This window comes from Falco biarmicus, chromosome 4, assembly GCF_023638135.1.
Source record: "Falco biarmicus isolate bFalBia1 chromosome 4, bFalBia1.pri, whole genome shotgun sequence".
NCBI classification, from domain to species: Eukaryota; Metazoa; Chordata; class Aves; order Falconiformes; family Falconidae; genus Falco; species Falco biarmicus.
The window spans coordinates 74,245,440-74,386,170 of NC_079291.1; the positions used below are offsets into that span (position 1 = coordinate 74,245,440).

General features: G+C 43.3%; 2 protein-coding genes across 6 annotated transcripts in view; both read right to left on the reverse strand.

The window, feature by feature from the left end:
- Positions 1-724: 724 nt before the first annotated feature.
- On the reverse strand, positions 725-98,199 carry CREBBP (CREB binding protein). Of its 5 annotated transcripts, XM_056338684.1 has the most exons (32): positions 97,301-98,199; positions 82,846-83,381; positions 82,669-82,719; positions 61,334-61,510; positions 51,049-51,298; positions 50,412-50,525; positions 42,859-43,101; positions 42,129-42,228; positions 41,512-41,658; positions 40,934-41,051; positions 38,116-38,308; positions 37,928-37,981; positions 36,565-36,689; positions 35,760-35,948; positions 33,875-34,294; positions 33,061-33,240; positions 32,645-32,831; positions 27,498-27,616; positions 27,125-27,364; positions 26,552-26,640; positions 21,328-21,408; positions 20,527-20,583; positions 19,235-19,312; positions 18,675-18,742; positions 14,544-14,694; positions 13,539-13,685; positions 12,980-13,093; positions 12,346-12,511; positions 10,776-10,943; positions 7,419-7,580; positions 6,865-7,146; positions 725-5,184 (listed from the first exon to the last, which is right to left on the reverse strand). In XM_056338684.1, exons 1-32 carry the CDS (start codon positions 97,383-97,385, stop codon positions 3,016-3,018), a joined length of 7,260 nt encoding a protein of 2,419 aa, XP_056194659.1. In that variant the 5' UTR covers positions 97,386-98,199; the 3' UTR covers positions 725-3,015. The 5 variants fall into 5 exon arrangements, with proteins under 5 accessions (XP_056194659.1, XP_056194658.1, XP_056194657.1 ...); XM_056338683.1 differs by having other exon boundaries at positions 36,565-36,659; positions 82,669-83,381; XM_056338682.1 differs by having other exon boundaries at positions 33,875-34,291; positions 82,669-83,381.
- Positions 98,200-121,581: 23,382 nt separating this feature from the next.
- The window catches only part of ADCY9 (adenylate cyclase 9), a 99,569-nt gene continuing 80,419 nt past the window's right edge, over positions 121,582-140,731 (reverse strand). The window contains exons 8-9 of the mRNA XM_056335086.1: positions 137,788-137,918; positions 121,582-131,751 (exon numbers count right to left, since the gene is read on the reverse strand). Coding sequence (XP_056191061.1) covers positions 130,560-131,751; positions 137,788-137,918 — 1,323 coding nt within the window. The 3' untranslated portion in view covers positions 121,582-130,559. The remainder of the gene's footprint in view (positions 131,752-137,787; positions 137,919-140,731) is intronic.

A 140,731-nucleotide genomic window follows, 5' to 3' on the forward strand; every position in this document is an offset into this window, starting at 1 on the left:
ACCAAGTTGCTGCAGCTCAACGTTCAGATTTAAGCACCTTCTTCCCCTCCAGAATTCCTTAAGGGGGAAGGTCTTGGCCACCCCCTCTGGTGACAGAGCTCCCACACTGATCTCCAGTGCGTTCCTGCCTTATGAACGCTGGTGCTCTGAAGATGCCTTTCATCGCCAGCTCCTCTCCCATCAAAACTCAGGCAAGGACCTAAAAAAATCAGATGCTCAGTCCCAGACACACTGAATTTCCCAGGGAGACTGGAGCGAAGTCCCCCCCTCGCCCCCCAGACTGCAGGGGCCAACGTCAAGCACGGCCCCTACTCGTGTCTGACTCCAACTTTGCGTTTCCCTTCTCTCCCTGGCAAAATACCTGCTTTTATCTAAAACAACCACTCCTGCAGGCTGGGATTACTGGATCTAAATCTGTCCCTGGTTCTGTGCTCTCAACATACTTCAGGTTGTACGTATAAGCATTCCAGTATTCGCTTCCCATCAGTTTGGCTTTTTTTCCTCCGTTCTTCCCTGGGAACGGGAACCCAAGGGAGCTGCAGCCCCAGAGCTGCGCCACCTCTGTGCTCCGAACAGGACCCGGCTTATCCAAATCCGGAAGCGGTGCCGATGTTTTTAAAGCAGATGCTACTTAAAGGTATTAGCGAGATTTGAGTGCAGTTATCTTAACCTCAGGTGTCAGGCTTCGCCGATCCCAGCGGGCACCAGCCAAGTGGAACCATCCTTCAATCCAAGCAGTTTTACCAGCTTTTATTAGAAACACCAGCACATTTCAAGTTTCCTCTTTTTGATCACAAATATAGTATTTTTCCTCTTTTTAAGTACACAGCATGAGACACAGCATCAGGGCTTTCCATCTTTTTTTTTTTTTTTTTTTTTTTTTTACAGCAATTTCTTTTGGACAAGCTTTGGGTTAGTGTTCACTGACCTCACCCCAGCCCCAAATTTTGACATCTTGAATTGCTGAAGACAATTGCATGGGCAGATGAATCCAATGGTGGTGAAAAACGTACAATAGTTAAAAGTTTGCAAGAAAAGTTTAAGCAGAGACCCTCTACAGTTAAAAAGAACGGCGTAGCGCCGCCGCGCACTACTATTTTCACAGTACGGGGATAAAAGTTGAGATCAATCGTTTGCTCTTCTCCCCCCCGTCCTCCCAACCGCATTCCACCACCGCCGTTAAGGCCGGAGGAAGCGCTAACTGAATGTGACAAGCCAAGCCGGGCCACCGCGCTGGGTTTTTGCTGCAAATCCCACGCCAGTCGCACGTCATCGAGAAGCCTGGAGGTCTGAGGGACGGCGCTTTAGGCCAGCTGTGGTTTTAGCTCGCACCTAACGCTGGGAAAGTTTCCCTGGACGACTTAACTCCAAGAAAGCAAGTCACTGGGGGGAGGAGGGGCAAGTATCCCAGGAACATGAGGGCATGGTGACAGGATATTAAAGGGAACATGTACATGATTTGTTATTTTTTATTCCACAGAAAACCCTCAAATCTAGACTCAGAGTTAACAGCAGAAAAATAGTGTTAAAGTCAATAGGTTCATATTTTACTGTAGACTAAATAAATTAGCCTAGAATTAACTCAATACTCTCTATTTTCCTTTCATTGGTGATCCTTCTCTAAATTAATGCAGTTTTTAAAAAGCAACGGCTATTAATAATTTATTCCAGTTAACCCTTATGGATGAACACCTGCAAAGAGTCAATGTATGGGAACCATTCCCCGCTCCTCTCCCTCCCCGAAAAGGAAACAATCACTAAAGGGTGTTGTAAAACAGACATGCTACCTACAGTACTCCATGTATCGTGCCACTCCTATCGATGCCTCTGGCTGCTCTGTGTAATGAGTGAATATCCATAGCTATGTCTTACAAAGAACATGATCAAAAAATATATAAATAAATAAAAACCTTAAACATTCTTACATGGATTTTAAAGAACAGAATACATGTTAAAAACTTCAGTAATTTATATCAATTTTAAGCAATACTTTATATACAATGGAAAAAAGACATGCATAGTCCAAATACAATGTTGAAAACAGCATTTTCATAACAAAAAACCCAAACACTAAGTGTTAATACCATGTACATGAATTCAAGAAGGACCACCCTTTTTGTCTGTTGCACACAGTTTATTTAACAATATGATATTATAAGTAAGAAATGAGTTTGTTTTTTTTTTTTACCATTCTATACAGTGATTGAATCTTCTTGGATTTCTTATTTATAGTTATTATAGCGCTTGCATGATTTACACTAGAATTGCTTTTCCTCATTTCAAGTTTCACACAGAAGAAAGAAAGAAAAGAATGCTTCTTCTCTATTCAAATCAGCACGGTCTAAGAGTGATCATCCCTATTTTCATCTAAAACCAGTTTTATCAGAGAAACAAAGCAACAATTTCTACATCTGCAAGACAAGGATTTTGGCATTGGCCAATGTGTGTTTTTGTGTGCAAGAGTCAATTCCTATCTTTCCAGGGGTAATACTTCAACGCCTGCAGAGTTCACTATAGAAAAAAAATCTTCCCGCAATGTGTCAAAGTTACCAGGATACATTATAATGTTGCATTATTTCAGGAAACAGTTTCTGAATATTATTTTTTCTTCTTTTAAACGCAAATGTTTGAAGTCTTGAAAATACAAATAAAAAATATGAATATAATGAACTTGTTTTCCCCATTAAAAAAAAGGTATGAGTCAACAGCAACAAAAAAATAAAAACCAAAAAAACCCACAAAAGAGACCAGATATTTTAACCGCCTGGCTTTAACAAAAAAATATATTCTTTGTATTGTTTTTGTTTTTTGTTTTTGTCTTTTTTGTGTTTTTTTTTTGTTTGTTTTGTGTTTTTTTTTAAACAGCAATTCATTCTTCCATGTGTAGGAAGCAGCAGTTCCATCTAGGATTCAAAACAACCCAGATGTCTGAATTTTCAGTATAAAATGTCCAAGAACACGAAAGGAAAAAAAAGAAAAAAAAAAAAAAAAAAGGAAAGTGATGCTCCCATAATGCTACAAACCCTCCACAAATTTTTCTAATGTGTCCCCGGTGGTGTCACCGACCAGAGACAATTCGTTAGACAACGCACTCCTGTTCGGGGTGTTTAGTTGTGGAAGCATTGCACTCTGTTCTGGGTTGCCCAAGTGTCCCTGATCCATGGAGCTAGCCATAGTAACTGCGAGTCCTGGGTGGGGGGAACCAGTCTGGGGAGAGACGTGGTGAGGTGACGGTTGGGGCTGTATCCTGGGTGACGGGCTGGAATGTGGTGGCTGGGACTGGGGACGGGGAGACTGAACGGGTGCTGGGGACCGCACCTGGTTGCTGAGGGAGGTGGCGATCTGCTGGCCAGGGAGATGAGACGCCTGCGGTTGTCCTGAGAGCATGTGCTGCTGTGGGCTCATGGGGTTGGGCTGGCCGGGGGACCCTATCTGCTGCTTCATCTGCTGCTGCTGCAGGATGCGCTGCTGCAGTGCTTGCTGGATGTTGGGAGTGCCGTCTGCCCCCATGCCGGGCTGGCCCATCTGGTTCAGCTGTCCCATCTGAGCCATCTGTCCCATGGACCCCCCCTGTATCGATATATGCTGCTGCATCCGCTGCTGCTGCATGGCTTGAGGGTAACCTCCTGGTCCTTGAGGCTGCTGGAACTGGTTATGTCCTGCCATCCCTCCTGCCATGCCAGCCCCTCCTTGCTGCTGCTGCTGTTGCTGCTGCTGCTGCAGTAATTGCCGCCTCAGGATTTCTCGGTACTGCGGACTCATGTTTGCCATGCTGGGGTTGTGGCCGGGGTTCATAATGTTTATCGCTTGTCCCTGGGGATTCATAGCTCCTATCCCTTGCTGCTGGGGAGGAACGCTCGGTCGCTGCACTCCTGCTTGCATCGCGTTCATGTTCTGCAATCCTGCTTGAGCGTGCATGCCTGGCTGTTGCATGCCGGTCTGCGGCTGCTGCATCCCAGGCTGGGGCTGTATGCCCGCTTGCGGCTGCATCCCAGGCTGGTTAGCCACGTATTTGGCTGTTCTTTGCTTTATAAAAGCTGCCATAAGCTGAGGGTTGGATTTAAGGATATTAAGAACCTGCTGCTGCTGCTGCGGAGAACTTGGTGATTTCAAGGTCCTCAGTAAGTCCTGAAGTGCATTTGGGGGGATGCTCCGCGGCGGCTGCTGCACGCCTGGCATCCTCGGCCCGGCCACCGCTTGCGGTGTCGCCATCGGCATCACCGGTCTCGCCATTCCCGGCTGCATCGGTTGCTGCTGTGGCATCGGAGGCGACTGCCACTGCCCAGGCTGCATGTTGGACATCACTGGACCGCTGACGGGGTTGGGCCGGGGTACATTCATGCTGACTTGCTGCATCTGGTTCACTGAACCCACCGTCGGGTTTACTAGTCCTGGGCGACCAGGAGGCAAACCATTGTTAATGTTGTTGACCCTGTAGAGCTGCTGCTGCTGCTGCGCAGCTTCTCGCTCGATCTGCCGAGCCGCTTCCACCGCGGCCGGCGGAGGCTGAGCCGGAGGTGGAGGCGCGGAAACCGGGTTCGCAGGTTTTCCTGTTGAAACAGTAGTAGGGGGCTGAGTTCTCGACACGCTGGGAAAGCCAGCCGGTGACATACTTACAGGGGAAGGCTGGGGCTGGGGAGGAGGCTGCGGTGTTTGCGGTGTACTTGGCTGCTGCGTAGGGGTACCAGGCGTTGCTGAGGTAGGAGAAGGCAAACTTTGCTGAGGCACGTTTCGGGTGTTCATGGTAGCCATCCTTCTGCGCATGAGCTGAGCCTGCTGCAGGCGATGCTGGATCTGCTGCTGTCGAAGCTTGTGTTTGATATTGAGACAGAATGGCACAGGGCATTTGTTCTCTTGGCAGTGTTTGGCATGGTAGCAGCAAAGAGCTATGAGCTGTTTGCACACCGGACAGCCGCCGTTGGTCTTGCGCTTGCAGCCCTTGGTGTGCTGGACAACCCGTTTCATCTTCTGGCAGGATGGCAATGAGCAGTTTGCATTGCGGCACTGACAGGCATGGACAAGGGACTGAATGCAGCGCTGGATGCTCAGTCGTCGCGACTCCTGGGGGCTCTTTGACTGTTGCTCCCCTTGGCTGTTGCTCTCATCATCCAGACCCAGGCCCCACTTAACCATCTTGTGGTCATGGCTCTTAGTGTTGTAGCAGTTAATGCAGAGGTCGTAGTCCTGAAAGCAGAGAAAACCCAAAGTTCAGCTGTTTACAGAGCACTAACCACACCAGCGAAAGAGCAGGGGAGTCAGAGCGACGCTGGGTGAGCAATGCCAGCCTGGTGTGGAAGGACAATTCTGGGTTTCAGTGGGAACGAGCACACGGAACAAGAGCAGGGCAAGAGCCGCGTGCTGTGAACAGTTTCAGTGTACACCTGGTACACCAAGGGAGAGAGCGGCTGCATACGGGGACAGTGGGACCGGACCTTCGGGGCAGGGAGCGCTGGGCAGCCGAGGGCAGGAGCCACGACAGCTGCCCCAGCAAAGCGAGGCAGCAACCGCAAGTCTCGACTAGGGTGCACAGCAATGCAAACAGGGGCTGTAATTGTGGCGTCATTTTATTACATGAAAGAGTCCGGCAGGAACTGGGTATTTTTCCTTTCTGATGACAGGAACTGTTTACTTGTCTGTGATGTCTGCTGGGGTGTCTACACAAGGGGGGCCAAAACCTCCAACCAGCAGGAGAAATGTACCATCACTGCCTAAAAAAATAAGGGTTGGCTCTCCATTTAGCTATCCTTAGTGTAATTACTGCCTAATAATAACTACCCCAAAACATGTATTTTTTAATCCCTACGCCAACCCTCAAATCAAGCACAACTTTCACGCTAAGGCAGACGTTTATCTGAAAACCTGCTCAACCCCCACCCCCCCTGCCTTTTTCACACCCCTGTTCTTTTTCTGCTGGCGGAAGGGTACTCCCTTACACGGGAGTACCCAGAAAAAACCTAAAGGCCATACCTCCTTCCACCACTTAGTTCCCCTAGTGTGCACCATCCATTTCCAGCAGCCTTGCCTCAAGAAGTCCTGTTCAATGCTTTCCTCAGAGGGATTAATTAAGACTCTTCCAACACAAACCTGGCAATAACCACTGTAAAAATCTAGGCTGCGCTTACTCATTTTGGCTTTTTGTTCAGCTGCAGCCAGAGGTTATCACAAGCCTCTGGAGGCTACCCTTTCTGCAAGTCCACTGGTAGAATTCCATGCACAGCTGCTCTCTAACATAGCACAGTGGAAGCCATCTACGCTGCGAAAGGACTAGTCATTAAAAGCATCGAGCCAGGCTACGAAGCCACTTGGTCTGATCCAAAGGGCAGGTAACCACTAACGCTGGGCCAAAGAGACAATGATGAAGTTGTGGCAACCTCCTCACCCAGCTCCACAGCAGCCCGGACACACGCCCGGCTGCACTCCCTCCAACATGAGGCACCATGTGTAAAGCAGAATGAAGGAAGAACCTTGCAGAAAGGCACGTGAACCTCTCTCGTGGACATCCATCAAATGTGGGTGAGCTCGTGCCCTGCAGATTCAGACTAGTCTTGACGCAGTCACACCCCACCACCCAGTCCTAAAGTTCTTTAAGTTTAAAACTGTCTGTGCAAAAGAGCCACAGTTGAATAAACGACGCAGCAGTAGCTGTTCCAGAGTACTGGCGTTTTCCTTGCTGAGAAATTAAAAGCACTTATTCTAGAAGAAGAGATATCCCACTGTGGTAGTCGTGCTCCCTTAAGGATCAGCAGCCCTTTTACAGCATAGGCTTAATTTCGAGGAAGCTTGGGCAATATTTTTTAAAAATAAAATTATCGAGCATGGTTGTAGGGGAAGAGAGAGCAGATGTCTCTGGTGATATACACCTACCTCACAGACAGTGCAATGCCACCTTGTTTCCACATGATGTTTGCACTCATTGCACGTGTAGACAAAGCGATCCTGCCCTTGAGTGTGCAGTTCTACCAGCATGCAGAGCGTGGACCACTTGGACCGGCGTAGCGAGGAGAACTCCCAGTGCTTATCTCTGGCTAAGGTGAGGAAGGCATCTCGCCCATCCATCAAATCACAACTAAGTAATGGATCAGGGTCCACAATGGGAGGCAGGGTGTTAATTACAGGCCCAGCATGTAAATGAATCACAAAAAAGACCTGCAGATAAATGGGGGGGAAAAATAAAAATAAATGAGGTTAGATAATCTTGCAGGAAAAAGCTCATGTTCCGTGGCAGTAATGGTATGCTACAAACATTATCTAATCAACTTCATTTAGGCTTATCTCTTCCAATATGTTGTTGCACAACAGAAAAAAGTTCTAGTGCAATCACAACCTTTACTCCTCCTGATTTTTCACTTCTCAGTATCACCAGGCCTGGATTTACAGGATTAAAATCTTCTCTGGACACTGCATTATTGTGACAGTACCTCTTTATGCTTCTCCATAGTGGCATACAGCTTCTGAGACAAATCATTGGACACATTTGGCATGCTGGGTTTCTTCTTGTTAGCTCTGCTGATGCTACTCTTATTCTTGTTGGTTTTTTTGTTGTTCTTTTTCTTGGCGTTCTTGCTGTCGCCCTGGCTTCCCTGCAATAAATGCACAGGAGAGGTGTTACACTTTACAGAGCTCTCCCCCATTCACTGTAGCTGAAAGAGCAACGCTTCTGCCGTCAATAGCAGAACTTTGTGCCAATGCCTGCGAATCAGCAATACCGTGTTAAATATATACTATCTTCCAGGAAAAATCAAAAGCCAAACTGGCAGGCAAACAAATTCAAACACTGTTTAAAAATAGATTTTTAACGTATGCATACACATTAAATAATTTGTATCTTAGACTTTTTTTTTCCCATCTCAAACACTGTACTTCAGCTTCCACTGCTTGCTTTACAAGACCTTATAGATACCTGACGATAAAATGAGTTATACATAAAATAAGATTTAAAAATGTTCCAGAAGTGCAGTGTTTTGCTTTGTCGTGATTTGTGGTTTCACATACTTGCTTGAGCTCTGACTTTACTGCTTGTTTTACAGGATTTAATTATGGGCTAGAAAAGAACATGCAGGATTTGAAACTAACAAAATGCTTTACTCTCCATTCTGAAGACTTATGGCTGCATATGCAACTCCAAAAATAAAAAAATATCCCCCAAAACCTTCACTTGTGTCTAAATTACAACACAGACCACAGTGACCATATACTGAACACCAGATATAAGCGGAGAGTAAAAAATAGCAGATGATGCTATTTAGATGACCTGCGAAAACAGAAATAACTTTTAGAGACTTCTTATGTCCTTGAAAAATAAAAACCCAAACCCTCAGCAGGGAGCTTGCCACTCAGCAAAAATCCCCTCCCTAACTGCTACAATGTGGGTTATCGTAATATTAAAAATAAGCTACTGAAAGGCTCTGAGAGATATATATACACACACACATACATATATACAGACACTCAGATGTGCACAAGAAAGTTTCATGAACACGATGTACAAGCAAACACAGGGTTTACCCACAAGCATATTTAGTCAAAGAAAACAAAAATATTCCAACTGAAGAACACAATACTATATACAGAACTGTTGCCGTCCTTCCATTCCATTAATTAGGCTTACATAGGAATTCCCTGTCCAATCTTGGGTTTTCTGTAACTAATTTTATTGCCTTTTTGATCAAACCTGTTTGGAAATTAAAATTATACTATTTCCTGGGAAACCAGACAGAGCTCTGAGTGATTTGAAGGCATTCAGAAATGAGCTACTGTATGTTCCCACCTTGACTTCTCTTCCCCAAAATTTTCTACCCCCGATGGACGCGGAGCCTGTTCTCCTTTGCCTATGTGTTCTGAAGCCTCAGTGTAAGATTAAAAAATGTAAACACAAAAAGGAACAACAGATTGAAACTTAGCCAACAGTATAAGTCTTAAGTTTTATTTCTATTCCACCTTTAGCAAGTTTGCATTTGGTCAACTGTACAAAGCTATTCCAAAATGTTGTGAGTGCCAAGATTGGTTTCGTACTACTTCGTTTTGATAGCATTTAACATATCCAGCCAGGTTTGCCAGAGACGCCGATGGCATGGTTACTCAGGGAGCCTTCACAATCCTTTTTCAAGAATTTCTAAATACTTACCACCTCTTTAGATTCTCCTTAACTGATACTTGCAGCACACGTTGACTTTCAAAAGCTTTCTCTCCACATATACAAAGCTTAGGACTAAGAATTTAAAAAGAGATTGACAGATTCTGTAGGGCGAATTGCAAAGATTCATCAAGTGCTTCTAGACATGGCGATCCCCATGGCTGGGCACAGTTTCCTCCATGAAATGACACAAGTTTAAGAGACCGCACTGGAGAAGTTCTCATGCTTTTAATTTCATTCCTTTTTTCTACGCGAAGTGGCAAAGACCACACTGTTATGTGTTTTGTTGCATTCTTGGATGACATCTTCAGCAACCTGAATGCAGATTTTGTTTCCCTGCTATCCCAAGCAACATCAATGGCAGTAAGTGGGGAAAAAAAGGATGCTAGCAGTCAAGGCTGCATCTCCTCACTTTAGGCAGACAATTTGTATGAATTTCACAGTTAGCTGTTCTGCGCTTTTTAAAACACTTCCCCCCCCCACCCACCCCCCTTAGATGCAGAGGTTTACACTGGTGTTTTCACTGGAAGGGCGTGCTACAATTTACTGGAAGTGATACTGTTAGCAAAAAAGGACTGCAACTTAAATTCGAAGTCCTGTCTTTCGGTTACTTTTATACCGCTATGTTTGTTGAAATATTTCAATATTTTAAAAAGTTACATTCAGCAGGAACAGAGTGAAAACTATTAACTTCATGGGTCCATAAAACCCATAAAACCAAACTGTATTAGCTGTGAAGGAGCTGCTAAGGTTTAATTGAAAGAACTTTCTGACATAATGAAATTGATGGATTAAGGTTTATCACTCCACATCAATCACACATAATATGTACCGTATGCAAATTGTCACAGCATCTAAGCTGAAGAGAGTTTTTCCCCAGTTAAAGCTTTTGGTTCCACCTCAATCAGCCAGACTTCAGATTTCCCCACTATATTCATTTTCTAAATGCCTTGCTGCAAATCACAAGTAAAAGGGGTAGTATAGAAGTGCTGAGACCTGGTTTGGTTTTGGTTACAGATACAATCAAGACACAAATTAAAATGAACGATGAAATTCTGGCCAGAACCCTGAAAAAGGAAGTTGTTGGGTCTTCTTGTTTGTTTTTTTTATACACAGAGAGAACCCTGGTGAAGGAAAACAACCACCAGGACTGGTATTTCACACCAATGCAAAGCTTGCAATAAATACTTCTAAATTTCAGCCCCTACTGTCGCAGATGACCACAAATACCTTTGCTTAGCAGCTTTTTCAGCTTTGAAAAAATACAGCACCTTTCAAAATGCAAATACTGAAGGTGATTTGCAAAGGTGTGAACCAGAAGCTCAGCCACATGGCTGCAAGCAAATGCAGCAGTCATGATGCAATCCAAAAGTAGCTTAACACATTTCTCTGAGAACAGAGATGCTGAACTGACATAACTGACTCCTGGTTCTGTTAAAAAACCAAAATAAAATAACAAGCCATCAGTATATTTATTACCCAAGAAAAAAAAAAATCCAGAAATGCAGCTGAAGGGAACCCTAGTTTAATGTCTAATGTGAATGACCTTCTCTTCTAGTTTACTGGACGTAAATGCTCTGATTTATTAAGGAATTGTCAGTTTGTGAGCCAGAAGCAAATGTAGCATATAAAGTTAACTCACCTCTGTTGTTTCACTAGCTGCAGTACTTTCTTCCTTTTTCCTTTCCTCCTCCTCCTGCTCCAACTCCTTAATGCTTTCTTCCAGCACATTGGGCCAGAAATCACCTTCAAAGTAAGGCAGCTCCTTGGCACTCGTCAGCCTGTCCTCAGTTGCTTGTTTGAAGATGTCCTGTTAGGCGCAGAACACAGTACCAACACGTAAGTGAAGACCTCTTAGGAGAGAGGGGAGAACTACAGCCACGATCCAGCGCTACACGGAAGAGCGGTGCCTCACCTACAGCCCATGCCCCACTCCTGGCAGGCCTCTTCCGGCAGCTCCAAAACTGGCCTGGAATACCGCCCACAGCCTGCTCCTGTTCCACCTCGGAAAGCGCCGAGGCTCTCCTGAACTGACTGCAGGATGCAGGATCCTGACATGACGGGAGAAACTAAGATACCCCTGGAAAATGCAACAACCCCCTCCCTGGTAACCACACCAATTAAGAATGAAGCTACCCCACGCAACTTTTCCTACACTGCTCCTGGACAAGTGCAGGACTGTTCTAGTGCCAGCAAGCACATCTCACCCAGCCCTTTCCCTTAAAAATCTGAAAGCACGTGAGCACTTCAGTGCGTGTGCCTGGGCTGTACGTCACAGGGGCGGTAAGCCTGGCAACTCCAGGAGGAATCACTGAATGCACCAGCAAACTACTACACACAGGAGTACTAAAGCCTGGTTGCAGAAGGGTGTGTGTGTGCAGCCTGCATCCTTCGCTGACTGCTGGCTGAAGCTCTCTGGGGCAACTGGCCAGGATTGGGGACCACCAAGAGGAACAGGTGCCTCATACAGTTGTTTTGGAGGTGTTTTTTTAAGTGCATTGCATTTAACAAGCACGTACAAGACTAGCCAATCTTCTCTGGATTAATTTCAGGACCACCTTATTAGGAGAGACACAGATTTTCTAGCTCTTTGCTATGCCAGATCAGATGCCAGGGCTTGCTATCTGCGCTTCTATTCCACACATCTAGTAACTGTCACTTGCAATCAAAACATCTCTTTTTTTCCTCCCCGCACTGTCACTACCACGAGGAAATTTTTGTAAAGTTTAGCACGTAAGGAGTGGCAAATGCTACCTCTGCCATCACCTTTGCCATCTTTAACTTATTTCCTTGGGTATGTGTGTGACATTCTCCAGTTATGAAAATCATCCTTTTTCTCTTCAAGTGAAGAAGCTGTTTTAGAAGCAGTTTTTTTGACTTCACACTAGAGGTCCAGTGTTCCACCCCATCAAGCAAGTAACTTCTATAAACCTTAACAACCTACACACACTTCCTTGCCTGGAAAACTGCAGTGAAAAAGAAGTATGTGAAGGCAGGCTCTTGCGCACTTCTTTTAATGCAGAAACCAAACCTAAAGAATTTTCAGCCTGAAAGACAGAACCCTCCAGAAAAATCTAAGAAAACGCAGCCACTAGCTGAGAATAAAACCCCTTGTACAGTACTATGATGGTTTCACGCATTATGAAACAGTATTAGCTACCTTCAAATGAAAAGCCCCCCAAAATTAGTTCATGAAATAAACAGTAGCAAACCTTGTAGTCGTGAATGATTCTCTCAGCAAATGCCTTGTCCAGCATCTTCTTATACCATTCTTGCAAACGTTTGGGTTTGGGTATTTTCTGATCAGGCGGATGGCAATGAAAAATATAGTCATCTCCTTCACTTGGGGGACAGGCCCAGATGTGTCCTGTCACATACCTGTGTTTCACACACAAGAAAAAAAATAGTCTTAACCATTTTGACTACCACCTTAAAAATAACTCAGACAAACAGATATAAATTCAGACCTCTGGCTTCCTTTTTTTTTCCTTCTTCTTTTTTCCCTCTTTTTTCTTTGCAACAAAGATACTGAGGCAATAACCTCTATTTGTACAAGGGATGAGAAAAGGTCTCAGATATAATAGTGAAGCTTAAACATCAAGTGAACCTCTGATAAAAAGAATGATATGCTGCCAGTTTAAGAACCCTAACAACAGAAAAAACACCTTAGTGATAATATCCAAATTTCTCTCTCCACTGCAGAAGAGGCATGGGTTCCACACATCTCAGAGAGGGCAGAAGAAAATAGACACTATCCCAAGTGAAAAGCTACTTGGCATCCTGGATTAAAAACAAAACAAAAAAAAAAAGCTACGAAAAAGATTTATGTACAAAGATCTCACTCACCCAAGTTTCTTCACATACTCCAAATATCCAATGAGGATTTCATGATAAACTGCAGTTCGGAGACAACGGGGGCGGAAGAAATGAATACTATCTAGATACGATATGTACACACGCCTATAGTAATGAGAGAAGAATGATAGAAAATCATGTACGGCTGAACGTCTGCTTTGTCTGCTGAGAGCTGACTTGTATACTAGATACATATACAGCCATACTGAACAAAGACAAATTAAAGATGACATTATTCTAATGCATATTTAAGCATCTTATCATAATATAAACAGTTCTCAAAAGCAAAAGATGGGCAGAATCTTTTTAGACATCAAGAATATACATAGAGAGACAAACTTTAATACAGAATATAAGAAACTGTAACATTTTACGTGACACTTGCTTTCCCCTTCAAAGCCACCTGCAGTCACAGGGTAGGACTTATTTGTGCCACATAATTGAAATGTATCTCCTGTTCTTCTGTGTTTGAGAGTAACTGCCCAGTGAATGTAGCAAGATGTTCTCTGTGCATGCACCTCCAGTACAGGAAGCACAGAAAGGAGAGTACCTTGTATTTGGAGGGGGGCAATCCGAGCCGTACTCCTGTACGTGCATGCCGAAGAAGCACACATCTACTCCGTCTATCTCCTCAAATGCAAATAGAGCTTTGGTACGGTAAGGGAAAGATTCTGACATCTCACCAGAATCCACAAATCTGAATGAAAGGGTGATGAAGAACAGGAGGGAAAAAAAAAAAAAAAAAAGGGATAAAAAAACAAACAACAAAAAGCCTATTATTAAATCTGTGTCCTAAAAGAACAAGGAAATGCTTTTCAACCTTATTTTTAAGGTTTATTTTATTATTATGCAGAAGTTAAACAGGGTCAGATCAGAGCTGCATTAAAACAGGGAGTCCTGTTACTGTGAAACTCACAGAAAGACAGTTTCCACATATAGCTAACGTATGACTGCACAGGCAAGCATTGAGTACAAGAGCATCCTCAGAAACCACAAGCCTTTAAATATATTGCAGAGTAGAAAACCTGATACATTATGGTGAAGTGATGTCACATAAACACTGTCTTTATGAATTAAAGCCAAAATACTTAATAGAATAAACCTTTTCAGCTTTTCATTTACGAGGAAGCAAATGAAAAATAACTTTTGAAAGCTAAAGTACTTCTAAAAACACAGCAAAATGAAGGAACAGTAAGGAACAGAATCTCAGCAACTGTTTCAAACTAAACTATGAATTTTGTAATGCTAAGCAAAATGTGGTCAGACTTTCTCAAGATTAATAATACAAAGTCACAGTATTATAATCAAAACCAGGCTGTCCCCACTACTCCCCCCCCCCCCCCCCCCCAGTCAAAATACAACTGTCACCTCCTTTGAGTTTATTTACTGCATACTGCTTTTTTTACCTTTCATAATCTCCCTTATGCCTAAGTTTCAAATATGTGCAGAGGGATTAAGGTGCAAATTGGCACAATTTCGCAATATTTATGCAGGGAAACTCCAAAATTAAAAGAAAAAAAAAAAGATTGCATTTATTGTAATTAATAGAACTAACCTGGATTTCATTCCTGGTTTAACTTCTACTGTCTTATCTGAACTGGCTACTACTCTGACAAAGACCTCTCCAGCTTCAGGATGATTCTGTCGCCGTAAAAATTTGTTTACTCTGTCTTCCAAATGGTTTCCTAAACGTGTAGTCTGTAGCCCTAGAAATGAAGGGGGAGAACATGACGGAAACGTTATTACTAGAGAAATCACTGTTAAGTTCAGGGTGTTACCGTGCTTGTAAAGTCTTTCAGCTTGCTTCTCTGTATAGTAGCAGTAGGCTTTTTTCCCCTTTGTATGAAAATTTGATGTTTTTATTTACGCAGGCAAAATTAAAAAAGCAAACCCATCCATGTTTTTACACAAGCCTTATGTGTTCATACCCTGCTGCAGAAGCTAAAAGCACTATAGTGGGGAAATTACTTAGTAAGTGAACTAACAAAGGCGGCTTTACATAGCATTTTTAAATTTGCAGGCTTATTTTATGAACACTGCAAATGTTTTCTCCTAACAAAAACACTATCTGGCTGTTTGACAGAGATTACATCATTTTATAGATCTGGCTCAATGCCACACCTTTTCAAGCAAAGCAAAGCAAATCAACAGAAATGAAAAGCCTTTTGACTTCAATGGAGATTTCATTGCTTTTCCTTTTCTTTTCTTTTCAAGAGAGCTTTTAGATTGAACAGTTACAGTAATCTGCACATAAAGCTTAAATAGTTCTTGCACAGCGATAGAGGTCTTTAAAAGTTCAAGTCCACATATTGTCCAGACCCACTCTCTTGGTCTCTATAATTAGCTTTTGTCAGGAGAGCTGTTTTTGTAGTATTACAGGATGCGATGGTTTTCAAATAAATCCACACAAAATTAGAGAAATTAAGATGAAGATTTTGGTTTAAATTAAGAAAACAGAAGTAGCACACTATTTTGACTTGAAGATTTATGACTATTTCTCTTCTCCTGCTGTACTTATTTTACCAGCTCGTATTTCTACTTCATTTTTATGGTCAATCTGCTATCTCTTCCAAAGCAATGGTGCAATCTACAGATGTTCGTTTTCCTAAAATGCATTTAATTTTCAGCTCTCCATTGCTTCATTTTTCGGTCGTTCTTTGGCTACTGACAGAGAGCTGTTGGTTCTTCTTCCTGACTACTGAGTTTGCATACAGAATGCTGCACTGAAACATCTATGCTAAAAATTATTTTAGGCTCCAATACTGGGGAAAAAGAGTCACGTATATTCAAAGGAAGATCTTGCTTTTTAAGGGATTTATACACTTACTATTTTTTTTTAATCAGTTTATAGAGATCACAAAACATGGCAATCTTGTTTTACATCTTTTAGTCTGTCCCCTTGTCCAGTGAGATTCTGTGGTCATAACCAGCACAACACAGTTTAAGTATCATTTACTTGCGGCCCAATAATTAAATTTAAAGGCAGGTTAAAGTAAAAATACACTATGCCCTTTACCAGTTCCAATACACTGGCCTTTCCCAGAGTTTCCCAGCCGAATACAATATACTGGGCTTTCCACAGATTACAGAAGGCAGTTGATTTTAAAGGAAATTCAAAGAACTGTAAAGAAAATTCACAAATAATTTCTGCAGGAATTATTTCGTTTTGTTGATTTCTCTGAAGACAGAAAAAAAACCCAGCTCCATTTCAGCTAATGAGTTGGTACATTTTTAGAAAGCCATTTTAGTTAACTCTACTGTCTTGTTGTGTTTTCATTTTATCATCTTTCCAATGCTAAGCAACCAGAGGGTATCTGCTTCCTTCCTTATGTTGCAATGCATTAAGACTTGAAAAACAAACAAAAAAAAGACCAGATAAGCAGATAAAAGAAACAGGCAACACTAAGATTACATGCACTGTAAATAGAGGATCTAAAACCTGCATATTTTATTAGAACATGCAAATCCTTTGGGAAATCAGCTTGATTTTGGTTCTTGGACACCTCTAACATAAGTACTTCCAGTAAAAGCTCAGGCCTCAACAAAAACTGCAGCACAGACTTGAAAAAAGACATAGGGCAGATAGGAAGAAAGTCAGACTTCTGGCTTACTGCGATTTTTTTTTCAGGAAAGTACTCTGGGTGACTTATTTGTCTGGATATCTTGTCTTTGAACATCTCTGCATTAGCTACTGGTTAAGTAATATTGGTAGATTTTCTTAGTAAGAAAAAGACTTCAAAAGTTTGGAATTTCACAGCATAATCCAGCTGTACACTGGTTTACAGGTTGTATTTGGCTTGCTGTCAGTCAGTTTTATGCAACTTGTGATGTGGTTAAGATAACCATTTTTACTTAATATACCTTAGAAATATGAACATTATCATAACAGCTAACCAACAGCTTGCAGCTGAGGGACATGCTATCTTGATTATTAGCAGTTGTGCTAGCACGCTTGAGAGCACGGAGAAATATTGATGGCAATTCTGTAAGTAAAGGTTTTTATGGGGACTGAGGGGGAGAGGAAACATGGTAATGTTTCAAACTTTCATCACTCGTGTTTGTTTTCAGGTTAGTAGTAAGACCATGGTTTTGACAAGAGCAGGCTCTCTTTCCTTGTTCTGGTGTTTTCACTAGAGCGTTGTTAAAGAAAACTGATCTCAGGAGCTGAGCCCACCAGTGGATTACAGCTGGCAGCAGGACTCCAATCGTCATGTGAAAAAGAAAACAAGATAGCCAGACAGCAAGGAAATGAGAAAGAAAAGATCAGTGGAAAGGAAAAAAGCACCATTATTTCCCTGTCCAGACCTCCAAGGAACAGAATGGTTAATGGTTACCTTGAACTAAATGGCTGGTTACTCAAACTTTAAGTGACGTCACAGAACAACTGCAGACATGGAAGGAATCGCATACTTATTTAAGACAATTTACATCAATATATGCTGTAAAGTCAGCATATAATAGTAGAGACATCTATTTAAAATGCTTATCTAAGCCTACATTTTTAATTCATCATTTTATTAATGTTCTCCTACAATCTTAATCTGTCTTTAATGAGACTAATTTTAATCTTTTTAACAATACTACCTTCTTCCATGCGTCAGGTTACTCCAGAGACCGTTTTGATAACTACAACTTAGCATGTCTCATACAGCATTATCATCTCCAAATTACCCCCCTTCGAATCTCTTATTATGCAATCAACCACAAAGTTATCAAGAAGTTAGATTTAATGCAAAACCATGCCTTTATTACAATTTGGAAGATTCAGGCTTGCAAAGTCACAGCATGACAAGGTAATAATGCCCAGAACTTCCAAGGACCAAAGAAGAACAGGGGAGGAACCAAGTGTACCTGCAACTTCTAGTTCAAGTGGCTGAATCACCCTCTTGGCTTCTACACTCACTTTATTTTTCTACCCCATGCCACTGACACTGCATTTCCAATGCTAGTCCCTACTCTCTTCCCTGCCTCCCCAAAACATGTACGAGTAGAAGTTATCAAATTCTGTTGTCTGATGTTAAATGCATGCAAAGAACACCTGTGTAAGGATTACTAAGGAGACTCGGACAACTTGACCTGACATCTTCTGGCACTCTCTTTAGTGCCCATTTTAACACAATTATTTATGACAATGGTTACTTCCAAGAAAATCTGGACACATAGTACAATGGGTTACTAATTCCAGCGGACAGTTCTTATACCACAGTCCACTCCAGAAGCAAGAAAAGCTCTTCAAATACATTAGTACTTGGCACCACCACAGCACACCTGAAATGCAGTACACCTCGTTACTACATGTTATTTGAAGGGCACAGAGGTGACAGTAACTTACCACAGTTTCAGCGCTACGTGGAAACATGCCTGAATACAGCCAGTGAAGTGCATGCAGGCTTATGTTTCTCCTGTTCTGTTTCCCCCTCCCTTTTTATTTTTTTTATCTTATAAAACTAAGGACATGGATACCTCAAGCAGCATTAAGACTGACCAGAAACACATGAAGAGCAGGTCTTTACAACACTGATTAAAATTCCGACAGCTGCCAAAGCCTTGGGCTACACTACTCCGCGTTTTGCAAATGTTCCTGTACTCTCTGTCATGACTTCAGAAAGTCTCAATCAAAAAAATCTCTTAGGGGTGGCTGGGAGAAAATGAAAGTTAAAGATAAAAATAGAAATATCAGACTCACTTTTAGCACTGAATTTGTTTTCTTTGCGTGTTCTACCAGTTTTCTTCAGACAATTATCACAGACAAACCTATTGAGAAAAAAATTGTCAAACACTTAGCATAAACCCAGTATCAGCTAGCTGAAACCCAATGTTTGGATCCATAATTGAAGTGTCAGAGCACAATACAATTTTTTCTGGATTTGAACAGCTTGTATCTTTCTATTTGAGGGACTTAACACCTTTATGAGCTGGTCTAATTCTGCCAAACAGTTACACCTGCGTTTGTGCTCTGTAGTATACAAACTTACCTCCAACCACCTTCCATTGTTTAGTAGTTAGAAAGAAACCACAGAAATCTGCGTATATGAACAAGTTGGTTTCATGCACATTTTCATCTGCATATACTGAAATGAGACCCCAAACACCAAAAAAATGTATTTTATTTAGAAACGCTTCGTTCTTTTGTACTCTGTTCTTAAAAAGGCAGTGACTGCACATTAAAGAGCAAAGGCAGAAAATCTTAATTGTCTAAACCACATTGGTCTTATACAAGGAGTAAAAAACTAAGAATCGGCTTACCCGGAAGGCCAAATAATATCATAATGTAATACACAAATCTGGTGCATCTTCCGACCACACTCTTTGCAGTCAACAAACCTGAGAAGAAAAAACAGCAGCTGATCACTTTTGTTGTTAGAAAAGTAATTTTCCAGAATTCAGCAAGGACTTTTGAACCCTCTGCTAAGGATTTAATCAGCTTCAGCAGGCCCAATTTACATGTCAGTTAAAAAAAACCCCTCATTAGAATAGCTTCAATGTCATGTAAAAATAATATATATATATATAGAAAATGTACTAGTTTAAAAATGTGAAATGGGCTGTCATGCACAACTTTTCCTGGATCTTTTCTATCCTCTTCTAAGCAGAGCTCTAAGTTTTCCCAGCTTCACAGAATTCTGCTCAACAATACCTCCGCAGATTTAATTTTCAATTGTTGCAGCAACCACAAGCTGACTAAACGGTTGCTCAACTTACTGTAAACGTAAAAAACTAGTCATTCATGAATCACTGTGCCAAGAAAGCATGTATTAGCTTGTCTTTGCCTGCACGGGTCTGCTGTAGTATAGTATGTCAAAATTCTTTTTTTGGATGGGAAAACAGTTAGAGGTTTTCTCAGTCAAGACTGCAGCGCTGGTTACGAAGCCAAATACACCGGGGTCCATCCTGGCAGTCTACCTTTAAAGGTCTGGGGGAGGAGCTCTATTTAGTATTTGCAAAGATAAAGAAAGGAACCAAAATGCACTGCATATCAAACTGCCAGAGACCAAAGTAAGAGTAAGATAAAACCTCATTTCAGCTAGTTAAGGACAGTAGGAAAAGCAGCACAGTGCTACTAAAGGAATGTTCAACTCTGCTTTGACTGAACTTCCTGAGGCTAGTAAACGCAAGGGAGGAGGATGGCTCTTTCAGTGGGCTAAGCCACCAAGTGAAGAGAAAAATGTGTTTCAAAAGTCTGGCTAAACCAAGAGGAAAATGCAGAACTCCCCACCAGGTACTTAGGGCTTGGTGTGAAAGTCTGTACAATGGGGGCCGTTTTCAGCCAGTTGTGCAGAACACACCTTAGGAATTACCCAAATAAACAGAACCAGAAACTGCCATTAAACAGGCTCATATTTTCCTTCTGGGCTACCAATGGTAGAAATGAAGTTTGTATGCTGTGCTATGAACTCTAGAGAAAGATTCTGCAGCCTGTTTGGCCAGAGATGGGGGGGGGCGGGGCAGGGGGAAGGATTTTTGATTTCTGAAGGGCTGGCTAAAGGACAAGTCAAAGCGATGATATTATCCTAAGAAAAACAACACCCGGTACTTACGGCTCTGGATCTAGTGTATCATTTTTCTTCTTTTCAAACTGATCCTTAGAGATGGTTCTAGAGACAAAGAGTTAATATGAAAACTCAGTAGAACCTTTATATCAGAGGCCAAAACAACACGCTTCTCTGAATTGCAGCAAATGAGCAAACTTTAAGTCAGAAGAAAGCATATCGGTATTTATTTTCTATTCAGAGAAAGCAATTCAGTTATTTTTATTTTAAGCTACAGAAAATGTTTTTCCCATTTCACTTGTGTAAATTAAAAGCAAAATAAGAGATACCCAAGTATACACAAATTTAAAATCATAAAGAGCAAGGGAAGCTATTGTCAGTAAAGCAGCCACCTTCCAAAACGGCTCGTATTCCTCAAATCTTAGAGCATCTTATTTTCTCGTCAGGTTAAAGACAAGCCATTGGTTTCATAAACAAAAGCTGTACTTCAAAAGGTGAGACGTCTGGATTAGGCGAAGTCTTTCATTTGAAAAGGTAATGGATTAGTGACATTTATTGACACAGCTTCCACCCCCAGCCCCCAACCACGTTACCTAGCGCCTGCCAGCCCCTGCACCTAGTCCACAGGCAGCTTTTGGGCAGCGCAACTTGACGCAAGCCGGGCAGAGGAGCAGACCCCACCACAGGAACAACTGTTAATCATCTGTTACTGTGAAAGTCTCCTCTTAGTAGCGAAGTAGGTATTTCCACGCCACCACCACCAGCCACAGGGTTTTCCTATCAGCTCAGGACTACATGCCACCCCTCCTATCCCAAAAGGCAGCATGCTGGAGAAAGGAAGCTACTTACGTTTGAGGCTGGGAAGGGTCATCACCCAGGGTGACATTCTCCCCCTGGATTTCAGTGAAACACTTCTCACAGAAGTGATACCTGTCAGCAAGAAGGCCATATTTGGGTGAACTGGTCCAGCACAACACACAGCCACCCAAGCACGGAGCCACCAACCAGAGCAGGGCAGATCACCACGACGAAAGGGGGGGCGTTGTTGGTTGATTGATGGGTCAGTGTGGACAATGAGGAGGAACAGAGGGGAGGGGAGGGCAGGATTAGAGAACAGGGGAGGGAACAAACAGCACAGACGTAAGAGGTAAGACGCAAACACCAAGACAACACAGAGCAGAAAGCCAAGGCAAAGCACAGATTAGCATTCGGTCTCATTTTATACAATACTAACAACTTGTTCGTTGATCAAATTCAGAATTTGGGGAGGATTACTGAAGTAGCTACCAAGCGCTACATTTGTATAGACTTCAAATTTAAGAATTTGGATTTGATTTGCATTACTTAAGGAAAAAATGCTCTTTGATTCCAGGCTTGTGACAGACCGAGCTTCCTTTAGGGAAAAAAAAATAGCCTGTCAAAAAGCTTTACAAATACATTTATTACAGATTTAAGTAATTAGAGAATATGCTGAAAGCATTTACTGATTTGTCAGTAAAAACTGTAAAAGCAGGAACACTTGGTATAAAAAAAAAAATCTATAAAAATATTAAGTTCAAAAGTTATTTGACTGTAAGATTAAATGTGACCAATTGCTCAGCTAATATTATTTAATATAAATGAAACCAAATCCATACTCTAGACAAACATTTAACAGAAATGCAATTATGGGTCAGAGTTTCCAGCCCTTTATCTATATAAGTACAATATATGTATATATGTGCACAACATTAAATATTGTACATACATACAATATATTTATCAGGTACATTAAAGATGTGGAATTAAGCTTTACAAATTGAATGTGAGGCTAGGTACAATTTTTGGTCACCAGACCAAGAGCCAATCCAAGTTATACTCAGCAAAACCAACACTGCAGTTTAACAAACCAAGCTGAGTAAATTGGAATACAACTCTACAAAAATACAATCTGCATTTGAAAAAAAACCAACAAAATCAAAGTAACACAGATTTTGGTGGGGTTTTTTGGGGGGGCAGGTTTGGGTTTTTTTTTTGTTTGTTTGTTGTTTTTTTGTTTGTTTGTTTCAGATGAACTGGAACCAAAGTTGTCAGGGTCATTTAAAAAACAAAAAGAAAAAAAAAGAAAAAAAAAAAGAGGAGGCTAAATGTTTGGAAAGGATATGAATTCACACATGAACAAAGGTAACAAAGAGAGGCCACAGCTGTAAAATGCAGGAAGGCCACAAAGGATCATCAAAATAAAGGAGCTTTATGGAGGATCAAGAGTGAGAGAGTATAAGCAGCAATGGCAGCACAGTAAAACGCAGTTTTAGTATTCAAACACTAGAATCGTAAGAATGGTAAGTATAAAAGGCATCAAACAAGACTCAATGTCACAATGAACCAACAACTTAAGGGATGGAGATTAATAAATATGGCAGCTTGCCCCTTCAAACACATACTCATACACTTAAAACTACTGGTGACAGGTCTCCAAGGCTGTGCTTTCCTGGAGACAACAAAAGCCATTTACAGGCACTTATCGAAACGTGTGGATCAGAATTTCCTCCTGCGACACACACTGGCTGTCACGTCACCACTGCACATTTTCTAAACGCTCGTGAAAGACAGCCCAAGCAAACAGCAGCAGGTCCTTCAGCAGCACCCGATGAATTGGGGAAAGAGGTTTTGCAGAGCAATCTGCTGCCTCCCCAGGCTGGAGCCCAGTCCGTGTTACCATAGCATAATTCATAAGAGCCTGAAAACTTCGGCGAACTCTGCCAGCTGGCTCCGGCTTTAAGAGCTACTCTGCTAGCCAAGAACCACTTAAATGCAGCAGCACACTGAATACTCCCTCTACTGTGGGACTGACACGGAAAGGAAAAAGGTGTATTTTATTCTAGTTAATATAGCCCACACTGACATCGCCACAGAATCACCTTCCCAGCAGGGCAGCTGCAGCTACGATAGCCACCACGTGAGCTAAAATGCCACGGTCCTTGCCCAGGGGGCTGCTTGCCAGCCTACCACAAGTTAAACTGCAAGTGACTTCTCCTGGGTCAGCTCAACTGGGATGAAACACGCCACCCTCCCACGGAAAACAAAGGCTTTTGGAGCTGGTAATGCAACAGAACAAGGCCAGGATAAAAAAAATATTATCCCGTTAATTTGTGAGCACTGGGAATGATGAAGATATTAGGGTTATTACAGTGTTACAAGGGAATTTCAGGAGTGGATACTGTCACTGCACATCTCATTTACACTGACTTCACTTGCCCCTCACCCTGTATCACTACACTGATACGGTATCAAATATCTTTTTTTAAAAAAAACCAAACATAAAAGGTTCAGAATTTTATATGCCTTCACAGTGTCCACGTCCTTTTTTGTCTATAGTGTGCTGCTTCAAATTTTTCTTCAATTAAAAAATCCCCACTACTTATTTTCCTTATTAACAAGGTTGCTCATTTTAAGAGAAGGGCTGAAACACAGGAGGACCCAAACACCAGACTATGCAGCCAGAAAAATCCATGGTCAAGGCTCCTATTAATACTCTGCTACATTTAAGCAATCCCAGAAACGGTTAATTCTGATCCATTTTTAGAATAATTCATGGGCTTTCAAAGCACTTGTGAAACTGAGGAACGAGACTGCCTTCCCTATCAGCTTTAAGTTACACCGCAGAAATCTAACTAGCTCCACCAGCACAGCTATTGCACGTGTTCACGCTGTGGCTGCGGGACGCTCGGTCTCACAGGGGTGAGCGCTTTGCTTCGGCAGCATGTGAAGCACATGCTCCAGCAATCTGCAGATCTGAAGGGGAGCGCAGGATTTCATGTGCTGCAGAACCAAAGCCTAGCACTAGCAAGAGTCAAGCCTTAATCCATGATATTAAAATGAGGAAATAAAAATTGAAATACAGTGAAAATGAATTACCTGAAGATCATGAACATTTGTTCATAAAATAACCAAGGTGAAACAATAGCTATAACTTATTATGAATATGGACCCTCAGAAATGGAGACTTACTTGTAATTCACTGACTTTTGCATGTCACTACAAATATTCAACAAACCCCAAAGGCAGCATACAATACTCTAGTTATAATTCATAGAAAATCCAAAGAATGTACTTCTTGCAACACATCAAAAATGAAAAGCTTTTCAAATGCAGACTGTTTAGGTGACTGATTCCCACTTATCAAAGAGTAACATTATGGTTCAATACCAAAGACCAGAAAATGCTCCATCTCTGCATTAACAGGTGAATTTCCAACTGTAATTTAAGTGCATTCAAAGGAAATTCTAGATTAGTAATCGGATGCTAGTACTGACATGAAATACCTATCAGTCTTCTCAACTTGATGTGCACACATGAAGAATATGTCCTGAACTCATTAACCTAAACTTCTGAACCAACAATTCTATACCAAATAATTAACTTCAATCATTGAACTGTAGTGCCAGAATTAATTTATTCAATGGTGCCTAAATATTCTTATCCCAAACCCACAACCCTTTCTCAAGACATCTGGATGAACAGAAATCTGCACCTACTTCTGTTCTGCTACTGGCCTACTGACACATAGACAAATCACCTCCCTTTCATTACTACCCTTTTAGACTAAACTCAGTGTAAGTGGACTATCACGTTTATAGCAGGTAAGAAACAAGTATTGCATGACCGCGTCCAGAGGAACCCACTGCCCCATCAACCCTGTATTTCTTGCTAGCAACCAACATTGCCTTCCACCGAGTAATCCGAATGATTTAACACTTAACTTAAATAGGAAAGGTGCAACTGAAAGAAAAAAATGACCCCTTCTTCAGTTATTTTTCAAGTTGCTACGGTTTTCAAATACAGTACGACCTGGATGTGTAGTATGAAAAGTATTTGAAACTACCACACGGAGTTGGTATTTAAGGGTTATTTTTTCCCCACTTCCAGTACTGAAGTACCATCTCTTTAAATGCATTTTAATTGCTCTATTTCTCTTCAGACTGACTTTTTTTGGGGTTCACAGTGGCTGTATAAAACCTTTTTTAAGAGCCTGTGAATATGCATTCCCCTGCATGGCCTCCCAAAGGCCACCTCAGACCAATGCGAGATGACACGTTTTCATTTCCCACCCCGTGCTGCTTCAGCTCAGTGCCACACCAAGAGCCTCGCTCCATCTTACAGCACGTCCGTGATGCAGGGACTACCCTGGGAAGGATGAAATGCAAGCTCCGGCTGTCTGAATTAGTTCTGTAACTGTGGTTAGCCAACAGCCTGCTGCGCGCTTCAAAGCTGGCAAGACTTATAGATGGCCAAGTCTCTGGAAAGTAGTTCATAACTTTGTTTTAAACAGAGAAAAGGAAGTTTGTGACTTAGCCCATTTACGTTTAGCTTTTTTCTGGAGCGTGGGGGGGAACATCTAAGAAACCAAAACCAAAGGCAAGTTCTAAGTTCACTTTGTAATTATAGCACTGTTGATTTAGGCATTACATGGAAAATTAATATAACAATTGTTTAATAATCACACAAACGCCAAATCCTAATATTAATTAAAAAATAATGGAAACTATTGTTTTCATAGCTTCTCGTAGAGTGTCTGGTAGTTTTCAATGTTAATTCAAATCTAATTTAAATAGAATTAAGTACTAACTAGGAAGAGAGAATGTAAGTCTTGCAATGAATCTCTGTACACTTCACTTTGCAAATTCTGACACTAATTAGAAAACAAAACTGTGTATTTTTACAGCTCTCCCAGAAGAAGGTGACATGATGGCTCAGTGTCTTTTTGCAGTTTTGCCCTTCTCCCTCCAGCAAGCCCTGCCACTCGTTTTGTGGAGAACATGGACAACTTCCCTTCCACTTAAGTGGTGCGTGGTACAGCCTAGCTAACAGCAAGCACAGAAGTACAGCGTGTATCAAGCTGAAGTACAGGAAACTAAAGGGTCACCTGCAAAAGGATAGCATGCAAAGATACAAAAATAACTTTTTCCTGACTGAGCTGACAAAAGAAAGAAAAAGTTAATAATCCTCCTCCTCTGTATGTGCACAGAACTCAAAGGACTTCGCTTCCTGAATCGCCAAAAAACCCCACCCAAATCCAAAGTCAAGGACTTACCTGTTCTGGTAACTGTAGTAGGCAGCATCACGAGGAATAGTACACAGCTGCTTGCCATAGCAGCACAAGGTCTGTGGAGAAAACTCATACTGCAAAACAATGGTGAGAAAAGAAGCTTTAAAATGTAATCTTACATTAATCAAATATCTATTAGGTAAACCTGACATTTACGGGTATCATAATAGATTGTTATGTTTATCACACTTTTCTAAGCTACTGTAAAAACATTAGCACAACTCTCTAATAATTGTAACTAAATTACTATATAAGCTAAAGAGCTGATCCTCTAACCACCAACTTTTTTTGGAAATGGGAAACAAGCAAAGCACATTAATACTGCTTATGACCAAGAAAGGTGTTCTCTGAGGGAGAAAAATACAACAATAAGAATAGCAGGAAGAAAGATGCTATCTACCTTTTTTAGTTCTTAGCACACTACAATAAAGCCAAACTTTTAGCAACCCTTTCATTCAGTATTTCAGTTTTTAAAAAAAAGAATATACAAAGCTGTTTTATCTGATTAATCAAGCTAAGCTCTTCGGAAGAATACAACTCCATCCCTGGAATACGTACCTTGCGCCCACAACAGTAGCCAAGTGATTGCATAACGGGATCGATTTCTTGTTCAAACACCTCCGCGAGTTTAGTGCAAAACTTATAGACCCTGGAAGTCTTGCGATTGTAAAGCCAGGCGTTGTTAAACATTAGCCAGACATCGTCCACATACTGCCAGGGTTCTTGGTACTGCCCAGTATCCAATTTACGTTTAATGGTTGAAAGATCCATAGGATTCTTCACAATGTCGAAGTAGTCCTTCAAACACACACAAAACCCTTTATTTTTAAGACGTCAACTGTTCACAGTATGTTGAACAGAAAAGACAAAATGTTTATATGAACAAAGACAAAACACAACAACATTTTATATTTTTTTAATGCCAACTCACTGGAATCCCTAAAAGCTGGGGATCCACAGGCTGTCTAAAAGGTAGAGACTCTGGGTCCTGCCGGTACAAAGCTTCAAGGGTAGGCATGAGAGCCTGGCGCAGCTCCTCAGGTTTGAAAACTGTTAATGAAAGACAGAAAGGTTAGAAAATTTCCTTCCCTGTTTCCTAACCTCAACTCCCCTAAAAAAAACACACACGCACCTCCTCCTCCCCGCCCTGCCCCAAACTGAAAAATGTTAATGTAAAAATCTTATGAGGGATCTCCTGATCTGCATAGCTGATTAGAGGCAAAACTTAGGATCAAGAGGCCACCACACAGCTTTTATGTTTCCTCAAATCGCAGTAAGTGATATTCCCAGAATAAGGAGACAGAACAACTGCAACTCATACCCCCCCCCCCCTTCTTACTCAGAACCAAATTAATTCAACAGCTTCAACATGGATGAAGCTTAGCTCTTCAGAGAAGAGACTAAGCATATTTTCCTCTCCCTCCCTTCTAACCTTGTTTGCTATTTCCAAGCCAAGACTCTTCTAGCAAAACACACCACAGTGGACAGGGCCAAAGAGCCAGCTCTGCAGAGAGTAACCAGATGTCTTGATAGCTGGCACAGGAATTTTCTGGCCATAGTATACAAACAGTCCTGGTCTGATGGACTGTTAATTGATTTTGAAAGTGTTAATACTTCCAGATTTATATGCATCATTACAACCACTTGGCAACAGTGGCATGGCAACAGCCATGTTTCTTTCAATAGTGGATGACAAGGACAAGAAAGGAGATGCATTTTCTGAAAAATATAATGATAACTTGGAGAGCTCTTTGAACATCTCAGCAGCGTAATTACATTTATTTCCTTAGGAACAGAGTCTTTAAATAGGGGAGAATGCTTATTATTGAGAGGGAAAAAAAAAAAAAAAAAAAAAAAGACAACTAAGGAAAGCAGGACGGCATCTAGTATTTATCTACCTGGCTGAAACAAGAATGGTATTAATAAAAGGGAGCAATTAGTTTTGTTGAAAGCACTCAAATCAACAGGGCTGTAGTGACCCCTTTGAGGCTGATCATTGCTTTTGTCACTCAAATGGTATTTTGGTAAGACATAAATTGGTTTTTGGGACTTTATTTAAAAATTAATGATTTTTAAAAAGGTTTTTTGGTTTCCTTTTTCATTTGGGTGACGCTTCCGAGAGGAAGTCTTTTTGCCTCAACTACACACAGAAATAAAGCAAGACAAAAAATTAAGATGACGCTACTCAGATAATTTCTGAAGGATTAAGTTTCAGGTTTTTTAGCTGTCTGTAGATATGGCAGCTCCTGGAAACTGTTAAGTCAGGATGAAAATTTTAAGACCATTTGAGCGCACTGCCTCTGACTGGAGAGAGGATTGCTGCTCATCTACACAATAGGCAAGATACCACCCAAGTCACCTAAACCATGGCAAAGGACTAAGGCAAGCTGCAAGAAAGGCTTCTGAAAGGGCTTGCCTTACAGACACATCAAGATCTCATGCTGCTACTACTACTGCTGAACTCAGACTCACCAGATTAAAAATGAGATGAGCCAAGGATGCCTACATTTGTTGTTACAATAACGAGTGCAATCTGATGATCATTTCAGCTGTTGCCACAATCTCGGTCCATAATTCTCTTCCATATTTATTGATACTGCACACGCAGGCACTTTCCTATGAAAGGAACCCTACCACATACTCTCAAAGTTTTATAAACTGCTACTAAATTATATTATGGAATTCTCAGGAGCAGAAGGAATTATTAAATTCTATTCATGAGAAGCAGCATTCTCTATCGTTCCTCTGGAACCATCTTGCTCTGGCTCAGGTAGTTCATAACCCGATCATCTGAATTATTTCACTTAATGAAATTTAAAGGTCAAAAAGCACTCTTTAATAACCTATTCTGGCCACCTGCTTAGCACTGCTTTTAAAATTTTCCCTGTATTGACCCCTATGACAAAACACTACTAAGCTGAAGTATCTTTCAAAATAAATCCCATCATAATTTAAACCCAAACTACAGAGATTCAGCAAAACTTTTGCCAAGTTCTTTAAAGCCTAATTATCTTTGCTGATAAGGTTTACAAGTTTGAAAAAATAAAAATCAAAATCCAGTTATTTCAGTTTATGACTTAACCTAAAAACGTCAAGAAAAGTTGCGTTCATCTTTAACAGTAAAAAGCTGCTCTGCCTCTAAGGAACATGACTAATAACAGAACATTTGATCATAGTCTCTCCTTATACAGATTTGACAAGGAAGTTTCTGTTCTCCCCTCTGCCCCTTTTCCAAAATTAAATGCTCTCAGCTCTCCTCTGGTGGCTAAATGATCTTTAGTAAGGAGCTGGCATCCCGTTATCCCATTTTGTCTTGGGTGCGTAGGTGGTAAAAAGAAAATGGGATCTTTGCCTGAATCATGATGACATACTACCTGCTAGAGAACAGTATAATGCTACCATCTTTTACCTTTTTAATTTTTTGTTTCGTTCAGACAGAGGAAATCCTGCTTATGATTACTAAGAAGAAAATTCATAAAGGAAGATGGAGACATCTTCACCTGAATATCCCCTGCAAAAGCAAGCCCTTGGAGGTTCTGCACTATTATATAGTCATATAAAGAAGGGAAGAAATCAGTAAAACTAATCTTGAAGGTCAAACTATGGCAGCCATCTACAATGAAAAGAGGAGACAAGAGCTACCCAAAAGAGAATTTGTTTCTTTTGAAAATTTTGAAACTCTTTGAATAATGTTTCTTTTCAGAAGAGTGCAAGGGAAGAAGCAAGGAACCAACCCCCTTTCTTTCTTGCTTATATTAGATTTCCAGAAAATAAAGCAAAACCAAACCAAGCCCTGAATTTGGAAGGGTTTGGTTGCCTGCAGTTATGAAGGCAAAACCTTGATGAGGAAGAAAAGGCTGCTGAAGGGGTGTCTGCAGTTTTCAAAAAAAGCTAACCAACAAAAATTCAGGTGTAAACGAACTGAGACCAGTATCTCAGGAGTATTATCTTGGTCTGTTTTCTAGCCCATGCAGGATTTTCTATCACTTAAGTCAGGTTACAGTCTAGTTAAATGAGCACAGCCAGGCTGATGGTGTTCAGTGCACCTGGCTGGGTGTGACAAACAGATGAGATTCCAGCTCCACAACATCAGCCACCTGTACCCAGAAATACAACCCTTTGGGGCTGGGATGAATCTTTTCACACATTAAGGTATCAGGCTACAAATTGCTAAGTTATATTAAAGCATACACTCCCATGACACTTCCAACCGTGAGCCGTCCCCCTAATAGCTGCAGCATGTAGCTGCTGTGCTCCAGGTTACTGGGGGGGTACCTCAGCAATCCGGCCACGTGGGAAGGAAGGAGAGTTTCCAATACTTCTGTAACCCATGCAAAACTCCAGATTAGTCTCACAAGTAGTTTTAAAATACCACATAACCCTTAAGCACACTTGACTATTTACTCTCAAATACCTCTTGGTTTATTTAGCATTTTAATGCAAACGCTCTATTAAAGTTGGACAAACTACTTTATGAGAAAATGTCACCATTTAAAATTGTGTATGTGGTTGTACCTGCCCACGTTGCACGTGTTACACTACACGGTTACTTAGTGATAATATTTCCAAGACAAAATCATGTTACTAAATGAGGTATTGGAAATACGTAGTAATCCAGACTGAATCAGCAGGAGAACACAGTGCAAGTTCCATCGACTAATTCTGCAAGAACCTGCCTCCGTCTCGATTTACTTGTAAGTGCACTCCTCCTAACAAGCAGCAGTGATTCTTTCCACTGGGAATATAGCTGGTTTATAAATGCTAATAAGCTTTCCACTCCCTGTGTTACATTTTGTTTGAAACAGGCTCTGCCAGTTAGTTCTGCAGCATATTCTCAATTGGCTGGCCCACTGTGCTACAAACTGAAAACACGATCTACAGGAAAGTGTGTTTTATAGTGTTTTATTATACAAAGTTTACGTTTAGTAGTTAAATGCAACCCAAAGCTCATATAGGAGATCAAGATTCAAGCTGCATGAACTCGAAAATTTTATGATTCCTTGATCACATTCTGGAAAGCACACACCCATAATGTTCTTTTAAGGTAGTTACTATGCTGTTTCCTTGGCAAGGGAAGAAGAAAAAAAAAAAGTTATGAAATGGATCATCACTTTCTCTTTTTTGACACCTGCAGCATGTTGAAAGCTTACCTTTGGTCAAAACCTAAAAACTAACCACAGAAAACATCATCTGGAAGCAGCAAATGCTAGGAGACAGAAGTCCCTAAACAGCTAAGGGTTTTGAGTCCAAACACTTACCTCACAGACTCCCACAAAGTCTGCACTACAAGTGGAATAACTTATTTTTGTCTGTTTTGAGAATCTTATTCATTTATTTCTTACTAGCCTAAGGCATGCAATCATTTATATAAGTCTATTCAAGATCTGTAGTGCCATCAAGTTTCTCTTTGGAAAAATGCACGGTACAAATACAGTCACGCCTAAAGCTACGCTAACACTGTAGATTAACTAAGAGGCTACTGACCTAACCATTTCTGAGGAGCAAGCTTTCAAATGAACACTACACTGAAAACAACAAGGAGCTTCCAAAAATATTTAAGTCTATTGCAGCAGACCAGCCTTGGAGAAATACAGACTCAGGAGAGGAGTTCAACACCTAATTCTCAGAGAAGTGAATGCTAAAACTCAGTATGAAGGTGGTGTGTGCAGCCTCTAACAGAAAAGCAAAGCAACGGGTATTGTTGGTTACCGACAGCACTTATCTACACTGAGCTCCCCTGAAAGAGCACTGGCCAGGGTGTACGGGAGGAGATGTATGTGTATAATTTCTCCAGCAATCAACTGCCTTACTGCCCTGGTCCGTCTAGGCAGAAACTGGAATCTGCAAGACGACTGCCGAGATCAAGACCACAACGACATGCTTTTCTCACCTCTGATTCATGTAACATTAAAGGAATCCTATGTCCAAAAGTAAGTTACAGAGTACTGATCTCCTAGAGCTTCACATGCTGGAATGCACATATGAAACCGATCTACCACCCAGCAGGAACAGAGACTGTAGAAAACAAATGCTAGTAAAAACAAAGTACATAAGAACAATCAGTTTTCATACACATACTTTTTTTGCGGGGCTGAGATGGCGATGTGGATTGTGAAGTGGTTCCGTTAGTGCTGCTCTCCTCTTCCTCTTTAGCATCTACTTTTATTTCAGGCTTCTTTTCTTCTATTTCCATTGGCTCCTGTTTCAGTTCTGCTCCATCCGTTTCTTCTTTTGTTTGTGAAGATCCTTGTAAATCCTCCTCCACCTTAAGAAAGGATGCAACGAGATGTACTATTACATCTATGACCCGAACTCCAGTCATCAAAATATTAGTTTGAGATTGTCGAAGCACTCTCCATCCATGGCTTTCCTCAGGACAGTTACTTTCCAGTAACTACCCTCCTCTCGCCCCTTAGCTCACCAATTCAGACACATCATTAAGTGCTTTTATATCTATCACTGCTTTCAGTTAAGCTGTATAGAATCTCATTTACCTCAGTCTTAGCTTCCACTTGTGTCTCACTAGTCTCTGGCTCAGTTTCTTCAGTTTTAACTTCTGATTTGCTTTCTAGCATTGGTGCATCTGGTCCTAGTTGCTGGGAATTCGTATCAGCACTAGCAACTGAGGCAGGGGTGGGGACCCTGTTATCAATACTAGCTGCTGCCTGGGATAGCTGTTGTAAAAACAGTACAAAAGAAAGACACTGCATATATAGAAATATTTTCCTTTACTAAAAATGAACAGCACAAAAAAGACATGAGATGATATTCTAAAACAGTGCAGAACATGGATACAGGAGCTCACTGTAGCCAAGTTTTGATATCACACATTTAATAACTCTGCTTTACAGAGGAGAAGCCAAGGAAGAATATTCTGCCCCAAAGAGGCTTCTTTTACAGAGAAAACACCTGCCCAGTAAAACACTGTACATTCCTTGAAACGTGCATTCGTCCTGACTGTATCTTAAAAGGAAAAAAAAAATTATGCAAATCTCATGATCAGCCAAGATCAATTCTGATTAAGGCCAAATATAATATTAGACCTGTTACGCTTCCTCTTTCTGCACACTGCTGCCATTTTTACTTTGAGCAGTTTGAAGTCATTCAATATGCCCCCCTCCTTCAAACAATGCTGAGAACATCTGAACGGACACATTTTTACACAACTCTATAACGAACCCTTTGGCCTAAAGTAGAAGCTACCATTGACAACTATGGGCTCCATTCATTCATGACATGGTGCTCTACATAGGGAGATTTCTTGTGGAATGTCACTACACGAGAACAATGCAACTAGCTGGTACTTACTGGAGTGCCAGGTGGCTGTGCCTGCACAGATGTTGGCTGCTGCTGAGATGGCTGCGGGGTTGGCACAGACTGGGGTTGAACTGGGGTCTGAGGTTGCGGTGTGACTTGAGCCTGTGCCGCAGTCTGCCCTGTAGGCGTGCTTTGTGTCTGTGTCGCGTTTGGAACAGAACCCGGTGTTGGTGTTGGTGTTTGTCCTGAAGATGAGACTGGTGTCGATGGCTGAGTGGGTGCTGCTGGCTGAGGGGGAGTCATTCCAGTTGGCGTTTGGTGCTGAATAGGTGGCATCCCAGCAGCAGTAGACACAGGAGGTGTAGTCTGATGTAGAGGTGGCTGGGTCACTGGTGGACATGGTAACTGCCCACTCTGCGGTCCTAGCATGTTCATGGAGTTGGGAAGAGCAGCACTGGGAACCTGCCCCTGCTAGAGAGAGAGATTGTCTTACAGACACGTGACTCCCACAGCTCTGGGAATCACACTTCACCTTTAAATCACAGCACTTCAACAGAATACTGGGAGTCTAAACATGAGATCAGCTATAAACAAATGCTGCTATTGCAAATGACGATGCTCTGATTTCTCTAATTGTTTTCATCAGCTCTTAGTCAAAGACCTTGCTCCTAGACCTAGATGTGCCATGCGTGTCTTTTAACGTTAATTCTACTGACACAGAGAGGGAACCCTCACCATCTCCAAGTAACACAGAACCCAGAGGCAGACAATCTCTAAATCATGCCATTAGCTGGGCAAAGGTCAGACTTTGCATACAAAATGGTTGCAAGCAAATACACGTTGTAGGCCAGGATTCTAGAGCAGCCCTGCTTTAAAAGACAGTTCAACACATTTAATGCCTGCCCCATTGCACTGTGCAAAACTTAAAAGAGGGGTTTTTTTTTGTTTGGTGGTTTGTTTTTTTTGTTGTTTTGTAATTCTAATTAGACTACTCCAGATGCTTAAGAAAACTGTGGATATGTTTTTCAGAGCAGCAACAATAAAGTATTCTTGATGTGCACAGACTTTTAAACTATACATTTTACTTGCATGAGACAGTGATAAAAAAAGAATATCAGATGTACCTCTTAGAAATCCAAATCAATTAATAGATTCCTGCAGATGAGGTTTCAAATTTAAAACACGTGCCTATATAGCCTGTATATAGTTTTACTGAACTAAGTGCATTATGAAAAGTGTTCACCACAAAGGTGGTCAAACAACCGAGCCAGGGCCCAAGAAACTGTAGATGCTCCATCCTAAGCATATTCCAAATGTGACTTGGCAGAGCCCTTTCATAACCTGATCTAAGTTATCTCCATTTGAGGATGGGGCTGGACTAGAGAACTCTGGAAGTCTCAACAAACCTATATTACTTGGACTCTAATCTAAAAAATAAGCCTCTCCCTTTGGAAGAGCATATACATTGGCATCGTAAGCATGGCTACTACTTCACTGACCACTACTGTAACAGAAAATGCTACAGACACCCACCCACCCACCCCCACCCCCGTTTTCTCTTCAAAAGCAGAGAGGTTAGAACAAACTTTAAAAGATCTTCCCCAACCACTCTGTGCTTGTAATTCTTCACTTAAAGTCAGCTACTCAGGTCCACACAGATGAAAGCATATGCTCATAAATATCTGATAAGCTAACTTTTAAAATCTCATCAGCATGCTTTTTTTTATAATTTATAACAGGAATTACAGGGCATTGCCCCCCAGTTAGCATATATAAGAGCTTGTGAAGAGGGCAGATGTAACCCAGGATCCCCCAAAGACAGGGGTGACTACAACAAACAATGGACACATAAATATTAATAAACATACATTAATCAAATAAATTAGAACAAAATAATTAAGAGTAAATAACTCTAGTATTAGAAAATACATCTTACCTGTGCCACCCCAGCCTGGGCTGTTGACTGACCCATGCCCACGCTGTTCACATTCATAGCCCCACTGGATGCTGGAAACTGATTCTGGGGCAGGAATTGGTTCTGGGTAGGAGCCTGACCCATCATGTTGTTGGAATGAGCTCCCATCATGTTCTGTGGCTGAGGCATTCGGGAAGGAGACATTGCCATCTACAAATGAACACCCAAATTAAAGATATTACCATTTAGCATTACATGGGAGATCAAAGGGTGAATACCCTAAAAAGACAGGACAAAAATGTAAGTGGAAAACTGGATTTGGTAAACCAAATGGAAGTGGGCATATGAATATAACTCCAGCATTTGTTCCACAGCATTCACGAGGAAGTTATTTTTAAACAGGTAATATTCAAAACTCTACTGAGAGTGTTAACTTGTTTTGTTCTCTGAGCTGATGGATATAATCCAGTGAAACTGAAAAGATGTTTGTTTTTCTTAAGAATAAAAACATGTTTTCATGGAGGAATAAAGAAGGTATATATACTGCAAAGACACAGTTGCTGAAAGAACTATGCTCTTCCACAGACTGTTGGAGATTATTACATCTCTGGCATCTACCCCTCTAAAGTTTTTGTTGGGTTTTTTTTTTTAACACAAGTAAATATTGAAAAAAAATGCCTCAATAAAAGCCTGACAGGCTCAGTATGTTTCCATGAAATTATCCTACAATTTACAGTACTACTCTGACACAGCCTTTTCAGAACAGCAATAACACTGCTAAATGTAATCAACCAATTTTGAGAAGAACTTGGTAAGAAGTACGAACCGCAGGAACAGCGCCCATGTTGTTCATCTGTACAGGATGGTTCATTGGAGAAGCTGCACGGGGTCCCATGGGTGCTTGTGGCATCTGTACATTCCCTATGGACATGGGGTTAAACTGATTCATTCCTGCAAATGCACCCCCAAAACAACTCATTAGGAACAAGTCATCAGAAATTAGGTATGTATACTCTACTATAAATTTAACATTTATTATGACTAAAGTTTGACTGCCCTACACTTCATAATTTTCTTTTAACTTTGCTCAAATTACTTGGCTTAAGAGACAAATCAAGATGCGAGAAGTATTTAGAAGAATACCAGTTAGGGTGAAATATAACTTCTGGTGTAAAAAAAAAATAAAATGCAAAAGATGAAGAGTGTGGATGATCTGCAAAGACAGGATGCTATTTGTAAATAATACCTTGGGATGGTTTCTTAAAATCAGGCATTTGCTTTGAAACAGCAATTCAGGCCTCACTGAAATGGTTGAAGTAAATATGATAAAAATACATATTGTATATATGAAGGCAACTCCTAGCCTCAAATCAGGACAAAAACTAGCAATATGCTTGAACAGGTGTTGTGCTATGTATACAAAACATTTAACCCCTCCAAAACCCCCACAATTTTCTAACAGGAATAAAGGTGTAAACAACTAACTATGGAGCTATACTTACTATTAACTTTTTCTCCTATTGAAATAAATTTTAAAAGGACATAACTTTTCAAGGACATTTCAACACAAGTTTCAACTTACTACAAAGAAACAAAGAAATAATAATTTGGGACACTTTTTTTAAGGAAGCTGAAGCACCTAGAAGTCCCAGGTTTTTATTTTTCAGGAAAACCCCCACATCCATTAGCCCACAGCAGCCTAAAGCAGTGATGGCAAGCCATCAGTGCTATGAACAAGCTACAAGGCTTTGTTAGATGCACTTTGCATCAAAAACCAAGAAAGGGTATAATTAGTTATACAGATTCTAGGATTAATGTGCTAGGTTTCCAGCTACAAGTGTACTTTTGGCTAATTAACAGACGAAAACATGCCAACATCCTCTTCTCCACCCCCCCACCCCCCATTAGTGCTCTTTTACAGTATTCCTGCTTGTGCTCTCCTCTTTCTGAAAGGACTGAATTACTTCCCAGTCGTTAGCAAAGTATTGGGTATATCTTGCCAGTTCTTAAGACAAGACTGCACCAAGACAGTTCCTGCCACACAGCAACAACGAGGAATGATGCTGAAAAAGGAGAGACCCAGCAGTTCCCCCCCATCCCAACTCCGAAAGAAAAACAGGTTGTCAGCTTTCCCCCCTAAAAGTTATTTTGAACTCACAAATTACAAATAGAGAGTAAAAAATAGATACCTTGAGAAACCTGCATACGACTTATAGGCACGGTTGGCATGGACATAGGCCCATCTGCAACACAACAGAAGAATGGTCAGCAAAAAACAATTTAACACACAAACTTGAGACTAGCACGAGAGCCCAAGGACACAAACTGGGCAAAGCTGCAGCTGAACCACAGAAGTACCTCCTACAGAAGTACTTACTGGGCGGCCTCACGGGCTGTGCCTGGCCCATGGCAGCAGCCACCTGTGGGATACCAGGGGGCTGAGGTCCAGGGGTCTGTAAGGCTGGCTGATTCCCCAACATCCCTTGTTTATGTAGACGAGACCTCCGTTTCTCTTCCAGCTCCTTTTGTATCTTATAGATTTTCTCTGCTAATAAATGATAATATTCATCCTAGAAGAGAAAAAAATAGTCTCAGCATCAAGTATAAGAAAACAGCAGAACTCATATAGTCTACCAGAATACCATCACCTGGTTTGTTTGTGGTGGTGGGTTTTGTTTTTGTTTTTTTTTTAATGTATACACCTGCCTATTTGAAAAAGAAGTATTCACTTACAGAATTCTGTTAAATCAAGATAGTCTCATCACTCCTTTAATGCAGAAAAGGAGAAACAAAGCTTCCAGAAGACACCTCAGAGACTTGGCTTTATGGCTAACCTTTGCATCTACTCAGAGTAGATTAGTAGACAAAGGAGAAGACTGTAGGTTTTCTGTTGCTTCAACAAAAACCAGGAAGCTGTGATTTAGTTTCTAAGTGTTAATGATTTTTAAATGTTATTTTTATAATAAACATTTCCACTAATCCACAGACACAAGAAAAAAACCCCACACGTTCCCAGCAACACAGTTATGCTGAATAAACTTCAGGAGACAAATGTTAAGGACAGATCAATTTTTACGTAAAGAAAGGAACCACTCTTTTCCTAAAGAGGCTGGCTACTGATAGTCATTGCAGGGAATAAACAAAACCAGACAAAACCTCAAAAGAATAGAGGAAGTCAGTGAAAAATAGTCCACAGGCACAGACAAACACTACGTCTGTACAAGATGAAAAATTTTACTCAATCCACACTGACAACAGATCAAATAAAAGTCACTGTGCACAGCAAGGTAGACAATCTTGCTTGTCAGCAACTGCTGGACACATGAGATTATGCACCTTTTAAAGCCAAAAAACCCCATCAGCCCTCAAGACTACATTTCTTTTGTGGGGTCACCTATGCTCCAGTGTTCCATGAAGCAAAGGCTGAATTATGCTTGTCCCACAATCATTTTGTCTTCATCCAACCAGAATTTGTTATTAAAGTAGGACTGAATTAATTTCAGAAAACTTAATACGAGCTAGGTATTCCTCACCAGCCTCGTTAGAGTCCAGTGTTGCAATATAAAGCTTTGTTTTTAGGTCACTTCCCTCCTCCAAATGTCATAAAACCCCATCAGTGCAGACACTTTCTGCTGTCCAATTTAAAGGCACTACAGCCCCTTCCCTCCTCCTGCTCAAGACACTTCACTTATAACTTCCTACCTGTAAATTTCATATTGTGCTACTTCCACCCTGCACAGATTTCTTAAAAAGGACATGTTCACAAGCAGATACTACTAAAACAATGTCCAAACTGCTTCCAGTGATGCCTCATGTTAATCTGTTTTTCAGTGTCGAAGTAGAATGGATGCTACTGAGAAAAAAGGATGCAATTCCACACGGCTTCGTTAATACATTCGAAACATTGGAGCCAAACATGTTACATGAATTCCCATAAAAGAGGCTTCTGGCAATGAGGCTCTCACAGCTGTTTTAAGGGGTGAAGAGAAGACACTTCTGGGTACTTGTGTGGCACAGCGGTCACAAGATATTTAAGTTTATAACTAGAAGTCTACTAATTCATCTTTACTGAGAAGGTATGCCTATCTATGTCTATGAAATCCTTGTTCTCTCTAAAGTTTTTCTCTAGAGCTGCCAGGGTGATCCAAGGTGATCACACACAAGTTTTCCTTGCTAAACCATCTCTTGGTAGCCACAAGAATACAATATTGCCACTGAGCAAATGGCCACTGCCTGTCTACCTCTAGGAAACAAAACTGGCATTCCATCTTCAGCTCTTCTGGGAGGTGGTCTGAGTGGGCAGACTAAGTGCTACTGTCTTACCGGATAATTATCACCTGAAATGCCACTAACTACACTTTTTTTTTTAGTAACTCTACTTTATTTAAGACAGGACACTCAAGATTCTGATCAGGCAACATTTCACTAGCTGTTACTACTGACAATACTAACATAGTCTTGATCCGCTGAAAACTTTCAGGGAGTAGTTCTTTTAGGGCAGAATTGCCCCAGTGACATAATGAAGTAGTATCCTCAGCATGTCAATCAACAGGGGTTTGCTCCCTCTACAACAGTAGAATAACAGAGATTTGAGTTGACACTTCTTTCAGAGAAAAAAAAATCACGAACAAGAACAGGAATTCTGTCTTGTTTCCCATGCACAAAGACAAATGCAGGCAAACTGACTTCTTATTATGTTGAGAGGTGGAACAGCCATGTGTCCTAGCCAAACCACTGTCAGTGCTGCCGAGTAAGAGAAATAATTCCAACAGTGCAGGTAAAAGGTAAGCAGCATAACAGGACTGAGTCCTACAGAAAACATCCAATGGTAAAGAGTCATTAAGAAAGGTTTAAAACTACTATTTACACAGACTTCCAAAAAGGAGAAAGTCCGTAAGGCAAACATCAAGAACTGCAAGCTGTGCTCCCGTCTTCATGCATGTCAATCACACTTTCATGTAAATGGGGCTGGGATGTTGCTGTCTAGTTTTCATGGAGCTGAGGGAGGTGAATTAGCTTGGAGTAACATTAATCAGATGGCTTGGGACTATACAAACACAGCCACAGACAGAAAGTATGACTTTCCTCATCAAGAGAGCAGTGAAATCATTCTCTGTGGTTTTCATTGCGCTTACAAGATTTGTGATACTATTATTCTTTAACATATACTGAATACCTGGACTAAAACAACATACCCTGCTATTAGCAGATTCATACATATCTCCTTCCACTTTCCTGGCATAAGCCACCAAGTTCTCCATGCGGCGATCCTTCAGTGCTGCCGGATCAGGAGTGGGGAAGATGGCTTGGACACTACAAGAAAGGAGAAAGAATAAAAGAAAAATTCTTCAGAGAAAAAAAAAAAAATCAGTAAAGTTTTACGATAATCACCTTGGACATTCCTTTATAATACACCAGATACGTAAAAGCATATTGAATTTGTATTGAAAAAAATAATATCATACTATTTCCCACAAGATTAAAGCAAATTAATGGAAAAAAAATGTGAGGTTTAACAGCCTAGAGTCTAAATGCTTGTTTACTACAACAGAGGAAATTTACTAGCAACGTAAACTAATTTCATGGCCACTCCTAACTGAGCATGAAGAATGAACTGAAGAGGAGGGTTAAAGGCATCAGCTCATCCTCAGTGGCCCAGCATCAGAGAATCACAACTGATAATCTCTACAACCTTTCAGCTTAATAACAGAATTACTGTATTTAATTCTTTAAAAACACTCAGGAAAAATAAGCAGTCTTGGTGAATACTTACAGTTTATGCACTAAATGATTGCGCAGGTCCTGAGTGACATGTTCATGCCATGCTTTCCTTACCCCGGTACTAGAAGGAGGTGCAGCCGTTGGCATTGAGCTGAGGTTTCCAACATTGCCAGAATTTGTGCCATCATTCATTAGTGGGCTAAAATAGAAACGGGACTGTTAAAGTACAAGAATGCAGAGTTTTGTTGTATGTCTGCCTGAAGTAATTTTTGAGTAATTGCTTTCATTACTTCCAGCTATTGCACCAAATATTCTCTAAGTGAAATTTTGAGATCAACAAACTGCAATGCCTAAAGCAGCAAAGCTCAGGAGTTTACAAGACACGGTATGAACAAGAAAGAATCACAACTGTTAAGGTATTTGTACACTTAAAAAAATACAAAATAGTCTTCCTTTGGGAATTTATTTAAAGCTACTAAAATATTCTGGGGCTCTCTGGGGGGACAAACTGGTAGATACAGAATTGAAATAGGACAGAAGAGTGTAGCTATAGATATGACTGATCATTTCCATGCCAATGCAATTAGTTTTTAAAGCATGCTCTTTATTTACATTCATAAGCATGTAAATAAATGTTTAATTGAGCAAGAATGAAAATGTGTGCATTACTTATTTGTCCCAAGGGATGTTGGAAGAGCAGTTTCAGAAATTAGACTAGCTTGCTGGTCTGTTGTTATTCCTCCTGCGGGAAGGTTCATCTGGTTGGCTCCTTTGGGACAAAATTAAACATCATTGGTACCCAGTTCACAATTCTGACAACAACATGGCAAAACTACACTTTAGTGACCCAGCTACTTCATGAGAAGAAACAGTGTATCAGATAAGCACTTTTGTGTTAATGTCTGCTGTGGTGCATATACACAGCTACTTACAGAATCAAGTTACTTTCAATTTGAGCATATTTTTTTTTCCCTACAAGTCTATTAAGATTTAAAATTCATAAACTCTTAAGATTAGTTAAATAAGCTAAAAAGAAGAAAACAACTAGATTCCAGAAAGAAATTAGCATCTGAGACAGAACTGTCTGCTAGAACAGGTGAAATACTTGTTAAACCAATCCTTGAGCAATTCTGTCTAATCACTTCAGACATCAATAAGCTATAGACTATATTTTCAAATAAACTAAATCTCCTGCTATTGGGCAGAAGCAATATATTCAAAGCTTTCCAATATTCAAATGTAAATGAATGGTAGTGTTTATAAATAGTATAATTTTAAGTGATTAATCAACACGAACAGAAATTCATTACTCTGATCAAGTGAAATACTAGCCTATCCTAAAAATTCAAGCGTTCAGTTTATTTAAACACCTTAGTTTCTTGGTATTTTTTCCACCTACCCAATGCATTAATGGTCCTCATTTGCTGGTGAGCCTGAGGCTGTGCCGGCTGTTGGCCTTGTACCTGGGGCTGCAACTGTGTTTGAGGCTGGTTGCCATATGGCAGTCCAAGAGCAGCGTAGGCTCGTTGCATGGAGCTGGGGTCAATTGGATTAGGATTACTTAGCGATGGAGTGTTCTGCTGGCCTGTGCCAACAGAACCGATGGAATTTTGGATTCCACCAGCTGGAGACCCTAAAAGGGCTATAAAAAACAGAAAGGATAAGAGAAAACTGAAAATCAATGAAGACAAACAATAAAACAAATCATGCCAAGAATCAACAGAACATGCATATAGTTATATGGTATATATTTTTCTGCCAAAGGACAGAACAACACCAGAGATGCCAAGTGGGGAAACTCAGCCTTTGATTCTACAGGACAGAAACCACCCTAGCAATTAATACATGCAGTCTAAAGAGAAGTGCTGTAAATTTTGGCCAGATAAGCCCATAATTACTGTAATATACATAAAGTATAGGCTCGCATATAAAGCTAAATAGGATTTTCATGCTTGGGACACAGACTAAGGGGGGAAAAAATAATTAATTCCTCTACTTCCCTCTTTCCCATCAATCCCATTTTAGGTCAAAATATTTGGCTCCAGAACAGAGATCCTGAGTTCAGCAGAAATACTGTGTCCTTGGACACAAAGGTAATACTGAAGATCTGTTGGCAGAAATTTTCATTCCAAGCAGTCACTAGATGAATCCTCTGAAGGCCAAATTACCCTAAAACCCAAGTTATTCAGAGATATGAAAAGCCCTGATGGGTTTCAGATAGTACTGACAAGATCTAAAGTAATTTGTAGAGTCAGAAAGGGGATGACCCTGCCACAGGCTTCGGTAAACAACTTAGATAATTGTATTTAGGTATTCATTGACCTATATGACCACCACAACCAACCAACCTCTCTTACTGCACAGACATATGGAAGAGCCATTTCCACTGTAGACAGGAAATGGAAACAACAGGGAAAAGCACTTTTTACTAAACCCAGAAGTGAATAAAAATCTGCTTTTCGGTCCTCCTTCTGGCTGCTATTCTAAGTAATAACATGTTGCATGGTGAGTGACACTTGAGAGTATATCCTTCACTAAGCAGACACTGCATTTTGATAACTGATACCCCTCAACTAATTAAATGTGTGCATTACAAATTTGTAAGCTATATATAGCAACAATAATAGCTTTTAATATAGGCAACAATAGCTAGTTTATTAAAATATTAGGAGAGGCGCATGGCTAGAAGAAAAAAATATCATGAAAACAAGCCTTCTGAGCCATTAACAACGCTACCTAGGCTTTCTTAAATCCTTACCCACTACGGAAACTGAATCACTGAAAAAGATACACATGCTTTCAGCTTCCATCCAAGAGAAAACACACACATTACAGAGTCCAGACTTTTCCTTCTCCAGATGAGAATTCAATTTGTTCTCATTTGCCAAAGAACTACAAATAAATATAGTCACAGATCCCCCTCTTCAGAATAAGCAGCCCACAGAAAATATCTCCCCCCACCCCCCAAAGACAATTCGCAGTATTTTCAACACTGGGTTTACCATAGAAATCAGGCTTACATATGCTTACACTCCGCAGACACACTCACGACAGCTTTTGAACTCACTTTAAAAACAAAGACAGAAGCTGACCGAGATGCTATCAGTTTCATTAAAGAAAAAACAACCAAAACAAAACCAAAAGAACATATTAAAGAGCAACTGTATGAATTGACTGGACTTGCACACAGCACGCTGGAATCACACAATCCAAGAAAAAGATGCCTTTTACACTAGCACAAGCCAAGAAATAGGAAGTCTCTAGAAAGGTTAAATAAAAACTTGTGGCACCCTGGAACTCAAAAGGCTTCAGAGGCTGTTCTGACAGCAAAGGATCATTTCAGGAGCTAATAAAAATTTTAGCTTGTAGAGAAAGAAGATTATATTTCTTCAGAAAAGTTACAACAAAATGCCTTCACTTTCAGTGTTGGCACATCTCTGGAGACAGTAGAATGACCACAGGTGATGCTGAAGGCTGGGAAGAGGATAAAGACTTCTAGACAACCCACTGAGGGTAGCCAAGCGTTCCACCGTTCCTCATACTCTTCTGGGTAAAAAAATCTGACACTGATCTGAGGATCACAAGCTTGGCTCAAAGCTCACAGCGAAGCTAAGGCAGAGCCTGGAGAGTCACCCACCCCTCGCCCACAGCTCTGGACTGAGCTCTGGCAATGGTACCGTCACCATGAAGCACAAGTTCAGCCCTTGTGTTAGAGCAGCTTTAGGAACCACAATCCAGCCAATTCTAGAGAAGTCTTCCTAAGCAAGATCAGACTTCCAGATCTCTATTTCTGCCACACACCAAAGACTAGTTATAAAAACTCAGTTTGGGTATTTGTCAGAGCTGAGAATCTGAACACTGCTTTAAAAGTGACAACATGGAGAATGAATCTATTCTAAACAGAAAAAAGCCTCACCGTTTGTTCATAGAAATACTAGCGTCACTGCAAGGGGACAACATATGAAGGCCACTATTTTGACTTGCAGTTTGGAAAGACTAATGATCTCCAACAAGTCCCCACGTGTGCACATAGCTATTTAGTCAAGCAGGCAAAACTCACTGAAGCTGGTGAACAGCCAAATGTGGCTTCAACACTTCAAACTGAGGTATTATTATTAGGGGACACACTACATTCTTACAGCCAGCAGTACACACGATGTGGCAATGATGGCTCTGACTCTTTGGTCTCAGCTTTTCTATGCTTTACAACTCAATAACATACTATATTGAGTATTTTCACATCAGGAACCTGATTTTGAAGGGGTTTTTTGTGTGTCTGTTCATTGGTTTTATATGAATGAGTAACATTATCTCGATCTGTCAAACAAGATTATGAAGGAAGAGAGTATTAAATTTCCATATTGGACAGATCAAGTGCAAATGCAGTCCTTTCTGTGGAAGATACCATAGGAAATCAAGTCAATTAAAATAAATACAGCACTGAAACAGGAATTATCATATTAGGCCACTGCTACACAAAGCAATGTCTACTGAGATTTTTTTTATTAACTGATGTTTCAGACATTGATGAGCTCCTGACAGAAGCTAAGTGTAAGGACAGCTCTGTACAGGACCATTCACATTCTAAATGTTCAGAAGACAACTGAGCTCCATACGTCCCAGTGTTAAAGTCACATGTGTTTATGTATCTTAAGAGTGAAAGTTCAAACAAGCAAAAGTTAAGCAGCCCCAGAACTTCCTGAGCAGCCCTGATTAGGCCCTCCTGGGCATATGCATTAGGATGTAATCTAAATGGTCAAACACTATGTCATCTACTGGATTCCTGTTTCAGTGTGCAAAGCAGGTAATGCTGCCTTAGCAAAACTGCATTCATGTCTTCTAGATGGGAACCCCTCCAGCTGATTAGAATTCATTTCAAACACAGACTCCTAATGCTATTTTAAGTATGAATGCCCAGCACTCCTCTAACCTGACCACCCCAGTGAAAGCAACACGTTAATCCATTGTTGAGAAGTCCAATTTAGATTTTTCATTTTGCTTCCAAATTCTGTAATTGAGACTTGTTCAGCAGAGCCTAAACGCTCTGTCCTGCAGCTCCTCGCTCTGCTCGTTACATCCATTCTAGCTCAAAGTGGCTGGAGCAAAACTTCAGCTGGTGACCTTGACTCACCTCAGCACAGGCCTGTCCTGCACCCCAAATCAGGCAGGTACACAAAAGGTTAAGTGTATGCAACTGTTTAATTAAAGGCTGTACCATGAATCAAATCACAGGGTAAGTAAAGACTTTATTAGCAACTTAAAGGTAGGAAGTGTCAGTATTTTAAACTTCACCACCGATGCCATTTTAATTTTTAAGTTAAGCATAAAACTAAAAGCCTTCACAGTTTAGCATTGTATTAGTCAATGAATGGAACTTTTTAATCTGTGGGGTAACCATCTATTATGTGGCTCAGTGGAATAACTGATAGCTGGTAAGTCACCATTATGTGTGATTTCCAGCACTTGGAAAAAAACCCAAGAGACATTTTATTTGTAGATTTTACTGACAGTAAGCCTTGAGCAAACTGGATCAAATTTCCAGTTTTCACAAGAAACAGGCTCTAGTGAAGAAGTTGCTGCCTAATCTTTCTTAACATGTTTCCCTGCACACCAATGCATGCATTCCTTCCTTCTCTACAAAGGGTTAGTTTCCAATTGCTCTACATCCAGGTCTCCTTTGACTTTCTGCCCTAATTCAATAACCTGTTCCCTCAGCCAGCCAGTTCCTACTCCCTACTTTCATTTCCCTCATCAGATTCCCAATCCTTCATCCCCGAGTCCACATACTCTGGATTTTCTGGCCAAGTCTTCCTTAAAATCACATTTTTATATGAGGAGTAGTTGTCTCAAATTTATTCTTTGTCAATCCAACTTTTTCCTCACTGTATTTTATTTACATTTTTCCTACAAGAAAAAATTTGGGGAGACTAGCTCCATGTTCACAACCCCACCTTCCAATCTCACTCAGCTGAGCAGCAATCCCAAAGATTTTCTGGTGTCCCCTGATCCTGGAACGAAGCACATCAAGCACTGCATGAGGATGGCCCAGGTCATAATGAACGGTGAGCACAGCACACTCAGCACCACAGGCACGGCTGCAAGGGCAAGCATACCCACTAGCCGTTTGGTTGCACAATAAACACCTGCCCGTGTCAGGAACGGAAGAATTAAGAAGCTCAACCATGTGCATGGCAAGATGAATCTTCAGAAAAATAACTGTTATGATAGAGCTATAAAACTAGGAAATATATCAACAGCTGTTTGCAAGCGTTAATAACTCAAACTGCAGTGGGCTCGGCAGGCAGCAAGAAGTACTTCCGAACAAAAACAGCCCTCCAACCCCAAAACATTTCAACTGAATTTCAAGTCATTACTTCAACGCACAGGAGTCACTGGCCTATTCAGAAGAAAAGCTTAATGCTTTAGCATGTACGAAATAACATTTGTGTTGCAGTTTCCCCCTACCCGCTCCCCCGAGGTATACATGGTATACACAGTAAGAACCATGTGGAACAGGAACAATTTCAGCATATCCTGTAAGTCATGTTACTATCAACAATTACAAAAAAGACATTTCAAGACCGCTTAGAAAAAAAGCTATACAAAAGAAAGCTGGCACGGATGTTCCTTGCAAAGAATCTAAACACTAAAACAAGGAGTAAGATACCTGTAAAGAAACAGCTCCATGGCAATAAGCTAAAACCCACGACTTTCTGTAGCATAAAAATCCCCCAAGGAGTAGGAATAGATTGCTACAAAGAGCACATGCTTCCACCCTTCCCACGCACAGTGGTTCAAGCCACCATACTGCAACGTTTCTGAAGTGCTGAACTGCAGAACTTTCTAATAGATCAGCACACTTTAAAGGAGCCGCTTGAAAGCTCAGCACAGATGCAACAGGACTTGAAATAATAATGGTAAAACAGGCTTGAGCACAGGAAGGAAGAGTCCAGGGCTCAAAGTCTCTAATGACCACCACGTGGTCATTCATTCTGTAAGGAAGGCAGCCTGACAAAAGTAATGAGGGTTACTACCCTCTTTTTTTTTTTTTTTTTTTCCTTTCTAATGTTCTCCTCATATTCTGCCATATGCAGATCCCCTCCTCCCCCCAATTTAATAGATGCTATGATTATTTATTCCTAAGAGAGCCAACAATAATTTTTTCAAATCCTAAACTAACCTAGCTTAGGCTAGTTTTCACTTTATCAGGCACACTGTTTTCAAATGCACACATTACTGCAGATCCTTTCAGAAACGGTTTTGAATGCCTAAACAGGGGTTTTATATATCTAAATAAGTTGTAATACATCTTAGGTTATAATATTATTATATTAGGTTATAATATATCTAAACAAGTATTTTCAGTTAATCTTTTATCTTCAAACAAACCACAAGTGTTACTTGCATGTTACAAGCATGATTCAGAGACATAATCCAGAACAAAGAGCCTTGCACCCCAGCACACTAAACTGCAAATTTTCATTGTAACTACCATTGGATTATTGATTAACTGAATAGAAGATTTCATATTTGTCTCCCCCACATGCAACAAGAGAGCCAAGCTCTACGCTTATCCATAATAATTCTGTTGCATTCAAACAACATCCTATTTGATCCCATAACAAAATTATTTTTAAGGACTGTTTTTTTTCAAGTGCCTTCTTTTTTGATAAGACAAAAACAAACACTGCACAAACTACTTTTCCACAGCAGCTTGTATTGAAAAAAACCAATTCTGCTGTGCTAGATTTTGTTAGCACTTTGATAACAACTGTGTAATAAGGATGTTATGCACAAATGGACCATGTCACATTAAAAAGCAAAGCTTTCAACACATTTTTCAAAGGCCAAACATAACTAAACACTTGCAACAAATTACTGCTTTCAACACGCAAGACCTATCTTGTTTACCAAGGAGAAGTCTGGTAAAATGAAAACAAAATCCTTACCTCCAAATAGCTTATTTTTTTCAGTTTTGGAAGTTAAAAAGCCCTTCTGAAACCACAAGAGCATGCTCAATGGATAATTTGGATGGTCCTAACAGCCACTCCTCTGCCTTAATCTCACCTAACCTAATTGTTCTCAGTCCCCCAAGGTTTATTAGGGTTCCTCACTGCAGTCTCAGACTAAATGGAAATTACCAGAATGCCTCCAACACAATTCACATATACAAGCTTTTCAAGTCCTCCAGCTGTTTTCCACTTCTTAACCCCTATTTAAATATACCTAGCCATAACATTACTTAGACTTCTAGAACTGCTGCATCTATGCTGTAAAATGTTCTACCTTGGCATCTTTTCAAAGGGTTTGCTGAGAAGCAAACTTACCAATGTAAGCTCAGTATTTTCTGTTTCAAAGTGAGAGAGAAGAAATGCACTAGAAATGCCCCCGAGCATCAGTAACAGCTAAGCTATTCCAGCAACTGGCATGGGCAAAACCACTATGATTTACAGAACTTCAGCTTGCCTATACCAGCATTAAATACGCTTAATTGTTAAGACACCCAGACCAGATCTTTTTCTGCACAAGAATTTTTTTTGTTGCTACAAACGTTTTTTTATTATTCTTAATCACTAGCATGTTGTTTCTAGCAGCAAGAAAAATAATGAAGTAGCTTCTATCTTCCCCAAAACCCTACCTACATCCAAAACTGCACTGTAACTGGAATCTATTGACCTGCCTCAAAATAAAACAGCAGTTAGAAGTTACAACACCCTTTAAGAAAAAGACATGTGCTTGATATGAGATTTTCCCTTTTCATTTATTGTGTATTTAAGTAATAAATTGCATTCAGTGATCAGAAAGGAGAACTCATTAGTATATTCATCCTTATACAAGATTATTAAACAGCTATTGAGTTTGTTGGGACGCTGTCAAGGTTTATTTCTCACTGTATGTCACTTTATTTTAACAGTATTATTCCATTATGACAGCAGCAAAATGCCAACTTACGTTGTTGATTTCTTTTGTCACTGGCGTTTTTCAAAGGAAGGCACACAGGACAGTCGTGCCGAGTACAGTTCTTCCAGTGGGAGATGATTTGTCTTGAAGATGCACAATGAGCAACTATAACAAGGAAAAGCAACAGAATTAAGGTCACTCCTTGGTTAACTGGTTTTGAATTAACTCATTTTTTAGAGCAACTCTATTCTTTCTCCTTTACAAGCCATACTGTACATGTAACTAAACACAGCTAAATGCAATTAACATTTTTTGGGACCCACTAATGCTGCCATAAAAAATGAAGGAAACCAGTACAAAAATCTAAGACAAAGACACGGTGGCTATTACACTCTCTTTATACAAAAGAGATGAAAAAGACACTTGCAAGGCTGCATCGGTACTATCATGCTTCTAAAGGGCAAATATTGCATTCTGTTTTCTAAACTGACAACCGCAGACAGCTCAGAAATGGAAGCTGGCAAAGGTAATGAAAAAGGGAGCTGCTGTTTAATTAAAGAACCAGTTTTAGCACTCATTTGTGCCAGGTATAGGGATCTTCTTGTCAATAAGAGAAACACTGCTGACAAATATGCAAGAAACCTTACACAGCTTGTTTGCAAGAGTAGCTTCAGCAACATGCTCTCACCTTGACAGGCCTTCCCAGCTTGACAGTGTGTCATGTGGTTGAGGACATTTTTCATGGTTCGACAATGCGGGAGAGCACAGGCCCGCACCTCTCCGTTCGCTTGCTCACGCCTCTGACATTTGTGAGCATGAAGCAGCAAAACCAACTGCTGCTGGATCAGTTTGCGCTTCTCCGGGTCTGCTGTTGGTCCAGTTGCCATTGCCTGCGTCGGTACGATCCCCACTTGTTGCACTTGGGTTTGCATCTGGGACTGAGAGAACAGAGAGTTTAGCATTGCGTTTGCAAGTCTCAATTCTGATCTTAACCTTGTATAAAACTTGAGTAGCACAAGACTATTCACCAAGCATTCAGCTATGGCAGGCTACAAGGATTATTACACCAGTCTCTGCAGCATTCTCAAACATTTCAGTTCTAACCTTGGAACAGCAAAAATGTATTGAGCGGTTCCTCTGTTAAGACATTTACAAACAACAGTTTAAGTGACAAGCCATCCAAAATCCTCTGTTTATAAGACAGATCATCATTCCAACAGGAATGAGCTCTTGCCACACTTGGAGGTGGAATTCAAGTCTGTTTAGTATTACATTTTCATATTACAGGTTTTATACACTTCAACCCTAGCTTCTTGTCCCCAACAGAAAGAGGAATCCCGTGGGAGAAGACAGTCAAAATTATAAGACTGTAAATATTACAGTAAAAGGTAGAACTGATCTTCCGAGCACAAACTACCCTTCTCACAAGCGAGTGCCGATATTCCTTTCATAGAGAAAATTTCCAAGGTAGGATGTATACAATTTTCTCCCAGAAAGGGCTACCTAAATCTGGACTGCATTAAGTCCACTGAAGTGAACTAGAGTTAACTAGAGGGTGACGCTAGGCTGTATCAGCTTGTGAAATCCACCGTTTTATTTCCAGCATCCGTTCTCATGGACACACTTCTGTACCAGTGCCCGAGCCCTGCCTGATGGAGCTGCATACCCAGAGATCTCCAGTCTAAGATACAGCTCATAGCAGTGCAGAAGAGAAATTGCTTCCTTCACACACCGTTTCTTCAGCACAGATTTAGAAGCTTTTCTACTACCTTCTTGGACCTCTGAAGGACAACAAATACAGAAAAATGATTTTCAAAATTGAACACATCCACAGCCTGCAATGACTCCACTAGCGGGAGCAGATATGGCACTGCAGAAGTGCTTAAATCCCCATTAGTCCTGAACTAATCTCATGGACAAACATTGTCCCCAAGAATCACTTTGATTATGCCCTGTAAAAACAGGTTACCACAGAAAAGCTTGCCATCTTCCAAGCTACCTAAGGAAAATCAGCCATTAAACCCACTTATAAATAGAATATGGGAAGGACAGGATTATACCGGGGAGGTAACAGGAAATAGTTCAGTGCTGCGTACAGAACTACTGACCAAAGCCTGCTTACGACATTTAAGGAAAGTCACTCTTAAGTGACAGAATACACCACTTGTAGCCTGCTCTGCTTTTGACCTTTGAGAAGGACTCTCCAGAAAATTTCACAGCTTACAAAACAGAGCACATAACAGCAAAACCCCTCATTTTCTTAGGTCAACAGAAGATCCCATAGCACAAGCTCTCACTACTCCAGCAGCAAGCTTTGTCCTCAGCCTTGCCACCTGCACATCAGGTTTTAAAGAGCTAGCTTTTCTTCTGAAGAACGAAGCACACAAGATCAAGTACAAAACACAATGACTGGTGTTTGGAGGAGTGGGCACTCTGCCACTGATAATGATAATAGTGAGTTTTAAACAAAGAAGAATTGCTGCATCTGTGTGTCTTGAACTTTTAAGAAAAAGAGCAACAAAAGGAAAGAGCATGAAGGAAGCCCATCCACTTATGCTCCAGTGCATGCGGCTGAAATTAAGCCTTCCACTTCTGTGAACAAATCCACAAGAGCAGACAGGTTTTGCTGAAACAATTCTTGGGTCACAAATAGGAAACAATTAGTTCAGCCAATCTGCAGAAAAATACAGAGACCATGCCAAAGAAAATCTCATTGGAAGCAATGTTTTCATCCCAGTCAAAGAACTGTTTCCCATGCCAAAGTTCTCTTTTTATTACTACCCTACCAGTTAATAGACATGACTACAGCTGTATCAGCAAGGATGCCCTGACCCAAAAGCGTTTCTTGGAGATGGAGTAAGAGAAAAGCAGAATCAATACAGTATCAGTAGTTAGAAGAACAAGCAGCCTTGGTCCAGATGAGAGTGTCTGCAGGTAGACACAAAAAAAGAACTCCAAATATTGCCTAAGCTCTATAGAGTTATGTTGGTCACTATTTCAGCCTTGTAAAGTCCTAAACCTGCAAATATAATGATTGGTCTTTTCGCCATCTATCGTACTTTCAGAACTGACGACTGTTAGAGGAAGTTGATCTCTTCCCTGTTAGTTTGTCTTTTAAGAACAGCAGTCTGCAGGACCAGCTCGAAACTGGAGATATGCTAGTGCACTGCTGTCACCCCAAAGGTGCATAAATCCTCTATCAACCACAGAAATCATTCCACTCCAGAACGAGCGGGAGGCTTCACGTTGCTTGACCTGAATGAATAACAGATTTTCTTGATGAAGTAGGAAATTCAGATATTTCTTTCACCCACAATTAAAATAAATGCTTCAATGGTCAGATAAATGAGGTTAAAAAAAAAAAAAAAATAGTTTTGCTTCTCTTGCTACCTTGTCAAGCTTCACCATAAAAAGAACAAACAGATCAGGGGTTGAAAGTCTGCTAAAACTTCTGACACAGGTGGTGGCTTCGGTAACCAGTTTTCTAGAAACAGAGTAATACAACATTTCTTAGTGCACAGCAGCTATTAATACAATTTAAAATTATGGAAACTACACGATCACACAGGAAGATAGTTCTAACCTGTCTCTATTCCAAAGGATGAAAACTTCCTGTGCTTCTGGGCAGCACAGATGTGCCAGTATCTCCTGTTCTGGGACCTGGATGGACGCAAAGTCCCCCGACTGTTTTACTTTACTGAGATGACCAGCAATCCTCTATGTTTTGACATGTTTATATTCAAAAACCACTCGAAGTTGCCTGTCAAGTTCAAACACAATGCACCTTTTCTTATAAAAGCAGGCACCAATTTCAGTACCACTGGTGATCTTTCAACAGGTAAACAACCTGATACAGAACTCTGTGTCATCCTAGCTTCCATATACCATTATGTTTTTAAAATACAATTCCTCTTCTGTATTATCTTTTTATTTCCATGTTCCTTCCTTCTCCCTGATAGAAGAATACCACTTTCTGGAATCACTGTATTAGAACAAATCTTACATTCAAAACCTGTCTTTCAGTTCTTTAAAACAAGTTTGTAGTCATACAGCGGGCCTTGGTGAGATAATTAAGAATCCACTGCCACAAAAGATGACTATTTTGATACAGCTTGTTTTACAGACCTTCCCTCACCCTAACCAGAAGACAGGCAGCACTTTGTACTTGGAGTTTCTCAGTCTGTTGACATTTTGGACTAGAAAAGGGATGCTATTTACCAGTGACAAGAGATTTTTATGGACACACCCAGTCAGTCAATTAACACTTTAAAAAAAGCAACCCTTGCAGTATCTGCAGAGAGCAAGGCTGCATCCCACCTTCACTCATGCATGAGTACATAAGGTGAAATACACACAAACTTCTCTAGTTCTTCAATCACAGGCTTAAAGCATAATCTTTCAGAGAGGGGACAGTGGGCATAAAGTGGATATACGCATGAAGTTTAAATCTCGAAGAACACTTCTAATTAGCTACACTTCCATCTGAATTAAGTATTCACAGTGTGATCAACTCCAATCATGTAGCCTGCACATTTGCATTAAGAATAAAAGAAGCCTTTCCTGCAAATGGGAATTGCAGAAATGCTCTGGTAAGTGTTGAACCTGCTTTGAACAGCCCAGGAAGCGCTGCTCTGTCAAAACTGCAATGAGAGCTTGAGCAGCAGCTCTCCGATGGCATCAGGGAAGGAGGCTCACAGCATAGTCACTTAACGAACCCAGCCTTTCTCCAGTGACTACCAGAGCTTCACTGTGAAAGCAACACAGAACCATTTTACACCTCTTGCAATTCACTCTGATATTCTCCATGTGGATGGTGGTTTCTCTGGTTCTACCAGTTACTTCGAACAGGCATTGTCTGAACAGCCTGGTCCTATCCAAACAGGAAGAATCCTTCTGAAGCCAGGAATGTGAAGGTCTGCTTTGGCTCCAGAGGTTGGAGGCTTATGCACACAGAGAACAGGCTGACACGAGCCAAAGTACTACAAGCGAAGTGCTTGCATTTGTGCCCCATAACACCACTGCAGTGCTGCATTTTCTCATCCAAGGAGCAGGAGGAATCAGAATCTGAGTCTGTACGGTGGGCAGAAGACCTAAGAGGGGAGGGAAAAGGCTTCCTGAACTGGACACAGCCTCAGAAGTTGGTCATGCTCTCTTGGAGGGAGACCGACTCAAGTGGCTAGAAATTATTCTAGCCTGTTAGCAGCACCAATCTGAGAGCTTGCACTGCAGCTAGCAAATGAGAAGAGGCAGGGGTTATACTCAGCTCCTGCATACAAAGCCAACACGATGCACAGGTCTTAACATGAAGAATATGTTCAGAGCCCAGCATTTCAAAGCTTTGGCATTGACATTGCTATAGGCAGAGTTTTCATGTCAAGAGCGAATAGGAGTATTTTCATCTTCCAACCTTCCCTTACCACTATCGAGTATAACTTCCACCTCTGAAGGTGGTATTGGGGAGTGAGCTTTGCAAGCCCATGACAACCACAAAAGGGGAGAAGGCTCCTACAGCCATACCATAGAAGAAACCTGAACAGTTGCCCCTAGAGAGCACCCTCAGTGCACTTGGCTTTTAATTACTAAAGGCCTCAACATTATGCAGTTGACTGCTGGGAATCAAGGCTGGGGCAGCATCTTTCACTAGGATACACTTTTGGTGTTCTATCTCCTGTTTCTGAGTGAAGAACCAGCAAATGCCAGGAAACACACATTGAGGAAGTGTTTCAAAGTAACAAAAAAAAAAAAAAAAAAAAAAAAAAAAAAAAGAGAGACAAAACTTGATACAGGAACCTGTAGACAAAGTTCAACTCTCACAGACAGAAAACTATCTGAACCAAATACTAAGAGATGCTTATATAGGATTTACTGAAGGATAGAACAGGCTGAGGAATGATCAACATTAAAAATCACAAATAGAAAACTGGTGGACAGGAGACAAATGAGAAGTCTGTAAGTGAAGGAAAGCCATGCTGTCAGAGTGCTGGCTATGGAGTACTTCATCTCAACTGCTGGAAGAGGGTAAGAAATGGCAATGGATGTTCTCCACCATGTATTTGTATAGATTTGTATAGGGGATGAGAGTGCCACATGAGCCAGAGCGCTGGGGAAACAGCACGTCACCTTTTCCAGTTTTTGCCAGCCTGGCACCATGTTTATGGATGGTGCAGAAACTAAAATGTTCCACCATTCAAAGCAATACACATTCCTAGGATAAACTCCTGCACTAACACAGAACAGAGATGCCTACTCCGCTCCTGACAAAACACCGTAGTTTCTCTGGCACAGAACACAATTTGTTTCCAGGTTACTAAGATCTCCTCTAGAAGACCATGGCTAAGCAACACTGAGAAGAGCTTTTCCCAGCCATTCGCTAGGCTGCTGATCCATTTCAAATCAGGTAGGATTTTCTTGAGGAAGGGAAGGAGTGAGCATGCCTGTGAAAGAGAAACTTCCAGAGTACAGCCATGGGAAGGTGAGCACAGCAAACAGTGAGCAGCCAGCAGACACACAGCATGCCTCTGGGACAACAGCCACAGACCTTCCCCACAGTGAAAGCGAAGACTAACTTTGTTGCAAGAGAGGAAAAAAATCACTGAAAGGTTAAGAAAGCAAGCCTTCCTCGCTGTAAGGACATGATAGTTAGAGGTTTTTCATAAAGCCTTTTATTTCTGGCCTCTAGAATAAAATATAATTTGTCTATTTTAAGTAGCTACAGTTCTACTTGTTTTAATTAAACCTGGCCTCCCAGTTTAAAAGCTTTTTTCCTCTCTCTAGAAGGTCCACAGCAAGGCACACCTAAGGCATGCTCACCCCCTAGTCACTGTTTTCCTCTCTTCTGACCAAAATCTCTTAATAAAGAAATCCAAAGAACATGAAAAGAAACAGAGCAAAGAAGGAAGCATGCTACAGAGAACTCCAGATGTAGTTTAGTAAGAGATCGGGGGAAAAAACCACAAGAGTAGATGTACCACCAATTCTAAGTCAAGAGAACTGCGGAGAAACAATTTCCTTCACTTCCAAAAAGTAGTATTCTCTCAACTCCATCTGCTGGTCATAAGGGTAACTGTGAAACCAAGCTGGTGTCTGGAAGCCAAACTTCACACATTGTACTCTTAACCCATGCAGAAATACTAGATCTACTGGCGTGTCCATGAAGAAACCATCCATCACCACCCTTGGAACATGCAGCACTGTAGACAGCATAAAGCTTCAAGTTTGATGGGAAAGTCTAACAGGGTTCCCCCCCTACTGACAGCACATCCCAGAGTCTGGGCACTCCAAAACCAAGAGGTTCCTGGCTCCCACACAGGCTGCACACTGTGCTGAGTGCCAAAGTGCAGAGCATGGCTCACTTCCACAGTCCAGAGAGTTTGCATGATCTCACCGCAGCAGAGCACTGCCAATCTGCATCGAACAATTTAAATGACACTGAATCTCAGTAGTGTGTCACCAAAGCTTCCAACAATGTCAGAAGTAATCTCTTGCTTTTGGAAACAAGTAATTTACTCCAAGATTTCAAGCTACCCATTCTGTAAGGAAAACTGACTGTATTCTGCAACAGTCACAGAAAGCAATGGCTAATATGTTGTTTGTATCCACAACTAAGAAAATAAAACAAAAAAAATCAATCCATCCAACTGGCACTGAAAATTAATACCTTAATGCTGACCTTTTAATCATTTTAATACCATAAGGTTTGTTACTTCTTTCCTAATTAAAGAGATTAAACTGAATGGGCTTCTCAGGGTCTAGTGTAAGGTCATGCTTGGAACAAGGGCTGGAACATGCAATGAACACTTTATTTGGGAGGCAGCGGGGGAAGAGAGAGTGTGTTGTTCTTAGGAGAGAGGCAGCCTGAACTTGGATTTAAAAAAAAAAAAAAAAAAAAAAAAATCCACTGCTGCAGCAGAAGATTATCCTGGCTGCCAGTGGGAGGGTTATGCCTGGCAGTGGGAATACTCCTGGTCAGTGGTTGGGACAGGGGTGCCACACAAAATGATGCTTAGAATAATGTGGATTAAGAAACATACTCTTGCTTTACCTTTGCAGCATACACACAAGGTTACAGAGAAAGGCAAAACATGAAAAGGATTATTTTAAAAATGTCTTGCTTGTAAGGACCAAGGGGTCTTAAGACAACAGCTACACCTTTCTATTTCCTCTTCTTTTATTTAGATATTCTTAGTGGTAACTAAGATGTTTAATGTCATGCTGGAATTTGCTTTCCTGCCGCAGACATGCCACACAACCCATGTTTTCATTCACATGGTTTGTCTCTCACATAGAATAGTACTTTCGGGGCCCTTTAAGATAAGGATAGTACAGAGGGCTGGTTTAGCAAGATAATTGGCTCCAATCATCTCACAAAAAACCCTGGAGGTCTTCTTAAAAAGATGCAGTTGGTCTTTCACTTGCTGTAGTAGATAGGAGTCTGAACCTATCCTCCACAGGTTCATTTCTGGTAGACTCTAACATAATGCTACACCCTTTTCCGCTTCAGTCCTGCCTCCTTCAGGAAACAGGACAGACCATGTCTCCAGCAGACCACGCACAAGGCCAAATGCATTAAATCAAACCGCCACCTCTAGGGTCCTAAAGCGTCACAGGACACAGCAAATGGTGAAGGGATTGCAGCAAGAAAGCGTGGCGTAATAGTTCAAACACTGCAACTCTGCTCTGGGGAGCTGCCTCTGTCAAAGCAACTTTTCACAAGTGCCATTTGGGTCATGTCTTAGTTGCCCAATGTGAGATACAGATACCACTGCCATGAGTTATGGGAGCAGACATCTAACTGATGTGAATGTTATTTTACCCTTAGATACTGTCTTCACATATGAAATGAGGAAGGCTTTAGCAAGCCAGAGCCTACAAACCTCAAGTTCGGAGTCAGCAGATTCTTCCCATCTTACTCTTTGTGCCTCTCAGCCTCATGTTTAAAACTGGGGCAACACATCCTTCTCTCAGAGAGACACTGTGAAAATTAACTCATTCAAAGTATATGGCTGCTGCAGTGATGACTGCCACAGAAAAGACCGTTTGGAAAAGACTGGCAGAGTGAACTCTATTACTATGTACAGTCAACAAGGCCCACAGCTATACACTGAGCAGCAAAAAGAGAACAAAATGTTGACTGTATGCACTTTCAGAGGGCACTGTTCATATTGTATGCTGAATAAAGCAAAGTCCCTGTGGAAGGAATAGTATATGGCCATATATGTACTATTACCAAATAACTACACTGCCTTACCCACTGCTGCCAAGTAAAGGTTAAAAATTTAACAAGTCTGACATTTCCTTTTAAATTCTTCGTTTTGCAATAAAAATGTTTAGATGGAAACTTCAGTTTTTAAAATGAAAGTTCCACCCACATCAGGACCGCAATAAAACTCTAACCACCACCTGATCCATAAGCAGGGCTGAGACCTTTTGGCTCAACAGTACAGACGTCTATTGGCTGAAACTGCTATTACTCTCTGTATTGAGGGAGGAAAAGATTTATTGGATATACAAAGCTTCTGACACCTGAGAAACAAAAAGATGGTTCTGATTGTCCCCTCAGAACATAACTGATATTTTTGAAACTGTAAAGAAACCACAGTTGATAGTACTGAAAACATAAGTTTCCCTTACTTTCCTCTGTCTCTTGCACAAGATGGAGGAAAGGAAACAAAGTTTTTTCTTTTACTTTCTCCCTTACCACTAGACTATAGTCTTGATGACAAATGCCTTTTTTATTCCACCTGCATACCTGCCATTACATCCTATACTAGTAAGCAATACATTAAGATTTGGGCTTCCCAAAATGTGACATTTGAAAGAGCAAAAAATTAGGCTTCAAAATCATCCAGTCCCTCAGATAAATACAGGACTTTGGCAGACTGCAGGTTCTCTGCAGAATCAGGGCAATATTTCATTTGCTTTACACCTGATCCAAACAAAGTATTTTAAAAACAAAATTAGAATAGTCACGCAGCAAACTGTCTTTTACAAATATTCTACATGAGTGCAAGTGGTATTCTGTACATGGTCTTAATCCCAATCACCAGCTCCTTTTCATAATCTTAAGCAGTAAATGACAGATGATAATAAACAAAGATTTCACAGTGTAACTAAAAGAAATGTAGGAAATGATCCTCTAAAATCAGGAGAAAAGAGGAAGTTTATTACATTCTGTTCCCTCTCATATACAGCCTTATTAGTGACAGGCAGGTAGCAAACTCACTGATGGAAGGGCCAGCACTGCTTCTGCCAAAAAATAGCTGGTTTTCTAGTTAAATTAAAAAATAAGCAATTTGCATCTTATGGAAGGTTTTGCAAGTTTCTATAGTAACTGCTATCATGTATAAGAATATAAAATGCAACAAGCTAGAGTTTCCATAGAAACAACACAAGCAGTTTGATTAATACGCTGACATACTGAGACAAATAGGAATATTTAATTTTACTTCATAAAGAAAACTCTAGTAAACAGAATACTACAAACTTGAGCAAGGTATCCTAATAAGAACTATTCTCATAGGCTTGTGAGCTGCAGATCATGCAGAATATAAACTAAGAAGCATGTGTTGTGTTTACCACATTAGATTCAAAGGATATGAAAGATACTACTTAGTTTCAGGAAGCTGATTATGTACCCAACACGTGCTAATTGATTTAGGAATTTAAACCTACAAACAGCACTTACAGAAGACATTTACATCTGGTTTGGGACTAAATGTTCCAGACAAAATGAGAGGATACAATGCAATTTTTATAACAAAACACTGTGATTGTTTAGAAAGTTAAATTACTGTACAAAAACGTACACAAACTTTCTACATGCACTGCAGAGTGGTAGAGGAACCATGGGGCAACTCTGATGTTTAAATCACCACGGAAAAGTCGTCCCACAATGCTGAAGCTGTATCACCCAACAATTTAGAATGCACTATATCAAGACATAACGAACAAGGGAAAAGGCAGGTGCAACTCACCATATTTGGCACACTGGTGACTGGAGTACTCTTAATGTCGGCAGGAAAGGGAGACAAACTATTCGCCATGCCTGGCTTGTTTGGTAACTGAGGATTCACTCCTGTAGCTCCCATCTGCTGCCCTCCAGTTTGACTGAAAGGCTGCCCAAAGGGACTAGTGTTACCTGTCATTCCCATCTGGAAAAGAATGAATGAAATTATAATAATTTCCTTGATTCCAAAGGGACATTAAAAAAAACAAAACATATGTCAAATATCCATCTTTGCATTCACTGAGACCAAACTCCAGTTTAAGTTGCTCAATACTAAATTCTTACAGCTTTAATAAAATCTAATTTTTCAAAAAATACTTTACAAATTTAGACAGCTGTGTGCGTCTCGAGTCTTGCAATTCAACTTACAAAATCACTGTGCAAATGCAAAGAAGAAAACAAGATTATCCTAGCCAATCTGCACTGACAGAAATTACTTTTGCCAACACTGCAAAAACTTCTGAAAACCAAACAAAACTCAAATCCTGCAACACTTTGTGCATTCTGTACACAAAGCACGATTTTGTACATAGACTAGATGGGAAAGGAGCAGAATATATAGAGGTATCTAGCAAATGCTTACCTACTTATGTTTTGGTACTTGAGGGAAAATGTCTGAACAAAAGGACACCCATCTAAGGCTGACAGCCTTGACAAATTACACCCCCACAACTCCTTAAGAATAGCAAGCAGAAAGACAACTCCCCCTGAATGAGTAAAGAGAACACTGTCCAGCCAAAGAGCCGTTTCACCTGAAGAACAGTCTTCCCAAGAGAAGTGGTGAAATCTCTTACTTGAGCCAGTTAATATGACACTGGACAAGAGGTCCTGAAAAGATGTTTTAGCAGGTATTCACTTCTTTCAAAGAGGATGACAAAAACTAGGACCTCCCTTCCCCCCTCCAAATAAAGAGGAAATAAAAGTCGACAGATCATGTTTGTGCTCCCCCTTGCCCTGCACTGGGAGGATTTCTAGATGACTTTATCACCTGTCAGAACATCTTAAATATAAATCCAACCCCTAAGCGAGTCTTTATCTGAAATATTAAATCCTATTTTCCCCTTCCTTTGACCTTTCCAGCCTTTCCTTACACAACGCACTGGTTTTCCACGGTCCTGGTCTTTTAACTTCCTTTACCGGCAGGGATTCAGGAGGACTATTCCTGTCACTGGAAGAGGGACGGCGCATGTTGGCTTATCTGTCTAACAGCCTCATAATAAGGAATTGCTCAGTGGTTGCTTTTTCATGCTTACAGGAATCAGACTGAACAACCAGTTGATGAAGCACTGGTTAAGAGCAGTAAATTATGTTGGAGCAGAGTCCAACAAACACAATTTGACTGCGCCTCCTTGTCAGTGTACTTTGTACGCTCCGGTTTCAGACAGCTGGCCCAGCCGCACTAGAAGTAGCTTTACGTTAGGAAATAACTGCTTTAAACTGCATCCTGCAGAGCGACTGTTGCCAGATTCAGGCCTTTCTCCACTGTACGAAATGCTGTACCTTTCCAGAAGAATCTGACCCACTACATATACATTAGAAAAGGAAAAAAGCTGTTCCTTGGCAAGGTAAGAGGTTATCACATATGTGCTGTGTTCCAGAGTAAAGATGAGTAGTTCAAATAGTGTATAAGACCACCCCCAACCCCGATTACTTAGCAGCATCAAAAACTTAGTAGTAAAGACTGCTTTTAAAGAGAAGTGGTATTGGCTACTATCACAATGCACAAATATCAAGAGTTTCATTTTCTGTATTTCTGTGTTTGCTTGGTAGGATTGTACGTTCAAAGAAATCAGTTTTTTTAAATTACTGTTTATTACAACATGGATTCTTGCAGCTTTCCTCTGAAGAATCAATAGTGACGTATTTAATAAACTTACACACTCATCTTAACCTGCTGTTTCAGACAAGGTATGAGAAAGGATCACATGATACCTACAGCTATTCATTAATGTTACCGTTTATCAGATTAGCAGTGAAGAACATTTCTGAAACTAGAAGTGAGATTCTGAGAAAGTAGCTTATATATATATATATATATATATATATAATATATATATATATATATATATATATATATATATATATATATATATATATATATATATATATATATATATATATATATATAACTAAAACCTTTCAGAGGCCAGAAATAGAAACAGCAGCCATTTGGCTGTTATTCATTTCCCATTGTGTCTAAAGCCCCAACTACAAACTTCACTTGTCTGCAGAAGGACTCGGCCCTTTAGTCTTCTTTGAACTTGCTTACAGGTTTGGTGGAGTTGTTTTTTTAAAAAACTGAATAATATATTGACTATTCTGGCAACCACCGCTATGCTGCAAGCCCCTACAGCCACCATGGCCTCTGTGAAAGCCCAGTGGTGAGCCCAAACTGGGGGAGAGGAATGCTGCGTACACATAAACCCATTTCCCCTATTTCCATGGCCCAACTTGGGCCACCCCAGCCCGCAGGAGATGGCGCCAAGACCTTCCCAGACCTGGCAGCTTTCGGCTGGAGCACACAGAGCCACCGAGGAGGAAATGGAAAGGACTCAATGCAGACGACCCAAGTTGCCCAACACGGATGTGCTAAGCTTGCTTAGCCTAATGTTAAAAGCCTCTGGCAGAATCTTAAACACAGCTGAACTTTCAAAAAGCAGGCAAGAGATTTTCTTAGACAGTGAGGATGCTAAGCAAATTTTACACCAAATTTAAGTTCTTGCTCCAAAAGAAACAGAGAGGTGTTGTCATCTCACTTCATTATCAGGAAAGATTAATTTTTTTGTATTAAAGGAATAACGTTTGAAAATAGATATTAAGGAAAAATACCACAAATATTTTAGTCTCAAAAGACAACAGAAAATTTCATTTTAAGTTTGTTAAAATTCTAAATCACTAGAACATCCCCAAAGCACCAAGGAACTGCAGTCCTAACAGGTGCCACACAATCAATTTATCATATTTTAATATTTCCTTTTCAATAGATCTTATTATGAAACATACCACAATTCAGTACAACAGCAAAGCAACCTTTCAAGTCTTCCAAACCAAGTGCTTAAAGTGATGAGGGTAATTTCTCCTTTTCTAGGTGGTCATTAAATAATAGATACTTCATTGAAATTTGAAGAAACACCTTGCTGTTCTTTGAAACCAAGCTGGAAGCAAAGTAGCTTCCATTTGACACCTATTTTTTTTAAACCTGCTCTCTGCCACATGGTACTTCAATGTCTAAAGCTGTGCTTTAGTAAGTGAAAGGAACCCAAGGCTAAAGAGTTACACCAGTTTACAACTTAAAAAAAGCTGACAGTTTGATAACATTGTAAAACATTAGACATGCCCTTTAACCTACACTTCATTTTTGTAAATTCCTGACACTGAAACAAACTGCCAAAGACTTTTTTTGTTTAAGTCCGTCTGTTTTAAAAAAAGAAGTCTGAATAGGTGGAAAGACTTTATCTTTCTTACATGGCAATCCCTGAAGTAAATATGAAGACAAAAATCAGGAGGGACCATATGCAAGACGAGTTTATTAAAGCTCATAGATATACATAGTTTCAGGGGTTTTTAAACTCCCTTTGGCCTCAGAGGAGTTAATCTTATTAACAGGACTGTGATTTCCAGAGAGAGTAGGAGAAGCGCGCAACACAACGCAAGAACTGCTGTAATGAACTCTTATCTATTTTATAACAGTTTTCAACCCAGGCTGGGATTGACAATGAGGAGTTTTAGCAGGAGAACAACCTACTGCCAAACAGCGTTAAGATCAACAGCGTTTCAGAGCTGATCGGTGACGTGAGGAGCAGCTCGGCATTTATTCACCACCTCCAGCAAATGCAGGCAGGCAGGGACCCCAGCAAAGCAAACCACTGTCTGCTCCTCACCAGTGGGAAAGCAACGAATAGGAGGTGGAAGAAAAGGGAGAATCAGGCAGATCCCCTGCATGTCAAACACTGAAAGACGTCCAAATGCATATGGCACTAACTGGCATTTCCTAGTTAATTATCTGAACACTGAGATTAGGTGACCTTCAGCAAAACTTTATCTAAACCACTGCTAATTGAGATCTCAAGAAACAACTGGCAAATATAATCGGATGATTGAGCCTATAACATAGTAAAGATTTTACACTGCTTATTCATTCTGCAAACTGAAACCAGTGGCTCTGAAGCAAACAAGTCAGAAGGCTCAAATGCTGTGGGGCTCCTGCCTCTTCCCCCAGGTTTTTTCTTATGTGAAATGAGGGGGCAGCGAGGGGAGGCAGATATTCAGAAGACCTTTGTTTTTATATTTCTGAAAAAGAACTCTGATCCCAAATTAGGTAGTTCAGGGGAAGATTACTAGGTAATTACAAGTCATCAAAGATGATAAACTAGCAAGAACATGGGAGTTAGCAACCTGGTAAGAATGGCTGCTTTTACGCGTGATGCTGAGCCATCACAAAGACTTGTATTTTTGCTTAAAGTTTGTTAAATTTACTTTCCTGAAAGGAACAAAAGCGAAAAGCAATCCAGTGTGAGTTGTTTCTTTTTCCACCTGCAATGCATGGGCATGGATGTCTATCGCAGGGCTACTCAAGCTGCAATGGCAGCATGGCAGCCAGTGCATTTCCATTACAACAAAAACAGAAAGCTTCTCTCTGAAAGCCTGGGTTATGTTCACCCTGATTTGTTCTAAGCCTAAGGATGTTCCCTCCCCTGTTGCCTTCTCTTCCTCTCCAGCAGTTCATCCAACTGTCAGTGAATCTCCTCTCTCTACCTGATGCAATCACCATTTTCTGCAGGCCATGTTCTCTGCACTCCATCCCAGGGTGGCTCCTTTCATCCCACCTCAACCCCTGGCAACTCCCAGTTTTATACTCGTGTTTCTGTGTTACAGCTTTGTGCAACTCTTGCTTCTTGTCTGGTTCCTTGTGGTCACAGCTGCAATGACTTCTGATGGAGTAAAGCAGACTTTTTCACACGAGGTGTTTTCTATGCAGCTGTTCCATCAATTGCAGTGGGGGAGATGCAGGGGTGCTATAAACCACCCCAGCCCGGAACAGCAAGTCAAGGCTAGAAGTGCCTGAAGTAGTAACATGATTAATGCAAAACACCACCTTAAACACATTATTTCCACTCTAAAGCAGTTCTTTTCAGAAATATGATAATGCTGCTCTCCTTTAATGGAAAAGATGCATTTAATTTAATAATTCTGCTATCCCAGAAAGACAAGCAGATTCTGTTCCCCTTTTTATCACTATGGCAACTCTCTCAGATACTGGAATCTATTACTGAGTGTGGAGAGGAGATTGGGTATTTCACTCTACTCTCACAATCCAAGGAACGTACAAAGTTCTTAAAACCTTTCTTTAGCTGACTTGGACTACATAAGACATCCCACACTGTAATGTTTCAAGCACCAGGTGTGGGAGATACTTCTCTTTGGTTTGCTTTTTAGTTCTTTTCAGAGCAGAACAGCAATTCCATTTCCTCTAGCTGCTAGACTTTCATAGACGTTATAGATCAAGTCTGTGACCAAATCTACATACCTCATCTGATGGTGCAACTCAGAGTTGATTTGACAGAAATGAGAAGTTTGCTGATCTAATTTAAAAGATACCTTAGGAGCAGACTGGATCTTCATACTATGTCATTTCCTCTATTTTTAAAGCTTACTCTTCTCCTCCCTCCCTTCTGTATCACTGTTGACATACCACAGTACTTCTTCCCCTGGCCCAGCATCAAGGAGCTACTCCTCTCTACACGAAGTGTCTAGGCCATAAATAAATTCTGTCCTTTCCTCCTACTCTTAAGTTTTTACTAACTGTCCCTTCACCTCTACCACTAGAGCCAGTCCTCTCATTCAAGCAGTCAGAGTTACTTCATTACAACACATTCCTCTGAGGCTCCTAGGACATGCAACTAATAAAACATGCTGCAAAAACCATTCACTGTTACAAGCACGTAATTTCCTATTCACAATCCTTTTTTTTATCTTCCTCTCCAATATGCGGTCATAAACCACAGAACTGTACACAGTTCTGCTTCTTGCTACACATTTTTCTTTGGGAAACTGCTCTCTGTTACCCCAACCCACCTTTCACACCAGGGTTTCCAAACTTAAAAGGTCTGGCAGGACAGACTGAGTTCACTATCAGTCTTCCTACAAGAAAGCAAGCATCCTCACTTGCAGGTACATGCCAAGGAGCAGCACCTACCCCTGACAACACTGCTAGTTTTGTATCTTGCACCACCACCGCCTACATAAAAAAAAAAAATTCGGAGCATTAACTTTAATTGGTTGATCCAGACAGAATAGTCTGAAAGAAAAAACAAAGTAACCCCCAAAACCCTTATCTCTAAGTTAAAAGTTGACTTTCATTAACTTTTGAAGCACTGGCCCTTCTGTACAAGAATAGAAGAAGGTTATTCTGGCCAAGTATTTAGAAAAAACCAACCCAAAACAATACCACCAAATGTGGACTAGCTTGACAGCAGAAAAAATACTGAAAGGTTGATATGAGAATCAAAGAACTCAAAGCAGCATGGCTTCAGTGGAAAATAAGCCTGGCTGAAGTAATCTGATTATGATCCAATCCTGTAAACTAAAAATAGTTATCGTTGATATTCAGTTCAGTACCTACTAGATTTTTAACTAGGAAACAGTCCTACAAAGAAAGGAAGCAAGCTAGACAAGCCTGGCTGGGCTTTGAAAGCTGTGAATCTGCACAGCACTTGAACAACAGATCTGAGCTCTTAATGACAACAGGAGGTATGAAAAGAATACTCTGTAAGTGTAAAGTAACATCTTTATGTGTTTGGCTTGATGTGAATGCTATTGCAGTGATGATGACCATGCTGTTTTAGTTCTTGTTGAGCAATACATAAAAATCACAGGATTCAGAGAGGCCACAAGAACTATTCAAAGGACTGAAAGGCATGGGTACAACATACAGTCTAATTGCAATCTAATAGCCTAATCTATTTAGCTTACTATTTAAGCTTATTAATTCAATTATCTTATTATGGCAAGGACTGAAGTGATCCTAAACAACCGATTTGGGGAACAGAAAGGTGACAACACAAATGTTTAGCAAACTTATTTAGCAAAGATTATCAACAGCTAAGAGCTGAAGCTCTATAGCTTCAAAGCAAAAGTTAGAAAAAAAATGTAAGTGACCAAATACCACTGAAATTCTCAAGATTATATTAATCTTTTATCTAAATGGTGTTTCTACTTATCAAAGGAATTAACTCACCAGAGCCACAAGGCCTATAATCAAAGGTATCACGTCTGACTTTGTATCACTGTCATTTTTACATGCCTAATTCTTTATAAAATGGAATCTAATAGTAGAAAGCATATTACAAGTTCCTTTTGCTTGCCTAAAGACAATACAGAAAGGTGAGAAGAAAAAGTTATCTCAGGAATATCAAATAATCAAAAATTATCTAAGACCTTGACCAAGCTGCCAAGTCCATTAACCAAACCCAGAGACAAGTATCAAAGTCCAGGAAAGCAGAGGTGCAGTACAAAAGCCAAAATCTGCATCAAACTATCGTATCCTCCTTTGCATCACAGAACTGTATTAGACTGAGCATGACTAAGTGCAACTTCAAATGATTGCTCTTCCAATGACACAGGCTCAGAGACACAGTGGACTGCAAGATGGAATTTCATACACTCACTCATTCCAGCAGCAATTAAGTTGCTTCTTCAGACTGACATTGATTGCAGGATCACAAAACCAGTTACGCTGTTAGCTAGCTTCCTTATCCTAAGGAAACTGGGCTTAATGAACAGTGCTGTGACAATCAGTGTCCCCTCTCCTGCCCCATCCTCAAATCAGATTTTCTCTAATCACTTTGGAAATCATTGGGCAATTTGACCCATTTGTTAAAGGTCTTACAGATAATTAAGTTCCTAATATTGCCGAATAGAGAGATGGACAAGTAGATTATGAACTCAGATCAACATCTCCATGAAGAAAAGGGACAAAGACCTCTGCTATTACCCACAGCATCTAGCAGCAGGCAGTGTACCCAAGGCTCTCAATGACCCATCATTATTGCCAGTTTTGTCCTGTCAGCACCTCAGAAAGATTACCTGAGGACATGGGAGGGAGCTGAAAGCATGATAGGAAATTGTTTAGAAGACCCTTGGGGAGGGGTGCTGTGAAGAACTACAACCTCTGTAGTGGCAGCGTAAGGATACACAGCTGATCTACTGGTTATGCTACTCTCAAATCTATTTCAGCAACAGAAAACCAGGAAGGTCAGAGCCTTCCACCAAACTGTTCTCAGACCTCTGAATCTGACAAAATAGTTATAGGAGGAAGACAGAAAGACAGCCTTTTAGCAAGCCACCACTGTCCTTATATTATTCTGGACTTAATCCATGGTACAAAAACTAAAATCAATTTAACTGTAAGCCCCAGATTAATAATTTAAATTATTTCAGAGAACAGAACATGCATGTCATAATTAAGGAAAGAGAGAGAGAGCAGAGGCATCCTAGATATGATTTGTCTTGATAAAAGGCCTGATCACCACAAACTAACAGTAGCACTAAAGAGTTGCATATGTGAGAGCTTGCCTGTTCAACAGTATAAATAGCTCTAGTAAGACATCTTTGTCATGTACTATTGCTTTCTTCTAAATCCCTTGGATCTGCAAGGAAGGATGTTCCCCGTACTTCCTCCTGTTCTGTCACTGAAACAACCCATGCTAAATGCTGAGGAGACACTAACTAGTTTCCCCTTTCAAAAGCTACCTATAAACTATGATTCAGTTTTATGAATGCCTGAACTGTAACTTTAGGGTCATACCATCATCAACAGCCCTAGGTTGACCGAGCAGCTGTGAATAAATAACCCTTCTAGAGCCATTGCTACTCAGCATCTCACATGATTCATCCCAAACCCCCTATTACGTCACCGATATGTTGGAGACACTTTTCTCCTCCCTCCCTCCCTGTCTGGCATGAAATGGAAATTCTGCACTTCCCACTCTGACCCACAGATCCAAGAAGTATCCCTTGGGTTTGGTGCGAACAGAATGACTGGGTATACAGAAATGGTATACTTGTCCTGCCTCCAAGCTATCGCTGGCTGTCGGAAGTCACTACAGGACAGGGACGATTCAGAAGTTCTGTATTTGCTGCCACCAATCCATGCAATCACATGCAACCTTTCCTTTCCTCTTTTATGGGCCTCTCCAAAACCAGTCACTTCTTACTCCATTATTGGACTAAGCCTTCGAGTACCTTGTCATCAAGTTACTACACCTACTTCAAATCTGGGCTTTCAACACTCAACTTGGTTAAAAAGCTCAGCATTTTGTCCCCGTTCTCTCTTCCCATCCACTGAAATGGTTTTGCTACTAAGAAGTGCATCACCTTGCCTGATTTAAATAATTTTAACTTTCTTCCTTTCAATCTTTCTTATCTTTCTCTCAAGACAAGGAAACCAAGTAGTCAGGTACCTCAGATGTTCAGAAATTATAAATTAAAGTATACAAAGTACTGTGAATCCAAGGGTAGATCTTCTCTAAGTAACAGAGGAACATCAGAAATTCAGACAGATAGACAATTCAGCTGCTGCTAATACTGTTAGTAAGCAACAGTGGAAGAGGACAGAACTGCTTTCAAAAGGCTTATTTCTGCTTTCCAGAGTGGTAACTCAATGAGAGACAAGAGACCTATGCTTTGCCATCTACTCCGCTTCACCACCAGTTCCCAGATGAGTTTAACACGTAGAAGTTCCAGAGCTACTACGATTTGGCATCAGCCACCTGGAGTTAATCCCTCCTCAGTCCCTGTGTGCTATTGCCACAACTCCGATCAGCCGCTTTGCTTGCGCACTCAGTACAAAAGAGCAGCTTTGCAGCCAGGCACACACAGAGACCTTTGCACTTTGGACTCTTATCTCCCTCTGGTACGAAACACAAACCCCTAACACGAAGCAAGGTCCACCTAACCAATTATGGCTCTCGGAAATGTAAAAGATAGGTCCATTAGGAATTTATGTTAATTTGTGAAGCGGGAAAGACAGGCTTTCTTTACTATGTTGGCATCATCTTGTATCTGTTTACTGACAAAAATAAAGTCTCTACTAATTACTATTTTATCCTATAGTAACATGTTCCAAAAGAAAGTCACCATGGTGCTTCGAATCTATATGCCAGAGGGACAGATGGGGAAGCAAGGAAAAGATTAATCATTTTATGGCACAAAGCCAGTGGCATTACCAAAAAAAAAAAAAAAAAAAAAAAAAAAAAAAAGCAGCAAATTCCATTTCAGTGCAAGAATGGTGGCAATCCCATTATCTCGGCCGAGGTGAGAGCTCCTCACCTAAACCAATCTGCAGATTTGGCAGTTTGACAAAAATACTATTAAAAAAACAAAAACAAAACCACTCACTTTTAAAATCCGTGAGTAATGAGAACGCCCTAAAAAAAAAAGTAACATTTCAAGAATTGGTTTGGGGAATTAAATCATCATCTGGCTAGCAGCATTCAGAGGAAGCCTACCTTGTGCTCAGAGTCTCCACTCTCCTACCTCTTTAAGCTAATTGCTATAACAAAAGCCTACTGCCACAGATTCATGAAGCATTTAAGAGTTTTTTGCTCTTCAGTAGTAAACCAGCTTAAAGAAAAGTAATCAAATGTCCCGGAATGATTGTGATTTACTTTATCCTCTATTACAGGATAAAAGATTCGGTAAAGCTAGAAATAAAATTTTAGAAATTCCACTGAGAGTGAAGCCAGGTGTTTTATTACCACTTGTAGTAAGATTTGAAATTCTCTTCCAAGCATTTCACAGAGGTCAAAGACAAATTTAAGTATTCCAAGGCAACAAGACCACTTAAAATATGTACAAACGTTTTCACACAATTATTGAAATCCAGAAGACAGATTTTTGTGGGAAACCACTCTATAAATGACTGGATATACAGAGAATGAAATCTTCTAATACACTTCACTAGAAATCAACCTTTGCAGAAAAAAAAAAAAAAATATTCATATGCCTGCATTTTATATATGCTTTAATAAAGAAAGTGTCTCCAAAATTCTGCACAAGCCTGAGTGCTAATACAATGGAATATACTACAGGAAGAATCAAAGTAATTTCTGCACTGAACATCACTGTTGTACTTACAAAGCAAAAACAAAGCTCAGAAGGCTTACTTTGTAATGTGTCACCTCTGCAAATAAAAACTTCAAAGCTCTAATGGATAATTAGCCACAATTGATCAATGTATCCAATTGCTTCAAGAGCTTTTTTGAGTGCCAAGCAGAAAAAGTGGCTTTCTTCAGATAAACAAGAACTATTCTTACTACAGAAGAATAGAGAGTTAACCATAACCGCAAAAATAACTAAAGATGTTTCAAAGGTTTGTTTCATCAAGGAAATATAGCTTGGACCCAAACAGTAATTCATCAACACTTAAAAATAGGATTTTGGAAGACTGATATTCAGTTGCAATACACCTCTACAGACACTTGATTTTATATTCACAGGGCAAAACCTTTATGAGTTACTTCCAGAAGAAGCATCAGAGTGTACTAGAACACATTTATAGTCACATCAAACCCAAATTTTGTAACACAGGATCTCAACTCAAATATCCCTGTCCTCCTTGATTTCTATACTTCATCATCATCAAGCTAAATGCAAGTTTCTAAACCAACAGAAAATCTCAACACAAAGTCCATGCTTCTTCCTTTATTTTCTGTATCACAGATACACAGATACAGCCTTTTGAAACGTACCCAACAGGCCACAAAAGAACTTACAGATGTGTCTGCCAGCACCTCAGCAGTTCTGAAGTTCCAATAGTTTTGGCTGGAGACAGCAAAGTAAAAGGAGAGCAAGTCATGCTCCAAAAATTTAGTACTATAAAGAATAAACTGTTTTGGTAAGAAACACAGTAACACTAGAGATTCCCATTTATCTCCCAGAAGCTGGCCAAAGAGACATTACCAGGCTGTCTGTGCGATAGGATATTCTACAGAGGTGGGGGGAAAAAGGCAATAGTAGCTCTATAGAGCAACAGCAACAAGAAAGGTATCTCAAAAATACGATGAAAAGAGGTATTCTGTTTCCCTTCTTTACAGTATGTACTCTCCTTGACAGACATTAATCCTAAAGGAAAGGTGGAGCCACTGAAGGGAAGAGACTGTGATTCTAAAAGAAGAAATTATTCTATTTCAATCCAGAACTGAGGGTGAAGGGGAAATCAAATAGACAAGAAACAAATTTACACTACAGGTTACATTAAATATGTGAAAATAGAAAAAAAAAAATAAATCAATATAGCTTGCTCAAAACAACCACTTAGCACAAATATCATAGCTTGACATTAACAGTAACTAAGAAGAAACATAACTATAAATAATTTACACTGCTGAAGTAATTTTTAAGTAACTGTAAGAGTCAAATATGTTTATTTTGAAACACCACACCGACTTCAACAGCTACCTTGAAATCTCCCGTCATTCTGTAGAAACATGCTCTCCTTAAAGATTTAACAATTCATGTGAAGCTACCAAGAGACTTCTCACCAGGTTTTTAAACACAGCAAGATCTGATGGCCATTTTCATTCTTAAAATTGAACAGTGTGACCAGACCAGGCCTGCAGACACACGCTTCTCACTGACAGCAGCCTGCACACAGTACTATCCAGAAAAGTTATTTCAACCCAAAATGCCCAATATCACACCAAGGAAGCAAACAAAGCTCACTCCAAGGGTGAAATCCCTCCTATCTTCGACTCACGGTGTTCCAACAGTTCTGTATTTCCAGGGTACAGAGACCCTTCTAGCGTAAAGGTAGTTATTTAATTTAGTCAATTTGCCAAAAGTTTCAAAGGGCACTTGTTCTTTTGTTTGTTTTTAAAAATCCCCTTAAAAAAAAACAGAATACCACACAGACAGGACAGTATTATGCTGCAGTCACTCTGAAAACACAAAACCTTTCTGCCCCAAAACAGCAGCAACTCTGAGACTGCTAAATAATCTATTTATGACTCTCTTCTAGAAGTCTATTTCTTAGACAAGTCCTTTTGGCAAGGATGCTCCTATATTTAACGTGCTGTATTTTCATTATGATTCATTCTAAACCAAAGGCACTGCTTAGCCCCTTTTACAGCACATTATGCTGTTTATTTGCCAAACTTAAAGCAGATCATACCTCCAAACACCAAAGAATATGACTATCCTTTCAGGGCTTGAAAATCTTCAGAATATGGAACTACTAACATTTCCAGATGCTACTCAGAGGTAGTTCTTGTAGCATCAGGAGTTCAAAAATAATCTGAAGTCCTCATTCATTTAAATCCCGATTCTACAAAGTGTTTCTGGCCTTACAATTAAAGCCATTGCTTGGATTACATACATCTAAAACACAAACTATAAGCTTAGTATGCCTCTGCCCTCCCCAGTCACAGCGATTTCCAGAGTAAATACTCTTTACTGTAGTGGCAAGAAGGAGGGAGGATGAGGAGGAGAAATGAGTATGTGCCACTCAAAGCCAATGGGACAAAGCTGCAGCAGTCAAACTGTCTATTGATGCCACACACAAATGGACTTAGGCTTCCAATTAAAAAAAACCCAACAAACCACACAGTTCTGTCCTCCAAACATTCACAATAAGAAAGGCAAATGCTATTACATTTTGCCATTCCTTACACTCAGCCCTGCAAAGTAAACTCGCAATTGTGTCAGTAAGAATTCAGGAAACCGGTGGGTTTTTTTTTTAAGATGTGGGGGCAAACAGCGTATTGAATTATCTTTTCCAGTTTAAAAGTTAATCTTTAAATAAACATGAAAAATAGCCTGCCCACTATAAAGCAGACCTGGACATGTCCTGTGCAGCCTCTTGTACTGAAATTTCAAACCCCTAGCTAAGTGAGGGGATTTCAAAATTCTGAAGTGCAACTTTCAAACATGTTACTTTTTGTCTGATGGTAGAAAGCGTCCCATCTGTACTTCAACAAAGTGTTTTCCACTTGTAGAAGCCACAGGAGAACTGCCTTCTCTCACTGCTTCTCCACTCCTGACCCATTTCTTACGGAGGATGACACAGTACATATCATGCTATACATCATTTTCCAAGTTTCCTGCATTACCTTTTTTCTAAGGAAACAGACCACCAGCATTTAGTTTTTCAGACCATAATACCAGCTGCTTTGACACATTTCTGCATGTACTTCCAATTACAGGATTCCCAATACAATCACAGCTCACTGTCAAGTACAAACATTAAGTTTATCTTTTAAGTAAGAAGAGGTTTTGAGAAATGCTAAAAGGTCTTGTCATCAGAAAAGCTCCTGTGAAATAGTATCTATGTGCACAATTAGAGTCTATTAAGAAAATTACTACGACAGACACTTCCTTCTGACTGGAGTAATGAGGCATTTCATAACTTCTACACACCAACACTTAAGTTGGCAGGTTTTACTCCCTCTCAACATCTGAGTCATTTTTAACCTCTGTATTAAAAAAAAAATAAAAAATTATGAACTGCAGCAGGAAGATACATGAAGACAGTCGAAAAACAAGAAAGAAGTAATCTCAGTCACAACTACTAGTAAGGACCTGGATGTTTTTGCCATTTTAATAAACCTTCTGAAACAACACTGGAAATTCTTGCTGTGGCTTCCAAATGAACCAGTGGATGCATTAGTTTCACTTCCAAAAACTTCTTTCAGATACACTACTTAGAAATAAACCCCATTCCAACAAGAAAACTGAAGAATTACAAGATGGTAACCAGTATGATTTAGTTAGTGGCAAAATGCTTAACGTTTGTGTTGTGTTACCACAGTAGAAAATAATGGCACAACTCTACCCTGAAAAGATAGCACAAACATTTCATTTTTGTCAGCTGGATGATAAGTCAAATGCAAGTTAACAGAGACAGGCTTTTTAACTGCCCGAGCTGGAAGCAGGAGGAGGGGAAACCAAGTTGTGGTCTGTCCCCATGAAGGCTGACTGGTGTTTCTTGCAGCATTTGCCTCACAGCACTAGAGTCAAACAAAACCCAGATACCTGCTTAAGCAGAAGATAGGAGCCAAGTGACTATTGCTTCAAAGACCTTCAGTGACATTGCACAACTGCAAACGAAATGTAACTCACACACTAGAAATAGGAAACAACTCAATTTCAGGTGCCAGGAGTAAGAGTTGTGGTAACTGACATTTTTAAGTCACCAACACTCTCTGATACATCACAGTAAACTCATCCGTGGAGTACCACTTTGCATGGTCACGTTTCAAAACAAAACTGTGTTACAGGTATTTTAATTTTACTACACGTCAGTGAGTTTTGCTGTTATGTGTTTCTATATATTTATATCCTTCTTCTGTTCATATTATTATAAAAGCACATATGTCTCTTCTCAGTAAAAACGCTGTTCTGGTGATAGTTATTCAACAGAGAACCAAGCAACTGTGGTCAAAGAGTCCCCTGAAACTGGGAAGCAGCATTATTTGGAATGTGATCTGGACTGGCTACTTGTGTTTGCCAGAGGCATGGTCTGCTAGGAGACAGTCAGCTTGGCAGTCTGGTACAGACAACTTGGAGGATGAGAAGCAAATTAACTGCGAGTCATGTTAAAACATCTCAGACAGGTTGAGAGTCACCAGAGAAGCAAACAGCACAAGCAGTTTGCTAAAACACACAGAACTGCAAAGGAATGAGAACATCTTCAGCTGACTTAATTCACAATCAGCAAGCGTATCTAAATCTGGTACTTAGCTATATCAACTGGGTAATCTGTTTGAAGAAACAGTTTGCTCCGTTTTTTTTTCTCATCACGAACTTTCCTTACTGCAGATTCCTCAAAACACCAAGTCACGTAACATAACGACATACACAATGTAAGTCTATCAGAATGCTTGCTCTTTAATGTAGTTCATTCTCCTCCTAAATTTACTCAAGATTAATATCCAACACCAAAACACTACTCAGCAAAGAACAGGGAGCAAAACTGTGAATGTGCTCATCAAAGACTCATGTGTTAGATAGACAGCCAGCCTAGAAACAACAAATAACAGAATTCAGTGCTTTTATAGCTCAGCAATAAAATAAAAAAAAAAAAAAAAAAAAAGAGAGACAACTGGTTATTCTCATGGTAGACATAAAAAATGGTTTTACTGTTTTCTGAAGTTCATTTCTGGTAAGAGTTCCTCCTCCTCTTTAATCTGAAACTTCTACTGCAACATGCACTGCCATGTGGCTATTTTGGCTAAAACAAAGTTGAAAATATGTGCTATTCAAACAAATTAGGCCAATACAGTTAAGAGAAAAAACTGCTCTGAACTCATAGCAAAAATCCAGCATAATAGATCTTGATTTGCACAGTTAGCGATTATTTTAAACCTGTTAAGACTTTGATGTCAATCCTACTACTGGTACCAACTTAAATACATATGTACACAGGCAGGGAAAACTCACCAATTGTACACAGCACTTGGAAATCTGGATCTAAACTCATTACTACCAGATCACCTCCTGAAATACCACATTGGAAGATCTGCCAGCCAGATCAGCTTTTCTATCAGTTTCTCCCTGTCAGGCAGGTTCTAGCTTTAATCATTAAAAGTATTCTCCTTTAGTTTTCAAAATATGTAGAATAAGGTTACTTAAAAACTACAATCTTGCAAAGGCATTTTAAAAAAAACCCAATAATTTAATCCTCCTAACTAGGTATGAAGATACACCACCATTTTCTCCTGATCTCTTTGCAGGTTCAGACTAAGATCTGACCAAACAATTACATCCTTTTCTGGGGCTTCTGCAGATCATCAGCCACACGCAACTCCAGATTTTTCCCCTAAGTTTCTGCTGCTGGATACCAGCACATCCTTATTGGAGTGATACGGCTCTGAAGTTAATGAAGAAAAGGTGATTCCTCTTACACAATTGTATAAGGAGGCGTTACACCTTGGAAACACATGAGAAAGAAAAGACTCAAGAGTCCTACTCATCCCAATGGGACTTTACTACTTAAGGGCAAGAGCGAAAGTACCAATTAGGTGAATCACTGTCCAAAACTCTTAATTATTAAGTGCAAAAAGGAAGTTTGAGAACAATACAAACCAAACAGGAACATTCCCAAATTTTTCTGATTTTCCACAAGTTTTGATAGCAGTATTAGGAGGAGGGGAATGCACCTCAGCAAGAGACTGTACAATACCTAATCTATGGAAACACAGCTTCAAGCTCTTGCCAGCCACAATGAACTATATGGCAGCTTCATCTCCTTCGTTTGAAAAAGATGAACTCACAGCAACAGGAGAGTATGAAGCACGGAGCATGCTTGCAATGAAATGCTCATTTCTACGGAAGCAACAGGCCAACTGCTTAGCTTTGCTACTGTTTAATGACCTTGACTATCAACAAACCTTAAAAAAACAACTCTTAATTTAAAAAGATTTTCTAGATGGTTTGAACACGTCTTCTGATCTTACTGGACTTCATGCAAAAAACCAATGGTACAATACAAAAGGGCAGTTCCACTACTACTGGAAATTGCTGTGACAAGATGATCTGTTCCTCAACCTCCGTCAAGCAATAACTGTTCAAAGAAGAATCCTTCTGCTCTTTAAGCAGATTTCTTAAAGAACTTCAACCCAGTCAAATGAAAACTATCCTTGTAGTGTCGTCCAAGAGAACTGGGCCACAATGCCACAGTTACAAGAAAAACTGTTACACGGAAGGAGTCTGGTAGTGAGCAGAGCAGAGATACATACAGCAGCATAGAAGTTTACTCAGAGGTTTCTGGATGACCCCAGACAGCACAAAATCACAAAGCAGGTCCTCTAAATAAATCTGAATATGCAAATTGCACAGTCATGGTCAACAAAGCATTAAAATTCTTGCTATAGTAAGTTGTTTTATTTTTAATTCACAAAACCTTCTCAGGGACTATTCTCCCTATTTCCAAAAATATTCTAGGCTATCAAGAACATGCTATATACTCCCAAGAAAATACAACTATGACTTTAATAGCTTTTTTTTTTTAACTTGTATTGACAGGTTGTTTCTTCCAGGTGATCATATGAGATCTACGAAATCCTTTGCTTATGTGTCTCTGGATTTAGGAAGTATTTTGCTTTAATCTCTCCCTGCCAATGGAAAAACATCTGTCTTGATGTCAGCACCTTATGGCCCTCTGACAATGAGAATCAGTTAATTTTTCATTGTCTTTTTAATTGGTTAGGGGTAAGGTTAATCTGCCACCTTCGGCTTATGCAAGCATCATGAGCTTGAGTTGCCATGCTCATGCTCATTTCTTGTGTACTTCTCATTCTTTCAAGAGCTGCCTTAAAATGGCAAGTCCAGCTCAAAACTAACAGTATTGGCTTATCATGCTCCAGATGAAAAGAATCCCAGTTATTTCTGAGAGCAGGTGAAGGGATTGGATTCTGGATTATTTTTTCTTCTTCTTTTTCTCTTACCAGAAAGAATGCTTAGAAAAACATACCACAAGAAATAAAAATGGAAAAAGCAATGGAGCTTCCTTGATTTGCCTTTTACTAAAAAAGGATTAGAACAAACCATCAAGGAAGCAAGGTCTTGCACAACAGAGCTAGTCCCAGGTCATAGTCATGAGCGCTACACATTGCATATAAACACACTGAATTGAGAAAAAGGGGCTTCTGAGCCACACTTGAACGAGGTTAATCAGTGATGCACACCACTCATTTGAAGCATCATGAGAAAACCCTAGTTCAAAAATTTTAGTTTTTCTTCTGCATTTTTATTTCACACCTCTTTCTTTCCCTCAGGATATACTGCTTGAGAGTTTGCTTACAGCCTCACACAGTTCTTCAAGCGTGATGGCAGCTACATTCTAAACCGTTTAGTCAAGTTCGGCACATTCACTATTAGGTAGATTAGCTGCCTCACCACTTCTGTCGCTGCTCTTTGAATCTTTTAAGCTGAATACATCAGGTGGCAAACATCAGGGAACAGGAGGTAAAAATACCAAGCCAACCCACATTCTCCTTCAGCACAAATTTCAGTTTCAGAAGAACAAACCTAGCGTGCTCTCTTACTTTTCTTAAAAGCCTTCATCACAACTGGAGCATCAATAAGAGAAAAAGCTAACACACAATCACAGTTGATAATACTATTAGGACAATAAACTGGGGATGGGAAGAGACTAGAAAAGGATGCCAATCCTCAAATGCCTACTGAGGAAAATGGCAAAAGTGGAGAATTCATCAGAAGAAAATTCAGGCAGCAAGTAATTTGTTCCAAAATGGAAACACAAAATAATTTGTGTAAAACACTGAGCTCACTTGCTCTCCTGCTAAGAGAAAATTAAGATGCAAATAAAGTACAACTTCTTTAAAACAACACAATTCTTGTAAGCTTCATCTTGTTCAAGAGATGGAGCCCTGGAAAACAGCAATTTTTCTAAGTTTGCCACATTTAAAAAATTGTTTTCTCTTAAGTGCTAGCACCTCCACAGAAGCACCATTTTAACACTTACGCTCAGTCCTACTTCTTCAGTTTCTCCAAACAACTATGTAAGAACTTCTGAAAGCACTGATTTTGCTCTAATCTCTTGGAAATGCATCACCAGTGCTAAGCACAGCACTGCATATGAGGACAAACCAATGATTTACATAATACAGATACATCCACTATTCTTTTTACAACGTATTGCTTGTTCAAGTAAACTTTTACTTTACTTCCTGAACGTATGCTAACTGAGAAATTCCAGCTCGCCTTCCCAAGCTGGTGAATCCCATTTGCAGCTTCAATCAGGCTAAGACTGAAATCCTTGAAAAATGGAATTTGTCCGAGTGCTGGCCTGTTCTTTTACCAGGGGTGAGTTTGCTTAAAATAAACAAAGAAATCACAGAATGTTCCCCACCAGGTTAATACCATACCAGGTTCATAAGACGACCACCTTAGGCAAGTCCCTTTGCTTTGGGGCAATTCTACTTCAGTTAGTTCACGTAGAAAATTAGTAGTTTCACCACATAACTGTACAGTGGCTAGGAAAAAATCTACTTGTAAGTAGAATTTGGATATTGATGAGTTTATAGAAACAAACCAGATAATTGGAATTTCTCACTGCTCCCACAAATGTCAAAGAAAACCAAATGAAAGATAAGCTAATTTTCTTTCTGTGCAGACCAACCCACTCCACGTAACAAATTTAGCTGATTCAGAAGCTGGAGACTGCTACGTCCACTTTCACATGCTATGACCTTCACTCAGACCACAAACAACTCTTCCTTAAGCAAAGGGATCCCTTCCACTGCGGAGAATGCTTTTTGGGTTTTATTTTAAAAACTAAAAATTAACTATACAGTACTCCACAATGATGTCAGCATTTCTTCAGAGAAGATGACATACACTTATGTCAGGCAATGCAATTTTTTCCACGATGCCTAACACAGCAATGATTTAACATTTATGTCTTAATAAACAACAATGATAATGACTATGATGTATGAACAGATCAAATACCATAGATGATAAAGTATCTTTTTCCATGTACCAGAACATGGTGGGTTTGCCATGAAAATTTCATGAAGGAACTGTACCAAAGCAACACAGACAAAGAGATGAGGCACACTGCTATCCAACCATAAGACAGGAGGAGCAGCAATCAAAACACTCATCTACGCTTACAACTGGAAAATGAAGAACTAAAAAGCAATGACTATATTGAGCCAGGACCAGAGCAGCACCCCAAGACAGAGGCAGATATTTCCACCTGCATATATTCCCTGCCCTGATGTGCAATGGCCACCGAACTATAACTTCTTGCCCACACGCTGCCCCTCCCTTTCACCGAGTTTGCATTAGCTTGGCAATCTATGTGAAATTTGCTGTTTTCACATCAGTTCCCCTGTGTCTGACAAAGATTCACTGCACACCTGTTGACAGCGGTCCTTGACAAGACAACCAACTGCTACACCTCTCTGTTCAGTCTACTTTCACACTACTTTAGAAGACAGGGTTGCCTGGCAGCTGAACTGAGATCCTGCACAGAAGTAATGATCTGCTTCCTTTTTGCAGGATTACTCTACTCTTTTCTAATTCACCCCAAGACACTAACCAACTTTTAACTTCAAGGATGTGTTTTTCAATGAGTGCTTTCTGACGACATGAGAAATACTGTTTCAATTATCTTGCTTTCACAATGTCACTGGTTGACTGAAACAGATAACTACAGACCCAAGAAAGTGCATTCTTCAGCTCTGTTCCAGAAAAGGATCTACTACATTTTCTAAACACCTGTATGGAGAAAAAACAAGTGCGATAAATAGAATATATTAAATTATATGTACATACTTTTGTCATTGCTCCTGTCTGTGCTGTGTTCAGTCCGGTGTGACCAGTCATCTGTGGAGATACTTGGGTTAAAGTCTCTGCCAGCACACTGCCTGCATTCCCCTGCATGGCAGGGGCAGAATATTGCATTCCTGCTCCCCTTCCTCTTCCAGCTGCCCCAAGAGATCCATTCATTACCTGCCCTTGTCCTTGCTGAGGCTGATTCATTAAACTGTGACCAGAATTACTGTTGAGAAGGCTCTGGTGTGTCTGACTGAAATTAGTATTCATACATATCCCAGGTCCAGTCTGTGATGTTGCAGGGCTGCTTGTCACCAACCCCACTTGTTTTTGTGCTTGAGAGTTCAGAGTTTGTGATGCAGGTGTGGTAGGTCCAGAGGTGCTGGCTGCTTGCTTTGCCAGGCCTGAAGCAGAAGAGTCTCCCGAGTTTAAAGGGCTCTTACCCATAGCACCCAGATTACCGATATTAGCACTGTTCGGCTGCCCTTGAACTTGACTACCAACTCCCTGCTGGACAGGGCTGTTTGAGTTCACATTTCCAATTCCTGGGTTTAAGGAAGAGCTGCTGCCTCCCCTTAGAAGTTCAGAAAGTTGTTTGTGTTTGGAAGCTGCATCTGGAACAAGGTTCCCACTGCTGTTTAAAAGGCCCAACTCGCCATTTGGGATCAGCTCATCAGGAAGATCATTTTCCAAGTCAAACAAAGATCCAAAATCTACAAGTTAAAACAGAAACACAGGTGAGAAAAACATAACAAGTAACTAACATATTCATTTACATTACTTTGTACTAGTCTTAAACAGCAACCTGCATCAAGGTACATCTTTACTCAAGACTTAATATTGCCAGCAAACAAGGGTCCCCGTGACATGAACTCCAGAATCTTTCATACAGCATAGCTGATGGTACACACTGTGCACAAAACCACAGAGGGCAGAGCACTGGCTAGTAAGTAGTTTTTTCCCCAAGATTTCTGACAAAACACTGTACCAAACTTAAGAAATGTGGCGTGAATACAATGATTTAACCTAACTACTAAATTTCTCTTGTTTTGGCTAAAAGAAGGCAGCAGAAATAGAGATCTTTCCCTCTGTTGATTTACTCTCCCAGAAGAGCGATTACATCACCTTCTCCGACCTCCTACGTAATCCCAAGCCACCGCATTTCACCCAACAATCCTATCTCAACGCTGTAATTTATGTATGCGCGTGGACAAAGAACATCTTCCTGCTAGGCGTCAAGCTTGATCGAAAGCTTCTTCGGTAGTTTGATCCCAGCCTCACATATAAACATGTTTAGTATCAGTTTCTATCACTGATCTGTATTACAATCCACTACCTCAGAAGATCCCAAAAGGCACTCAACATTTTTTCCTCATAATGTCTCTTGAATCAAGTCACTTCTCAACCCCCTAACAGCTCAAAAAAATTCAAATTGCTCTCTAAATGCCCAGCCCTCATTTATCATGCCCAATATTGACAGAAGTAATCCACACACTCTCCAGATGAGCAAAATAAATCAATCAAATCTTCATTAAGCCACTTGAAGGACTGCTCTCTGCCTGGCTGGAACATCCAGACTGATAAAAAGTGGTGGGAGTTCTTTTGTGGGTTTTTTTTTAAAAGAGCAACTCAGGTTCACTAAAATACTGTTACACAGACACATGCAACGTTACTGTGGTATGCGACTAAAATTATGAAGTTGCTTGACTGTATACAGGTACCTGAATGTGAAAGTAAAAGTTATATATTTGAAGACATAAGGACAAGTGCATACAGTGACATTAATAAATGTGTAAGTAAAGCAGGCTCAATTCATAAGAGAAGTTGTTCAAACACACAGCACATGTCAGAGAAGTCTTCCAGTCAAAGGATATGATGTGAACCGACCCCTTTTTTCTGTAACAGAAATGTGTGAAAACTTTATTTTGCTCCACCAAAGCCAGCCCTGAAAAACCCTAGTCACTCGCAGTAAGCAACAGACAAACCAAGTTTTTTCCAGGTTATAGCACACAAAAGTTCTCTTCTAAAGAAGGGCATCCCCAAAGCTTCATTGTTTTAAAGTTTAATTCACTCTTCAACCACAAGAATTTGGTGCAAGACTCAGGTTGCAAAAGTGGCAAAGCAAAAAGTTCAGCAAGTGACAGCCTGGAGCACACTAACCGCATTGAAGAGAAACAACAAAAACCAAACACCGCGTAACCTGTAGCACAAAGCTAGGATGCATTACCAACACATCTCTGTACATTTAACACTGCGCATTTCGTCAGCATTCAAATTTTCAATGCAACCTAAATGAATAAATAAGAGTAAAGATTTTCAGGTGTGTTGCAATGACCCATGAATTACATAAACAGTCACAGTAAGCATACACAAAAATGTTAAATTCTGCCTGTTTTGAGGTGCTCACAGCAGCATATCCTTTAGGGGCCCACATCTTGCCATCAGTACCTACTGAAGGCAACAGGCTCTGAAGAATCCTTCCAGGTCTGCACGACGTTGGCTGCAACAACACACACCCCAGCTCAGAACAGACCTCCTGTTCCCTCTCAAGCAGGGAAGTAACAAACTAACATTTGTGTTAGCTAGGTTCATTGAAGTATTTTTCATTTTCTCTTACTTACTGCCTTTCCCTTCAGCTTACTTCACCTTTTCAGCTTGCCTTTTACAGAAATTCCGTCAACTACATTCCTTTCGGCAATCGCTTCAGCTCATCTCCTCTTCCCAACACCACCACTTGACACTATGCTGCAATTTGTGTCTCTTCCCATGTATTTCGGTTCTACTTTCCTTCTTTCAAGCTTTCATGATTTTTTTAACCTTCCATCCTTCTCTAACCCCTCTCTGATGAAAATCTCAGTGCCTGTTTTCAGTGTCAAGCCCCATTTGGCTAGCAGTGAGTCCTCGGTGCCCGGGTCCCAGCCATGCAGCCCCTGGTCACCGGCAGGTTCCACCGCAGGCGGCTGCAGCCTGGAGCACAACCAAAGCCACCTGCCTGCACGTCACGAAGGGTGGTGAACACAGGGTCTGTGGCTGAGGTTTTGCCTTTGTTAAATTGCTCTCGTCATCCTGGCTGGCTGCTAAGTTCAAGGTTTACAGCACTTGATCAGACAACTTTTGTAAATCCCATGAAACAGTGTTTTTGAAAGCTTCTGCCCCAAAATTGTATTTCATGAACAAAAGATGCATGTGCGTGCACACACAGGGCCAGGGGCAGAGAAGTGACAAAATGCGGAGGGGGCAAGATGTTGCTGTGGCTTCAAAAGAGAAAAGTATTTTTTTCCTGTTGTATTTCAAAATGGGATGCTGGAGTCTAAGTGCTCAGATTGTTTTTGTTTGGCTGGCTGGACTCTGAACAGTCTTGCCAGAGCCAAGAACTGGAAATGTTTTTGCAGTTTACAAAAAGAGTGAAGAAAGCATTTGGGAATACTGCCTCTTAAAACCTAAAATAATCTACCACTTAAGCTCCCGTAAGGCTATACATTTAACGTTAGGCATGGAAAGTTTACAGCTTTGCCAGCAGGAAAATAAAAGGAAGGTAAAAAGCTTAGCACAGTGGTCATGTAAAAATTCACCGAGTATTCAAGTGTTCAGGCAATGATTAATCTTCTTGCTTTTGTATTTTAATCAGTCACGTACGTTAAAAACATCAACACAAGGCACATTTTACAACAGTCATAAAACGCAACAGAAAACAAAAGCCTACTTGAGCATGTCTGCAACAAATCCATAAAGAGATTGTCTTGCCAGTTATCAAAATAATAAATATATTTACACACATATTAAAAAATCTGCCATAATAAGAATGCAGTCCATTTCTACTGATAGCGAAATTTAAGGTAACTTCAGTCCCCCCATCCTCATGAGAAAAACACAACCAATCCCATACCCAATGCTTCAACGATTTCTCAAAGTCAATGGCAGTTACCAAGCTTAAAAATTGAGATGCCTTTGCCTTTACATACTGTTATCTGAAGCTCAAAAAACACCTATACCTAGGAGTCCCATTCCAACTACCGAGCTTTGTACCTGCTCCGTCTCCCAAACCTGCCGCTTACCTAGCACGCCAGGGAACAGAAACAGTGGTCTTCAGTTTAAAGGAGGATAGACTCCCTTGACTCGTAAGGCACACGTCTAACGTCAGCGCTCAGGAAGCAGTAGAGCCGACAAAGGCTGCAGAAACCTACTTTGTAACATGTCGTCTCTAACAGAGCACTTCCAATCCTAAACGTCTCACCTTTCATTACCTCTTGTTACATAAAATCAAACGTCCTCTTAACAGGAAAGCGCCAAAACCCAGAGGTAACATCTTTCAGAAGGGATGGAAAAGCACCAGGAAACTACAACACCCCCATTCTTTCCAAAGGGCTCCTTTTCCAATTTGAGAATTTTGCATTCTTTGAGCTGCTATTTTCACAAATAGAAGATAACCACACTTGAGATACACTCTCTCCTAATTTCAGTTTTATGAGCTTAAATGTCACAGTTTTCTGCCTTCCTGGACAACACTTTCAGCAACCAGAATAAAAAAAAGCTGTTCTGTTTCCTTCTAAGCCTTCTCAGAAGAAAAAAAATCCACTGTGCTGTGTTCTCAAGGCAGAACATTTTCATCTGTATGACTATTTGCAACTGTTATCAGGAGACTCTTTGTTAACACACATGTTCAATCAATTAACTTGTTCCAATGTCATATTTTTTTTCCCTTTACCCCAGCCTGGAGAGGTGACAAACATGCTAAGGTATTTCTTTACATGATTTATTATCTCAAACATATCACACAGCAAGCAGGAGGGGAACTATCAAATTCAGTTTCATTTTTTACAGCATAATCGCCACTTGAAACGCAACTGGGTGTTTTCCTGTCACAAACTTTTGACTGCCCATCCATGGAGCAGACACTGAAGTCACACTGCAGTCCCAGTACACAAGCAGTATTTTCACCATGCTTTTCTTGCATGCCAACATAGCTGTTACATTTCAGTGAGTCCAATTTTGTTTTGTAAGACTTCTTTCAATCATGCCAGACCCCAGCAGACAAAGCCTCAACAGTTCAGAGCTCCAGCCATTCCCTAAAATTTGATGTCAGGTAAATCAACTCAATAGTCATACTGTTTGGTGCAGTCAGCAATTACTACATCCATTCCACCCTCCTTTTGAGGTTTGAGGATTCTATAATTTATTGTTTCATAAAAGACAATTAGCATATTTAATGTTTCAGAGCAATTAAACACCATCTTCACAGAAAAAAATAAAATAAGGAAACTTTATATTAGCATCTTAATCTAATCAGAAACGCAGAAAGATTGCAAACTGACATGCATCCGGACCTCAGCTTTCAGAGGAGCAGCATCACTTTTTCAGAAGACGATGTTTACCAAGCAGGTTGAGAAAGAGCACGATGAGGGATCGGACTGGGCCAAGGAGAGCCTAACGGCTGGGTGGAGGGCAGTGAGGTGGAAATGAGAAATCTAGTAGCAGGCATCTGCTACTTAAAGACAAGAATTATGGCTGACACAATAAGAGATTCTGATACCCAAGTTTCTTTCTGCCTGATCTTTTCAACTACTTGCATTTGGGATAAGAAGGAAATACAGTCTGGTTGGCTCAGTCCTAATCCAGTGGACTAGTCAAAATTCAAATATATCGATACACAGAAACGAGCCTCACCTGGCATTCTAGGTATGTGCTTGTAGGAAACTCATTGGAATAATTATCACAGTACTCTCTTGCTTACAGACTCACAGTTACTCAGGTTAGAAGGAACATCAGTAGGTCTGTCGCCCAGCCCCTCAGCTTCTTCTGAAAAAGCAAATGCTCCAGCCCCCGACCTCATCGGTAGCCCTTCATTAAACTGACTCCAGCTCATCCATGATCTTCTCAGTGATGGAAGGGACGCTGACCTGTCTCTAGTTGCCTGTACTGTCCTTTTAGCCTTTCCTGAAAATGTGTATAACAATTGCCTCCTCTTCCTTTTTCTGTGGCTGGGATTTTAGGGATAGGGAGATTGAGAAGGCAGCATTTGTTCTACCACACTTCCTTTGCAACTTGTCTTCTGGCAAAGCGTGACTCTCCCGGTAAGATGGATACCATTCAGGGTACAGACATGCAACTAAGCAGCGACACAGTTCCTAAAAACAATCAGATTACAGCAATTTTGTGCATCCCAATAACCAAAAGGGATGCTATCAGCTTAGAATCTAGTTAGTTAGTCTTAAGTTAAAGTAGCTTCAAGCTCCTAAAATCTTCCACAATCCATTTTTGTAAGACTTCAGCAATGAAGTGACTTTTCAAAACTGAAGCTCATTACACAGAGCAAACAAATCAAAAAGCTAATGAAAAAGAATCAGCTCTGTTCTAACCTCTACTGCAATACTACCAGTACTATTGATTCAGTTTAAAAAATGCTCCTGACACCAGCTCGAACACCAGACAGAAAAGTCAGGACGGGGATAATGCACGTACCTATACCCCCTATACCACAACTAACATGCGTGGTAACAACTGCTTGATACAGGAAAGACCAAATGCTCTGCCCCCAGCTTCTTACTCACCTCCTGAAAAGAGAATAGTATAAATGAAGATCCTTCCTTGATTACGTCAAGTTTAGTTCCTAGCCTCTCTTTCCACTTGCATGTTGTGTATCACAAACCTCAAGTTTCTCTCTACTGTACTTACCCAAATTGTTTTCATTATGAGCACAGCAAAAGAGAGATGGCGGAGACAATCTGTGCTAAAGGTCCAGAAAAACCTAAGATACTAGCTTCTTTCAGGAATAATACCCATCGTCAGATCTACCCTTTCATTAAAAAAATAAAATAACAATGAAAAAATAATCAGATTACTTGCATGTTCCACTATTTCAAACAAAGCAGTATATAAGGGCACGTTAAATGCATCTGGTACCAAAGTTAATAGACAGAAACAAAAACAAAAAATGCATTCAGATAAGCAGCTCTCACCTCTTCCCAGATGCCAGAGGGGAATACAACCAAAATAACCCCCAAAAGCTGTGGCAGAAGCAGCCCAACAAGAACCCTCCCTCTGCTCTGTTCTTGGAAGCATCAGACAGCCAACAATGGATTGACTTTGCTTTCCTCTGGTCCTACAAAGCCTCTCCATAACCATCCTTCCTCTTAATTGTTTCCCAAAGTGTCTTTGCTATTTTGACACTATTGCTGTGTCTGCTCTTGTGAGTCACTTTAAATCCTACCCAGCAGCATCAACAATGTGGACATGACTATTGTCACACTGCATGTGGCAATTGCGCTACACGTGCTTACTGACCAGAAGGCTTCAGTAATTTTCTTTGCTCTAAGAGCAGAAATCTAGACAGAAGGAAGAGGTCGTAAGCAATCTGCCTATAGACTGGAAGACCAACCACTGGTAACATCAGCTTCCCATTCGCAAGATCATCCTGATGAAGTATTTCAGGGTTCCTGGAGTACATGAACAGAAGCGAGACGGCCTTCTCATCCTACCACAAACACACACGTCTTTTCTGGTGCCCTACAGCTGACAAAACATTTACGTTCAGGATGACCCTTTAAAGAGGAATCATCTGAGAATCCAGTAATTAATAGTAGGCACTAGCATACATACACTTGCATACAACAGTAGGCAGCATAAAATGCACCGTTTGTACCAAAACCAAGAGTGTTTGCACGCGAATGCCTTGAGTCAGCTCACACAACTGACAGATCCAACTGCTTCACATTAAGGCTGTGCCATCCTCACTGCACATCTGGAAAAAAGTCCAAAGATCACACAAAACCACATGAATTATCTTGACAAACAAACTGAAACTGTGACTTTCCCTGGCCACAAACTTCTTTAAATACATGGGTCAACACAAGGTGTTTCAGATTTTAAACTGTTCAGTCCTCCATCCTCCCCACAAAGAGCCACATGTTCTCACCAACAGCATGGGTGGTGAGAACTCCATGCTCAGTATCGTCTTCTAGCTCAGGCTGCTTCCAACACTCCCTTCAGCTACACCAGCCCTTCTCTGAAATCTCCCACCTTTACACGCCTTCTGTAACAGAAGCACCGAACAGGCCTATTCTGCAAAGACCAAAATAGCACTGATTAATATATAAAGTAGTATTATGAAACAAACAAACAAACAGTGTTATGCAAGATTACTAAGAAACTGGCAAGTTTTGCACCTCCTTTATGATGTATAATAGCTGCAAAAAGTGTCATTAAAACAAAGAACAGAAACACACTTTTTCCTATTTCTGATACCAAATTATAAGTGAAGGGTCATTTGCTCAGCAACTCAAATTCAGCTGTGCAAGAACATACAATACAAAATCAAATGCCCATAAGGAAGCAACAGCAGACATGTGCGTAAAACTAATGATTTTTATATATTTCACTCTAAAAAAGCTTCCAACCATAACTGACTGAACACAAAAAACCCCAATGCCCTCACAAATCTATTTTATTTTAAAGCACTGATTTCAGCGAGATGCGGCTGTTCTGAATCATTCGCATTAATACTTTCCTTAAAGGAGTTTATGAACCTTAGGAAAAAACTTCACAGCCGCTACAAAACAGATTTACATTCAGTACTTACTGAATTCAAGTCTCTCAGTAATTTCCACATCTCTTTGCTCCACTAGATGAAACTATACAGGAGATGACACAGAAGCCATGTCATCAACACCACCTACTAAAACAGCTATCGAAGTACCAGCAGTGGTAAAGCTGGGCAGAATGAGCGAGAAGCTCACAGTCTTCAGGTGTGACACACATGAACAGGGGTTGGAATATAATATTTCATTTTCCTTCTCACTGTGTAACAGAAAGTAGCTAGCTCCGATGTCTGCCTCAGAGATATCTAACAGCAGCAAGGAAATAATGTCTACCTGTGAGCCTGGGAGGCACGTCACCAAGAAAGAGCAACTCACTGTCTTCCTGAGGAAGTTCCCACAGTATTAAAGATGACCATCAGAGAAGGAGATTATTTTAGAGACTTATAGATGTATAAATAAAAATATACACACACACAAAGTTATTGCAAATCAAAAGATACTGCATTTATCCAATGTTCCAAATAAGATCCTTATTTCTCAAAGGTGGTGAGTAAGAAAAAAAGGCAAGACGAAGCAAAGCTTTTGAAGAGGATATGTTAAGAAATTTGGATTCTGAATTATGATTGCCAATTACCAGTGATAATAGAAGTTTCAGTTTTCTTTTTATTCACACTACGATTCTGCACAATACTTGACAGTATTTGTTGAGACATCTTTATTAAAGAGAGTTTTCCAAATAAAAGATTTAGTTTCTCTCTGTATCTTAGACATCTGAGAAGACAGATGGAAAATATAACATATGTTAAAAGGAAGATTTACAAAGCAAAAATTCTCGAAAGTGTAAACCAAATTAGGGTGGAAGTGGCAGATTTCTAAGCTATCCCACATGCTTTTTCATTGTATGAGAACAAACCTCAGAATTTGTTAAATCCTGTGTTTCAGCTACGCCTTCCACACTGACTTCACATTAACCTGCAGTATTTTGCTAACAGAGTGAGATTTTTGTTCACGTTTCTCTCTATTAGCAAGTAACAACAGAGCACAAAATCTCTAAAAATAAACACCAAGAATAGGCAGATTTTTTTAACGTGAAGTTGCAGATGCAATAGCAAAACACAGCATGTTGCTGTAGAAATAATTAATGGCACTGGACTATGACTCCAAGGAACATTCAGCCAGAATAATAAGTGAATAATCTGCAACAGAAAACTGGGAATCATTTCACAAGCTATCAAGAGATCTCTGGGGTACAACAAAGACTGACCCTCCAAGCACAGCCTTTATTCCTGCCTGCTGGGCTTCTCCAGGAACTCCACGCCACAGCACAAGACAGCATTTACTGAGTTAGTGTTAAGTCTTGGGGGGCAGAAGGGGAAAGAATCAATCTGGTAAACTCCCAAGTACATATGCAATTATCATTCTAAGTCTGAATGTCAAAAAAGGAATGGGCACAACTGTAAGACTGCGGACTGTCACATAGTATCAGGCTGGTAGATCATCTGCTCAACTTTTCACCTCACACAGATGTTAGCATCAAACTCCTTGGAAAAATCTATAAAAAAACCCAAACAATAAGAAAGTATACAATAACCTGCCGTCAGCAATGCTTCATGAATTAGTAACAACTAGCTGCGCTAGACTCTCAATAAATGAGCCAATTTCTAATCTTTCAAATCTCCTGTCCCAGATTATAACTGCAGGCATAAAGTTACTCAGGTCACTCATTTAAGGTAAAAAAAAAAAACCAACCAAAACCAAAAAATCAACAAACAAAAAAACCCCCAAACCAAATCAGCTTGTACCAAACTTAACACTGCTCAAAGTAAACATTTTTGCTTGGTATCATCATCTCCCATCCACCACCCCCATCACTACGTGTATATGCTAAGTCTTAAGAAACAATACAGCCATGAAATATCACACGGTATTTCTCCCCATCCCAGCTAGTTATGGTGCAAGTACACAAAACAAAGGGCATTCCTGTGAAACAACAACTACATGTACTCCTTCACCCGCACCTTTTCAGAAGCAGCATTTATTCCCTGTATCTTCTGCTTATAACCCAAGTCTGTTCACTTAATGGAATTATCCTTTTCCTTATTCCAGGGAGAGATGGAGAAAGCATGCGTATTTAAAAGTGATTCTTACTGTCACAGCACACAAACGACACTTGAGTTTTGCACATACTGTATAAAACAAGAGCAGATCGATTAAATGGGCTTCCATGAAATTTCTCAACTACACAGGAGCAAACCCTTCCAAAACATACATACTAATGCTTTTACGCGCACAAACAAAATCTGGTTTTAGATCACAGAGACGTCAGTCCATTTGAAGTCTCAGCTAAGTACGTGAACATAAGCTTAGAAAGTCCCGCTGTCCCTCCTAAAGCTACTTTGCTTTAAAGGTAGTTCACCTCTTTTAAAACTGAAAACTAAATCCACTGAGATACACCTATCTGCTTTTTGGCAGGAGAGTAAGATGAAATCAGGCTGCGTTTCGACACAAACTCCTGTCTGCAAAGTTCTGTAGCTTACTGGAAGTTAGCCAGAGATCTACTTATCTCGGCATGTACAGATGCACATGTGACAAGGCCAGTCTTTCCCCAATTTTAAAATACGGGCACTGTGATGCTAACACACTGGGCCATAAAGAGAACGGGAATTGTCGGAGATCTCAGCCTGCAGCTTTTGCAGCAGCAGCCATTCTGCTTAATCTGTTCATGCTCTGAAGTTGTGGAGGAAAAAAAAAAAAAAACAACCACCAAAAGCCACACACATGAGAAAGTACAAGGTGAAAATCCAGCTCTAACAGACTTTTGAAGCCACTTATCTCAACTTCTTTTCCAACTTCACCTATTTTAAGGAATTCTTAACTCATAATGCCGTTAAGGACACCCTCTGCTTTGGCCCAAATCATGATTCGTTGTCTCTGGAACCAGCATAGCTTTACAACAGTAGAAGGCTGCAGGGTACGTAACAAACGCAGAGAGGCATTACTTGCAATGCAACACAAACCACCACCAAGCCACCTGCAGAACCACGGCAAAGGGGCACCTGACGAACACCAGCTTTGCTGCTGCTCCATTCAAGCACGTTTTCCACAATCTGTGCACAGAATTCAGAACATGATCGGCTCAAGAACACTGCCAGTTCACTGTATGTTCTGCCGCAGGACCAATGCCAGCAGCGTACAAAATAATCATGACACTCAAAGTTAAAGTAATACACTGCCATAACCAATGTTCCCATAATTCCACTTTTTGTACGAGTCCCTTATTTATTCTGCGGTACTCCAGATGAGAATGCCTCGTAACAGTTTCAGGGCAGACAAACGCTTAGGTATGAAAAATACCATGTATCTAATAAAGCAGTAATTAGACAAAAAGCACTGCTCTTACCTAGCTAAAGAAGGAAAAAAAGTCCTTCCCATGGATATTCCACAGTAGCAGCCAACTTGTTCGATACTGCACAGCAACAGCAAGCTAACTTAATGGCCATGAATCTTTACATTCCTTACTGATACAAAGGGCGACAGGGAAACTGCAAAACAGAACTACCGTGAAACTTCATGATGGTCACAGTATACATCTCTGTTATCCTTTCATCTCTACTCCCTTCCCTGAGACCAGACATTTGATTCAGCTGCCTAAGTTTAATAGGAAAGGCTGTATTTTCAGCACTTAAGTAGACCAACTTCAGTCACACAAACTTTGCTCCAGTAAGCCGAGGAGCTATTTTTGTCAAAAAGATTAAAGGTAGCTAAAATTTACCCTGACAAAAGGTGTTGCTTAAGATCACCGCATCAAAGCATAAAGCGAAATATAAACAAGGACGAGCAGTCGCCTTCTGCTGGACCCTTTCTTTGCCACCGCCACGCTCAGTGCAAGCTTGGAGCCTTACTGTTCTGCAACAGAACTGTACAACCCAGCCTAACGCAACGTCTCTTAAAGCACGTCCCAATCACGCAAGCTGCAGCATCAAACAGCGCGGGTTTATGAGGGCAATTACAATCCAGTTAACCAATACACAACTTACTGCTCGTTCAGGGCGCAAGCCTCAAACCCATCTCCCCAAGCACCTCTGCTCACAAAGGCAACTTTCCAGGTTGCAACATAACTTTTTCATTTAAGCCTAAGCACGAGGCACCAGCCTGGTTTAAGTTCAAGAGCAGGTTTTGATAAAGCAATTGCTACTCAAACTATTTGTATTGCCGGCTACAACCCACAGAAACGTTCAGCAATCTTTCAACAAGCAGCATTAGCTGCCAGCAACAAACCTAGAGATTTTTTTGGGGGGAAAAGCACTTCTAAGTACACAAACATTACCTGCACTCTCAAGCAGAGAGGTATTTTTGCCTGAAGAACACCGGGATGACAGAATGCTACAGATACACTCCTACTTGTTCAAAACACAACTTGGGGTTTGACATCCCTGGTGACCAAAGGCCCCCTCAGCTGTGCAAAACTTTATGCAGATGCTGGAGTTTATGTATCTAGCACTGCACAAGAGCTCACCGAGACTCATTAGAACTTGCTGAACAGGACGTAATTACGACTGAAGCATTCCAGAACAGACCAAGTGAACTTCAAAAAACAAAAGAGAAACAAAAAAAGACAGACACTGCTTCAAACATCTTTCACTAGCTACCAGTAGAGTCTAAAACGTCTAGCTGAAGAATTAAAGAAAAGCTGTGCTTTTCCTGAGTTACTGTGGTGCATTTCGTAGCAACTTGCGTATCAGCCTTCTGTATGGTATTCCGCTGCTTCCAAGGCATAAATGTAGCTCAGTCACAAGACTTCACCTAGATATTCTCTGCCAGTTCTTACTCTCGATACCGTTTCTTTATGGCATGTTTCATTTATTTGTAGGCTGAGAAGAAAAAGATTCCATAAAAAAAGCAAAAGGACTGCAGTATCTATGAGCTACTGCCGAACGCAGATTAAGCGAACCGAAAACCCCAGCAGAATTTATCAGCTCAATTATAGTAATAATTTTTTCAGTCTATAAAAACATTGTAGGCATAGCACGATTAACTTATCACTGTCCCTTCAACAAGATTCATTAATCTCTGAAAACAAAATGTAAGCCCAACACACTTTGTGCTCCTATAAAACCACTGTTTCAGTGACTGAAACAGTTGGAATACTGAAAGATGTCAGTACATGCACCCCATGCTCTTACGCACACACGTGCGTATTTACAAGGGGCACGCGCTTGCTGGAAATGAGAAATTTTGATGCATTTCATTACCTACAAACCCATTACAATCGCAAAAAGAAAGCATGGCGAAGACACTAAGCGACATACAGACAAGTCGCAGCGACTGCCAGCCTGCCAGGCATTTCATCACGCAAGCAACCCCACAACTTAAATTATTATTCGCCAACTGTTTGGTTTTTAAGGAAAAAAGCTTAGAACAGTTCGAGCCAAGCACCTTAAACTGGGGTCATGGGCAGGGAGGTAGAAAAATGTGAAATATTAATATGCTGTTGGGGAGTTTTTATTCCGTAGTGTCGCACACAGGGCCACAGTGGAAGAGGCTGCCTGCGTAGGGCTTTTAGTTGCAGGCGACTTATGGGTTTTAAGGAGTAGTGATGGAAACCTGGACCACCCCTTCCAACAAGTAGGGTTGTCGGTGTTACCAGCAGCTGGGTTTTCTTCTGCCCTACCTGCACCCCGCTCACCTGGGCATCCCCAGCATCCGAGGCGAGGCGGATCCCTCCACCATCAGAACGAAGCAGTGGTGGATGATGGAGGAAAAGGAAAAAAAATCCAAGTCCAAAGGCCTTTTTACCCAGCTCTTCTAACCGCTATTTATAGCCGGGACGGTACTTGGCGTATGGGTACCGCCCGGTAACTTCGACTGGAGGAGGCCAAATCGCTTCCCCACACACACCCCCACACACACTTTCCCGGCACCTCGCCAGGCCGGTTCCCACCCCCGCCGGGAACCGGGGCAGGGCGGGCGGGCCCCCCCCCGCCACCATCACCCTCAGGAGGGCGGCCGGGCCCGGCCTCCCTCCTGAGGGTGATGGTGGCCCGGGGGGGGCCCGCGAGTGAGGCCCGGCCGCCCCCGCACCGCCCCGCAGGCCTTACCTGTGCTATCGCTGGCGGAGAAGCCCGGCGAGTTGAGCTTGGCTCGCTTGGGGTTGGGCGGCCCGTCGAGTAAGTTCTCCGCCATGGTAGCCGGCTGGGCCGTCCGAGGAGAGGCCGCCGAGCCGGTAATCGTTGACGAGGGGGCAGTCTGAGGGGGGGGCGAAGCTTTTTCTCCCCGTTTCTCCAAAGGGGAACCCACCGCCGAGCAACAGCGCCGCTCAGTGCCCGACCGGCGGCGGCCCCCGTTCCCCCATACCCGGGCCGGGCCGCCGTCGCCGCAGCAGGCCGCAGGGGAGGAGGGTTCGGGGCGGGGTGGGGAAGAGCCCAGCGCCCCCTCCCTGCCGGCCTCGCTCCTCCCGGCCTCTTCCCCCCGCCCGGCCGCCGCCGCCGAGGAGGTGCCCGGATGGCGGCTCAGTCAGTCACTCGGGGAGCATAGCGCCCCCCCCACCTCGCCCCGTCCCCTCCCCTCCGCACCGAGGGGTTCACCCCGGCCCCGCAGCGGCCCCCGCCCGCCGCCCCCGCCCGCGGCCGAACGGCGGCCGAGGTATGGGAGGGGGGGGGGGGGGGGGGGAGAGAAAGAGGAGGGAGGGGGTAAAAAAAAATAAAAAAATAAAAAAATCCACCAAAAAACGGAAAAAACCCGAAAACACCCCAAAAACGCCCCAAAACAATGAGCGCGGCGCGGCGGCGGCCGCGTCTCCCGGTACCGGCGGCGGCGCTCGGGTGGCTCCGGCCGGCTCTGCCCCGCTGCCCCGAGCCCCTCTGCCCGTCGGCGGCGCTCCGCGCGGCTGCCCGTGTCCCGGCGGGCGGCCCCGCTGCCCCGGCCCGGCCCGGCCCGGCCCCGCTCCGCTCGCGCCGCGCTCCGGCTCCGCGACAAGATGGCGGCTGTTGATTCCTCAATTAAAAAAAAAAGTTTTTTTTTCTCTTCTCTTTTCCAGAGACCATGGGGGCGGGGACAGGGCGGGGCCTGCGCCTTGCGTCACCGCGCACGGGCCACGCCCCCCGCCCCCGCCGACGCCGGAAAGGCGCGATCGGCGCCGGAAAGAGGCGAGATCGTCCTCAGTTGCTCCGCGGGTTGGGTAGCGGGCGGGCTGCCTGCGGCGGGCCCGGTGGGCCGCTCTCCCCTCCTGGCCCTGCGTGCTCGCTCTTGTCGGAGGGCCCTTTTGCTTGTCCTTTCGCGGAGTGTGTGTCCCTTCTCAGTCCCCTCCTCAGCAATCCCCAGTCGCTTACCTCAGTCTCCTCTGCTTGCTCCTGTCAGGGTTCCCGCCTCGGCTGCACCCTCACCGCATACCCTCGGTCCCCTCACAGTCCTTCCCCGCAGTGTCCCCTCTCGGTCTTCCCCTCAGTCCCCCGCAGTGTCTCCCTTCAGTCCTCTCACAGTTGCTCCCCACGTTATCGTCCCCTCTCAATCTCCCCTCAGTCTTCTCACAGCCAGCCCTGCGGTCTCCTCTCAGTCTCCTCCAGCTCATCCTCCACGGTCTCCCCTCTCAGTCCCACCATAGATATCGCAGAACAGTTTGGGTTGGAAGGGACCATAAAGATTATACAGGTTCATGGGCAGGGACACCTTCCAGTAGACCAGGCTGCTCAAAGCCCTGTCCAACTTGGCCCTGAACGCTTCCAGGGAAGGGGATGTCCCCACTCAACTGTCCCCTCTCAGTCTCCCCTCAGTCCCCTCTCAGTCCCCCACAGTGTCCCCTCAGAGTCGCTCCCCTCAGTCCCCCACAGTGTCCCTTCATGGTTGCTCCGCTCAGTCCTCCACAGTGTCCCCTCACAGTCTCCCCTCAGTCCCCTCTCAGCCCCCTCACAGTCACCCCCTGCAGTCTCCCCTCTCAGTCCCACCGCAGATGTCCCCCCTCAACATCCACCTCGCAGCTCCCACGGTCCCCCCTCGTCACTCCCAGCTCCCCCAAACCCTCATTACTCAGACACAGCAGTGCCCAACAGCAGCCCAGGGTGGCCATGCCAGCCCCTCGCCCTCACGCAAGCCTTGAGTTCAGGGGGCGTCGTGCAGCCAGGGGTGACCTTGCTTGTATCCCCCAGCGCCCACCTGCCTGCCCAGGCTTCCCTCAGCGCTCCCCCTCGCCCTCTGCCTCCTCCTGCCTGCAGCAGGCCCTCACGCCTGCGCCCACACGCACCCTGAGGGGCTGATGGGCTTCACCCCCTGCTTTCTGCACACCACGAGCTTGGCTTTTCCCTGCTATTCAATCCTCACATGAGGCTGCGCCAGCCACACATGAGGAGAGATCTTCAATCAGAGCCCACCAAATCACTCAGGCACCAGGGCTGAATCCAACTTTGCTCTACAAATACCTCGTGCTCTGTCTAGACAGACTTCCCCAGCCTGAAACAGGTTTATAGGACTGGTACCCATATACTTCCGTGGATTTCCATACTGGTTCCCAACCTGAGAAGCAGGTCGTATAAGCCCCGGTTGATGTGATGTGCCAATGTGGCAGCAGGGCTCCTCGTACCCAAACTGATTGCTTGGGGCTGTTTTCATCACCTATGTGTTTGTATGTCCCTGAAGAGCAGCCACATCTGGGGGACAGGCTGGAGAAGGGCACTGAGACAACCTGAGGACGTGTTGATGAAGTCCATAAGCCGAGATGGCTTAACCGACAATAATTTAGTGGTTTAAAGGAGATCCAGAATGACATCTTCTTTTGCAAAGAGCAAGTCTGCCTTTTGTTTACTGCAAACCTCGAATTCATTACATTTACTTCTACATTTACATGCATTTCATTACATTTACTTGCAAATTCTGTCTTTATTTACATGGTGCCTGTCCTTGCTGAGGTCTGGCTGTAATCACACTGGAGGTCTCTTACAGGCCTCTGCCTCTATCACTATATTACTCATTAGTTATGCACTCTCTGCTTATGCCTGCTTTAATTGTCTTCAAAAGCAGCAAGTTCCCGTCTGGTTTAGGGTGGCTTAGCATGGGACAGGGTTCGGCATCTCACAGCAGCTCCAGCAATGAGAGCAACAGCTCTTGCCCAGCAGTGTTTTGCTGTAATGCGATGCATTTTCCCCAGTTTAGATGGAGGGCAAATGTCTGGCTCTTGGAGGTGGTGGGGATGAAAATTAGGTCAGGTTGGCTGTCAGGCACAACCGAGGACAGCAGTGCCCTTTGTTATCTGCTGCTTCAACTTTTTAACAGCTTTGGTCAGTGCATTTTGAACAGCAGCTTGGATCACTTTTTGCACTTGCCTTGCCCATTAGGTCACTGTGGTCTTGACAACGAAGGATTTTCTGGAGCAGCTGACACCAGGAGACCCCCATAGCATTTTGCTCTCCTTATGACCCCTTTCTCTGCTGCTGCAATAACTCTGGCATGAAGTCAGGATGGAAGTCTACCACTGGGGACAGAACCTGAGTGGTCCCACAGCTACCACCTTGCTCCAGGAAGGTGTTCATGCCACCTGGTGCTAGACAATATGCTGATGCTACACCAGTACCACAGCTCTGACCCTACAGCTACCAAGCAAGAGGCTGTGACGCCACCATCGCCATAACTGGAGCTGGCATGTCAGCGTGCCAGCCAGGGCAATGCTACGTACTGGATGTAGGGAATGGGGAGCAGGTGGGAGGACTCATGGAGGCTGTGATTCCTCTCCCATTAGCTACGAGAGCTCCTCTGTCCTTACAGTAAGTGCCAGACTTGCCGCATCAGGGAAATCGGGGTGGGGGGGGGTGGGGGCTGTGAGTCCTGGGCACAGAGTGGGAAAGGAAGGAGTTGCTCGGGAGAGGGGGAACCCTATGGCCTGGGCAGTAGTGGTGGAGGAGGAGGATCCTATTGCTGCTGTGTCCTGAAGCTTTGCCGTGCCACAATGTCCCGTTAGGATGACCCCAGGTGCCTCCTGCCATGGGATTACAACAGCGTTGTGTTAATGGCAGGTGAGAGAGGAAGACCTTGACTGTTATCCACTGCCCCTGGAAACAGGGCTATGATTAAATACCCCAAAGGCTTAATAGTACTGTGGGGCCTGGGGTACCATAGCCCTTTGGTATTGGTATTGTGAGAGTCAGATGGCTGCACTCACTGGTAATGCCAAACACAGAGCGAGCTCAAACACAGTAGGAGAATTTTATGAGAAGAAAGGAAACTCTTTGAAAGACACCATATAGCAAGGAAATGAGCTCTACTACTGCAAACTTGCAGCCACGATTGTCAGTCTGGACCCCAGTGCACGGCTCCCCGCTCCCCCTGCTGATGCTTAAGCCCTTGCATGGATTCCTGAGGACTTCATCTGCTGTGCTCAGGAGGCAGGGTGAAGCAGGTGCTTAATGGATAACTCCTTTATTCAGGGACTAGTTCCAAGAGAAATTGCATAATAAAATCTGCACTGCTGCAGCCCATTGCCAGACTTCCTGTCTCCAGAACTAAGCTGCTTAAAGATACAGTTCCCGAGATCCTACCTTCCTTCCCCGGCCAAAACATGGAAGTATCATTTCTATAGCTTGTGACCTCAAAACCTTTCAGCCAAACAATTAACAATGTTTGAATAACTTCTGAGGAGCTCTGCCCTGTAACTTGTAGTCACCATGGCATCATCAGAGCAGTTCTCACTGGGAACAAGAGAGCCTGTTTTTCCTGGTAACACGACGTCCCAGCACCTGCTTGCCTTACCGTCCCCATGTGCTGCCAAATGAAGCTGTCCCAGGCGAAAAGACAAGCCCAGCGCCCGTTACCTCCTCTCCTCCTGGCAGCCACAGAAGTTGCTGCCTATTCTTCCTCCAAGCACGTCTGTCTGGTTACACACACCCTGCACTCATGGGATTGTGGAGCAACTTTATGTGAAATAACTGTTGTTTCTGGCTTCTGATTTTCATTGTATGTGTGAATTCTTGTGTTCAGGAAGTGGCGGTAACCCCTGGGACCGCAATCATAGTGCTGTTTTGTGTTTAGCTCTATGTCTGCGCACTTCTGCAAACCCTTAGCTCCTTGGGCTACGGACCCTAACTAACTAACATCCCAAGTGGTCTCCTCGCTGCATTTTGTGCAAAACAAAGTATCTGCAGGTGGATAGCCATGTCCTTTAGGCGCCATCCTGTCACTTAATGCTGTCAAGCCCTGGTCAGATCTGATTCTGCTTTCCTTTTCAGTACTTACTATTATTTTAAAGCCATTTCCTACCTACTTGTTGAATAGTCTAGTGGGGACTGGACGCAGATATGGACATTACTGTAAACTGCTCAAAATCCTGCCCGTCGTCTGTCGAGCCCATCCTGCCTACTAGCATAACTCTGGTGTAGAGGAATCATCCATGTAACAAGTAAGGCTATCGCACAGAAGTGAGAATAACAGTTCAGGAAACACACATAGTCTTCTGTCATCACCATAATCAAATCTGTCACTCTGAGGGGTCCTTTTTTTCTTATGTCCCAAATGTGAAGCCCTTTTGCTGGAGTTGACCTGTAATCTTGCCATGCCTGACAAACTATTAAGAAAAATCTGTATAAATCTGTCTTTACACTCCTATCCTGGGTTGTTGCTCTGCAAATCATGGTTTGCACTTTGTCTGAGACACAACAGTGCATTTGCTTTATTTTTTAAAGTCAAACTGCTAAGAAAAATGTCTGTCTTTGGGCTCTGCTACATTACGGTTTTGTCGTCTGACACCAGCTCTCACTCAGCCTCACAGTCAGTTGGAAAATCATGTTTCTATCCGTAAAATAGTAATCTGGGTAATCTGAGCAAGTTTCACATCTGCCAGCTCCCTTTTAGCAGTTGCAATTAGTGGTTTATGGGTGGTTTCAGTCAACCCTGGCCAACGTAAAGACATGAAGCTTCCCCCTCCATTGCAGTTTACGGTGAAAGATCCCTTCCCCGAGCACATAGAAATGGAGGGTGCCCATAGATACGCTGTGCCCATTCAAGGTGGAAGGACTGCCGTATGTTCCACCTCCCTGCTCTCTGCCTTGTCCCGCTGTCCAGGTTCTGGCCTTCCCCTTCCGCAGTCAGTAGGAGGGAGCATTTGCAAGCCCTTCAGGTGCTGTGTGTCACCATTTGGCATTAGCTTAATCCCAAATGAATGGCGGCCCAAGCTAACATGCTGTGCTGTGAGTGGCGGTGGTGAGCACTGCTCGCACTCCTGTCTGCTGAGTTCATCACAGAATCCATCTCTTGCCTGAACCTGTACCTCAGAGAAAGACCTTGTCCTTCCCACCAGAGCTGCTGCCTCCGTCCATTCTTTCTCCTGTTTACTCCGTGCCTCTCAGAGCAGTGATATGTTAGCATCTCTGAACCTCTGCCCCAAGGTGGGGGATTGGGTGATTCCCTGTCCCTTGAATGGTGTCTTCAGATTCCTCCTCACCCATTTCTGTCCTCTGCTCTTTCCATGAGAGCATCGAGAGATGAGGTCAAGGGCTCAGCACATTTTACCACACTAAGCATTGCTGCTTTTGGTCAAATGTGATCCAAGCATTTATTCATCTACTTGGATAGACTGTATACTTTTTTGTGGAAGTAAATTCATTACCATAAATCTCATCGTTTAGCTGGTTTTCTCTCTCTGCATATAGCTTGCTTTTTTTTTCTCATTGGTAGCAGTGCTCGCAGCAATGCAATGACTCCCACCTAAGTGTCTAAGATGACATTTGGAAATGCCCTCCTTGCGTTCTGGCTGACAGTCTTTATTCTTTACTGCAGCAAAACCTGATGTTCCCATGAAAACTCTGCCTGAGCTCATGGTCTCACCATCATCCTGTTAAGTCACCTGCATGCAAAATTCTGCTGAACCTTTGCGAAGCCAGGCCATGGAGACACCGATTACATTTTCCCCTGCTCTGCCATTGTCCTGGCTGGTGTAGGTAGCCACAACAGTGCAGCTCTGCCATTGCTCCTGCTCCATTGAGCCTTGCCTGTCCCTCTGCCTCAGTCCTCGTCTTTAAAAGATCTCTTGGTGTCAATCATGGCTTTAGCGTGAGACCTTTGGTTATCTATAGGAGTTTCATTCCTGGAAAATTCTCCTTACCTTGTCAAGTGTTAATCCTGGCTTCCTACCAACCTGTAAGCTTTTTGTGTTGGATTCAACTCCTCACACCCGTTAAAAAAAATTAATTCTTCATCAGAGACTCTATTGAACTCCCAGAGCCACCCAAAGCACAACCCCAAGCTCTTCTATAGTGGCAGCCTCTATCGCCTGGGTTAAAAGCCAACTCTGTCAAATGTTTTGGGTTTAGGTGGCAGACAGGTCACTCTCCTTCTGCATTAGGCTCCAAGAGTCAGTGCTGCCCAAGTTCTCAGAGAACGGTAAAGCCTCGGAGGTGGCTGCCGTGTCCTGGCTTGGGCATTGTCATGTGTCATCATGCATCCGACAGGCCCGCTCAGACACTGGATCCAAAGGGGAATGCACAACAGCACGGTGCCTCTGCAGACCCCAGCCGCTGTCCCAAAGCTGACCTCTTCAGAGGGAAACGGTCGGCTCCTCCGCAGGACTTCCCCACTCCACTGCTGCCTGGAGCAGTCAGTCACCACCCCAGCAGACTCTGCTCAGTCCCCCCCTTTCCCATGAGGCACCTACATTTTGCATTTGCAGGCAGTACCAGTGATGGAAACGCCTGGTGACCACGGTTCTGTGGCTGGAAACATGCAAACCCCTCTAGTTTATGGCACACGAGACCTCTGCAGCACAAAAAGCCCAGCAGCTTTGCAGGTGGCCATCACTCCATGCCCCTGTCCTGTGGGTCCCCCACAATGACCCCTTCTTGGGGAGCACCCTAGCATCTCCCACAACTCCCCCTGAAGAGGAACAGGGGTGCTTATCCCTCTCAAGCCTTTGAGGATGGCTGTGGACTGCGCTTTCCTCCCATGGAAGAACAGGGCGCCCAGCAGCGACCAGGAAGCCTTTCTGGGCTGGGTCTCTGCAAAACTGTCCTGCTGAACCAGTTCCAGTTTGTGTAAAATTCTTCAATATTCATCAGGGCAGGGAGCCCATTGAGCTGGGTTGGCAAGGTGAATACATTAACTGCCTGTTTATTCCTCCAGCCTTGCTCTTCCTCCACCACAAAGCTTCTTCCCTTGTTTTGGACAAAAAAAAAAGCAGCTTCCACGGGAGCTCGACGCTTGGAGCTCAAGGCTGTCGGGTTCAAAGTGGGACCTGTTATGGCCCAGCCCCACATCGCTTGAAGAGCATCCCACCAAGCTGTGCCATGGGTGTCTGGTCCCCGTTACCATGTTGGCCAGGCAACTATCAGGAAAGATCTAGCTCCAGGCTCAGCTTGGGCTGGGTGGGTGGACAGGGTGGTCTCTTGAGGGCCCTCCAGCTCAGGAGGTGAGGTTCAGGAGCGCTGGTGCCAAACCAGACAGGTTGTGGTATAGCACTGGGCATCAGGGAAGCACTACAGTGGCAGATGTCAAGCAAAGGAGACACCACCCTCTGGTCTGGAGTCAGGAACTGCATTTTCTAGGAGAAATGAGACTGAATGCTGGTTGTCTCCTCAGCATTTTCTGGGGGACTGGTAGAGTTGGATGATGATGGCTTCCCCCAACCCTTTCCAGCAAATAACACAGTTGTGGAAAACCACACTTGTCTGCAGGTGGACAACTCCTGTATGTTCAGGTATTCAGCGAGTATTCAAGAAAACCCCTGAGGTTTCAGCTTTTGGAATTTGGAAAGCACTGAAACCTTCTGATCTATTAATTGATAAAGAAAACATTTAATTTCCATGCTGTATGAGCAAAGCTTTAGAAACAGCTTTTAGCTCTGAAACTGGGAAAATAAAAGAAGTAAGAAAGGACAAAGTGACCAAAATATATTATTTCACCAACCTTCCCCTTGCTGAATTTTTCATATCAGTTTGATTCACACCAAATTCCTTATTTTTCCTTGTTATGGCAACAACCAAATCAAAGGCTCCACTATTCCTCTAGCCCTGCGGTTCTCTCTGAGAGCTCCTTGGGTAAGGTCTGGCCCTCGTGCTTCCCACTCGGATGCATCTCACTTCCCTCCCATCGACTTGCAGTGGCTGCCTGAGTCACACCTGTCAACTCCGGGGTGCCCAGCGCAGTGTGGCAGAGCCAAACCCTTTCTGTTGACTCCATCCAGAGTCTCTCCCAAGCACAGCACGAAGGCTTTAGCTGTGAAGCCTTTTCCAGCAGAAGTCACCTGTTGCCATGTGTTTGCACAGTGCCTCAGTAACCAGCTCAGGCAAAAGTAAAAATAATTGTTGTCATTATGGCTCCTAGCTCACGTTAAGGGGATCAGAGCAGGGCAGCAAAGCAGACTGTTGTGGTGGTGATAATCAGCACGGGAAAAACTGGGATAATTTTCACTGGAAAACCTGTGTGAGAGCAACTCCAACAAGGTGCTCTACCCTGTTGCTTTCAAGGTTATAAAAAAAATTATCACCCGCTCAGCTGTGATGTCCCATTCTGTGACATTAATGGCAGGAAAATTTAAAGCTGAAGGAATCTCTTGGCACAGTATGTAATTTGCCTGGGGAAATTAGTTTCAAAAAGGATGAGAAAGTTAAATACTATTGCTGAGCTTAAAATGAAGGCGAATAATTTTATAGCCAAAATAATATTTTTCTATGATAAATTATGTAGGAGGCAAGAGTAATAAAATGTCATGCTCCAGGGTATAAAACAATTCCTGTAAAGGTCAGGAAGCACTTTTAACGTACATGCACATCACCACACATTAGTGCAGATGCATTTTAATTTGTTTGGATTTTGTGTCCTTGATTGGACATGATACTCTTCTCACCTGAAGCTCCTCAAGGCAACACCTTGTTGGCTGGACAGAGAAACTTTCCCCGGCTCTCTTGGATTATTGCCCCATTCCTTTAAGCGTGAGGCTGGATTATTTTCATTATGCATGTTACTCCTGTCCCATTCTTGCAACACCTGACATGCCGTAAGGTCTCGGCGGCATCTCACCCTCAGATCTGTGACTCTACGACTTTGCTGTTACAACACTGTCTCTAATTGTAACAGGATTAACTTTTCAAACCAACCTACCCACCTTAGGCATGCTGCGTCCTTCTGATGACACTGAACCCAACAGGTCGGCTGTCAATGTGCGCAGCCACGCACACACAATCGCTGCTTAGGTCTTAGGTCATCCCAGGTCGCTCGTTTTTCTGTTTACTTAAGCCAACAGCAGATTAGGCACTAAGAAGAGAAACTCCCCTTTTTCCTGCTTTTCTTCCTACCTCACATCAGCCATTAAAGCTTATCCCAGCCTTGTGCTTAGCAGGGAAGTGAAGCCAGATCAGCTTCAAATTTTCCAGCCTGGAGATCCCGTCATTGTCATCCTGGAACGGTGCTTGACAAACTACTGCACCTCATCTCAGTCCCTCTAGCTCCACCATATCCAGTGTGTGGTCACATCTATTGCATCAGTCTCTAAGAAACCAGTTTGGCCCCTTTGCCGCGTCAACTCCACTCCCCAATGCCCAAGCCCTCATCTCCCTGCTTATCTGAAGGCTTCTCACCTGCCTTCCAGGCTCTTCTATACCAGAGGGCACTTGGTGCTCATTTAGGGCAATTTACCCAGGCTGGTTTGAATTTGAGCGCTCTGAAATACACCTGTGAAATAAACCCAGACCCAACGTTTTCACAACAGCTCTCAGTGATGCCCACAGCATCCTGAAATGCTCAGGTGGAATTTGCTCACAAGCTTTGTGAAATTAGCCTCTGGGGGAGAGCAAATAGGGGAGAACCAAGCTAGGAAAGCCGATTCACATTCCCGAAGTGTTAAAACAGGACAGAGCTGTTATCTCAAACCAATATTACAAAAGCAGCCCAAGACTTGGTAAAACACAGGATTTTGCACGGATGGAGACTCTGCCAGGAAAAGTTTATAACTTAAAATCTCACAAAACGTATCAGAGCCAGCACGAGCCGAGTCGTCACAGCAAGCGCAGTCCTGTGACCTCAGCCCACGTGTGGGGAGAGCAAAGCAGTAGGCAAGAAGAGTGATGTGACACTTCCAGCTACAGCGGTGACCAGCCCAGACTGACACCCTGACACGTGCGATGGTGCTTGGGTTGAGCCTTGGCTGACAGCGCCAACACCCGCTGCACACTGTACTCTCGAACCCCTTTTTGCACCCCTGGTCCCGCCTCCTCCTGCGATTATAAGGAAGGGGCCAGGCCGGCCCACAGCAGCTAAGGCTGGGTGGCTGGCACCACCAAGGGTGCAAGCCCACCACCATAGGGTTGCTTAGAAACTTCTAGGAGGCATCCAGCAAAGAGGGGGACCTGGATGGGGATTTGACTCACTCAGAACATGACACATCGTTTACCCTCCTGTGGCTCCAGCAGCTGGTGCAGACTTCTCTGGACACCCATTTCTGGGCTTTTTTGAGGGATGTCCTGGGGCCGCTCCCTTGGTGGCTTCTCATCCTGCTGAAACCAAGAAATATCCCAGCACGGTTCGGCAGGAGGTGGGCAGCCTGGGGCTCTGGATGTGGAGTTCAAATCGCTCCTGCCAGACACCTCGGGCTTTTTGGAGAGTTCCTGGAAAGAAGTCTCATTCTCATCCTTCTGCTCCTTTGGTCTGTCAGTGGTTGCTGTTGTGACATGGCCCTTGTCTCCCCCCAGCCTTCGATCAGAGATGTGCAGAATTATCTCCACCTCCTCTAGAGCTAAGGCAGCCCCATCTCCTCCTTCCCCACCTCTCCCTGAGCAAGCAGTGACCCTCTGCTCTCCCACTCCAGCGCGAGTTCCCACCACGACACTGGGATATCTTTACAGCTTCGGTTATGAGTTTGGACTCATTGGCTGCCTATGCCCAAACTATCAAAAAAACATCCCCAAACTGTCTGACTTTGTATTTTCCTGGAGTTTAACTGAAATGATTAGACATTTTCTGCATTTTTTGATGCCGGAGGACATTGCACTTCACGTGAACACTGAGCCCTGTAACCTGGGCCAGATTAAAACATCGCAGCCCTCAGGAGAGCAGAGCAGAGCTGGTGTGGGCTGAGCTTGCTGCTCCAGCCTAAAGGAAGGGGGACAATCGAGGCACCCCAGAGCCCTCTCCCTCCCCAGCTGGCACAGGGCACCGTGCTCTCGGACCGGGTGATCTTACAGCACTGGGGCAAGGGAAGAAATCCTCATGGCTTCACCTACCAACTCCCTGCTTGCAGGCTGAGCCATTCCTCCTAGAAGCTGAATTAAAGACGTGTGGTTGAAAATGAGCTAATTTTGCTTTAAAGGCTGCAAGCCCTGGTGAGTGCACTGCTCCCCTTGCAAATTGTCGCAGTATGCAGTTACTGTCGCTGTGAGAGAGCTGCAGCTTATTTCAAGGTTGAATTTGTCCAGCTTCTCGTCCCCGGGACATTTACATCTCTGGAAATAATCTGGGGACGTTGCAGTCTGTTATAGCAGAGCTGTTGCTTTCCTTGGTCATATCTCTAGCCAGGAGCTTGGTTTTTAACAGTCCGATGTCGCTTTATACCCCCTCCTTTATATTCTCCGGGTTTTTTTCAACATTAGGGAAAACATATCTTTGATTTTCAAGCTTTTCTTTGCAATTGCAAGGACCAGATACTTTTTTTTCAAATTACATGAGCTGAGAATCTCATGCATTTGCGTGACTGCAACCAATGACTTTAAAAACTCCTTTAACTAAACCACTGCCCGGAATTTATCAAAGACTCGCGAGGCTGATGTACATGAGGGCTGCTGACACCAAGCACAGAACATATGAGCCCTAAAGTACCTAAAATTATCTTGTGTTAGCTTTTGAAAATATGTCTCCACCCTCCATTCAGAATGACAACTTTTGGCAACAACAAGAAAACAGAAATGACAGATGGTAACAAAATCTGGTACACAAACATGACAGTAGGCAATATAATGAACATTTCACCCACTCGTTCATTTATGCTAATCATCGCTTTTGAGCAACCTGAATTGTTATGCCAGACAGAAGCGGATCTGAAGCATGGCATAGCAAATCTCAAAGGGCCACCAACCTGAAACCAGAATAAAATCCCCACCAGGCTACTCGTGAATGAAATTAAAGTATCGCTAAACTACAGCCTGCTCTGATGGCCGCTGAAAAATCCCTCAGTTCCCAAAAAGCACATCGAACTCTCCTCCTGCCCTGAAATTCCTGCCCTGAAAAACACCACATCCACAAAACAGAGGTAGTTTGGTTTTCCGGCTACCCAAAGCTCCACAAAAACTCTGATGAACCAGCACATATTTGCAGGCAAAGTAGGAACTAGCATCCTGGCAATAAACACATATTGTGCTATTAAGACATATTTTTTTTATGGCAACAAAAATATTCTTTTAAAAATGCTTTCCACCCAGACTAAGCTCTCTGGTATGAATTCAGTCCCTGTGGGAAAATGTTTACTCTTTTATTTGAAGCCCACTTATCTCACGCTGACATTCTCAGTGGAAGGTGCTATGTCACCCACAAAACTCCTTTTATTTCCTATAAAAATGTAAATCGCCTATTTCCCTCCCCCCCCCCCGCAACAACCTTATGTAATGAACAGTATCTTTGCTCAATTATTTTGAAGTCATGCTTTTAGCCTCTATTTTCTGTGGAAATCTGTAAGACTAAAACCTTCCTTCCCTGACATTTCAGTGCTTGCTCCTGCGCCTGGTGATGCAAAGGTCTGTCGACGTTCCTGGGGTGGGTAGGACCAGAAAACATCTCAGAGGGCAACAGCAACGCCTTATATTCTCCTGAGGGTGTAGAAAAAGTTTTCCCACAATTTCCCAAATAAATTGCCAGCACTTTCAGGAAAAAGAGGCAATCTTGAGCAACTGCCCTCAGAGCTGGCCAAGATGTGTAATTGTATAAAACCGTATATATTTTAATTATAAACAAGACCAGCCTTTCATGATGATTTCCAGAGAAAACCCCTTCATAAGACCCAGTTTTCATCTGCTTACAATGCTGCCAAACGTCACCTACAGCAGATGAAATGCTTTCTTCTGGGGCCAGAATCGCAGTGAAAACTCAAAAGAAAAAAAGCAAATTTCAGCCAAAACATTTCAGTTGCTTTTGAGGGGGTAAAAGCCAACTATGGGGTCTTGGTACATTCCCAGTAACCAGGTCTGCAAGTCCTATGCCCAGCCCCAGGAGAAGTGATTGAAGAAGATAACCTTTGCATCAGCGATGCATGTCCCATCGTCCTCATGAGGATCCATCCAGATCTGTGTGACCTGGAGAAAACTTTGCTTTTCCTGCCTTCCGACTTCTTTCCCTTGTCATCTCCTGCTCTGGACGAAGCATCCCAGCCTGTTTAGTTGTTCCTTGGGTGGAAATTACTCCTTTTTTTTTTTTTTATCATCATCCTTGTTTGCCCATCTCCACTTCTTCTAGCCTTTCTGTGCCAAGAGACAGTTCAGTTTTGAGTCAAGGGGATGTCAGCAGCATGGAGCAGGCAAAGCGGACACCCGCCACGGATGCAGGTATACCAGACCAGGGCTTTCTGCTTCCCTCTCTGCTTCAGTCTCAGTCATTCCTAGAAATAATGCCCCAACCAAGTCCCAACATTGGCAATGCTGCTGCTGGAGAAACACTGCTCAGCAGGGCTGGGGCTTTCCAGAGACCCCCTTGAGCAGCACCCAGGTGCTCTGTGGTGCTGGCAGCTCTGAAGGGTGGCAGGGGTTCCTGCACAGTGACCAGTGGCTCAGCCCACCCTCAGGGATGACACTGCTCGCCTTCAGCACTCCTGCCCTTGAAAGAAGGCTGTTTCGGACTCATAAAGCTCCTCCTCAGCTGGTTCGTGCCTGCGGCTGACTCCCAGCCCACGTGCCATCTCCATCGATGGCAAGAAGATGCTGCTTGATCTGCCTTTCCCAGATCTGATCCCATCTCAAATCAATGCCCTTTCGGAAGCAGCTATTCAAGCAGGCACCAGACAACATCGCTTTGAGACACTTCTTCCCTCCTCGCCTTTGCTTCTAACAAGACCAGCCTCCTGCACAGACCACTGATGTCCACGTAGACCAGGGCACTGACGGACCGTTGGATGGTTGTGGACAGGTTGGGGATGACCCCAGCAGCAGGATAACCTCAGGCTGAAGATGAAGGCTCCGGCAGGGAGCAGGGCTCGGCAGCTCTAGGCAGCGGTGACACATGGCACAAGGCTGCCTGTGGCCATAGGGTGGCCGTGGCCGTCTGGGAACCCAGCACATCCTCCAGCCTCTCCCCTCTGCTGCAAACCACATCAGCCAGGACCACTGCGTCGAATGTGGGGCCCATCCACCCACAGGTACAGATGCCACCTGTTAAAAGATAAGCAAATCCTCTTTTATTGTTTGTTTTTAGGTGTTTTTTTCAAGGCTTTGCACACACACAAAGGCTTCCCAGCCCTTGCCACCCATAGTCCCCCTGCCTCTTTTGCCCCAGGGCGTGGGGAACTGGCTGGCAGGTCGTCTGGTGGGAAGAGATCTGGCTCGGGACAGCGTGAGCATGAGGGAGCCTCTGCCTGTTGTTTGTCATGGAAAAGGGAAGGTGCCTATGTCCTGCTGACGGCAAATGCTGCTCCCGAGACCAGGAACACCATCTTGGGAAGATGCTGCTTCAACGCCATGGCTGCAGGAAGCTTAACTGCACGTCCTCAGCCCCCCAGGCACATTCATGGGGGGTCCCACAGCCTGGGGTCCCTGGGTGCCCTGGTGCTGCCTGGCCAAGGGGAACCCAGCTCTGGAGCGGGGTGCACAGGGGCTGAGGTGTGGTGGCAGGTGGTCTCGCTCGCTTTGCCGCAGCCCTGGGGCCGGGACCCCCAACAGCCTCCAGCTCTGCCGGGGCCATCCCCATGTCTCCTGCTGGGGTTTTGCCCGCTTGCTGGACACGCTCAAAGTTCACCGTGCTATAAATACCCGGGTGCAGGGCTGCCAGCACGCTCCTGCATGGGGTGGGGGGGGCTGCTAAAACCAAATGGGGTTTCACTGCAATTAACCCTTTGGGTGCGTGTCTCCCCTCTATGCAGTTTGAAAAAGTGGAATCCTCCAATTTGAAATGTTTCTAAAGCCAGAAGAGTGCAGCAAACTCCTTCTGTGGGCTGATTCCTGCTGGGAACGGCCCAGGGATCGGTACCCGGAGGGGAGGAGCGCGGGGCACCGGGGCACATTGTAGGGGATGGGTGTTTTGTGGACAGGCACTTGCACAGCCCCTGTGTGGCCCCTGGCTTGGGCAGCTCCTTGCATTGGGGACACGGTGATGCGGGGCCAGATCACCCATGTTCCCCCCTAGAGCAGAGGCTGCCTGTGTGCCCCACGCTCACCGCAGAGCATCGCTGCATGCTGCACAGCCCCACACCCTGCACCATATGGCCCCACAGAGTGTGATCCCACGTCCTGCACCCCACAGCCCCATAGCCCAAGGCCCCATGCACCACAGCCCCACAGCCCCCAGCCCCACTGGCATGGCCCCAGCCTGCCCAGCCTGCCTTGAGCCCCCAGCCCCATGTACGGGTCTCGCTCCTGGCCACAGCTGAGCAGAAGGGCTAAACCACATCCAACACCCCAGAGGGCAACAGAAATGCACTAAATCTGGACAAGCCCTGGCCCTGGCCCGGGGCAACCCCAAAACGTGGAGACCCGGCTGGTGTCAGGCGAGCCGAGGCACAGCACAGCTCACTGCCTGCAGCAGGGTGTGAAGGGCCACCAGGCTCCCTGGGGAGACAAATACGTGGGTAGCCCCCACTACCCAGTACCTGAAGCTGTACAAAGCCCTTTCATGGTGCCAGACGTGCCTTTTCAACCATTTCCCATTAACAATTTTAACCATTTAACCACTCACCTTACCGCACTGGGCTGATGGTTGAGCCAGACTCCAAGGAAAAGCCTCTTCCTCCTTTCATCCCCATTCAAACCGCAGGAGATGAAAAGCTCGGAGCTAACGGCAGAGGACAAACCTGCACGTTGGCAGCAGCAGGGCAGAGCCACCTGGGGAGCCCCGAGGTGGGGGCTGGTTGCGACCTCACAGCTCCCGCTGAGGCTGGACATAGTTTGGTGCATACATGGCCCAGGGACAAGATGGGCTCAGGACCGAGCGAGGTCCTTGTCCCCAGAGATCCCACAGCGGCCAGGGCTGATCCCCAGCTCCAGCGGAGCCAGAGCTGCCCCCAGCGCAGGGCAGAGACTCAGTGGGGCTTGGCCTTGCAGCCCCCCAGTTCCTCACAGACCGGGGACAAGCTCTTCCTTCTGCCCTGGGATCACTGCAGCTGCGATGAACCCTTAAGCTCAGGCCTGCACAGGTCACAACATCAGCTGCCACTGAAACAACCTCATTTCAGCCTCGGAAATGTCACCAAGTGCCTTTATCGCCTTGCTCTCCATCGCCCACCGCCCCCACCCCCCATCGCCACCACAGTGGTAACACTCCCAGGATGCCGAACTCCTCCTTATCGCTGTCAGATGCCGCGGCCCTGCTTGGTGTTTGCTCCACCAGGTTTTTGGGTTACTCAGGTCATCGATGGCTCCTGATGCCAATGTGGTTCCTGCCCCACCACGACGCTGCACCCTGTGCCGTACCTGGTTCCCTGCGCTCCCAGCAGCGGCTGCGCTCCCTGCGCTGCTCCGGGACATCGCTGCCCCATAGCTGCCACCCCCCACGCCCCATGGCTGCTGTGTGTGGCACCACAGGACACTGCGCACCGTGCAGGACTGGAGCAAATGAGCCGAGTGGGTGGCACTAGGGGGAGATAAAGGCCAGGACATGCCGGGCCCTGCTCCTTCTCCAGCCCACTCCTGTCCCCCTGTCCCCAGGGCCACCCTGTCCCCAGCTGCCCGCAGGGGTGAAGGGGAGGGCTGCAGGTTTCCATATGTCACAGTCACTTTGCTTTGCAGGGTCTTTCCTGGCATCTTCCATCTTTACACCTTTAGCAACAAGGGTCCTTAAGGCATTTCCACCTTCACACAGCAGGTACAAAAGCAAGAAGCCACCTTCTGCCACATGCAGATAGCAGAGGAGCACCCAAAAAATGCACCCAGGAGGAAGGAAAGCAGCACACGATGCACAGCGCAGGGGCCAGCAGTGAAGGAGGGGACTGGGGACCCAGCCTGGAAGCAGAGCGATGCACGATGCAAGATGTCAGCTGGAAACTCGGCCCATCGCTGCCCAGGCTCCCTTTCCTTGATGCCCCCGTGGGTGCACTCAGCATCAGCACAGCGACGCCAGCCCCCGGCACCAGCAAACTGGGCACCTCCATGGCTAAAATCCACCTCAGGGGGCTCTCCGGCTCCAGGCACCACCCCAGTATTGCACCAGCTCCTCTCCTCCCCTGGGTGCTCCCTTCTCCACGGGCTCCCTGCGCCGCTCTCACTGGAGATGGGAGGATTTCACCAGGCAGGGTTTGGGGGAGCTCCTGGGAGATGAGATGCCGAACCAGCAGGAGTTGCCCCCGTCAGAGCTGTTCTGCCCGGCCGGATCTCACAGGCACCCATGGGTGCAGCTCTGGGTCCTGCGGCATCACTCAGCACCACACGGCGGGCACGGTACAACAGCACGTCTGTGGGGCTGGAGCAAGATGAGGGGGGCACTTCTCACTTATGTTTTCTACGGATTGAAAAAAAAAAGGTAAATCTTATCCCCTTTTTCCAGGAGGAGGGATTCAGAGCCTGGCTGGCACAGAGTTATAATCCCAAATGCTATCAATAAAGGTTTGTACATCACCCACGGTGCCATCAAACCGTGTGCCCTTGGGGCCTGTGCTCACCAGGCATGTCCTGAGAGCCCCCCCAAATATCTGCAGGGCATCTGCCTGAAACCCCCCCAGCCCCCCAGCCTGCCCCCCAACCCACCGACCTTCCCCCTGCAAACCCACCAGCCTGCCCCCAAACCAACCAACTTGCCTCTAAAACCATCAACCCACCCCTCAACCCCCTAACCTGCCCCCAAACCCACCAACCTGCCTCCAAACCCATCAGCCCACCCCCAAACTCACCAATTTCCCCCCCCAAACCCACCAACCTGCCCCCAAACCCACCAAGACCCCACCCAAACTGTGTTTTCTCTCCCCACTGCCCACAGCTGGGATCTGCAGAGGGTTTGGGCTCGCGGTCCCTCCCGATCCCAGCACTGGAGTGGGGCTGGATGCAGTGGGGGTGTTTCAGGCTTTGCTGGCAGCTCCCCGTGCAGAGCAAAGCCCACCCACAGGTCTGCGCCAGCCGCCAGTGTCCCACCAAAGCCGTCCCTCTCCCCATGGCAGTGGAAGGGCTCAGGCACCGGCTTTCCATCTCCTCCGCCACAGCCCACGAGGGCCCTTTGGCTGCCACCGGGTCCCTGTGCCCATGGTCACACTGCGGCACCGAGCATCATCGCTTGTCCTGCAGCCGCATCTGTATTTTTGCTAAATTTAAAGTGATTTAGAGCTCCTGCTCTGAAGTTTTCAATATCCTTACTCTTAAACTTCACGTCTGGCTGCGCTGGAGGGAAACGGGGAGGCTGGGGTGGCTGGTAACTCGATAGGGACGTTGGCCTTGGACCAGGGAGGCTGGATGCAAAGAAGGAGGAAGGCAGAGGGGTGCCCAGGCCGGGGTGTTATCTGAGCCCCTGCGGGAACAAGGTGTCTTTGCCGTGACCTGAGCTGGCAAGAGCAAGAGAAGGGAAGGAGATCCTCTGTCAGCGCTTTGCTATGCCTTGCACTCCCCGTTCCCCATTCACCAGACACGCAGCCTCACCACTGCGGTGGCAGGATGCTCGTCCCCAGGGCTGTGCTGCTCCGGGGCTGCTGCACACCGCATCCTCGCTCCCTCCCAGGCCAGGAAAAATTCACATTCTGCTTCGGCTTCTTTACAAACATACGCTCAAAAAGCAGAGATCTGATGAAAAGCAACATCGCTGCTTTTCCTGTGACAAGAGGCGAGTGAGGTGCACACGGCAGCACCCCAGTGGGTTACCCCGGGTGCCTAGTGTCCGCTGACAGAGGCAGCCCCAGCACAACGTTGTTGGATAAAAGAGCTAAAGATTTGTGCTGAACCCCCATTACAGCCCACAAATGCTTTGGGAGCTCTGGCCCAAGTCTGGGACTTGCACTGTCTCTTACCAAGCAGATCTATGGATCTGCAAAACAACCTGGAAGTAAAGGCTCGGGGTTTTTTCTGATATTTTTCAATAAAATTAAACAAGGACAAAAGCATTCCCTGAAATTCTGCTCGTGGCACCCAGTGCAGTGACTGCAGCGTGGCTTCCCCATTGCAAAATGCATCGTGTGCCACCGAGGGACGCCAGTTCAGGCTCTTGGGCTGCAAACAGGCAGGGTCTGGGTTTTAGTCATTCCCCACACAGGAGAGGAGCCGGCCATCGGGGAAGGCTCATGCTCCGTGTTCCCAAATCCAGGCTGGAGCATTGACTGGTGAAACAGGCAGCCAGACCCAGAGGTTCAGCTTGGAGAAGATCCTGTCGGGCTCTCGAATGGTCTCGTGTCTCTGCCTCCAGCTTTGTTCCATGCACTGCCAGCAACCCCGGGATCTGCTCGGCAGCGGAGCTCAGTGGGGCGCAGCCCCTCACTGCAGCAAGCCTGTCCCCCTCGTGCTGCCTCTCACTGTGGTTACAGGCGCTGCCACCCCCGTCTCTGACACCACGCGAACCATGCCCAGCTTTCTGCCAGAAACCACGTAACCCACCCAGGCTCCCCGCTTCAGGCACACCCTGCCCTGGGCCAGGGGCTGGAGACTGCTGCGAGTAACTGGTGTCAGCACCTGGCACCCCACGTGTGCCAGGCTGACATGCCAGGGAGGCACCCATGGGTGCTCTGCTGGACCCCTTGGCTCCTCCTGCATTGCCCACAGCCCTCGGGAGCCAGAGGGAGCCTGACCCGAGTGCCAGTACAAAGCCCCGTGGTGACCCTGACAGCAAACCCAGCCACCCTCTGGCTTAAAACCCCTCATCTGGAGACACCCAAGCGTGGGACCGGCCCTTTGGCGTGGTGCCACGTGGCCAGGTCTTTCCTGGGGACCTGCCCAAAGCTCTTCTATAGTGAATCTCCTTGGGCGAAGCTCCTGGCTCTGGCTCTGCCCTGCCAGCCCCAGCCTCTCGCCGGCCCAGCAGCGGGTGGCCTGGAGCCTCCCACCAGTGTTTCTCCCCTTTGGACACATCCAAAGGGTTTCCATGCTGGTTTTTTGCTTTTAACAAATCATTCCTAAGACCGTGTCCTCCTGCCACGTGTTTTACCAGTTCGTTTCCAGTCTCCCAGCTCGAACACAGCCTTCCAAAAATGACATTTCACCTCCAGCATGTGCCCCCGGCGTTAAAGCCCGGTCCCTCCGCAGGCAGAGCCGGGCTCTCCCCAAAGGCTCCTGCTCGCAGGCGCCTCGTGGCCTACCATGGGCGCTCGTCTTAAAGTGTCGAGTACAAAGCATATGCAGGACAGATGGATATGAGGTTTATAAGATAATTAAGCATGTTAATGAAGTTCATTTGCATCTAGCTCTTAAATTCCCATAAACTCCGCAAAGCTGTGAAATGAGAATTGCCGCTCGACACCAGAAAGGAACAAAAATTTAGTTACCAAAAGCAAAACACTGATTAACAAGTGAGAACAAAAGCCGGCTGCGGCCTGGCCGAGCGCAGCCCCGCAGGTCCCTGCGCCCCCAAGTGTGGTGGCAAAGTGGCCGCATGATGCCAGATGCCACCAACGGGTCCCTCTGTGGCCGCGGGAACTGAACCCAAATTGCCTGTGGGCCTTGGCTGGACCGGAGCGTTATGAAACCACGGAGAACAGGGGGGAATGGAAAGATTGTTTCCAGGAAAGATTTGGCCCCAGAGATGGAGGAAAAGCTTTTTGAGTGAAAACGAACACGTGGAGGTTTGAGCAGCCGTGCTGCCCCGTCCGTGGGCCACCATCGGCAGGGTCCTTCAGTGAGGCCTCGGTGATGGCGCAGCAGCACAAGGCGGGTGGGCATCCCCAGGAGCTGAGCCGCCCCAGGAAGCCAGGGGAGCGGCTGCAGCTTGGGGATCTCTGGGGAACCCCCGAAGGATACCCCAAGGAAGCTGGGGCAGGAGCTGGCAGATCTGCTCCACACCCGGCTGCCACCGCACAGGAGCTGGAGGGTGCCCGGGTCCCCTGCACCCACCGAGCCCGGGCCAGTGGTCACCCTCAGCTCCTCATCTCCCAGAGAGAAGCTGAAAAATCATCTCTGGCAACCAGGGGAGGGCACAAGCCGGGCAGTTCCCAGCCACCCACGCCTCGGGAGGGTGAGATGGCTCTGGGTGCTACGTGCCCCAGGGCCAGGTGGGCATTTGCATCTCTTGATCACCCCAGAGGGCTCCTCCGAAGCAGTGGCCCCAAAAGCCACCCAGCCAGGCAGCGTACCCTCCTGGCACCTCCACACCGCAGCCATACCCCGGCGTGAGTTAAAGCTTAACCGCCCCGGCACCCGGGGCAATCCCGAAACACCAGGAAGGCAGAAACCAGCGGCTCCCACAGAGCTCCCCGCCGTGCCAGAGGCGCTGACCCCTGGCAGCACCTGCAGCGGGAGATGCCACAGCCTCCGCATCCACCCCGCTGTCCCCTGCTGTCCCGTGCAGCCGAGGACACCGAGCGGCTGCCTCCAGCCAGACACAGCTGGGCCTTTTAGGAACCGCTGTGAGACGTGGCCCTGAAGGGTCTTCAGGCTCTTCTTGTACCCAACGTCCCCACGCAAACTAAACCAACAGAGGGTGCATCTGGCAACGCATCTGACATCGGTGCACGATGTGCTCTTGACCATGAACTAAAGCACCCGGAGAGAAGAAACTTTTAACGTGGCGTTACCTGGGGAGAAGACAAGACGGAACTGAAAAGGAAAACGGGAAGACTGCATTTATTTGAAATGCCTTGATAAGATTTATTAAAAAATATCCCTTGGCAGTTGACAGTCACTACGATCTACAATAGGAACCCGACTGGATAACATTGGAACAGTTTTCGCCTACAACAGGAGGCGAACACCCAGGAACACTCGAGCATGGCTTACACACACCTTTTGGCATTAAAAACCTTGGGTTGGCATCGAGGAACATGGTGCAACCGCTGGCTGCAGAACCAGTCACACCACACATGCGTTACACGTGCTCTGATACTTACCTTGTCTTTGGGGAGGGAAAAAAATTAAAATATGTAAAATTCAGGGAAAACAATAAATCAGCAGCCTTGGGGCCAGACTGCACCTCTCCAGGACTGCAGGAGGACAAAGCTCTTGGTCTGCTGCAGCCTCAGGGAGCACAGGGGAAAGGGGAGCTCGGACGTCTGGCTGGACTTATCCAAAAGCTGACGCCACACGGCCCTGGTGTTGGCACGTGGGAAGAGAAGGGGCCGGTGCTGCAGGACACGCTGGCGGCCGGTCTCTGGCCATGAGCGGGCAGAAGGAGCAGAGCACCGGGGCATGGATCCAGAGGAAACCTTAAAATGCTCCAGGTCAAACCCTGACTTTGCAAGGGCTCACGGCTTCTGAAGGGGTTTGGGTTTTTCCCCAGTGAAACCCCACGAACATACAGCGGGATGATGCTGAAGAGAGACCCTGAGAGAGGCGGGGGGAGGGAGGGAGGCGAGAGACAGACAGACAGACAGAGACGGGTTTTGCTGCCGAGCCCCCTGCAGCAGTCCCACACCTGCAGCTCTTTCAGCCGGACAGATTCAGATTTCGAAAGCATGAAGGCACCTCTTCGCAGGCAGCCGCTCCTGCTCAGCCATCTCGTTTTCTGCGGACTCCTACTCCAGAATAACAATGCCTCACTCCACCTTCCAAGTGGATTAAGACTATCTGAACAAGGCACTGGTATTCCAGAATAAACCGTCAATGTTGTCTGCTAAAGAAAAACACAACTATTTAAAATTCATCCCTGGTTTTGGCCAAAGCAAGCTCCCTGTGTGGAAAAGCTCTCTGCTGAGACCTCTGGCCACAGCCAGCAGTGACAATACAATGGCTCCAGAGGTGTTGCCACCTTCCCAAAGCTTTAGAGCAGTATTAAAATGAGGAAAAATTCAGAAGGAGTCATCTTCTCAGCTGGCCACAGGAACACGAAGGTCATTTACCGCCAGCCAACACATGAGAGTGCAGCGGGTCTATGGGACAAATTCCTTCCGCATTTAACATGCCTTCCAAATATGCACCTCATCAAAAATTAACTCGGTGGTTTCGTGATTTATCAAAGAAACATTGTAAAGAGCCAGATCCAAAACAAAGGGCTGAAAAAATTTCTGTTCCAAACTATTATTCTTCAAGACAATGTGCAAATGGCACAGGGGTGCATCTGAAGTCGTGCTGGAGCAAAAATAAAAAAGCAAACCAATTTTAAGTTGACATAGTGTATTGTGAATTACTTTCTCAGCTTTTCTACATCTAAGATAGCGTGAAATGATCTGCCATACAGTAAAACAGTTTAATATACAATTGATTACAGAGCCGTAGTAGCGAGTCAGAGATAATACGCGTTTTATCTATATACATATATAGCTTAATATTTCACAGATACAACTTTTTTCCATTTCGGATTTGTCAACGAAGCATAGGCAGAATATTTACAGTGAAGCCGCTGCGAGGAAGCGCCGTCCCCCAGCAAAGCCCCCAGCAGAAGCTGCCAGCTTCCCCCAGCGGCGTGTAAACAGCCCGGGTCTCTCTCTTTTGGCAAGAAGGGAGGGGAGCAGGGAGGGAGCGCAGGCTTTGCCGGGCTGGGAAGGGGAAGGAAAGAGAGATGATGAAGAAACAATTTCCAGCTAACCTGGGGACTTCAAAATACCTCCATTTGCCTTTTTGTTTTTTCTTTTTTTTTTCTTTCTAACTGGAAACTGTTCTCAATTCATGTTTCAACTCGTGATTCACTAACGTTTCGATCGCGTTCTCAATTAACGCTTTCTATACCATCTCCGTATGTGCTTATGCCAGGACAGGCAGTGCTGAAGTCTTGGGTAATACTGTCGAGGCAGCTTCTAACGAAAGCATGGGATGGTTGGGAGCCTGCTCCGGCTCCCGGGTCTGCGCCGCCGCCCAGCCGACAGCCGCTTGGGAACCAAAGCCGACCCCGGCTTGAGCTTCTCCCATAAAAAAAATAACCTCTCGCAGCGTGTTTGTGATCGGGTGCCGCAGCCCCGGGTGCACAGTGGCTGCTTACACCGGCACACGTGTAGGCGTAACACTGTATGAACCCGGGCTGGAGACACCCAACCCCAACCCCAGCAGCCCCAGCCCCAGCAGTCAGACGGCAGCGCCTCGGGTTGTAGCGCAGGGGGTTCAATAACCAGCTGAAATTTGCTCACTTGAAAACGTGAAACAAAACCAAGAGGCCGGCAGGGAAGACTTATTTAGCCAGGCAGCCGGCTGCCGCTGGGCTGACCGTGGGCCAGCCCCACCGAGCAGGGCAGCGGGACGCTGTCCCCAGAGCAGAGCCCCCCAGACCTCGGCCACCTCGCCCGCTGCACGGGCGGCTCAGCAGCCCGCCGCTGCCCAGGCACTGCTCTGGGACTGACACGGCAGCTCTTCAGCTCCAGGGGCACGTCCAGCTCCTTCCCAACTCACCCAGCTTGCCAGTCATCTACATCCCTGCCCTCTCCATCCCAGTCCCACAGGAGCAAAAGACGCTGCGGGCAGGGAAAGGAGGAATCCAGCCCCTGCCGCCAGCAAAGATCACGTTTTACACTAAGTTAAAAATACTGTTTCATGGGGAGAGGGAGCTTTTCAGAGTGATACAATATATAAAGCCATCACACCAGCTCTAGGGGAGCGCGGTGACGTTCCTGAGAGCACGAGGGGGGAGCCTGTCTACCTGTTCCCGGGTAACTGGGTGAGGGTGGCCAAGGTCCTTCTCATCTTTGGCTGCTGCCGCCGCCTCCTCGCAAACAGGAGGCACCTGCCATCGAGCAGAAGAAATTCCCAAATACTCAGCGCAAACCTGAAACCGTGTTTTGTCTCTCAGCAGATGTTTGGAGTTGTTAAGGCTCTTGGCTTTTAAAGAGTTTATTACTTTGGAAGTTTAAAGCTGTACTCGCAGTAGGGTATAACAAGCCTCTCTCTTGGCATATATGTGTCTCTGTATTTATCTCCCTCTCTCAACATGGTCTCTGAAAACGAGAAGAAATTAAACTGGGGAGAGGGTTACTCTGGCAACTGTGGACTCCTGAGCTACTGCCCGTGAAGAGAAATGCCTGATGGTGCCAGCGGGACAGTGCCGGTACCCGCACACTGGCCAAACACCAGTTCAGGCAGCGACGCAGAACAGAGCACTGCACCATGGCAAACCCCCTCCTTCAGACAATTCCTAGGGGCAATAGCAAGATGGGAGCTATACAACTATTATCAGAAATAAACCACAAATGAAGCCCTGGTCTCACTCAAATAAAGGCAAAAAGTTTCAAAGATGCTAAAGAGGCATTTTCCCTCTGGATGCACCCGCAGATGTACCACACCTGCATTTTTTCCTGCCCTGAGCTTAAATCTTTCAACAAGGCATCGATACAAACAGCCTTTCAAGTGCGAACTAATATTCAGCCAATGCATTAAGTCAGAAACAAGCAAAGATATCAGTGACTAAGGGAGGAAAAGAAGGAAAAACTCAAAAAAGTCACTTTGTTTTGACTCATCCGAAGGAGGATTTGAGAATCGATGCTCAAATCAGGGACGTGCAAGCAGCAGCCACCCTCTGGGACGCTGGGCTCTGACTGGCCCTGCAGCGGGCGAGGTGCATCGCCAGATGACAGATTGCTTAAAGCACCACTGGTTAGAGCTGAAACTTAAAATTTTAGTAACTGTTCCCAGCCACGACCTTCTCTGCAGTTCTTCAGATTCAGAGAATGCTCCAACTTCTGGACATTAAAAACCGTGTTGTTGCAGTGAGCCAGAAAACAGGGGCAGAACAGAACGAGCCACGTAAAGGCTAAGATGCAAGGAGCTGACAGCAGCCTCGGGGCCTCTCCAGAAGTGTAATACATGAACTACTACTTCCTCGACAGCAATTTCCAACTTGGAGACATGCATGCGGAACAGCTGCTAAAAAGGATGTTAAAACTATTGTATCTGGAGCAGCGTGCATGCAAACACCGCGTGCCTGCCTCCTGCTCCTCTCCAGCCTTGGACTGGGAGGCTTGGTTAGGTGAGCAAATGTTTAGCAGCTACAATAAGGGACCGGGGAAAAAAGCTTTAAATATCTTTACCGATCTATTTTTTCCAAACAAACCTTCTTTCTCAAAAGCTAACATTGATCTCGAAGGCAAGGAGCAATTATTTCTGCACACACTGTACAGCCCGTTGCTTATCTGGGCTGAAGACAGGTTTAGTTTGCCAATAAAGACTTGAAAAAGGTTTTATACAGAACACTTGCGTTACTCGTTTTTTCTACCAGAGCTTTACCCGGTGTCTATGAAGCACCTCAAAACTCCTCCCCATGGCACCACTCTAACTGAGCTGCTGTTAAGACAAAATGTATTTCACCCCTATTTTATTTTCTACTTGAACCTCTTTAGTCTGATGCTTGATTTCAAATGAACTCTAACAAGACAAATGCAGTAAGCTCCTGGTGCCCCATTTTCAGTGACGACACTCCTTCTCATCGCTCTGGACAGAGTTCAGAGGGTGGCGTTAAAGCAGATTTAAAAAAAAACAACCAACCAAGCAAGCCTACCTCAAGGCTCCCTGATCCCAGAATCCTGATCCCTGATCACAGAAAACCTGCACTGCTCAGCCTGCTGGGAAGCCAGGGCTCTGCTCCACACCGACAAACCTTCCCCCACAGCAGCCCAGCAAAGCCATCACACCTGGAAATTAAAGATCAGCCTTGTTTCGCATTCACCTTCTTTTCTCACTGATTTCAGACCTGGAAGCATGTGTTACTGTACCGAGCATCCCCCATGCCGTGTCCATCTGCCGCGCCAGCCAAACCCCATCGTTACGCTGCATCCCGCACCGCCCGTGCTGCCTTTCTGCAGACCGCGCTCTTCCAGCTCGCCTGCCTCCTTCCCATTTTTGGTACATTTTAGCAGAAAACTGTCTAGGTTCCACAGCTCGACTGAAAAAAAATCTTCAGACCACTGAAGTGCCCAAACTAGATCCTGGACAGCTACAGCGTCTGCAGGAATTCTGTGTTGGTTACGATTTCCAAGGATTTTGCAGGCCCTTGCGGAGTCCCGCCGGCACTGCCTGCAGAGGACAGCCTCAGCGACCGCAAGCAGCAATGCCAGTTTTCCCCCCTTAAATGTTGCTCCCCTAGAAATCAAAACAAGGACTGCTACAGCCTGTATAGAGAACTCAAAAGGAAAAAAAACCACTGGAATGAATGACTTTCCTGCCGAAATCAATGTTCCACACCCAGCTAGCCAAGGCTCAGGATTACTCTGAGACCCCACGCGGGTTTTCACAGCTGCCTGGGCATCGAGATGGAAGCACCGCAGCTCTGGGGGATCCCCGCACCTCTACCTTGGCTGTTTTTCTTTCCACATGAAAATCATTCTGCATTTACAGTCACACCACATCTGTGACATTTTCAGCAATTGGGAAAGTCACGTCAATAAATAATTATTGCGTTTTTAGCAGTTTTGTAATATAACTAAAACAGGACTTAATGCTGCTTCAGCAAATCCCAGAGCTGACAGCAAACACTTGATTTTATTTCTTACCCTCTTCTGCTTTTGCACACTTAGAAAAGTGGGAAAAAAGTTTTATTACCCGCTTTTGGCGTGATGAAGAATGTGTTTTTTCACAGAATTCATAGTTTAACTGTTGGGATGTGCCTGCTGCTCTTCTGTGTTTTCTGTCAAGCAGCTGAACACCACCACAGGGAGAAAGCTGCAGCCGTGACCGGACAAACGGACCAAGAGAGCAAAGCAAACGGGCTCTTGCCCTTTGTATTAGGAAACAGAGGCAAACAGCAGCAAAAGCCACATCTGAAGCCATGACCTGGCAGCAGCAGAGCTCAGCCGCCGCTGTGCAATGCGGAAGACACAGTTTCGCAAAGGTGAGGAACAAGGAGGCAAGAACCACCCGCGCATCCCATCCAGACCGAGCAAACACCACCACAGCAGGGAAGAAGGGAGACAACAGACACGGTCTTTAAATTTGGCAAAAGAACCCAACACAAGCTGCACAGTTAAACAGCCGATCGCATTATACCCAACCTCAGGTGCTCCCAGCCTCTTGTGAAGTTGCAAAATAAAGACATGAAGTTATTAACTGCTCCCTGGCAACATGTTTTTTTTGCTGTATTCAGAATTGAAGTTTTAGAAACAGGTTAGACTTAGCAATTTTAAAATGCTAGATACTCTAAAAGCTTGGCTCTTTCATCAAGAATAAGCTCTTCTTTAGCTAAAAGCTAGCATGGGTACAGTGTTTGGTTTATAGCTCCTTTCATTTTCGCTCCAGGCGCCTCCTTTCTGTGTTTTAGCCCTGAAGTAAGAGTATGCAAATACTTATTTTTTTGTAAAGCCCTTGGGAGTCCATCCTCTCCCCCCCCTCATTTTGTCACGTTGAAACCCTCCTGCGCTCTGTATTAGGACACAGCAGGAGCTGCAGTCGGGCAGTGGCACCATCCCGCCCTGCTCACAGCACTCGTGTCACCTCCAGCAAATGGCCCCAAATCCTGGGATACAATAGGCAAATCTGTTCTTCTCAAAATCATAAACGCCCTAAGTCAGTCGACGGGAATGCCATATAACTTGTTTCTGAATGAGAAATCTGTCTCACAGAAGTCACTGGGAGAAAAATAAGCATTTTGGTGTGTTCACAGAAAATTAAGATCACACTGCAGAAAATATTCAGCATATTCCTCATTACTCTATGCCCTAGAGCAGCTCTCGCAAGTGAACCATGGCAGAAGGCCACAGGGGACTAGCAAAAATATTCAGCAATCTTCCCACCCTCCCTACCCCCCGGATGATTTTTAAATCACCACCATTAAAACACCCTAAAAATAGGAAGCGCAGCAATGCGCTGACTATTCTTGCAGAATACACTTCCAGGTACCTGGCCAGCTCCTCAGCTCTTACACCGTGTTCCAACTGTGCTGGCACTAACAGAACAAGCACAAAAGATATTCTGATGAAATGAACTTTGATCACGGCCTCCCACAACCGCACACGTGTCACGGCTGCAGAGAGGAATGCAGAACCGCACAACGCCATTAAACACGCCTCCGGAGTAATTTTTGCAAGTATTGGGACATCTTTTCAAAGGTGTAAAGGGAAGGTGTAAAGGTTGAGCTCCCACTGTTTTACAACAGAAAACAGGTCTCTCCTTCCTCTTGTACCTGGGAAAATCTCACTCTCCAGAGCACAGGCTGAGAGCTTAGCTTCTTCATTTCGTTACTACGCTGCGTTAAAGAAAAGATTTAAAACCTCCAAAAGGAGACCTGCAGTCCCAGCTGCTGAACGCTTGCTGCTGTCCCGGAGGCAATAAGCAAACAGGGGTACCACTACTTACTCAACTGTTCATGACTCTTTTTCCCAGCTTCAGAGTTAAGGCAGAGGAACATCGCCGGCAATTCCCAGAGCAGACAACAGCCCTTGATTTCAGAGTCCACTAATACTTCTGTCCTCAGTCATTTCATTTGCTTAGTGCCAGCAAAAAAGAGGCCCTGTTTTTTTGTTGGTTTTTTTTTTTTTTTTTTTTTTTTTTGGTATTCTAATGTTATCATAAAACCAACAGTGCTCCCACAGCACCGTACCGCGACAGCATGGGAGCGTTATTTACTTTATAGGCTGGAGGATGAGGCTTTTGTATTCTGCAGTGCATTGCTTGAATAATGAGAAGGAAGGCGCGCTGGGTCTGGGGCCCTACTCCAGCACCTTCCCCTCCCAGGTTTAACCACAGGGTGCAAACCTCTCACTGGATGCAGGGCTGTTGGTGGAGGTTTAGTTATTGTGCAGCGTCTCACGTGAGAGAGAAGCCGGCGCGTCTTGACTGCAACTCTGCCATTGCAAACAGCTGATCAATGAGACAGAAATGCTGGATTGAGTTGTCTATAACATCGGGAGAAAGAAGTGAGAGGGAGAAAGGTTTGAACCACTTTGAGACACTAATATAACACTAGAAGGCATGTAAACAATTCTGGACCACCTTAAATCCTCTATTGTAAGAAAAGGAATACTGACACATACTTAACTGAAACGAGAACCCTACGAATGGTTTCAAGAATACATTCTTCAGATGCAAGAGGTATTTGCAGAATTATACTACCTGAAAGTTGGACGTGCAACCCACTACGGGCAGGGGGGCAGAAGGGGGTCTAGTTTTAATCTGTGGAGAAGGAAAGCTGCTGTCAAACTGCACACTAATAAAAACCTTCTATTGTTGCTAGCCAGGAACAGCCCCCAAACAGGCTACAGCACCTGCGGCAGAAGGGTACGGGGATGAGCATCCCCTGGGGTTTTTGTGTGCTGGCAGATCGAGCAAGTAAGATTAATTTTTAATAGCTTTCCTATCAAACACAATTTAGACATGCATAAACAGCAGCTTTTGTGAGAACAGAGTGCAGAGTCTTGTTTAACTAACCGAGATCCAGAAATCTCACAGATTTGCACTTGACAAAGGCTTCAAGGGCTCCATGCTGACCGTGGAGTGTAGACGGATCTTGAACAGCTGAACAGGAACTTCACAACGTATATATTTGTTATCAAACTCCAAAAATCACATAGGGACGAAAAAGAAGTATCAATATATTCTGCCTTGAGTTCAGGTGGAAAGAAAGAATTCAAACCCACACCAATACGCAGACAGCACAGCACTGCATTTCACCAGCTCTCCCCCAGCTAATGAACTTATTTTGGGCATAAAAATTCTTTCACTTTATTTGGTGTCACGAAGTGTTAGCTGGACTGGAATAATTGAATAATCAATATTATGCAAAGGGGGGCATCAAATCTAAGTGAAGGAGGTGATGGAAGCATGCAGAGGGCAAACTGGTATCGCCTAAGGCCCCCGTCCTGCAGTTCCCTCTGTGCAAGCAGGTTCCTGCTCTCCCGGCAGGGCTCCGGTCCCAGGGACCTGCAGAGTCATCTGCAGGACCGGGAAATTATTGTGCTTCTCAGCTCACTAGAAAGGACTGTTTTCCCTGTTCCTGCTTTCAGTGGCACACAGGGAGCATGCTGTTCTATTCCCTGCTGCAAAAGCACAGTGTAGGGGGGAAAAATCCTGAAAAATATTGTGCAGCACCATTGATTCAGTACAGAGGGAAGCTGGGATACTCAACTGTGTTTGGTGGCTTCGGAAGTTTCACCAGCTTTGAAACAAATATTGCCTAGGTAACATCCTCACAGTGGTTGGTAGTTCAAAGAGGCTGAAACACCATCTTATTATTTGTATTAAAACAATTAACAATTCGTCTCTCCTGATCCCTTCCGCACACAAAACCCCCCAAACAAAATAAAACCAGGAATAAAATAAATAAATAAATAAAGGCATTCCCAAAACATTTATTTCGCTTCTCTCTCTCTCTCTCTCAAATCAGACCAGCTTAGAAATACCAACTTCACCTACCTTCGCAAATTCAGCTAGCGTTCGGAGTAACATGAAACTGCTTTAGACTTGTAAGACCTGAATTTTAACACTCTCGTGGTCGCTCGTCTGCTTCTGGAAACCTGTCCTGAGAGCTGGTGATGTCCGAACCCTTATTCCATTCCCACATATCAGTAACTCATTGGCTATATGGAAAAGAAGTGTATCCAAAGCACACAATGGCACATTAAGGTTGAAGAAAGCATTGGTAAAGGAGAATAAAACTACAGCAGTTGTTCAGCCTACTCTAACTAAATGTTGAGCCACTGCAGAACTCCTCCAGCCCAACACAGAGTCAAATCGTGTCACCCCCTTGCCAAGACATTCTCTCGTGGTACGTTACTGGCACTTTATGTCAGTCTCATATGGTAGATACATGCACATTTGTCTGTGTGTTTACATACAAAAGGTCTGATAACAGTAAAACATTGTTCAGAGAGATATAAAAAACCCAAGGAGTTGCATTAGCCAAAAAAAGTGTTTTGTGAGAAACAACAATAAAAATGATATAACCACAGCTTTTCTTTTCTTAAAATTAGATAAATACCCAAAGCTATGATTTCACTTGGGGCCTCTGTACCTTGACAGGGAGTCCAATGGAGTATATCTGAAGGCACTTAATATCCTCTACTCAGCTGTAAGATGGTTGCACAGGGAGCTGGGGAGCTTGGGATGTGATTTGGGGCATGGAGGAGAGAGATGGATGAAAACAAGCCCTGAGGAGCTGTGATCCACACAGCACCAGGCGCTGAAATGAAAACAAACGTACAACCCAGGTGTTGAGAAGGTCTCTCTTGAAAAAGAAAACTGCCAATTGCAAATGTCTTTGTGTTTCTATTGACAGAGCACTTCATGCAACTCTGACAGTGCATCATACACTCTTAGAGATATTTAGCTTTGTCAGTTCATTGACCTCCTCAGTTCCCGCTTCCTCACAGTCAGTCTTCTCCACAGTTTTGCCAAACCTGCACCTCTCCTCTGCTTTCACCGCATCTTTCTGGAGCTTCTTGGCGGAAGGAAGGATGTCCTCAGCTTCCGAGTTATCTGTGCCGTGGGCTACCTTATCAGAATTCTGTACAGAAGGCACCAGGTTGGCAATCTCATCTGTCGGAGATCGCCCAATGCTGCCATCCACTTGAACCCGAATGTCTGGAGATATAGACAACTGGTGATGTGGCACGATCCCATTGTCCATGCACTTTGGGTAAAGGTAGGTCTTCATCTGACCTTTCCCCTTCACATTGACTGTCCCCCTATAGTCAAAGTCATACCCCATCTTGTTTAGGATGCGGTAGCTCTCCTCACTCACCTGTATGCGACACTCGACGCCAGTGGTGTCCATCCTGCTAGCAATGTTCACAGTGTCACCCCAAATGTCGTACAACAACTTAGTGGTGCCGATGACCCCAGCGGTGAGGGGGCCATGGTTAAAGCCAATCCGAAGTTTAAAATTAAACCACAGCATGTTGTTGTTGAAGTCATCCACCACGCGCATCATTTCTTTGGCAAATTCGAAAAGGGTCTGCAGATGTCCATGGGGATGGTTGCTGTCCTGACACTGCGAGGTGTTCAGTCCTGAAGCGGCCATGTAGGTTGCCCCAATCGTTTTGATTTTTTCAATGCTGCTGTAATGTGGTTTGCTCAGCAGCTCGTCAAAATCCCCGATCAGTTCGTTCAGGACTCTGTAGCACTCTTTGCCTCCTTCGTAGTTCTCCTCATAGAACTCACTGAAGTTCACAATACTTGCAAAGATCACTCCGCCGCTGTCATGGTTTTTGGAATAGCTCTGGGAAACCTTCAGCTGCTCAGCCACATGGTACGGAATAATATTCCTCAGCAACCAGTCAGCCTGATCCCTCATGCTCTGAATTTTGGTGCGATGAAGATCAGCCTCCACATCTCCATGGTAGTGGAGACGGTAACTAACCTCAAACTCTCGGTTCAGAAACCACACCAGGAGAAGCAGAAGGAAGGAAACCAGAATCACCTCCTGACCGATCAGGTCTGCTGGCCTCTTCGTGTCGTTTGGCACCGAGCTGTTGCCGCATGGACCCTTTCTGGAGCTGGAAGCAGAAGAAAGGGAAGAACATGAAAGGTGCGTTTAAAACCCACAGAGTTAGGGCACTGCCATTTCTGCTGCACAGTTAGAAATCCTTTGCTGGAAAAAGAAGTGTACCTTATACATTGAATTATAAAATCTGCTTTGATAAATTTATCTGCTGTTAAGCATGCTAGGGAATTAAATTCATTCTTAAACTCACCGAGTACCTCCTTAATGGGATTTCATCAGGTTCAGCAACACAGAAATTGCCCAGCCTTTACGATAGTCCTATTTTAAGGACTTCACCAAGGAAACAGTTATCACTATAAATACATAACTAAAAGCACTACATGTAAATATGTATATAAAAATGCTTAATAATGCCTCTGTATGTGGATATATGTGTGCACATCTATTCTGCATGGCAGGGGCATGTGTAAATTTTGTGGAATTTGTCTTTTTTTTGTATTACCTCCAGTATTCAGAAACACCTGCTTTATACTCCTAACGCCTCTCCCTTGTCTGCTCCTGGCAGACCAGTGACCCTCGCAGTGCGCCTTTACCGTTAACACGTGAAGGTTTTGGAAGAGGGTAACCCTGGGCAAGACACTTCATGGAGAACTGCGTGAAAGTGAAGGATGTGGAGCTCTGGGTTGGCATCTTTTGTACACTAAAACCACTGAAGCTTTTTATGGCAGAGGAAGTTTCTCAAAGTGCCAATATTAAAAAAAAGAAAAAACATTTCATGTCTCGCACAGATTGAGAGTAGTATTTCAAATCCTTTCGACAATTTGTCTGCTGTCTGTGCAGATTACGAAGCAGTGATGGAGCATGCTTCCAGTGCCAAACCGCCCCTAACGAGAAGACATCTGCAGGCTATGATCTCAACTTTCCAAAGAGATGGAAAGGCACAAATTTAATCTGAGAAGACACCACCTATGCAATCCTAAAAACTAAGTCTAAACCCAGACAGATTGACATGCAGTGATTTCTGGAGTCGCTTAACTACAATTTTTTCTATAAAATCATGCCAAAGCTGAAGATTTGATAATGCTGAAATGGATCAAGTTAAGAGATGGTTTGATAAGGGAAAGCATCCTACCAACCTTTCTCCTTGCAAAAAACAAAAGGCAACCCCTATCTTGGTGTCTCCTCTGTATTTCTCTCATGAAGGTAGGAGATTAAAACTCAAAGGGCAACTGTAGCAACAGCTAAAGAAAAGAAGGCTGTTTCTGTAACATGTGAAAACGTTTCTAAGTTCAGCTTGTTTCTTTACCTCCACGGGGGATATGCTTCCACTCCTAAAACTGAATCAGACATTTCAGCAACTGAGCTATATTACAGACCCAGCTTCTTTTTCTAAATGTTCATCCTCAAATATCTGATCGACAGAAAAGCATGAAAGCATGATGAAGCAAAACCAAAGCACAGTTGTGAAACAGATGAATGTGCACAATCTCTGAAAACATTTGTACATGCTATGGCCTTTGTTTGTATCTATTAGCTTTTATCAGAGTAAGCCTATAGGAGAAAAAGTTTCCAGTAAGTAAAATATTTACAATTAGAGAGCTTACAGGTTGAATTTCAGATTAAAGATAAGCCCACACATTATGCTGGAAATTACTCCTTTTGTTTTCAGCCATAAATATACTTCTCCCAGAGAAGTGAAGGTATATTCATTTTATTGGTTTGATATTAAGAAAAAAACACGAGGGAGGAGTGAAAGGAGGAGATTACTCCCAACTCACAGAATAGCTTCCTGCTATCAGGTTCCTGTAATTGCTGGTGCATTGCTGTACTAAGACTCCTTCTTTTCGCCCTTACAACTACTTTTCTCAACAGAACCTCTGTTATGAACCTATGCCATTTTCTCCCCAGAAAGGCAAGTCAGAGGCTAAGAGAAAGGCCCAAGTTACTAACGACTAGCATGGTAACAACCCTGAAATACAATCCTTGCTCCTGTTTTGCAGGTGGCAAAATATCCTCCCCATTTGATAGGCTTATAAAACAAACCAGAGGGAGGATAAGGAAGAGAAAAGATCTTAGAAAACAAGTAAGGCTGGAGAAGATGAGGAATGACTCTCAGTTAAGGAGTACGATTCAGGTTCTTCTCAGAATAGTTCATTATTGTCTGTATCTTATGGGAAGAGATCTGCTAGATCTGAGCAATGACATGTTATCCTTTGAGAGTACGAGTTTGATCCAGGTAATCTGCTCTAACATCAAACGTCCCTGCCACAGGGATTTATTTAAGTTATTAAAGGCTTTTTATTTACAGTTTATTGTACAAAATACTCCTCAAAGTACTTTAATTCCTCTTAAATGAATGAGGCAAGCCCCACAAATTCTACGTGACAGAAAATGGCTCATGTTGAACGCAAAATATGCCTTTTAAGCAGAAACTGCTGCCTTCCATTCACCACCCTGAAGTACTGGCATCTGCGAGCTCTCAATCATCTCCTCAAGTGCTGGCCTGACCTTGTTTCCCACGTGGGCGTACAACCTTAGAGATCTGCATGTGAAACGAGTGACTCACTTGCAAGCTGACCTGATTTCATTAATAAGGTAATAGGTTAGTATCTCAAAAAAAGAAGATGCAGTATCTTTTCCAGAGCAGGCGTTTTTGATCATGATGTGACTGCTATGAGCATTAGTACAGAAAGCCACGATGCCAGCCTGAAGGAGGGAGCAATTACATCTTACTCATTTGGAAATCAAATTTCTGGATGCTGCGGCGACCAGGTTAGAGGACCTACAGGACCATAAATCATCTTAGACAGTCAGTTAGCAGATGACCTGAAGCTACCCTTTAGAATGAAAAGAAGAATGCCTGCCCCCCCCCCCCCCCCCCCCCCAACAGAAAGGTTCACACACACCCATATCTTTTTAAGGTCTACTTTTTATGAGGTGCTGCAGCAGAAAACTGATTTTTAAAATCATTCAAATTGAAATCTTCAGCTGACAATGTTCCTTTAACTCAAACTGGTGAAGTGCTTCCTGGCACAGATGCCTAACTATTAACTTGGCATCTTAATCCAGGCTGTGTGTTGAATATGGAACGAGTGAGAGCTCCAGAGATAGAATCTCCTTTGGCTTGATCACAAATCATAAAAGATAATGGCTTTCCACTTATAAAGATTTCTGGAAAGCCATTTTGCTTCTGAGCCAGTAACCTATGCTTGGATTTGGATATCTTGCTATATTTAAAGAGGATGCATGCCTGCTAAATCTTTTAAGAATGCAATGGCGGAACAGCGTGGAAAAGGGGAATCAAACCGCAGCTTTCGATGAAGAACGTACAGTGGGTGCATATAAACCCCCTCTGCCACCAAGTGATTTTAGCATTCCACCTCAAGTGGCCCCCCACTGCTCCTCCTCGAGCAGTCAGGCTGGAAGATGATACACCCTACCTGCTCTGAGGTAAGACATGAACAAAAATGAGAAATATTTCCTGCTTAAAAGACAAAGTTCATGGTCACGTCTCTTTCTGGATGAAGAGCTGGTCTGTCTGGAAAACAAGGCAAATTCCATATTTTGACTTACTGAGCATAGCGTGGACAGTCCAGAGACGAACTCGGTGCTAAGACTTCATTACCAGTGTCTCTCTTCTCATGCAACATTAATAACTATCTCAATTCTTGATCAAGAAAAGGAAATAACCTCATTAAAGGCATGCAAAACAAATAAGTTTGTCTGGCCCTCTTAGAAGACAGGTAAAGCTTTTGCACTGATTGGGGTAAGCAAGGAACCTTATTTATTTAATTGAGAAAGAAACAGCCAAAAAGTTTGTTTGGGTAAGGGAGCTTCAACTTTTTGTTAGTCCATCACCAGGAAAAAGGGGAAATTCTGTTTGCACAGAACTCTAGAAATGTGGTACACGATAACATACCTGAAAAGAACCCTGAAAAGAGAAGCCAAATTCTGTTGCAAATTAATGGTAGAAACAGAATAGGATTAACTCATAATTCTCCCTTTTAATATCCATATCCAACACTTAGAAGAACTGTGTTCATTTACAAGTTTCGGCAGCTTCAGATCAGTGGAGGCTGGACTGTTAACAAAGATCATGCTGGACTGATCCAATTCCAGCATTCAAACAGGGACAGTGACCAAGTAACCTGACGGAACCGCTGACGACACGCAGCAAGGGCAGCGCTACGCAGCATTAACTCATGCACAAGATCCATGCATTTTTTCCCCAGCTGAAGGAGCGACATACACAAATCTAGTACACCTCATCATTAAAAGTTAAAAATGAAGTTTAGAAATGTTTTATGAGCGAGGTATTTCGATCACTGCCTTATTTAGCATTTAACTCGCAAGGCAGGATTTGCAAAGCGGGCAGAGCGTGCTCCATGCCCTTTTGCAATAACAATGTCTGCATGGTTTGGTTTCTTACCCACTCTTACCTTCGCTTGTCATGAGTTAAAAGTTATATGCTATGTTTATGGAAGAAAAATCTTTGCATGCAAACAGTGCTTGATAGCTAATTTTTTGACAGATTTCTAATAAATGATGATGTAGAAAAGTCTCTGAGTGGAAGGCTGGGCTGTCAATTATTTAAGGCAGAATGAATTATTTATTAGTGATTAGCAGCTGGTCAGGAGCCTGCTAAGCTGTTGTCAGTGCTGGGCAAGGCATTTGTCATTCCGAGCAGCACAAGAGATTCGGCGATTTCACAAACTAATAAATCGGTAAGGATCCAAGCTCAGGCTAATCCTAAGACATTACTTCCAGTGATCACCATGCTTTAATATTTTGTTCACTGCCTTTTCAGCAAATTTCCTTCAGTGCTCTAGTTTACCCAAAAATCAAGCCACCTCTATGCTTTTGGCTTTAATTTTCCATCCTGGATTTAGCAAACCGGATTTCTGTTATGAAAATGAAGTTATCTTTCATGAATCAAAACAACACAAAAAGGAAAACCCATGTGAAAAAAACAAACCAACCGAACAAACCACAAAACAACCAAACCCCAAAAAAACCCCCAACGTGGTGGTAAGTGCTAACTTCTTGGTGAATAAGTATCTAACATATACTTAGAAAGCAGAGTTACTATCTCTCTGTGCTTAAAAACCACGTTTTTCTGAATGAACAGCATTCATGTAGATGACATTTTTTAAAAAGTAATTTGTAATTTTGTTCTAATACATACTCTCAGTAAAAGCAACGTGCTCCTGAATACACATTTGTTTAGATGAATTACTGAGTCACATATTCCCAGGGTTATTAGCTCAATCAAGTGCAACACTGCCCCATTATTGCCCCCAAATCTGTAACTAGTAAACACATACTTTTCTAATACCAAAGACCAATAAAATTACTTTTAAAATGGTATTGCAAAACTTGCAATAAAACGGTAAGAAACACAACACTAAAATAATCAGAGTGAATCTTTAAGATGTTTATTTATAAGGGGCTATTAATAATAATCCAGGAAAAGATTTTTGTTTGGTTGTTTAAAAGTCTGGGGGATAAAATTTCACTTGCTCTCAATGCTATGACTCGCTATTCCGCTGAAGCGAGCTCAGGGTGGCAGACAGTGCCCAGGCTGTCATCGCCAGCGTGTCTCCATCCCGGTGAAGGCAGCTGGCTGCACAGCCAGCTTTTTCAGCTGAAGCTCCTCTACCACAGAAAATTCTCACCTGGCCAGCTGTGGACAGCATTCAACTCAGAATATTCCTGAATGGTGCAAATCAACCAAGGAAATCAAATAAATAGCTCATAATGTACAGATAATGCTTTAAAAACTGCTACTACTAGAAAAATAGATGCTGTTTCATATAGCTCCTCCAGCATTCTATTTCCTAGAAATCAAATTTAAAAAGAAAATACATTACACGACTCAGTGGCTGCAGCATCAGCTCTCTGATGATTTTTGGTCATACCCAAGTCCTCTGTAAAGGAAATTACGTACACAAGGAGCTTAAACACAACTTGCTGAAGCAATTTGTTGAGTTCCCAAGTGTGTTAGTGTGGATGCAAATTTTGCTACATATAATTGACTGAAAATGTTTCAATCTCTAACATAAAGATGGTAATTTTATATAAAGCTTACCTAAAGTTCTGTGCCAAATCTAGATGAAAAGTTTCCATGGAGCTGAAACAAAAAAGCATTGATTTCAGAAAGAAAGTTAAAGCAATAAACAAAGCATCCTGCCAGAATTTCAGTTGGCATTTTAAACTTTTCTATTATGTAGACTGCAGGACCAATAATTGCATTGCACGCTTGATCAGCTTCAGACAAACTTTGTTTGAACGTGACTTATCTGCACTTTTTGCCGGGATGAAGCAACCAGTCAGACAGAGATGCAAACACCTCTAAAGGTTAACTGTTGATAATGTAGCCAAGATGTTGCCTGCAACAAGTAATTGTTAAACAATCCAATCTTACCTTGGAAATACGGGAAAGCAATTTCAGAACTCTAAAATGCAGTTATGCCTTCAACTTATCTGATCACACAATACAAAGATTAAAAAAACCCAACCAAACTAAAAAACAAACCCCAACACCCCTCCCAACCCAAACCCCACACAAATATAGAGCCTATTTTTAAAAAATAACATTACAGAAAATAATAAGTAGTTCAAGCAATTTTTGTGTTTACCTGCATTGCAATTTCTCTACCACAACCAAGTATTACAACTCCCAGGATTAGTTACTTTTGGAAAAAGAAGTAAAGAAATCTGCAGAACGGATTTGCCTGTGATGCATATAAAGCTGCAATTACCACTGTGATAAAAAATATTATCCATACTAATGATAAGAGAGAAACAAAAAAGTTATTTTTAACAAACAAAAAGTTATGGGTCTCACTAATTCAACCTATATTATTTTTGTTCATGATCAACTCTATAAATCACTTTTTCAGATCTGCAGTTCAACAGCTCTATTACTTTAAGTGTTTATTTTTAAAAGGTGAAATAACAACATATTCTGTGATTTTTGTACTTTGTCCATTAACAGTCATTGCAGGTGAAATATGCTATCATTAGCAAAGTTTCTTAAGATAACATTTCTTTAATATTCATACCACCCCTTTAGTAGCCAGCAAAAGCTGATGCTATGAACTGATAAAAAACCAAAGCCTCCATCTCTCTGCTCAGGAACAGCCTTTCCCACTCCCTTAATAAAGTTGAAACGCAGGGAAAATCCCTGGGTTTGTGTCTGGTTTTCTGCACAAAGTCTTAATGAAGAGCTTATGCACAAGCTGATTTAGTAATCACACGTATAATTCGTTCTAGAGTTTTGGGTTTTGAATAAGGAATTAGAAGTTAAAATTATGGCACCAAACCTGATTTTCTTCTGCGACAAAACGCCTTTGTCATGGATGCACAGCGGTCTGGTCAAATGATCGCTCAGGGAATGCCAACCACTACGATATTTTTCCATGCTTTGGCTTGGCTGCCTGCCTTTCTACGAAGATTTTGGTACTACAAATGTATTATATTACCCTATTTTAAAAATCTCTGCCATGAACCAACATCTAGTTATGCTGCCCTAGCTCCACACGGACTCCCAGCACGCACGTAGCTTAATGAGCCGCCAAGAACCCCTGCTTGGTGGGAATTATGGAAGAGTAGCCAGGAAGTCAAGAAAAGGCATCGAGGGTTTGCTCTTCACTAACTTCTGTGAAAAACCCAACCTGGGGCCAACTTCTCGGTGAAGCTGGTGGTTGGACAGTGAAAGCATCAGTGTTACAAAGGCAAAAGTCAACGGGTGGAAGGTCAGCTTTCTTACTGGGAGAGGGTCACCTGGTGTGCCTGGAGGAGAGACGGTGTTAGGTGAGCTGGGCAACTAAAACCGAAGGGGCAAACCAAAGATGAGAAAGGGGAGGTGTCCAGAGGCTAACCATCACTTCCCTCCACTGACGCTAGGAAGAACTGGCATATACTCCTTGCCTGAGCACTCTGCAGACAGACAAAAAAGGGATTTTTCTTTAGTCTAGTATGATCTAGAAAATGTTTGTCAACTGACTCCACTTCCAAGTTGTTGGTTTTTTTCCCCCAAGGAATGACTTTCTTCCTACAATCCTTACAGCCACTTCCAAACTACAGATGTGAACACGTGTTAAGGGGTGACTTTTATTCTCCCTGTCATTTTTCATATAAATTAGATCAAGATTAAAAGAGAACACTGAAGATACTTGAAAGGTGGATTAAAAACCTAAATAAATACTCACACAAAACGTATCTGCAAACTCTTTTGGTTTGTTTGGGGTTTTTTTCAGGTTTTTCACCATATGATTCAGCAGGCCTCTGAAGAAGGGAGAGGAACCAGAATAATCTAGCATAAGAAGTCCTTGCAAAGTCCACACTATAGTAAGAGTGCAAAGGCTTTGGTATTTCTTTATAGCCACTCAGAAGTGCAAGCTGATTATAAAATTTTGACAATAGGAGTGGATGGCTGGAAGGACTCCCTTGACTCTCTTTGCAAGGAAATAGAAGGAGAACGCTGCAAACAAGTTCTCCTAGGGGGAAAATTGCCTATCAGAGAAAAACTGAGAAGTCTTAAGGTTATCGCACAGAAACTGCATTAATTTGATTCCTCTGGTTACTATCTTGCATGCATCCTCTGAAAAGGCAGGAAAGTGAGAAAGCGAAACAGGGTATTATAATCCTATTAAATCTAAGCACTTGCATTCCACAGTGGAAGGCCTCTTGAGGAAGCAGGTGGAAGAAAGATACATGGTTCCTAAGGGCAAAAATAAATCCAGAGGGATGTGGGGGAACAAACTGGGCTCTCTGGCAGCACCAAATGCTTCAGAAATTTCTTAATAAAGTGATCGACAAACAAATGGTGAAAGGCAGTTCTATGGGTCTGGTAAGAGTAAGTGTGCCCTAGTAACCATCAGTTGAGGACAGCGTCATTTCAAAGCAGATGACTTTCCTGTAGGAAAAGGTCTCTCAGATATCATCCCTGAAGTCCTTCAAAAGAACTCCACAGAACTCTTCCAAATGAAATAATTAAGTTCGAGATGCTAGAGAAAGTCATGGCAGAA

What these genes read in the sequence shown, in the direction of transcription:
- CREBBP (XM_056338681.1), bottom strand. Translation starts at nt 97,385, where the DNA reads ATGGCGGAGAACTTACTCGACGGGCCGCCCAACCCCAAGCGAGCCAAG. An exon ending in ACATCCCTTGGGACAAATAA is followed by an intron (nt 41,659 to 42,128) that starts GTAATGCACACA and finishes TTTCTATTTTAG; the next exon opens with CCCACTAATGAATGATGGCA. An exon ending in ATCTCAGCCCCGCAAAAAAA is followed by an intron (nt 27,617 to 32,644) that starts GTATGTGTATGA and finishes TTTCATTAACAG; the next exon opens with TTTTCAAACCTGAGGAGCTG.